The following is a 128,483-nucleotide window of genomic DNA, read 5'->3' on the forward strand; positions in this document are numbered from 1 at the left end:
TCCCTTACCCCTGGGCTGTGGCCCAGGCTCCAGGCAGCTGCTCTCTCATTTTGCTTATTCACCTGCCATTGGCACTAACACTAGAGATAAGATGTCAGCAGACATTTCACCAGACATCTCGAGGCAGGAAACAAGTACTGAACTCCTCAAGTCTTTGAATTAAGAAATATAGAGGCAGTTAAAACACACCAACCACCCAAAGACAAGATGTATGGGCTTGCAGGCTTGCCACAGCACTGTGACCATTTAAACAGCATTTATTTATTATCAGCATCTTGGAAAGAAAGACAAATGGGTAAGCCAGAGGATGATTAAAGGGTAAGCTGGGGAAGTTTAGACTCCTTCAGAATACATTTGAGTAATGAACAGCATTTATCATGCCTGTTTAAAGGCAAGTTAATAAGGACAAAGGGTAAATCTTCACCAACAATTAACTATGAGTTCTGGGTTGTATTTGTGTCTGTGTCACCCAGATCTCCAACATAAGCTCTCTACACTTGCTTGCCAGAACAAGTACTTCCCCAGCCCATGATTTCTGCTCAGACAGGAGGTAGATCCACACTCAGCTTTGTCCACAGCTGCAGACTGTCAATACACACTGTGCTGGCAAACACAGAGAGTTCTTCCCAAGAAAAACTTACTCCAGGCTGAATTCACTACTCTGATACCTTCTTATCTTCTGCCAGCATCAGTTCTCTCCCAAATTCCAGCCTCTGCCTCCCCTCTGCCCACCTGGGGTTTAGCTGTTTGTACATCCCTGTGGTGCATTCAGCCCTGCTTTACCTCCAAGTCCAGACTGGGTTTGCAGATCCAGACTGGTTCCTTCCTTTCAGCATCACTGGGAGGTTTCACTGTGCTGCCTGAGGAGCCAGGGCTGGGGCAGCACGTGAAGGAATGCAGCAAGTCTCTTGCTTCTGGTCCCAGCAGCCCCAGCCCCTCCTTGTTTGCAATGAGTGCTGGGCATGGTGTGTTTGGAGAGAGTCTCCAGTGTCACTCCTGAAAGGCAAGGGACACAAGCTGGAGGTGTGATGATGCACAAGACACATCCTTGCTGTGCAAGATCAGTACTCCACCTCAGTCCACTTCAATTTCCTCAGTAACTTCTTCCCTGAGAGGACACAGTTCACAGTGTCATTTTGCACAGAGAAACCTGTGTCACTGTGCTGTGGAGGTCTGTGGCAATGATACTCTCTGGCACATAATTATTTTTGTCATGAGATCTCAAAGATAACTGAGATTAGTTACTGGTGCTGGGTATGTTCAGCCATTATGAGTGATATCTTTACCTACATCTGAGTGGGTTTTGACAAGTGCTCTCACTCACCACAGAAGTTAGGAGTTGTCAAGGCCAAAAATAAATTATGTTGATGTGCAAACTCCTCTGCAGGGAAGTCACAGCTCCCCATGTAACATGCAATCAATAAAATGGTTTCAATAACCTGGCAGAGGTGAAGCCACGAAGCCACCTGTACAGAGTCCCAGCCACTGCCAGCTCTAGGGGAACACCACTCCTGTCTCTACATTGCTTCACAGCCTCCTTTATGCCTCAGTGTTGGTCAAGCTCTTGAACAAAATCCTTCAGTTCACATTTTAAAATCTGCGTGCAATCCCTGAGCTGTGTCAGCCATCACCAGACAGTGGAGCTGCTGCAGAGCAGCCTGGAGGAGGTGTTTGTCAGAGAGGGTCAGAGCCACAGAATCTGTAATTTGATTCCTCCAGAGTTCAAGTCAAGGGCCTCCTTGGTCCTCAGTATGGATGAGGCTTTGCAGATTCCATTAGTTCAGAGGAGTCTGAGCTCAGTTTCCATTTGAGGCTCTGTGAATGATGTCCCACACAATCTCCTCAGCAGGATTTGCTGCAAGTGCTCAGGCAGGAGCAAATATTTCCCTGCCTGAATTTCTGGATTTGTTTTCACCGTTCAAACTTTTGTCTACTTCTCTAACTCTGGCCATATGTTTTCCTTTCTCTCCCTCTTTTCCTTTGACTTGCACTATTACCTCCTGAATTTACAGCTTGTTTATGTTGGTCATCAGCCTCAGAACCTGTCCAGGGCTCCCATCCTCTAAGCACTTGGATGAATCACTCTTCTGTGCAAGATGATATCAGTTGTCAGTGCTCCAAAATAACAACCAAACTGTAAAGTTTTACTCACCCTGTTGAATTTAGTGGCCATTTTGCAGTGACTGCAGCCCAGACAAATTACAGTATTTACGTATTTATTTATTTATTTGTCTTCTTTCCTGACCTTGGGATGGATATTTTCTGCTGTGTCTTTCAGAAGTTTAAGTGGGAATCCAGTACAAAATTAGATTGTATGTCATTTTCCTGACCACACTGGTATTTTTCATTTAAGGACAACAACCACAAACCCTGTCTGAGCAGAAAGGGCCCCTGTTTGCCTCTGTAATTGCATGTACCTCACAGGACCCTGGGGAAGTGTGTTCTGACTCCTGACAGAAGAGCATGGAGTACATGACCTTGGTACCTTGCTTTTATGGTCAGCATTTTAATTCCAGGGCTGGGTCAGGCATCTGAGGATCAAAAACCTGAGGGTTTTGTCTTCAGAGCATCTGTGTGATACAGAAGTAAAGATGCTGCACTGGTGGAGGGAGAAGAAGGCCTGTTTGATCCACACTCTATTGTTGGTTTGTCACAAGTGGCTTCTAGAAGAATTCAGGAGTGTGTCACCAGCTCTGAGATCAGCAAAACTGCTGGACAGCAGAGAGTCTTAGAAATGCTCTGGTGTCAAGAGGATGCTGCAACAAACAACCTTTGCAAAGAAACATGGTCATAAAGATGCATTAACTTAATTTCTTCAGAAAAAAAAAAAAAACAACCAAAAAAAAACCAGAGGAAGAAGAAAAAAAATCCATAATCCCATTTTTGTGTAGCATGCAAGACAGGACAGGAGGTCTCACAGGGTTCTGTCTCCTGCAGGGACTGGTGGGGTCAGCTGGGACCACCTCACTTACACTTCTGTTCCCTGGATGTGGGTAGGAGAAACCATGTGTCTGGAGAAGAATGAACATCCAAATATCTGATAAACCTTTCTGCCTACTCCTGGCACCTACTCCTGTCAGCTCCTGCCAAAGCATGAAAGGACCTGCTCAGCTCTTCACTCCTTTATTTCCAGTTTCTGCTGAGGGTATCTCAGAACATTTCCTGCCAATCCCATTTTCATCCCAGCTATCATGAGTTCCACAGCTGATTGAATGGCAGTTATAGTTGATGTAAGACTATATTTACTGTATTTAATAGAGTATTTACTGTATTTACTGTATTCAATGTAATAAACAGCAGGGACATTTCTGCATGGGGTTCTACTTTCCAAGGTCCTGACTTAGAGAAGTAAATTAGTCTCAGGTCTGTGTGCAGCCACCTGGCTGGGTCAGGGAGAAGGCTCTTGTGCCTGGGTCTATCATCACTGGCAGAACTCACATTGTGAGAAGCTGCTGCTGAACCAAACCACCCTTGGAGGAAATCCCTGTCTGTGCTCACTCTCTGTTCTCCCTGAGCTCCATGAAGCTGAAATCCCACCTCTTTTGAGTTCCTGAAGGAATACCATCTTTTCCAGGGAAATTCAGACCCAATAATAAATGAAGATATAGGCAGGGCTAGGGTTAACACACACATGTGGCATACTGAGCTCTGTGATGTGTCCAACGTGTTTACAGGCACTTGTGCTGCTTTGCTCCTGGGGTGCAAAGGCTGGGAGCCCTGCTCTGGAGACAGCCTGTCAGGAAATAACCATTCTTGGAGTGCTCCCCTGGGCAGCAGTGAGGCAGCCCCTGTGCTCACATGCTTCTCTCACCATCAGCTCCTTCTCTTGTTTGTTTCCACAAAAATGTCTCTCTTGTTCCTCCGCTCCCCGTTCCTGCCTCGTGGCCTTGCGGTGACCGCGCGCTGCCTTGACAGAAATCTCTGGCTGGAATTATGTGCCTTGCCAAGGTTGTCTTTATTTAGACAAGGTTTCTGCTTTCTGAATTCTCTTGTGGGAATGGAGGGATCATAAAACAACTGCTGCACCCCACATGGGGTGTTCAGGGGAGAGGACCTTTGATATTCGTACCTTGTTTAGTGTTTTCTCTCAGCTTTTCACCAGGACAACAGGAACTTCTGATTAATTCAGCAATGTAGCAGACAAGAAGGATTTTTCTGCTTTGAATTTAAGCATGTCAACCACTGGGGACAATCCCTGCTACCAAGATAGGGCAGTGACTGTCATAGAAACCCTAAGTCACTCCTTCCCTGAGCAGTTGCAAAGAAACTGTGGGTAGGGTTTTTCCTCCCTTCACCCTGTCCCAGAGCACAGGAGGCTGCAGCACAGGCAGAGTGGCACTGAGCAGTGTGTTAGTGCTCGAGGAGAGCCTCAGCCAGGTCAGCCCCCCCAGGAACTGTACCTGCAGACAGCATTTATCCTGAAGAGCTGGCACCCAAGCACAGGAAAGGTCACGAACTGGAGATTAGAGAGCAGCAGAAAGCAGATTTTCCCAGGCCAGTGACAAAGCCCAGAAGAGAGCTCTGGCTTCTGTCAAACTAACAACATTTGCTAAATTTATATTAATGCGGCATAATATATTGACCTGGGTTTCATATAAGCAAATTCTGTACATATTGGTAATGTTTTCATGCTGGGTGTCAAGCCTAACACAAGGAGCTGAGATATGAACAGAATATAACAGAACATGTATTTATTTTAACTGGAAATAGAATTTAGAATTGTGATCCTGCCCCTCTGTGTGGGCTATGCAAGCTGATGAGCTAGGGCAGGAAAAGGGTCTGAGTACAGGAATCAAGTTCATTTCCCCATGCAGAGGGTTATGGATGAATATTTCATCAGTTCAGAAAGGTCTTGACACATATGGATGTTTAAAAATATCAGTTATTGTAAAAGAGGTCAACATCTACTTAGACTAAAGTGGATTTCATGGGATTTCAACCAGATAAAATCAGGCATTGCTCTTGTTTGGCTGCTGTGACAGTCCTCTGAGGATCACCAAATCTTTCCCTTTCAGGGAGGTGGGAAATGGCAGCTTCAGACAGAAGAGATGGATTTGGTCAGAAAAGGATTTAAATCAGCCAACTAATGTTGCTGACGATGCTGCCTATTTCAGATTTTTATGTGCTCAAGAGAGATATTTTGCAGTAGACAAGTAATTCCTAACTCTGGAGCAGGATCTGAATCATGGGGTAGAATTGCTGCATCACCACTTCCAGCCTCCCTGGTGAAATGTTTGCACCCTTGCACCTTGCCTGAGGTGGAATTTGTAAATATCCCTGGCAGAATCAGCCTTCCTGCCATGCTGGTGTGATTGATGAGACACAAATCCATCCCAGGCAATCCATAAACATGAGTGCACACATCAGTGAGGGACAAAGCTACAGTTGTACAATCACAACACCTCACAGAGCTGGGACTCCCCTGAAATAGACAATTTTCTCAGCTGCATGCAAAAGTCAAAGTACAAGAGCTGTTTTTGCCATTAGCTTTGCTGTGACTTAGTGGTTGGACTGATTATGCACATAATTTTTGCTTTTGAATGCTCCTAAATGGAGACATGTGACATGCTGGGTGGTTATTTACTGAGGGCTGACTACACTTTGGGATATGACTCAGTGTCTCCTTATCTTCTATTCTGCTTCAGAACTGACCCCACTCAGTGTGAACCTGTGGACCTGTTCAAAAACTTGAAATATTTGAATCTCTAAGCAGTTGGAACACTTCACATTTATATTTTATCCTATGGCATAGACTCAGCTGTAAGCTGTGCTGAAAGATGAAGTTTTCATTCGTATCCTGATCCATCCCTGTGGATGTGGCACCTGAGGACAGGATTTACTGGAGAACACGGTGGTGATGCTGCGTTGATGGCTGGGCTTTGTGATCTTAAAGATCTTTTCCAGCCTGGATGATTGCATGATTTTGTGATTCTGGGTGAGATTATCAATTCTGTGCTCTAACAACACTGACTTCAGGGTGTGTGGCCTGTTTCCAAACACACTGTGGTTGCTGGACCTCAAAATTGCTCTTCTAAATGTAGAATTATATTTGATGATAGCTGTGACAGAAATGGTTCCTAATGAATTTGTAAGAAGTTCAGTGGGGAAAATTCCATGCAGATGGATTGAGTACAACCAGCCTGTCCAGCTGTGAGCCTGTCAGTGAGCAGGGAGGGAGAGGAGGAGCCCCTGTGTCCTGGCAGGATGGTTGGAGGACATTTCCTGCTCATGACCAGTGCTCTGTCCAGGTGCCCTTGTATCTCTGCATTCCAGGTGCTTTCCTTACTCTGATCTTCAGGGCTGCCTGGATCACACTGGGCACATCCCTGTGACAGGTGAGGCTGCTGAGGACAGGGATGAGCTGTCTGGGCACCAGCAGTGTGTGAGCTGGCTGCAGTAACAAATCCCTCAGCTGCACTCTCCAATGCAGCCCCGACCTGGGCACTGCCAGCCCCAGCTGCTTCAGTGGCTGACAGGAGTGCAGAGGGGAGCAGGGGTTGTGGGAGCTCCCAGGGGCACCCTTTGGGTTTGGAGAGGGGCAGCTTTGTGAAAGGCCTTGGCAAGGGTGGTTTTTGGGGACAGGAAGGAGCTGAAGCACATTCAGCCTGAGATGGGGCTGGTCAGGGTGAGTCACCTGCCATGAACACTGCAGCCACCCCAGCACACACTGACAGAGCCTGGGGCTGGCCTAGGCACTGCAGGAGGGCTGGGACAAGGCCAAGCTGGTCTAATGAAAGCCCAGAACTGATCAGCATCAGTAGGAAATGCTTTGCTTGATGCTAGAAACACCTGTGAAAAACTTTCCATCTGGTGGTGTCAGGTAGAAAAGATCCCAATCACAGCATGGTAAGGGACAGGTTCAGTGGGCAGCCCTGGTAATGCTGATTTGCTGCACAGAAAAGTCTCTTAAGAATATCCAGGTCTCACAGAGAAACTTCCAGAGTGGATAAAACCTAAAACTACTGAAAATGGAAACAGATAATTGCTAACCACTCTGTTATTTGTTACCCTCCCTCCATACAAACACAATACTCACTGCTTCCTCTATTCACTTGTGTCCTTGAGCAGAATTTCAGTTTCATCTGCTAATTTTTTAAGCACCAAAAAAAAAAAAAGAGATAGTTTTAAACTTTTTTGTGTCAGAATGGACTGTTGTGTTTTACACACACACACACAGCAGTTTCTGCATTCACACCACAAAGGAGCCAGGAGGCAGACACGGAAACAAGCTGGAATAACAAGAGCTGATATCCTTGCTGTCTGCTGGATGCCAGCCATAAAAGCCAAAGCCACCCACCACAGGCTGTGAGGAATGAGAATTGCTGCTGCAGCAGCGCTGGGGAGGCTGAGCCCCCCCTGCTCTGCCTCTGTCTGTCCACCAGGGTCACCCACTCCAGCCCAGCCAAAATATGGGCAGGCAACAGATGCTTCATGCAGATCCTGCAGTCTAAGGAGGGGAAAGTTCCACCTCTCTCAGCTACCTTCTAACTAGGACAAATCCTCATTTGACCTGAAAGTTCCTTTGAAAATGTGTGAGTTTGGTTCTGGGCAAGATTAACTGACCCAGCCCAAGGAGCTGAGGCACTGCAGAACTGAAATTCAAACAGCATCTGTGTCAATGTCTGAGGTGCTGCCAGTGGTGCTGGTTCTGCTGATGACACCTCACCCCAGTGAGAGTGTGTGCTCTGGGCAGGACATGGATGGCACTTGCCTTATACTGGCCTTATGACTAATATACTTTAATTATTTCCCAACCTGGGGGCATCAAGCCTGGAAGAGAGGACCACAGCAGAGCTTAGGTACAAACCTTGCTGGTTGTACGTAAAAGGGAACAGCTCCCACTGTTCCTGCTGACTTCTTTTCCTAGAAATGGATGCAAGACTTGGAGAGAAAACAAACCCTGTTGATAGTCTCAAGGACAGGAGCACAGCTGAGTTCACAGGGCCCAGGATTCTGGCCCTGGGTCTGCTGCTGTTCAGGAATTCTCTTCAGTAACAATTGAATAAACCTCAGACTCCTCCTTGCTCTGTCTTCTGCTACTTTGCCTAATTCTCCTTTTTTTAAATGATCCAAATGACTCCCAAGTTTCATTACATGCCTTTTGGTATTTTACTTTGCCACAGTTATGATTTTTTATTGCCACAGATTCCCTGAGCTTGGGGGTCCCTGGGAGCTGCTCCCACAGCTCCCACAGGCTCAGTGATGCCTGTTTGTCCTTGGGAACATGCAGTCAGTGATTTGGCTGCTGAATTAAAACCCTCATGCACTGCTTTGCTTTTTTATTTTTTTACTGTTTTGGGTACAAAGTGGAAACTTTGGGTTTATTTTGGTATGTGCTTTTAAAACTTGACTGAAAAGCTGTAGCATTCTAAATTATCCATTAACTTAAAATTTATGTTTTTCTAGAGGAGAGGCAGAGGTATGATGGAAGAAAACAGAAGAGCACTCTCTAGGTTATTCCCTGTGTGAGAATGAGTCAACCAAATAATTTGATATTTAGACAAGGATTTTCAGTGCATCATCTGAATTGTTCACTACAAAAGAAAAAGTGAAGAGAAAAACTCTGTTGGGAGGATAAATTCTTTATGGTGCAGTGGACTCAAGCTCTGCCCTAAACACTGTTCTCACTGATGGGCAGTTGTACATTGGTGGCCTGAATTTGAGAGAATTCCGGAGCTAGAATTGCCTTGGTGATAAGACTACCTCTCTAAGCCCCTTAAAATACCAGATCTTTACAAATGCATCTCATTTCACACAATCACAAAATCACCAAGGCTGGAAAAGACCTCCAAGATCATCCAGTCCAACCTGTGCCCCCCATCCCCACCTTGTCACCAGCCCAGAGCACTGAGTGCCATGGCCAGGCACTCCCTGGACACTTCCAGGGATGGGAAGCAGCTCCCTGGGAAGCCCTTTCCAATACTTTACAGCCCTTTCTGTGAAAAAATTCTTGCTGAAATTCACCTGATTTCCTAACTTTTGCATAGCACTGTTGGGCTCTCGTCCTTCTCCTCCATAAATGTGACAAGTGTCATTGGTTGGGTGTTCAGGCAAAGCTTCACAAACACCCCAGGCCTTGGTGGAAATGCAGAGGGAGGAGAAGAGCAGAGCAGAGAGAGATAAATTAACAGCAGAAAAAATGAGAACAATTGAAGCTTGCAAGTTTACTGAAAAACCTAGAAAGGCCTGGAGAAGGATAGAAGCAGGGGTGTGGACACGTGCTGGCAGGGTTGGGCAGGGGAGCCTGGGAAGTTTCAGGGGTGAGGGGCTGCTCCCTCCCCTCAGGCCCAGCAGCACACCCAGGGCTCAGCTCACAGTCTGGAGGCTGTGGGCTCAGCTATCCACACTCACTCCAAGAGCCAGCACCTGGGTTTGCAGATAACAAATCTTTCCTGTAAGGAGAGTGTTGCTCAGATTATAGATCGTTCACAGGCTTCATTTTGTGCCTGCTTCATAAGGCAGAACGTGCTCCCCCTATATTCTCCAGGGTTCTGGTATTGATCTCCACCAAACCAGCCCCAGAAGAATGGAAGTGCAATCACAGCAGTGCTGGAGAGAGTTACAGCCCAGGACCTGTGGCACTTTAATAGACCTGCCATAAATGAACAGCAAGACAAAAACAATGTGCTGTGGGAACCATAAATATGTGATTATGAAATAACAAAGCAGGATTCCCAAAGTGCTAACAACCTCCTGGCATTCCATTTAATAACTATAAATCTGCCATGGCTTTGGTTAAGTGAATTCCCCATAGCATATTAAACTCTTTGTTTACAGGGAGATTAATTACTGTGACTTTTAGTGCAAAAAGGAGATGCCCAGTCCAGGGCATGTAAAATTGAACATGGATCTCACACTAAGCTGAAAGGCTCCCTCTGACATTTGGGGGAAACTCCCTGAACTGTTCTCAGGCAGGAGGACCTGTCTGTACCCATCCCTGCACATACCTGCAGCCTTTCCTGTGGTGGGGCAGGAAGGGGTTAAAGTCTCCTGCAGTGTCGATGTGGGCAGGGGTGGATTGCAATGTGCAATGTGCCAGTTGCAAACTGAATGGGGAGGTTTCCGTGGGAGCAGCAAGGTCAGATCCCAGCTACAGGAGCTGAGGATTTCTGAGTTTAACCTCGGTTCTGGCATTGGCTGCTTCATGAGTTTGGAGAAACCAGAGAACTTCAGCATGGAGAGGTGGAGGATCAGAAAGCTCACCCACCTCACAAGGAGGTTTGGCAGGTGAATTAGGGTGTATTTCCTCGTGCTCTGTATGTGAAATGTGCCAGGACACACAGCTGATAACATTTACAAATGGCCACTGATAAAGTGAGAATGCTTTAAAATGTTTGTTACAAATTCAGTGGGAGCAACAGGAATGGCTCAGATAGAAGAAAGGAATGGGAATGGAGCAGAAAAGCAGCTAAACAGCATCTCTCAGGCTGTCGAGGAGTGACAGCCTTGACTCACTTCCGCCACAGAAAGTGAGAGTTCCTGAGGGTGACAGGCAATTACCAAATGGACTCTCAAGGACACTGGGCAGCCACTGCCCAGTTCTGGAATCTGGATTGCAACTGAGCAGTAGGGAATGACCCGAATTGTGCCTCAGGAGGAGGGAAAGATGAAAATAAGACTGACGTCAATCCAGTGGTCCTCGGAAACAGTCAGTGAATGGATGTTTGGGTGAGGAGAAAACAAACTGGATAATGAAAGTGACTTTATACACAGTGGCACAGGGTAGATACTGGAGTCACAGAGTCACATACAGAATGAGGAACTCCTCAGCTCGTTTATGCTAACCCTTCCTGGAATTCTTCTGAAACAAGAGGCTGCTCAGATCCTATCAGGTTCCTAAGTTGTGATCCCTGATGGGGATCAGAGGGTGGAGGAAGCAGAAGAGTCCTGTCCTTCTCTCTCTCCCATGCACATCACACTCAGATTCCTTGGCTCCATCAATGCAAGGTGCTCGCAGAGGCCTGAAGGTGGTGCAGACCTACAGACCTGCCTGGGACCAAGAAGAGTCCTGACCCAGAACTGTGCTGGGTCCCTGCAGCAGCACAGGAGGGTCCAGCAGACTCTGCACCTCTCACAGGTGAGTTGGAATTATGGCAAAACCCTGGAAGGAATCAGAGACCAAACTGGTTTACCTTGGACTTTTTCCTTACCTGAGTGCCCTTAGAGCATCATTCTTGCTTTATACTCAGCTCCTAATTATGATTAACCTTAATATGCCCCTTTGCCATTCCCAATACTTCCTTCCTGTGAGATCAGTTCAAATGTGGCTTTTCAAACCCTCCCTTTCAGGAAATCCAACAGACCCAACAAAGGTGTTTGGGGGTGTTTTTATTGAACACAATCTGCAAAAATATATCTCACCTTGTTTCCTCACCATGGGTGCATGTGGGCTGTGAGCTGCTCCCACATGTGGGAAATGGGAAATGGATGAACAAGGAAAGCCATGGACACCGTCCAGTTCCAGCAGCAGCAGAAGCAGAAGTGATTGGATGAGTAAAGGAATAAACAAATATATAAAGCAGCACTGAACAAAGCTGAGGCATGGGGAAGGGCTGTGCACAGAGGGAGAAGGGCTGGCCCACTCAGAGGGACAGATGCACAGAGGGAATTCTCTTTTTCATGCCAGTAGCCTTACACAGAGGAAATGGAGTTTTCTTTCTCCTTGAAAAACAGCTTTTCCATATAGCAGCCCACTAACCCTCCTAAGGAAAGGGAGAGTTGACATGAAAAGTGATTCTTTCCTCAACATCTTTTTACTTTATTTACCATTATGTAGTAGCCTGTGCAGCTGCTGGTCCTCCATGTTCCCCTCAAAATTTACAATTCTTCCAAAAGCAGTAAGGTCCCACCCTTAAAGTGACTGGAAACATTCCATGAGATTGATTGCATGCAAAACCTTCTTTCACAGCTGAGAAGAAGATAGAGCTGGATAAGGAATTGTATTTCACTTTGCCAAATTAGCCAACACAATGAAGGCAGCAATCACTCAGTAAACACAAGGCAGGACCTGGCACCCTCTAGCAGATGGACAGGCAGATTAGGCAGCACAGGGGCAGCACATCCCAGCTACTCAACAGGCAGCTCTTATGGGTTTGCACTGAAATTACTGAGGACTGGAACAAGAGCAGATAATCTGCTGAAAAGACCCTTTTCTCTGCAGAGAAAAGGACAAATTGGAAATACAATCAATTGGCCCACTCCACACTTCTGAGACACTCTGGGGCTTTTCAATAGAACTTTAAATATTTGCTCTTGAACTGGTAAAAACAGATTCCTTTCATGTTACTGTTTTTCTGAGTCCTTAAATCTTTTTTCCAAGAAGATTATGAATAAGACTCCAACCTTCTCTGCAGCATTGTAACAGAGTCTGTTCTCTCCTTCTTTGAATCAGGTCTTGATTCTTCTGGAATTCCTCATGCCTTGTTGGATTCCACCAAAAACTGCAGATAGTTTGGATTCTACATTAACATCATGGCCCAAAAGATTGTGGATGCTCAAGGACATGTAGAAATCCCATTCTCAGATCCCCTCCCTGGCCTCTGTGGCCTCTCTGGTTACACTGGGATGTGAAACAGCCAATTCACATTTCCTTGCTCTTTATCTTGTGGCTTATTGACCAATGTTCAATGTGTTTGTGCTCCAGGTCTAACAGAATTATTTATACATAAACCAGACCCATTCTTGTTTGTTCAAATTGGTTTTCTCATTGCATTGTTGTTCTATGACAACTCAGTCCCAGGACTGGAGGATCTTCCAAGCCCCACTGGACACAGCACAGGATCATGCATGTCTGTGGCTGGGGACAAAGGCACCTGCCATGTGTGAGACAGAGACAGCAGCTGGGCTGCTGGCACCAGGAGAGCTCTGCAGGACTCACTGGGCTTAAAAAATCCACAAAGGTATTGAGGGGTTGCTGTCCTACTGCAGAGCTGTAGGAGGATCAAAAAGGAAAGGGAAGGATCAACTGCCACGAAAAGAAAGAGGCAGAGAATCCTCTCCTGCTGGTTTAATTCACTGTTCTTTAGCTGCCAAAAAAATGTATAGCCTTTGCCTTTCCCTTGCCCTGTGGTAAATTCATGAATATTAATGGAGAAATTATTTCTTGGCTGTACAGTGGTCTTTGGGACACACACATTTTGCAGTTCTTCTAAACTTGTTTTTATGGGGCTGAAAATGCTAAAAACCTGTTGGCTGGGTGGTGGTTGTTGTGGTGGTGGTGGTTTTTCAGGTGAAAAGCAGCTCAGTTCAGGTCCTGCTCAGCAGACAGAACAGATTTAAGGTGCTCAAAGATCTGTTGTGAGGCAGGACCCGAGCAGTGGCAGTGGATTTCAAACAGACTGCTCAAGCTTTGTTTCCCTTTGTTTTGGTAACACCAAACAAGACTTTGTCTAATAGCACAGAAATGATGAGCTGATATGAGTTGGTGTGAGCAGCACTAGTAAGGAGGAATGAAGCACTAAATAATTGGTTGAAACTCTTGGCTTGTCAGAAAATAGGATAAACAAGGTTGGCAGACACCTCGCAGAGACTGCGATGCAAGGGAATGCCACTTTCCTTTCAGGCTGTGTTCTCTCTAATTCAGATGTTTTTCCCAGGTTTTGCTGAAGATTTACTAACACAGTGCTCATCCCCCAGCAGACAGGAGAGAAAGCCTCCTCCCCTTTCTAAATCCAGGGAGACAGTTCACATTTTAACACAGCCAGAAGCCTCCTCTCTTTGCAGAAGTGATGGGCACTGCAGAGCGTGTCCTTAAGGGACCACAGAATGTGCCAGCCTGAAGGAAATGCTGGAAATGTGTGTGTGTTGATGTGCTGGACCAGCTCTGTAATCCACCTGGGCTGTGCTGCAGCAAGGAGCACCATCCAACAGTGGTTTATATTCTCAGTGGCCAATGCCTGTTTGGTGCCAGCAAGCCCAGAAAGTTGATGCTTTAGGCTGGCTCCAGGTTAGAACCCGATGCTGCACCAGACTGTTTTTGCAGGGTTACAACTGTGTCTAAATGGAATTAAAAAAAAAAAAAAAAAAGAAACGAAATTCATCAAAACAAGCTAAGTGAAGCTCTGCAGGAACTAGCTGAGGCACGGCTTAACTCCCTGCCTCTTCCTGCAGCTGTGGCTGATGTGGTCTCAGGCTCAGGAGGAGAGGAGACCGGGAATGAAATGTGGTGCTTGGCTTCCAGCTGCACAGGCACATGCAGCCATCCCTCAGGCCTCCCTCGGCAGGAAGGAGCCAGCAGCTCTCTGCATCTGCAGGGAGAGGGACAGCAAAGTGCCCGGGCATCACAGCAGGGGCAATTAGTGACCTGGTAATGAGCTGGGCTTTCTGGGCAGGGTGGACACCAGGCTAGCCTGGGGATCTGTCAGGATTGCAAAACCTGACAGCACAGAAATGGCATTTCTAGTGTCTGTTTCAAAATAGGGCTGGATATCAGAGGGATGGATTCCTTGGGGGCAAGGCTAAACAACAAAATACAAATATGCACAGGAACTGCAGACCTCTGTGATTAACAGGGAGCTACGTAACAACAAGAAAAATGTTCCCCCTTATTTTTCTGCTAGTAAAGCTGCCAGTTCCTTGATGAGACATCTGCTGATGATTTACAACCACGGAGACTTCCCCAGGAAACGTGCAACAACAGTTTATGGAAGTACCCAGAGAGCATCACACGAAAAACAATAATGACCTCCACAAAGAAGGCTTTGGGCAATATGGTTCCAGATACAAATTAAAATTTTTAAAGATAACAAATGTCAGTTATTGGTTGAGCAAGGCCCTGACCAACACTCAGTTTGGTAGCATGTCTGGTCTCTGGCCAGTGCCCTGAAGTGTCAGAGAAGGGCAGCAGCCACTGGTGTAACCTCTGTCCCCAGTATGGGACCAGACTGAGGTGTCTGTGTCTGTGTGTGCACACCCTTCTGTGTATGCTGCTGAGGCTGGAATTGGAGCAGCAAAGGTAAAGCCTAAGGAATGAACACCCCATGTCACTGCCCACAGCAGCAGCATTACAGAAACTGCACCTCTGCCCAAGGTGCAGAGGGCTGGGAGTCTCTATGGCCTCCTTAGGCCAAGATTTACTGCCCTGGAATGATGTCACTAACAGGTTTTTACACTATAAGTCAAAAATTTTCAATACTAATTGAAAGGAAGCAGGAGATAAATCACTGAGAACCTGTTCCACCAGCAGGTTTCTTTTGTGCTGCAGGAGAACATGTGGGGAACACAAACCCATTTGGCCTCTCTGGGTTCTCTGTAAATTATTCTCACCTCTGTGTTGTAGCTGTCCTGGTGACTTCAGACTCCTGTGCTTAAAGGTTTATTTGTTTTGATTCACTGGAGGCACTTTGGAGACACTACACTACCCACATTTATGACTTTTTTCCAGGTCATCTAAGAGAGGCATGCTGCGATGAATACTTTTCATCTCTACTGCCTCCCTTGGGGATGCACTATTCTAGTTTTTCCTTTAATTTACTACCAAGCACACTTCCTCCTTACACCAGAAGGGCAGGGAAGTGCTTCAGAAATTGCAAGAAGCAGAGAACACCAGGCAGGCCTGGATTTACCTCTGCAGGGGTGAGCCCAAGGACACCCCTGATCCACCTTGCCTGTTATCCTGGAGTGCTGTGCAGTCTGCAGTGGGAAATGCAGTGGCAGCATCTCAGGACCTGCTTCCCAGTGAGTGCCCCAGCATGTGTGCTGTGCAGGAAAGGAACCACAGAGGAGAACAGGAGAGATGGGAACTCTCCCCTTCAGAATCTTGGCTCTAAAGACAACAAAAAGTGCTTGTCACACCAGCCCATGCAGGAAGAGCTCCATGCTCAGTGAGGGAGGCAAGGAGTTCAGAGTCAGCAAACGGGGAGAATGCAGACAGAAGTCAAGGTACAAGAGGGATGACTTTAAAGGGCATGGGAGGTTTTCCTGATGAAAGAATGGACTCATCAGAATCCAAGTACCAGTAAAAATATGCCTATGAAGTAAATTATGCAGTCTTTCACCTCTAGGACATTGCATCAGAGTTTTTGTGAGGTGTGCTGTAGCAACATGAAAGAGGTGTGTTGTTTTATTGAAGTTTCCAATGGGCAATTTTCTTCCCACAGCAGCTCTTACATTTGATCAACACAACCTCATCCTCTCAGTCCCTCTCAGCTGAGCCCTGACCCACACTTTTCCTCTCTGATATTTTTTAGATGTCTTTAAACAGCAGTGTTGGAAATGGGAGTGTACAGTGACCTCTGAGGTGTGCTGGGGAAGAGCTGTGCCTGCTGAGCACAGCAGCATTAGGAACTGTAAAGGAAAACATTCTGACACTTCTTGATATCCTCAGGGTATTCAAACACAGCAATAACCAAGCACAGCCCCACACTGAAGCTTGGACGAGTCCTGACCTGCTGAAGGCAGCCCAAAGTGCCCACAGGCTTCAGTGGAGCCACTGAACCTTCATCAGCCTCTGGCATCTCACTTTAGGTGGGCATCCCTGCCAAGCAGTGGAAGTGGGCTTATCCCAGGCTTCTCCCAGCTGCAGGCTGGGAAAATGGATCTGCCAGTGTGATTGCCTTGGATGAGATTTCATACTGGAACTCATCACAAACTTGTGTATCACCTCCCTGGCTCCTGAGAAACTCCAAACTCGGCCCAAAAGGCAGTTGTGTAAGCCGTGGGAAAGGGTTCAAATGTGTGTTTCATTAGGAGTGAAGATTTGTTGCTCTCAGTACTGCAAGGATTGATCAGCTGGACCAAGCACTTCAGTCATCTCACTAAGGTGCATGAACAGGCTGTTCTGAAAATCAGCCTCCAAGCTGTCAGAGAAGGAAAACATGCTAGTGATTCTGTGGAGGTGACAGGGATGAATTTGGGCAAAGAGAAGAAAAACACTTCAGGTGATTGTAACTGTTCCAGAAGTATTACCTAAGACATTGCTTAGCCCTGTATTTAAAGCAGGATTTGTTCCAAGATGCAAACAAAGGCATTTGAGAGGCACTGTGCAGGTCTGCCTCCCTCTGATGCTGCTGGGCTGATTCCACCCCTGGGCAGGGTCCAGCCAGGGAGTCCTGCAGTGAGCCAGGTCTTTGTCAAACTCTTCCTCTCCTGGGTTTTGAGAGGTGACAATGCTCAATCAGTCCCCCCTTGCTGAAAGAAGGCTTGCAGGGTGACATGAGCACAGCACAGCAGGATGCTCTCACTGATCCATCCCAAATGCTTGATCAAAACTCACTGAGGGCAGCAGCGAGGGGCAGATGATTCCTGCTCCAGGGGCACCTGAGCTTTGGGCTTTCTTGGGTAAAAGCAGCATCTGTCATCTGTGTTGGCCACTAAGGAGAGGTGCAAGGAAGAGTTAAGAAGCCTGTGCCCTAAATCAGAAAGGTGCAAGCTATGAGAGATGTGAGACATTATTAATGTTCAGAATTAAAATAGATGAAAGTGAAAACATTGTCTGCACCTTCATGCAAGGGCAAATTTTAAAGACTCTTAACCCACCCATGTGAACTCACATACCTGTCTGATGAGACAAGGCAGTCAGCAGTCCAGCATTGACACAAATGGCTAAAATATTTAAAATCTTAAGAAAACTGTATTGTTGCATAGCTCTAAGCAGCTTGAGAATAATAGAGTGCACAGAATAATGAGAAAAATCTGTAGGAGGCAGCATTAATGAGCATGGTGTTCTACAGGCTCCTGCCTGGTTGCTGTCCACAGGTGTGGGTGGTGGAAACTGCTGCTCCTGCAGCTCTAATGGGCTCCCACCCTGGCCACAGCATCCAGGGGAGTACCAGCCAGTCTCCCTCACCTGTTTGTGCTGCTTTCCCCAAATCTCCATGTATTCCTTGCTGAGAGGCAATTAGGTGAGAGCAGAGGCACATCCCAACCTGCACAGGCACCACTGAGGCTCAGAGTGCCTCTGGCTCATCCAGCTGCCTCTGCCCTGGCAGGGAGTGGGATATAGCACTTGTGCCTGTGATCCTTTCTGAATCTCTGCCATCATTTTCAATGCTCTACAGAAACGATTCCTCTATTTCTCATGCAGATGGAAAAAACTCCATGAGTTCACCATTTAGGGGATGTTGGCAGAGAGGTTCAGAGACAGGTTCACAGCTGTTGACATCTCCTCACAGCTGGGATGGTACAAAAGGAGGAGTGTAATCAGAGTAATTCAGTAAGTGATGGCTAATGGGTTATGCCTGCAACTGGCTTCAAGGAATGGAAGCAAAACTGTCAGACTCTGTGTTACTGGCCTCATTTCACTAAAGATTAATGGTGAAAAATGATTGATTGTGTTCCTGGCAAGTTCTGTGGAACTGTCCTGATAACATTTGAGCTCTCTGTGGCTGCAGATTTGAGTTCTTAGAGATCACCTGGTTTTAAATGTTTTTTCAGGCAACAAAACAAAGGACCACCTGTTACTCTTGGGTCTAGAGGGAAATTTTTCATGGAATGGCCCCTATCTCTGAAAAATGTTGTTTGCTGCAGTTCTGAGCAGTCACACAGGACATTCTGAGCCAAAGGATTTTATCAGAAAAAGTTTTTTCTCGGTGTCCAATGTTTTTGACAGCGCTTTGTAAATAATCACCTTGGTACTGGTCCAGCAAAGCACTTAAGGGAATCCTTAACCTTAAGCACAGGAGTATTTCCTAGATTTCACTGGGACTATTTATACACTTCAAGACGAAGAAGAGTCAAAGTGTTTTGCTGGATTGGGTTTACTCAGCATCTCCCCCTGCCCAAACTGGAGCTCACTCTGCTTTCAATGAGGCCAGGCAAAGTGCCTGTTCTATCACACACAGTCGAGTCTGCCATCTTCAATCTTTTTAACTCCTCGTGCATTTAAATTGACTTTGAACTGAAAGACCAAACTGTTGGTGACATACACAGCTCAAACCTCAGCCTGTACAGAAAGTCTTATAAATACCCATATGGGATGTTAAATTCACACTTTAATAACCATTTACAGATATAAATTACCTGACTATATGTTGCTGGGAGATTGGGAAAGTATAACTGAAATCTGTATCAAATTCAAGCTGAGAAAAGGACATCTCTAGAACACTGTGTGATGACTTCAGCAACCAAGTATAAAGATTAAAATTTACAGAGCCTTTAAGCCTAGCATATGCAGTCATGCACACATACAGCCAGAAAATCCACTAACATTTAATCCATTTTAAATGAAACGTGAGGACCAAGTTAAAAAAAAAACCCTTGGAAGATGCCTGTTCAAGAAATAAATTAAAAACATCTTTACTACAGATCATCAGTCAGAACTGAAGTGTTGGCTCTGCAGGCTGAAGTACACAAACCATTTTGCAGTCTCACTTTCTGCACCTCTGCAGTGATCAACATTCCAAAAACCCCACAGAGACATTCAGATGGAAAGTCCAGGGCCCTGTGGATGCTGCAGAGAGGGGAAAGGGCAAGGCAACACGAACAGCACCAAAGCCAAAACTCCAGAGCCAGGAGCTGAGGCCCCAACAGGTCCCATCCCAGACACTATGGTTGTTTGAACATCAAAAGTCTGAACTGTGCTGAGGTCTTTGCAGGTTGTGGTGTTCCAGGGTGTACAAGCCAAGGATGTTTCCTCCTTGTGGGAGCAGTGGGGTCAAGCAAAGCTCTCTGGTCAGAACCCATGTCTCATCTGAGGCATAGAGGCCCCTGTTCCTGCAGTGATCACACACAGCAGCCCCAGCCCTCAGCCCTTCTCAATGCAGTATTTGAGGCTGACAGTGAGAATCCTCCCCTAGATGTTTTCCACAGTCTGTATATTTCACTCCAGGAGCCTGTCAACTTTTAGAGGCTGGAACAACAAACACACTGGAACCCACATCCACCGGGCAGCAGATATCTTACAGCATCTCCCTTGGTTTTTACCATCTCAGGGGTTAGCTGAGCTGCCTTCAGTGCTTTAGGGGCTGTGGGACTTGGCATCAGAGCCTAGCTTGGTGTTTCACCCACACGCCAGAGCTGATGAAGTTTCTCTGCAAATGCTCTTCCTCACTGGTGGCCAGGGGGAACTGGGCACAGTCCTGGGCTCACCACAGCCCGGGGGGTGGCAGTCCCTGCCCGCAGCCGTGCTGGGCTGTAGCAGGCACCGGCAGTGACCCCGTCCCCACGGCGCACATCCCTCCTCCCCCTCCCCCAGCTGCTCCGATCCCGCAGGCAGGATGGAGGACATTGCCAAATTTTGCTTGGCTGGACTTCGATTTTTATTTTTATCTTCCACAGCTTGTAAAAAGGCTTTTAAAAGATGGGATACGTCTCTCTGTTTTCCCCACGGGCTGCGCTTATTTATGACTTTTTTCCCTTTGTCTTCAAAGGGGCTCAAAGTAACGGGCTTGTTTTAAGATCCCTCGAATGAAAATGATTCCATTCCCAGGTTTCCAGGGGATGGTATCTCCCAGAAGTTGCTTTAGGATTGCTATTCCAGGACCAGCAAGGGGAGCTCAAGCCTTGTTTACGGTAGGTCCCGCACTAATTCTCTCTGCTGGCGAGGTGTTTTTCCATCCCAGTGCGTGACCCGGGCGGGGATGCCCACGGGATGGTTCGTGCTTTGGCAGGCGGGGGCTGTGGCACGACGCGGGTCACTGGGAGGTGGAAGCGGGCGACCGATCCTCAGGCAGGAAGCGAACCAAGAGGTGCGGGGGTCGCCTCGGGCTCAGCCGAGGTTGGGGAGCTGCTGAGCGCCGACACGCCAGCGCCAAAAGGAGCATTTTTCTGACCAAGTCCGCCCAGCTGCGCCAGCTGTCAGCCGGGGGGAGAGCGGGGGAGCAGCCGAGCCGGCCAGGGCGGGTGGCCCGCACGCACCCGCTCCATCAGCAGCCCAGCTGGGAACCCGGGCAGCCGCCGCCGCCGCGCCCCCATCTCCGCCCCGTCCCGCCCAGCCGGGGCGCGGGGGCCGGTCGGGCGCTCACCCGGGGGCCGCGGTGCCGGGCGATGTCCCCAGCGGGCCGGGCCGGGCAGGCTCATCCAGCTCCGACCCGCCCGCCGAGGCGCCCAGCCCGGACACTGCGGCGAGGCTGCGGCTCCGCGCCCGCGCTGCTCCGGAGTCGCTGCTGGGGCCGCGCCGAGCCCGGGGCCGGCCGGGCGCCGCTGCCGCTGCCGCCGCGGCCGTCTCATAGTTAATCGCGGCGGAGCCCCAGCGCGGGGCGGTCTCCCCGCCGCGCCTCCCTCCCCGCGGCCGCCCCCGCCCGCCCCTCGCTCCGCCGCCGCACCTGCCCGCGCCCCCGCCGACAACTTTCCCTGCCTGTTGCGCTCACCGAGCTCGAAGCCCGGCGGTCACTGCCATGGGCGCCGCCGAGCAGCGCCACGGGTAGGCGGCCCGCGGGGGTCGGGCCGGGAGCGCTGCCAAGGCTCTCCGCCCTCGCCTCGCTCCGCCGCCGCCGCAGCGATCGCTGCCCCTCGCTCGGCGAGCATGGAGGTGCAGCTGGGGGTCGGTCGCGTCTACCCGCGACCGGCGGGCAGGACCTTCCGCGGGGCTTTTCAGAGCTTCTTCCAGAGCGTCTGCGACGCCTTCCAGCCGCCGCGAGAGGAACCGGGCGCCGGGCAGCCGCCGCCAAGCGCGCCCTGCCCGCCGAGTCCCCGAGCGCCGCCGGACTCCCCCGCCTGCCTGCCGCCCCCCCCGGGCTGCCTGCCGCCCCCCGAGCCCCGCGCCGCCGGTAAGGCGCTGCCGGCCGCCGGCCCCGCCATGGGCTCGCCCTTCCCCTGCGCCGGAGAGCTGAGGGAGCTGCTGGGCGAGGCGGGTGCGATTCCGATGCTGCCGCCGCCCGAGACCGAGCCGGTGGACAAGGAAGATCCGCTGGGCGACAGTGCCCGGCAGCTGTGCCGCGCCGTGTCCGCTTCCATGGGGCTGGCGCTGGAGGCGCTGGAGACTCCGGCCGAGCAGCTGCCCCGCGAGGACTGCATGTTCGCCGTGCCCGCCGGGCCGCCCCGCGCCCCGCGCCCGCCCGCCCGCGACCCCTCGCCCGCCTTCGAGGCCGCCCTGGCCGCCGAGCCGCCCGCCGGGCCGGGGCTGCCCCGCGGCTTCGGCCGCGTCAAGCTGGAGAGCGCGGCGGGGCCGGCCGCGGGCAGCGGCTGGGGCGGCCCGTGTCGCTTCGGGGCCGAGCTGGTCCCGCCGGGCCCCGCGCCCCCCTGGCCCACCTTCTTCGCCGAGGAGGGGCAGCTCTACGGGCCGTGCCCCGAGCCGCCCGCCGGGTCCGCCGACTGCCCTGCTGATGCCTGGTACCCACCGGGCCGGGCGCCTTTCGCTGCCCCCGCCCCCGGCATCAAGAGCGAGCTGGAGCCCTGGGTCGAGGGCTACGCCGGCGCTTACGGCGACCTCCGGTGAGTACCAGCGTCCCGTAGCCCAGCGGCAAGCGCACCCTGCACCGTGCTTCCCGCCGGCATCCTGCATCCCGCCAGTACCGGCATCCCGTGCCCGCATCCCTCATGCCACCTTCTGCACCCCGCGCCGCCCCAGCCTCCCCGCCGCGCTCACCGCGGGTCCAACCCGCTATGTCCTGGCTGTTCCCGCTTTGGTGCACGTCTCCGCTGCCGAATCTTCCCTTTTGCCGCGATGCTGTCATTTGGGACTGACTAGGCAAGATCGTGCCGGGAGCGCCGCGGTGCGCGCCTGGTGTCCCCGTCATCCTGTGAGGTCGTTGTGTTTATCTCGTTTCCTCGCGCATCTGTTATCCCGCTGCTCCTGGCCGCTGGGAGCGGGCGAGATCGGGACGCTGAGCCCCGAAGCACGGACGGATGTTGACATCGAGTTAAAATCCTCCCAGCAACTTGTCCCGCCGAGAGCTTCCTGCCGGGAATGCACTGTGCAGAGCAGGAAACCCCGAATGTAGTGGCAGAGAAACATCACCTGTGCTTCGGGGCTGTTTTAAGTACAGGTAGAAAATGTGTTTTAAAGTAGAGATAGAACAGGTTTTGGGAATGAACCAAGGGAGGAGAGATTTTTTTTTTTTTTTTTTTTTTTGAGAAGTAGGATTCAATCAAGAATAGTTTTTCCTGGTGGATTAACTTCAAAAAAAGGAGATGAGCCATCTCTGTAAAATACCCGTACAGCATTTAAAGCAGTGTGCACCTGCATTCTCACCTGTCAGCACAACAGAATGTGGCCAAGCTGATGGAAATGGGAGGGAGAAAGGGCTGCCCAAGGGATTTTCTGCTGGCTCAGAGGCAGCCCCATCCAGGAGTATGTGAGGCCTCAGCTGGGGTTTGCATCGTGGGAGTCCTGCATCCACACACTCACCCCGTGATGCTTGGGATGCTGGGAGCAAAGGCTGAAATGAACAATTAGATTTTACCTCTAAATTAGCACCAGGCGAGTGCACGGCCTCTGGGCTTGTTTCTGTTTTAAATGCCCAGAGCTTCATTTGGGTACCGGGGCAATTTCCATCCGCACAGTGATTTACTGGGGGATTGTACAGAGATGTCAAGGGCTTGGCAAAAGAAAAAAGAATAAAAGTAATGACAGGTCAGAAAGAGTGCAGCTGTGAGCATCATCCAGCTGTGAGCTTTGTACGTGGCAGGAGCTATGCAAGCTCTGGGTGTGTCTCTGGAGTCTGGATAAATCTCTGCTGGAATCAGTGCAGAGGGAGCAGGGAGGAATCAAGTTGGAGAAGTTCAGCATTCGGGTGCTGGCGATGGCGGTGCAGGTTTGTTCCGTGCGGCCGCTCTGCCTGCGGAGCTGTGCAGTGGGGTCCTACTCAGACAGGGAATACCACACTGAGGAGAGCAGGTGTGGGCTCCCATGGAGGTCTGCAGGCAGTCTTGGAGACTGGACTAGGCAGCAGCAGGTACATTTTGCTCAGGTTTTGCCTTAGAGATAAGCAACATCTCCCTCATTCCTGTGGGAAGTGCTGTGTACTCCTCTTCCTTGCAGCTCTGTTGGCTGTGCTTGCCTTAGTAGACTTCTGTGGGATCAACAGGATTGGAGCTGGCACAGCAACCTTTACAACACCAGTGTCTTGTCCTTTGAACTCCAGGGCTTGTACAGCACTGCCCTGCTGCTGCAAAGGTGTAATGGAGGGACATTGTCTCTCTGTGCTCAGATGTAATTTCCAAACACCGTAAGGAAAGTGGAACACTCGGCGTGGTCTGGCTCAAGCCCTGTGTGTTAATCGCTGCCAGGTTTACATTTTATCCCAGCAAAGTATCCGTTAGCTTTACAGCATGCTGCTGGGCCATTCCTGCAGCTTTGCATTTTCTCCTGGATCTGTGGGTGCCAGCACAGGAACAGCCTCTGCTGCTGCCAGAGCAGCGGATCGTGTACCAGCATCCCAGGCAGCAGGGCTGTGGGAAGAAGGGTTCAAGGAAGCTGAGAGGCTCTGTAGTAAAATTCCCTGATGGAAGGATGACTGGCTTTTGGACCTGCATCCCTGTGCTGTCTGGTGCTAGGTCTGATCTCCTGCCCTGCTTGACCTTGCACATAAAGCTTTCCCCTTGTAGGCTCAGAGGATGCAGCCTCAGTGTTCTGTGGGGACAGTGAGGGCACTTCTGGGGCTCTACATGGGCAATGGGCACCTCAGAGCCCTGTCCCTCGTGGTGCTGCTGGGAGCAGAAGCACACACAGGCCCCCTTGCTCTGGAGAATAAAGAGCATTTCAAGGTGTGCTGCTCCTACTTTCTTTCCTCTCTGGATGGTCCTGCTGTCTGCCAGCAGGATCGTGGCTCTTCCCTCACAGATGGAGTTCTCCCAAGCCCCAGTTCTACCCTGCTGCAGTTGGGACCAGGTATGGGAAGGTATTTTTTGAATTAAACACCCTTCATACGACACTAAAGCATGAGGAGTTTTTAATAGTTGAGGGAGTGTCAGGGTTAGGAGGTGCTGGCACGTCTCAGAAACACTGTGGTTATTAACACAATTTGGTTTAATTTAAAGCTTTTGGTAGAGTGTCCCTGACTGCACCAGTCAGACTTGCATTTAATTAGCAAATTAATTGGATGTTTTATTACTCTGGACTTGGAGCTGTTTATCTTTTTGCTCTGGTTGTTGCATCATTACTACCAGCAGTATTTGAGGTGACAAAATAACCTGTTTCAGGAGCAAGATGGAGCATTGTCAGAATAAATCCAAGGCTCTGCCATCAGAAGACAAATTACAGTGGAGGATTGGAGGAGGTGGCCTCCAGTTTAGAATGAAATGGAATCAGAGAAGGAGCTGTTACTGAAGCAATGGAATCAAAGGGATTAAGGGGCTTTTGGCTCAGGAAAATCTGCTGTCCACGTAGCTTCTGATGTTTTTAAGTGGCATTTGCTGTGGCTGCTGTTACCTGGTGCTGATACTGGTTGGAATCCTGGTGTTTGCTGGTTACCTCTGCCTTTGGTTCCCTTCCCTGCCTAGTGTGGCTGTGGTCAGTTTGGGCCAGCGCCACGTGTTCATTCATCACCTGGCTCGATGGCTCTGTAATCGTTTCTGCTCTGTAATTGTGATAGGCTTACAGATAAAACCTGCAGTAATTCCTTCCTATGGAGGGAGGAGATAAGACTGGCAAAGAGATGAAGGAGTGAAGGGCAGCTGTTACACTGAGAGATGGAATGAGGCAGGAGGTCGTTCTCAGGGTTGCTCTCACTCCCAGTCTGTGCCCAGCAGCAGCTGCTCTGGCATCCCAGTCCCCAGAGGGCTCTGGGGACCCCCAGCACTGCACTGGCAGAACTCCAAAGCCCTTGGGAAGGGGCTGACCCTCCTGTCTGCTGTTGTCAGTGTGACCTTTCTGCTCTGGCAATTGGCCATAGGATGTAAATATTTCTTTGAAGACAAGAGGAGCATGGCAGAACATCATGTGGGCAGCCGGTCCCTTTGGCCCCTACAGACACATGGACAGGGAGCCTCTGGTGGCCAGGGGAGCTGGGGGTATGCTAAAGCTTGCTGTCAGTTCCTGGTAAATGGAGAAGAGAAAAGATAAACAACTTTCTTCCTCAGCACCTCTCACCCTTTCCTTGCTCAGACACAGGACAACTATGATATTTCAGCTGGAGCTGGAATAGAGAACTCAGGGCTTGGTTGAATGCGAGCTGGCATGATAGCAGGCTGTGGCAGGGTGCATGTCTGTCGTGGCTGGAGCTGAGGTTGGGAAATGAGTGCTCCCCTGGGGCTGGGTAACTGGAGCTGCAGGGATGCTGGAGCTGTGCTCAGCAAGGAGAACCTCTCAGGACTGAGGGAGCAGCCAAGCTGGTGCTGTGCTGGAGCATGGCACTGGTGTCTCTTTTTTCTCACTCCTGAGCATCTATCAAATCTCATAAAATGGTCTCCTCATTTTCCCCTCCCTCCTCTGTCTGTCCCTCCCTCTCTTCCCTGCTCTCCTGTGCTCCAGCTCTCCCTTACTGCTTGGAAGAGGAGATGGATCACTTGTCAGGGGCTGGGCTGTGGAGGGCAGACACGCAGGGTGTCCCTGTGGGACCTGCCCAGCTGCTCTGAGGGTACACAGCATCTCTTTGCCTCTTCACTGCTCAAAGGCAGACTTTGCCCCATCCTCCTCTAGGCTTTTCCACTGTATTTTCCAAATGTCTTGAGCTTTTGAGCTCTTACACCCTCTGGAAGCTGCTTGTGCTTGGTATCGGCAGTGAGTATTCCACCCCGGTTCCTCTCAAGTGCTGGTTGCAGTGGAAGGACAGGCTTTAGCTGGCACTTGGTATTGGAAGCAGCAGCTGCAAATCAGAAAATTTTGCCAAAGAAACAATCCACAAAAAGCTTTCAGAGTGTTGGTGGATCAGAGTCACAGGTATTTTGTGTGTTTTCCCGAAGCTTCAGGGCTGGAAGCTGCGCAGGATCTGCTCATGGCAGCTCTTCTCCTGCTCATGCAGCTTTTACATTATTCCTGCTGTTTACAGATTCCCTTTTGCTCAGGTGTTTATCCACTGAACAGATGAGCACCACTCCCTGCAGCCAGTCTGGCATTACCATTGGTTTTCCTCCTGGGAGAGCTTCATTCCAGACTGAGATCTGGTTAACAATGGGAAGTGCTTTGGTGCTGCTTTTTGAGCATGTCAAAATACTGATTTGGAACAGGAGAGTGTGTTTTGTAGCCCAGGGGACAGGAGTCAGGATTCCTTCTGCAGAGATGGGTTTTTGCCCCGGGACAAGATCCCTACCATGGGCACAGGTACTATCCCTAGGGAATGGGCATCAGTGGGTGCTGGAGTTGGAATCCTGTCCCCGAGACACAGAGCCCACAATTCCTGGAAGTCGCTGCTTCTGTCCCCTTTCTCAGAGCGAGGAAGGTGTGGGACAGTCCCGGGAAGAATGAAAGCAGAAACACTGTAGCGAGGCAGCGATGTGAGCAGCGTCCCAGGGGCGATGCCAGCTCCCCCCCTGCAGCAGGACCCTCCAAGGCCACGCTGGGCTCCAGCAGAGACAAGAGCCCGCTCTGTGTCCGTGCCAGGCGTCACCTCCGGGTCCCCACGGGCGCAGATTGCGGATGGGCAGTGGGAGGAACAGGCTCAGAGGAAACTGGAGCAGATCAGGAGTCAGTCTCTGCATGACGAGGGGGGGCAAGCTCCTGAGCTGGGAGGAAAGCTGGAATCACTGCCATATATTGCAGGAAGAAATCACAAAATTCCCCAAAATATTGGAAATCTCATAGTCGTGTTTTGGTGTGATGAAAACAGTTTCATTACACAGGGTTAAGAACAATTTGTAGTAGAGAGCAGTAGCTCAGTTCTTTGTGTTTTTCTGTTGTTCCCATGAATTCCACTCTTGGCACAGACCTTCATTCATATTTTATTAATTGCTGTTTGAAGGTGGCTGTCCCAGTTTGCCAGTTTTTCATTGCCAGTTGCTGTCTAGACTTGGAGCACTCACTGGAGCCTCCAGGGTTGGTGTTTGCAGTGGATACTTTCTGCTAGTGATTGTGGACTAAAATTACAAAAGAAAGAAATTGTATTTATTTTATCGTCCTGTGAACATTTAAAATTTATCAAATGAGTGTTTACTGAAAGAAAACTATTCAGTGGGAGACTTTCTATGACTTCTAGTAAAAACTGTTTGTTTCTGAGAGCTGCCCTGGTAGATTCCAGAGATCTGTGCAGCTGTGGATGGCTCTGGAACATTGAAAATATATAGGAAAAATGAAGAGTCTTCCTTGCACAGCTCCTCAGCCTCATTACTTTGTGCAAGTTAATTTTCTTTTTGGAAGATTTTCTGCAAAAGGCATGTCTGCACCTCAGACTGATGCAAAGCAAGTGCCACAAAGCCATCATGGACAGCCTGGGCCAGCTGGGGAGGGCAGCTTGGTGCCACCACATGCATGTAGTGATGTGGCACAGGGGGCACAGGCACCTCCTGCTGGGGTCATCATTGGGTCAAACATGGGCATTGACCAGAGTGATCTGCTCTCACCTTGGATGAGCCCAGCTCTGCACCATGTTCATAGGAAAACAGCAATGGCAACACTTCCTGTGGGGGTGCTGGATCCTTTCCAGCTCTTTCTTTTCCTCCAGAGATCCAGCCTGCAGCATGCACAGGAGGCAGATGTCCCATCTCCTTTTGCAGCAGAGCATTTATGCCTGGTAAACAATTAAGAGGCAGATTTGGTCACATCAGCCCTGAGTGGGTGGCCGTGCAGGCATGCCCAGTGGTGGCCCTGGCAGTGGCTGGTGGCCCTGGTATTGAGCGTTGCTGCACACTGTGGGGACCAGAGCCAGCCCTGTTTATTAACAGTGCTATGAGGGAGCTCATTGAAATGAAAAGGAACTGGCCCAGTTGTCATGGCAAAGACTTGTGACGGAGGTTCTCCATCCATATCCTCTCGCTGTTACCACTGCTGCCTGCCTTCCCTGATCTGCCTGTGCTGCTCACCCATGTCCAAGCACCCTTAATCCCCTGCCTGCTCCGGGTGAGGGGCAGAGGGAGGGATGAGCCTGCCTGGGGAGACCTCCTGGTGGGGGGAGTCCAGCTCACCCTGGCCGGGTACCTGCAGTGGGCAGTGCTCGTGGGCACTGCGGCGTGTGCCTGGGCTTTGTTCTGCTTTAAATCCAGCCATTGCAACCCTGATTCTCCTCGCCAGCGTTTTCAGGTGAGATTCAAAGTATCCTCTAACAGTAATAAAAACGCTCCCAGTAGTAGGACTTCACCGCTGAAGCGCTCAGGAGCAGCGGTTCATTCAGCCTCCGGGCAACTGTGGAAAAGGGAATTGTCCCTTTTCTGCAGGCCGAGGTCCGACAGCAGCCCCTCGGTGTGTGAGTGCCGCAGCCCTGGCTCAGTGTTGGGGTCCCGGGGGGCCGTGCTGGCTTTGTGCCGGCTGCTGGGGACCGTCCTGCAGCAGCCTGCTGGACCTTGCACCCCATCCATTCACCTCCGCTGACCCCGGTGTCCCTGGCCAGGCCCCGGGGCAGTGTTTGCAGGACAGGGGTTACGGGAGTGCAGCATCGCGCCTCGGCATCGCGCAGGAGCCGCCGCTCCCCGGGGACCTGTGCGGAACCGGACGGGTCGGGATGGGAGGGCAGGCTCGGTTTGCCTCGGGTCAGCTTGGCTCAGCTGCTCTCATGGTGCTGCTTGCTCCCCGCTCAGCGCAGGCTGAACAGAGGCCAGAAAAAGCAAGGTCACCCTCTGCGCCCGGGCTCGGAGCTCCCCAGCCCCCGCCCGGGGACGCCTCTGCAAATAGTGACAGCGAAGTCAGGTGCTGACACGTCCTCAGGAGTGGTGGGATTGGTCTGTAGGGACACAGACCTCAGATTAAGTGATTTGCAGTAATAGAAATAATCTTAAAAGTATATGCCAGTTCCCCAGGTATTTATAGCTTCTGCCCTTTCCCCAGGCCACCCGGCCCCAGGCAGCTCGGGTGTCTACAGGGCTGGATTACACCCGTGCTTTCCACAGGTGTCCTGGTGCCTTTCTCTGTGCCATCCAAAGGAGAAGAGAGCCCATCCTAATAAGTAAATGCTTCCTGGGCCGAGCCCCTGTTTCTGCTGAGGGGGCCAGTCTTTCTGGCTGGGGGCTGGGTGGACCAGGGTGAGCACCTCTCGACAGGCAAGGCAGCTGTCACTTCCCAAACAATTCTAGGGGCAAAAGAGATGGCTTAAGTGAGGATGGGAGAGTCAGTGCAGAACCACCAATACTGGGACACCCTTGGCATGTGAAGGGAGTGCTGTGAGAAGCCTTAACCAGGGCAAGCAGCCGGGCACGGGCACATTTACCATTTGGTGTGTCTGCCCTGAGATTTGGGTGCTCCTGGGCACTTTTGGGGTGTGCCTGGGCTGGCAGAGCCCTGCTCGGGCTGTGCAGAGCAGGAGAGCTGTTTGAGAGCTCCATGCAGAGCTCCAGCCACCCCTCATGCACTGGGCATGGCAGCAGTCATGAGGATTTACCTTTCATGTCTGCAGCCAGGTGTCTGTGACAGGCACTGCTGGGGGGATGTCCTGGGTGCTGTCTGTCTGATCCAGCTCCTGCTGGAGCCTAGGGAGTTTGGTCATAGACTCAGGGAATGGGTTTTTTGGACGGGGCAATAAAGCCCACTTCACTGTGCTCCCCTCTATGGGCAGTGACATCTCCCACAAGACCACGTTGCTCCAAGCCATGTCCTGCCTGGCTTTGTCACCTAAGGATGGGTGGTGCATTCTGTGGGTGACCTCTCCCTCTGCACCAATATGCTCCAGCAGGGACTAGACATGGGCTGGCTGTAGCCAGTGGCTTTGGGAAGAACCTCGGGGCAATGCCTTCTGTGTTACAGCAGCATCTTCACCTTCCAGACCCCCGCTGAGTGCTTCTGGAATTGTTGCCACCGGAGCAATCCCTACAAACACCAGAGGGGAGGCTGCACATCTCCAGAATACATTTTACAGAGGATGTGTTCAGTCTCTGGGATGAGGTGGGAAAACCCTGGGGTTTGCTTCTTCCCCCTTGTGCTCTCTCTGCCTGGGGGTGGATTGAGGGGGCTTCTTGTCTCTCCCAAAATGACACGACACTTCTGCCTTGGCTGTTTTCACCAGCCCTCAGCATTTTGGCTGCTGTTACGGATTTTAACTGTGTTTGCTTCTTTGCCGGTTAGAAATGGCAGAAAAAAACCGCTTTGACCTTGGCCTGTGTGCTGAGAACAGAGCCCAGGCACAAGTTTCTGTATCACAAATTTCCTGGTGAAGGCTCCTGCCTCCTCCCCCTCGCGCCGATCTGCAGAGCAGCGCCCGCACATCTCCCGACCTGCTCTTGGGAGGGCTGCACCGGGATATCTCAGCAGCTCCACTTTCCTCTTGAAAGAGAAATACGGGGAAGGAATTCTTGTGCTGATTGGGTTGATAGCTTTCATCTGGGAAGCAATGGGGTGCGTCAACTGGAAAATGAAATCCCCCTGCAAAGAGAGCTGGGATGATTTACTGTTTCTATTGAATCGTGTGTGTGCCTGTGCACATTGTGGATGTTCATCATCTTCTCATGGACACCACACACAGATTATGTGTGTGTTCTCTGTGGTATGAGGAACATCCCCACCCTTCACCCAGGGGCCTGCAGCGTTCCCTCTGCACACATGTCCCTGCAGGGCAGGCACTGTGCCATGTGCTGCCCGCAGGAAGGAGAGGTGGCTGGAGCTCTGGGCACCTCTGCAGGCAGCGCAGAGCTTGGTGTGGGATTGGCATTGCTGCTTCTCCCTGCTCAGACACTGAGAACCAGCCCCCAGCTCACCCCCACTCCCTCTCCTGCTGTCTGGCAGTGCTCTGTGAGCAGGGCAGGGCTGGGGGACACGTGTCTGGAGCCATGGGTCCAGTGTGGACTGTAATCCCCGTGGGCTGGCTCTGGGCATTGTCCCTGTGCATGCTCCTGTACTCCAGAACATGTGACATTGTCCCGATGAACTCAGCCTGTTCACATGGATTTCGTTTTTCTGGCTCTCCATAATTGGCTTTGTTTTCACGTGTTCCCTGTGGTCAAAAAGTCTTTTCCCTGATAATAGGATCTTCCCCTTACAAAGAAATCTATTACTTCCCAGTCTGCTCCCCAGTCCCCTGGAGCATCTTTAAATGGTTAGAAAAACAATAGCAGGACAGGGATTTTTCCCCTTTCTTGTTTACAGCACAGCCTGTGCCAAGTCCCGGGTCCTTGATTCTGGGCTGTGTTGGGGGTGGTTTGAAGAGGGAGCAGAGGACAGTGCTGGGAAGCCTGCAGGACAGAAATCCCACTGGGGCTGTGCTCAGGGCTGGGCAGAGCTGAGCTGAGATGGGAACTAAGGTTCCAGGGAACAGCTGTTCTCTTCTTGTTCAGTTCACCTTCCCTTTTGCCATGTGGGTGCTTAAAACCTTGGAATATGGCCTGAGGTGAAGCAGTTATCATGTCCAGCAGGAAGAAAGTGGCAGCCTGGAGTTAGCAGGGTGGCTGGTCGGTCCCTCTGCACTCGACTGCAGTTAGCGGAGGGGGCTCAGTGTGTCCTGCAGGATCCCCTGTGGGGATCTGTTAACTCCTGGCCATGCTGTGCCCTCCTGCTCTGCCCTTGCCCCCTGTGCAGAGCTGGGGTCAAGGCGGGTGCGCAGCCACTGTGGCTGTGGTGTGTCCTGAGATGACTATCTCACTGCTCACTCAGAAACTCGGGAGAACACTCTCAAGGCTGGGAGGCCTAAAATTAGATGTGGCATCTGTGTTTTGGTTTGCAGGCGGGCTTGAAAGAAAATGATTCTTGGCTGCTTTCATTCCTTGCCTTCTTGGAAGAGCATGGGCAAGGGGTAGCGGGCAGGGCTTTGGTCCCCGGTGTGTCATGGCTTTCTCTGAACATGGCTGCCCAGCAGGGCCAGTCGGAACTCCAGCATGGGCCTGTGATAGCAGCAGGACCACCCATTCCCACAGGTCCCTGGAGGCAGCCGGGTGCAGGGCTGCAGGGCTCTGCTCTCCGTGTTTTCCTGGGAATGCTCTCAGCCTCCAAAACACCAGGTGTGGTTGTCCCTGCCATATGTCACTAAAAGTGCAAACTGGCATCAAAGCACTGTTTCCCAGCTCATGCCTGTCTGGATACAATGGGTTGTAGGTATGTGCTGCTGGAGTTGGTACTGGTGTAGCTATTCATCCATCCATCCATCCATCCATCCATCCATCCATCCATCCATCCATCCATCCACCCATCCATCCATCCATCCCCACCATCCAAGCCCTGCTGAGGGGCCAGTCCTGCCCTGCTCCTGCCCCAATCCATGTGCAGCTGGCAGATGTGGACAGCTGTGAGCCACGGGCATGCCATGAAGGCCGGGGAGCCAGAGGGATTGGTGGTGTCAGCCAATGGCTGTGAGTTGCTGGGGAATTTGCTTCTCTGTTGCCTGTTCTGCTGAGACTGGGGCTAAGAGTTGCAGGGAGACCTGGCACTAAGTATGTGAAACCTTCATTATAATTAGTGTGTTTATGTTCGGGATGAGTCACAGCACGATCCGCTTGGAGGACGCGGCGGGAAGATGATAGTGTTGCACAAGTCGTGAAGTCTCCTCTAGAAACTCAGTGCTTTGCCAGCAGAGCTGAAGGGAAGTTCTGCAGATAGAGCTCATATCCACTCCCAGACATAATAAGGCAAAGGATTTTTATGCCCTTGCAGTTGTGTCTCTGCAAAGGTTTGGTCTTGATAGAAACGTGCCTAAAAATAACCCAGCACTGCTGGTAAGTGGTGGGACCAAGGCTGCGGTGCCACTGCAGTGATCCCACTGCAAGAGGGGCGCAGGGGGCTGCTCCCCGAGATGGGGGGCTCTGCTGATTGCTGCCATGCCCGTCCATGCCAGGGCTCCATGCTGTGCCCGGGGGAGGGTGCTGGCTCGGGCCATGAGCCTCCCCAGCTGGGTGCCAAATTTGTGGTATTTGCGGTCTCCTCATGTTTCCATGCCGGGTCCCACCCTTTTTGCTGACTGTTTTTGCCTTGTGCTTCCTACAGTGGAGAAATAAAAATGCCGAATTTGCAGCATTGGTTTCCTTAGCAATAATTCCACTGCCAAAGGAAGAGGGGAAAATATTTTGTGTTTTAAATATCTGAGTCTGGGAATGAATCCTGGCATCCCTCAGCAGCCCAGCTGGGAGCCGACCACTGACCTCTGGCCATTAGCAAAACTTGATCCTTGTTGCCAAATTAAATTCCAAATTCATTTGGAGTTCCGTGAGACACTGATTGGAATCCTTCTGCCTGGGGTTTCTCTTGGTAGCCCTGTACCAGGTACTGTGATTAGCTGGCGGTGCTGGGGGACCATGGTGGCCTTGAGGGCTACATGGCCAGTTCACCTGAGGTGCTGTGTCCCGTGGCTGGACACTGGTACCGTGTTCTGTTCCTCTGGAGATCTGCCTGGCACACCAGCTGTGAGAAGAGGCACTGAGAACTCACATCCCCTCTTCCAGAGCATTTTGTAAGCATCAGTGTGCTTGATTTTGGAAGAGGGAAAGGTAAAAGTTCTCCTGTAGGTGAAGATGTTGGTATGTGGCACCACAAGTCTGTACCCTGGATGCTTTCCTGGGAGCTGTAAGCCTGTACCTGCATCTGGCATGATAGCAGTGTCTCTTGAAGCATGAAATATATGTATCAAGTGTCTCATTATTTGTGATTTTCTTTACAGGCACATTTTCTTTTTGTGAGCAGAGGAGATGGATTTTGAAAATGGAAGATTATGGTGTGGCTTAAACTAACTGCATAAATATCAGTGAGGACATAGTGTTTCCTTGGAAAATAAGTAGGGTTCTCTGTGCAACAAGGATGCCAAGGTCCTGTCCTTGGTGACTCCAGGTGACTCTGCAGTCACCAGGAGGACACAGTGTAGGGCTCAGATGACCTCGGGAGTGCTCCTCAGGGCTGCAGCCTGCCTGCAGCCTTGCTGCTTCTTGTTTGCTTTTTTGTCCCCTTTTTGCTTCATAATCAGGTGAGTTCCCATCTGAAGGGACCTTGCAATGTCCTTGTGCCATCTCTTTTCATAGGTACCTGCTCTGTCTGGGGGATCAAGTGTTCCATCTTCTCTGAGCTGATTTATTTAAGCTGCTCCCTGAGCCTCTAGATGGACATCAGGCTCTGAGGCAGAAGTTTTGGTGTGAGCTGTACCAAGTGTGGGCAGCAGCCTCTGCTGTGGCCACCAGTGAGGTGCAAAGGCTGCAGGGTGGCTTCTCCCAGGCTTTGCATTCCAGGCGTAGCAAACCTGCCACCTCTCACCTTTGTAAGCTCATTTTCTGCTTCTTTCTTATGGAAGATTGGAAGGTGGGAGCCAGGATGGCCATTAAATGAGGGGACTCCCTGGCAGGCTGGGTTATGTGCACTGCCTCAGCTGGTCAGGTGGCAGGTTGGGGCTGTCCCCTGAATGCAGGGACAAACAGTGGCTGGGTCCTTTCAGCTCCAGGCCTGGAGCAGCCTTAATGCACCACAGAGGGGCACAGGACAGAAAAGAGCTGGGAGTGGTGGGGCTTCAGCTGCAGTGGGGATGCGCTGTGTGAAAAATAAACTGTCAGAATAAGGAAATGGAGTGTTTGAAAACAAAAACCCAGAGTTTAATTTGGGGATTTAAGAAGGGATTTGCGTAGCTCTGCCTGTGGAAGCTATTTGTGCCCCTTGGGCTGGGAGGCAGTGCCAGGGCTGGAGAGCCAAGCCTGCTCCTGTGAGTTGCTTGTGGGAGGACATCTGCTTTCTCTGAGGTGTGCTCCTCCTGGCAGCCTGCCTTGCTGGGATGCTTGGAAAACCCATTGTCATCTGGTAATATTTATTTAAATCCGGTGAGGATCCTGTTCCTCTGTGTGTTTAGCAGGCCTGGGGCTCATGCTGCACCCTGCTCTGCTCTCAGATGCTGTCGTGCCTCTGCTGCCATTGCACACAAAAACAAGGCATGAGCAGACTAGAAAATACTCAAGGCTATTTAGCAGAAAGGACATGAATTTGGTGTACAAAGCTGCATGTTTATAGATTAAATGACTGAAAGCATTTCAACAGATGAATGCTTTAAAGTTTCTGTGCAGGTCTTTTTATCTGGATCAGTGTGATGTGGTGGCTGTGAGTGCAGGCTTGGCTCAGCTCTGGCTGGAGCCAGCAGCAGCCAAATGACAGTGCGAGGGGACACGAGGACGTGCCCAAAGTGGGCAGTCATGCCCTTTGCTGAGCATAGGTCTGGCTTCTTGATGGGAGTCACAGAACTTCATCCAGGCAGGAGCACCACAGCTGCACTGAGGGGAAGCCAATTAAATTTAATATTGAATTAGAGAATGTCATGCACAGGCAGTGCTGTTTTAAAGGCAGAGATCCCCCCTGATAACATCAGAGTGTCTCAGAAATGACAATACTTGAAATGACTGGGTAGGGTTCTGTGTCACCTGAGTTTGTGTGTGAGTGCTGGCTCAACACCCTCCTGAGCATCACAGATGTGCAGGTCTTGGACACAGCATGGTGAAGGTGCAAACCTCCTTTCCTCAGGGAGTATGGGACCAGGGCACTCTGCTCTGGGGCTCCTGTGTGGCATGAGCTGGGGGTGTGTGGCAGCTGCCATCATTGTGTCCTGGTCTGGCTTAGGGGTGGGAAATCATGGGCAAGGGGGCAGTTGTGCCAAGGCTCCTTTTGAGCAGCCTGTGCCAGCTGTTGCTGAGATGGAAACTTCCTTTGTGGATCAGGAGAAATGGTTGGCTCCTCTTTTACCAGAGCTTGCTCTTGGCTTTCTGGGGGTGTTGTGAAATGTGGCTGTTTGGTGAAATTTAACTAATGACAAACAAATGCTTCATCACATGATAGTTCCTACTCCCCAGAAATATTTGCATGTAAGGGGAGTTCAGCAAATCTTCCACTTCCTTACAGAACCCTTCTGAAACGAGAGCAAAGCTCATCCTAGAGCTGCAGAAGAGATACCAAGGTTGTTTTTCCCTGCCCCCAAAAGCCACCAAGCTTCTTTGTGACAGCCACGACCTTGGCCTTGGGGGCAGCTCTGGCTCCGCCGCCGCCGTCGCCGCTCCCAGTTGTGTCTGTCCCGGCCGCTATCGCCCTGCTTTGGGCTCTGCACTGGGGCTGACACTTGCCACACTTTGTGCCAACTGCGAGCCCCCCGCAGTTGTTTTGGTCTGACCTGAGCACTCTTGTGGCTCCGAGGGCCAGCACAGCCCCATGGAGTAAAGACTTCCAGCCAGAGGAAAGCTTGGAGCTGCCGGCGGTGAGGTGGCCGCTCTGCCACCTCTCGTGTCCCTCCTGTGCCCTCAATGGTGGTGAGGGGCTGTGGCACTGCCTTGAGGCAGGTGGCACCTGGGGCTTTGCCCAGAGTGCTGCCAGCCCTGCAGCTTCTCCAGGCACCTCTTTGGCTCATTGGCCTGTGTTATGTATTACCTGCACGTTTTGAGAACACCCTGTAAATGTCCCTTGGAAACTGGAAAATGGATCGTTAAGGGAACCATTAGCATAGCTCATTCTGAGTTGCTAGAACATTTTCACATTATGTTTTTCTTGCAGTTCTCTCTCTAAAAATAAAAAAAGAAAAGGCAAACTAGCATTGTTTTGAAGTCAAGGGCATTCCTGGGCAGATGCTTTGGTTCTGGGCAGTGGCTGCTGGCAGGGAACCACATTGGTGCTGCAGGGCCTGTGCTAGAATCACTCCCCACCTGCCTAAACAACATCTCCTGCCCCTTGGGGTGCACACTCTGCCAAGCCTTACCCCAGGAGGAGCCTGTCCCATGGCTAGGAATCACCTTCGTGTCAGCCAGTGCCCTCCAGTCTCCATCCATTGGTGGCAGTGGGGACAAGGGTGGCTGAGCACGGAGGGGTGTGTGGGGAGCCCTGCCCAGCCCCGTCCCTGACACGGACACGTGTATGGGGTACTCTTGATGCACACCTACTGGAAGGTGTTTCTGTTCTTGCACAAATCTCTGCATACATGAGCAGCTCTTTAAAAGCTGTTTCAGAAGCCACTCAATTTCAAACCTGCTTTGCAGTTTCAGATAATTGATCCTCAAAAACACCCCAGGGTCCTCTGGGATTCCCGTGTCTGTTGTCACGACACCTGCTGCTCATGGCACACAGTGCTGAGCGTGGGGGAGACAGAGGGGAAGCCTGATGGAAAGAGGGAAATGAGCACTGTTGGATTTCTGACTGCACAGAGAGGAGGAAAGGGGTGTTGGGCCATTAGCAGGAATGCCTGTTATGTGTGAACCTAAAACACACTGGATAAATAAGACATTCTTAGCCAGGCTTTTCTATGTGCTGCTGGTATTCCTCAGCAGGGTCTGCTCTGCAGCAGCCCCTCTCACCCAGTCCAAGGGTTCTGGAGCATATGGGGGGATGTGGGAGCACCAGGAGGACAGGTGGGATGCCATGTAAGCCAAGAAAGGAACATGTTGGTTGCAACAGGATTTGACTATGGCAGGCACAATGCAGCCAACTGTGTCTCCTCCATTTAATCAGTAAAAGCCTTGGAAATAGAGATAGCTGGGGAACAGTGGTTGAGCTGCATCTACAGATCAGTCACTGATTGCTCCTGTTAAAGAGATGAGAAATCACTCAGAAGGTTTCTGCTATAAGAACTGAGGATGAAATTGCTTCTCCAGTTACTGAGGTGGGATCTGCACAGCTCCCAGGTGAGGACAAGCGAGGACAGTGGGGCTTTCCTGGGTATAAAGGTTTTTTCAAGAAGTCTCATGTTTATCATACTCACTGTTGATGTAACCTGATTTCTCAGAGCTCACCTGCAAGCAATAAACAATGCCAAAAATGAAAGGGGATCTAATTTTATCCAAAAGTTGCAGTGACTTGCAGGCTGTTAAAACCCAATTGCCACATTCAGTGGTTGCAGTTCTGGTAATTAACTCAACGTGCTGGTGCTTCCCAAACTGCCTGGACATGTTGGCTCCTGATTTGGATAAGCCCCTCTCCTCCTGCCAAACCCTCTGGAAAAGCAGTTTCTCCATGGATCTGATCAAACAGATCAGATCAGGTTGGGGAGGGGACTGTACCAGCTGAGAGAGGAGAATCTGGGTGTGTGGGATGGTGAGGTGTTGGAGAAGGAGAGTCAGGTGCTGGTGGTTGACGTGGCATCAAGTGGTTGGCAGTGCCGTGCTCTGCCTTGTTTTGTGCATGAGCTTCATTATTAAAGCCAAAATTCCATGAGCACTGCAACAGCCAGTCCCAGTCACCTTCTGTCCCTGGGTTGTGCTGTCACTGTGTGTCACTGTCACTGTACTTTGTCACACTTTGTCACACACTGCACGCAGTGGGCAGGGTCTCTGCGTGGTCAGGGCCAGGCTTGGCTCAGTTGTTGCTCACCCTCTTGCTGCTCAGTGCTTGGCTGATCCATCACTGCAGTTCTGCCATGACCCTGCTCCCCACGGCGTGCCCTGAGCACTTTTGCTGACCCTTCTCTTGTCCTCTCTGGTTTGTGCTGCAGGTTGGAGCCGGGCCGTGACCATGTCCTGCCCATTGACTATTACTTCCCACCCCAGAAGACCTGTCTGATCTGTGGAGATGAAGCCTCTGGATGCCACTACGGAGCCCTGACGTGTGGGAGCTGCAAAGTGTTCTTCAAACGGGCAGCTGAAGGTAATGGGGACAGGAGATGAAAGGTCACTGCCCCACTGTGGTGACATTCTCAGATTTCTTAAACCAGGAAGGGAGAAAAATCAAGGATAAATTGATTTGTCTCTCTGGGCTTTGCAATTTCATTTTACAGATTGTTCTCAAAAAGCAGCCAAACCAGTTTCCCAAAATATAATTCTTTCCGGTGGCACTGAGCAACCTGGTCTCTGAGAAGGTGTCCCTGCCATGGCAGGGGTGTGGACCAAGATGGTCTTTAAGGTCCTTTCCAAGCCAAATGTTTCTGTGATTCCATGATTATCTTAGTGACCTGGTGAGAGCCTGGAGCAGTCAGTTCCTGCTTCTCTTCCTGACTCTCCAGAGTGCTTTAAGCTCCCATCAGCCCACCTGCAATCTCAGATGCACAACTGGTGTTCAAGGAAGGCTTTTCCTCTCCTGCAGCCCTTCTGGAGGGGCCCTTCTGTGACTGCCCACAAAACAGCACAACCCTCTGTCCATCAGGAGCCATACTCGACCTTGGGGTCTGTGATCCTTCTCCCCAGTCTGTGCAAAAGCAGCTCCTCCTTCATGTCCAATTCTGTAGTATCAGGCTCTCCAGGGATAAGTGTGAGCTCAAAAGTTCCCTCTCAACAGCAAGTCTTTGTACCACTTTTCCTGGGCAATGAACAAGCAGAAGCAGCCAGCCCAGCTGTTTCCTCAGGCTGTGCCTCAGCAATGGCTGGTTTCTACCTGCAGCTCAGAGTTGTGGTTCTTGGGCAGCAGTGAGAGCTTCTGGTGTGGAAGATGAACTGTCCAGCAATGTAATGTGCCTGTAGTCACTCATCAGGCTTGCTGTCAGGAGAGATGAACCAACACAAGCCATCATTTTTCCTTCTTGCTAATACAGTTTATGTGGGCAGCTGGTGTCACTGGCCGTGGTGTCCTCGGGAGAGGGCTGGCAGCAAAAGGAGGATGGAGCTTCTGTCTCACCATGACCTTCCCCTGTGCCCAACCTCTTCTGTCTATGAGCAGAAGTCCCAGGCTAGGGGTGCTCACCTGCTGTTGTCAGAATGCTGCTTCTGTCAATTAGATCAATTATCATTATCCTGCCTCTTGTTGGAGTCGTGTTTCCCTCATTCCTCTGTGCCAGGAGCCAGCTTGTCCGTGCTGGTTCAGGGAAGAAAAGGGGCTGTGCCACAGGGGACATCAATGTTGCCAAAAAGGGCAGTCAAATAATAGTTAACAAATTTTGCATATTTCTCCCAAGTAAATCCTTTGCAGATCTGTCTCTGCTGCGCACCAGCTCTGTGTCAAGCCAAGTGGGTTGGCTTGTGCAGCCAGAGTAAATAACAGATGCTTGTTTAAGTCAGCAAGTTATTGTTGATTTATAGTAAGTGGAGCCTTGGCTCTCAGTCAGGTGAAGTGCCGCTGCAGTGCCTGTGTCTGCAGATGGGTGTGGGAGCTCTGCTCCCCTGGCACCAGGGTGGGCTCTGTCCTGTGGGTCACAGGGACCAGAGGTGCCCACGGGCAGAGGGGCAGCCTGGGCTGCTCTGAGGCACATGCCCTGGAGTTGTTCCCTCTCCTGATTGTGTTATATCATTAATATAAATGGTAATTATGTCTCTTCCTGGTTCTTCAGCCTTGCAGTGTGGCAGAGGGTTGGGAGCGTTTGGCTGTGTTGGGATTGGGCAGCAGCCCTTTGTCTTTCCTGAGAAGCCATATGTGTGTGCAGGGGGCTGCCAAATTGTGAGGTTTCATCTTATGCTACCCTGAGGTACATGGCTAAGTCTTTATTTTGGGGAAGTGATAATAAATTGTGCTCCTTTATAGGTACTGAATGCAGAGATGGCAGGTGGTGATTTCTGTTCTAACTTTTGGTGAGTTTCCAGATAGATCTCTTCCTTCTTAAACCTGAGCAGCATTACTGAAAGCTGATATTTCAGCGCGTTCTCATGTTTTAAAGTCCATAAAATGCCTCTCAGAAAACCTTAGGTCACCCTTGGAGACTTCACAGCAGTAGATCAAAATGCTTCCCTACGAGAAAAGAAACCTGTTACCTTCTTGGTGCTGGTGTCAAGCCACAGCCTTTAGTGGAGGGAGCAGCAGAGGGCTGTGACTGCAGCAGCACAAACAGCATCTTGGAGGGGAGGGAAAGAGCTGGGCACATCATTTCCTTTTTATTATATTCTTCTGAGATAATAGTGAACTTATCTGGCAGGGGTTCAGGGATATTTAAGGAGGTTTTATAGACATGCACTGGCTTCTAATGGGTGAGAAAGGGAAAAGATTTTAAAAAAAAAGGTTGTGACACTGATTCTTCTTCCCTTTGGACACACTGAGGGGTTTATGGGCAGGAGCAGGTCTCCTCTGCTTTGATGGAATATTTGACAGATTTGAGGGGTTTCACAAGTTCAAGTTCAACTGCTTTTTTCAGAAAGATGCTGAAGAGTTAGCAGAAAAGACAGGAATGTTGCCCTGTCGTGTTTTGCTGGCTCTTGTGATTCACAGACTCTCTCAAGATGTCCAGGCTGTGTCCAGGCCAGCCCTGAAGCACACCCCACAGATTGGTGGGGACTGCCTCACTTGCAGGGTCACCACCCTTGTTTGGTGACCAAGCCCAGCTCACCCTTGCAGTCACCAACCCCAGAGGGCTGGGTGGCTGCCCTGTCACCAGGGTGCTGCTCCCCTGCTGCCCACAAAGCAGGGCTCCCCTCCTCATCTGCTGAGCAAAAAGCTCATCCAGCTCAGCACAGATGATGTTTTTCCCTACAGGCAGGACTCCTCTGGGTGTTGTGAGCATGGCTGGGGTGGGTTGAAGACATGGGAGTTCAGTCCTTGTGATGCCACCCTTGTCCCTGAAACAGGAAAATGCTTCAAACAAGGCAGCTCCTGTGTCAGTGAGCAGCCCAGGGGTTCCTGCTCTCCCCTTCTGTCCGGGAGGGGGATCATCGTGTCTCTGCATATATCCCTGGAGAGAAGCAGACCTTCCTTGTCCCTCTGAGGTTTCTGAGATCTGATGGTGACCTTAGCCAGCCCAGAGCTGCCTCCACACAGCGTTCCTGGCAGTGTAGGACTGGGATGCTTTGGGCTGTGCTCCTGATGGTGCTGTCTTTAAATAGTAGAGAGCTAAATGAAAAAAATAACACAGTATTTGGCAATTTTCCTAGCAGGCACCCAGCCAGGCTGCTGTGCAGGCTGCTCTGAGTGCCTCCATCATTCTCCATATGGATTAGTGTTCTATGTTCTGACCTGCTGAGGATTAGCCTTACACCAGAGAGATGTCTCTGGGCCAACTCAACAGTTTCTTGCCAGATTTCAACATGACACAAAGTTAAAGTAAACGTTTGCAAAGATCCTTGCCATGTTATGAAAAACTTTCTTCTCCTTCCCAGGCTGATGTGACATGCAAAGAAAGTGAATCTGCAGAACATTCAGTGGTGCTGCAGCATCATGATGCTCCAGTGGGGGGTTTCTCATTACTGTTTGGGTGCTATTTGCCTTAAAATGTCATGGGGAGAGCAAAAGATGAGACAACCAGAGCACAGGGAAAGCTCTGGATGCCTTCCCTATGCTCACTTTACCATCTGGTAAATACAGAGGGCTATTCAGGAATCGACTTTGCAAAGGTAGTTCCTCAGAGTGGCTCAGCGCTGGCTCCTGGGAGCTTTGTGGCTGAGCCCTCCTGAGTTATTAATAGGAGCATCACATGGGAAGGGTACCAGCATCAACCCCCAGGCTGAGCTCTGGGCATGGCTCTGCTGGTGGCAGCCCCAAGGACCAGAGGCTTTCCAGGGGAGCTCTGGAGCCTCCATGGTTACAAGAGACCCAGGGGAGTTGCTTTCGCAGAAAGCTTGGCCTTATCCCCCAGCTGTTAAAATTCATTTTATGTCCTGAAATATGAGGATCTCTGTCTTCCAAAAGGCATTTACTGGTTTTTTCACATTTACAGTCGTATATCTTGCTCCAGATGTTTGCAGAGATTACTTTGTTGTCTGGAGGAGAAAGTTAGTCTGGGCACAACAGCTCGTGTGGCAACAGGCTGTTTGTTAGTTAGATGATTCCTCTGGATTGAGCAACTCACCTCCATAAATCATTGTTTTTAGTCAAGAAGACCTGGAGAGCAGTTCTTCCCCTTGGCTCCCAGTGTGTGCTGTGGTCCCAGGAGATGAGTGGGAGGGCTCAGAGGTGGTGGAAGAGTCCTTCTGCCCAGTGTGAGGGGGCCCAGGAGGGGCCCAAGGTGGGGGGGACATCCCAAGCAGAGGGGACACTGGCACTGCAGTGTGTTCATGGTGGGGGCTGCTACAAAGATGCTCTCTTGGGGTGCCTGTGCTGGTCTGGAAAGCAGAGGGTGCTGGGTGTGACTTCCCCCCTCACCTGTGCACATGCCAAACAGGACCTGGGGGGCAGGGGAGGAGGTGGGGCTTCTCTGGGTGACATCTGCAGTGTCCTCAGCTGGGCAGTGGTCTGTGGGGGAAGGGCAGGCTGGATGATGGGCCTTGCAAAAGCAGGACTGCTGGGGAACACCCCAGAGTGGGTGTGAGGTTTGGACCTGTATGTACAGGTTTGCAAAGCAAGAGCCTCTGCCTTGGAGTGGCATGAGAAAACACCTCTGCTGTTTGCAGGGGAGAAAAGGAAAACAAAGAGGTAGTTTCAGTGTTAAACTCAAGAGAAAGAAAAACCAGCACATTTATCTTTAAATAAAGAGCAGCTGATTGCAAATGTCTCACCTTGCTCTGGAATGAAGAGAGTGAATTACCCTGAAATTAGAAACAAATCTCTGTGTGTGAGAAGGGAAGGAACTTCCCTCCACTTCAGAGGGAAGGAACCCATGCACGTTCCAGCCACCCTTCCCTGTTCTCCTGCCTTTTAGAGCTGGTGGTTCCTCTCGTGGTGGTTAAGGAGAAATCTCTGCATCCCCAGGAATTAGGGTGAGGTGAGCTCAGCTCATTCTCACGCCCAGCAGCAGCAGCACCATGACCAGTTGTGGCTATTGGGTTCTCTTTTTGTTACTGGAGAACAGCACAAAGCAAACAGGGCTCACTTGTGCAGGCACAGACAACAGAGAGCAGGTTCTTACTCCAAAGAGCCTGTCCATGAACCATGAAGCTGGCCTGGCCATCTCAGCAGTGTCACTGTACCGTGACCGTGGGGAGAGCTGTGGCTGCAGCTCACAGCCTGTGCTGCTCTGGGGTGGCACTGCCATCCTGCAGCCCTGTTTGTCCTCTGGGGCCCCCTGCCTGCTCCTGGCTCATGGGAGAGGCTCCTTCGCTGTGTCCCTTCTCAGCAGTTCTGGAGCTGGGAGATGCTGCTGAGGAACAGATGGGAAACAGCGCAGTGGCCTCATGGAGCAAGGCTTGGACTCCACCACCAAACCTCATCCGTGCTCCCTCCTGTGGGGACAGAGCGGGGTTGGGATGAGCCCACGTGTTGGGGTCTGTCCAGATCCTGGGGGTGAGGAGGGGACTGGGGCTGTGGGGTGCTGCTCCTGACACAGCTGTGCCTGATCCTGGAACACCCTTGGGGGGCTCAGGCAGCCAAATCTCCTTCCAGCTCTCTGTTCCCCAGAAAGTAGGGCACCCGTTTGTGAGTACCTAAGAAGGTTGAGTGGAGCGAGTGTGGCCTCAGTGCTCAGTGCCCCTGGCACAAAAATAACTCCAAGTAACCCAGTTTCAGCTGAAGTTCTTTGTTACACATCCTCCTCCTCAATGAGCTGCTGAAAGGGAGGATGGTGTTTGTGCTCCCTTTAGGGTCCTTAGGGATTTAGGTGTCATCAAGGCTTGCCTGAGTATCCCTCTCATGGGAAATGAGCCAGGGAGAAGGTGAGAAGAGCTGTTCGGAGGATGGTGTTAAAATGATTTAACAGGTGTGAGATGTGGTGAGTAATGCAGGTGATAGCTGTGGCACAGGGGTGGGTGATGATCCACTTTGAAGAGGACAGTTCTGAAAAGGTCAAACATGGGGTGTTTGTGCAGCCCCTGAGCTCTGTGGGAGGAGTGGGCTGGGTGCTGAGTCCTGACAGGGGTGTCTCTGGGGGTGACAACGGCAGCTGGTCCTGCCAAAACTGTGGCCAGGCACGACTGGGGGGGACCCAGGAGGGGAGTGTGAAAGCCTCAGGCAGTGGCACTGAGGGCAGAAATGTGGGAGGTGTGGGGGTTGTAAAATCTGTGCACCAAAATTGGTGCATCTCATGTCAAAACTGGCATATTAAGGGGTTGGATTTAGCCTCATTCTGTTCATAGATCTCTGATGACTCCAAAGGGCTATTCCTATAGGAATGCAAAAAGTAACCCCTTGCAGGATGATAAATAAAGGCCATGGCCTGGCTCCCCATGTGGGCTGTCTGTGGGTCTATAAGCTGCACCTCTCTGTTGTGTGCTGAGTCCAGTTTGGTTTGGAGCAGACTGAAGAACATCAGATAAATCCTGATCCAGTAAATGTGTTCAAACTTGACAAGAAAAGTGATGATTCTTGGCTTGTCTGGCAAATGGGGCAGTGAAAAAAAGCTGTGGCCTGGAGCTGCACGAGCTGCTCTCTGAGCGAGTGCAGGCTGAGTCTGAGGGATGGGTGACTCTCACCATAAGTAACTTCTGAATTTCCTGCACCTCCCCAAAACCCATGGCTGCACAAGGTCCCCTGTACAGGGAGTTGCTGGGAACTGCTGCTCCCAGTTCCCTCCTGGCTGACTGCAGATATGTCCCAGGGGACAGGGTGGCATCAGACTCACTTGTGGAGCAGCTCCCCAACCCCAATATCTGTAACCTGGAGGCAACAGACCCAACTGGTATCAATGGGTTGCACAAAAAATAGTTCAGCCCCAAAAAGGTCTGTAGAGCGTCCTGGTTTTGAGGGGACTGATAGGTGAGTATTGTGGCAGAAGGATCAAACTGTGGGGTTTGGTCTGGGAGGAAACCCCCAAAAGCCATGCAATGGCTGATGGATGGATGACATGGATGGATGGATGATACGGATGGATGGATGACATTTAAAAAACGAGAACCAAACTCTCCAGGCTGCCCTTGGTGGTCCCAAAAGAGCCCAGCCTGTATCTCCGTTGGTACCCAGCACCCATGCTCTGTCTCTCTGGTGTTTTAGGTAAACAGAAGTACCTCTGTGCCAGCCGCAACGACTGCACCATCGACAAGTTCCGGAGGAAAAACTGCCCCTCCTGCCGCCTGCGCAAGTGCTACGAGGCCGGGATGACGCTCGGAGGTACAGCCGGGGTCCCTTCCTGGGGCCCCAAGTGTCACTTGGGGGATGAACAGTCAGTAAGTGGCTGGAAAATAAGGCTGATGGATACACGCTCAGGTTTTCAGGGTTCTAATAGCAAAACGGGGAATTTCGGTAGCTTTTGTTTGTGTTTCAGGAAACACAATCTAACACAATCTTGTCAATCTAAAAAAATATACACAGCAGGGTGAGTTGGTTCTGGCTCCTGGAGCCTCAGAGCAGAGCACTCCCCTCTTTTGATGGGATTATTCCAAGGCAGAAAGGGGCAATTTCTTGGTGAAATTACAATCTCAGTGTTTTCTTTTGCAGAATGGAAGCTGCTCCTGTGTCCATTGTCCTTGTTAAAATTTGTCTCTGTTCCCAAACCTGTAGCCCTCCAAAACTGACAGGGTGCTGATATCCAAAATCTGAGGTTTTCTGCTCATAGTCTATAAGCTAGCGTTGATCACTGGGTGTCTCATTGTTGAGTTCTTTTGATGAAATTCTTCCCTGTGTGGTGAGGCCTTGGCACAGGGTGCCAAGGGAAGCTGTGGCTGCCCCATCCCTGGAAATTTCCAAGGCCTTGGAAACTTGGACAGGGCTTGGAGCAACCTGGCATAGTGGAAGGTGTCCCTGCCCATGGCAGGGGGTGGAACTGGATGATCTTTAAGGTCCCTTCCAACCCAAATCACCCGGTGATTCTGTGAGGAGGAAAATATCCTGGAAAAGGGTGCTGACAGACCTGCCCCTGCTGGGAAGCCCTGGATTGAAGGAGCTTCTGGAGCTGCAGAGAGGAGCCCTGGCAGTGCCAGTCACAGCACAGGGGGACAGAGGCAGCCCAGACTGCTTGGGTGTGTCAGCATTTTGGGTAAAATCCTGACCCCATTGCTGGGATGGGCTGAGCCTCCAGAGCTGCTGGGCTGTCTTGAACAACACTGGTTTGAAGGGCTTGTTCCTGAAGTGGCTCTGATTTGTGACTCACCATGGAGCAGAGGGTTTTGTTTGATTTCTCCCCAAAGATTCCAAAAGGCAGCGCTGTTCTCCCTCCCTTTTCTTAGATTATTTTTAAGTGCTTTTTTCTGGTGAAGTTTCCATAAGTAGGAGAAGACATACATCAGTGTAACCCTCTTCTGCAGGACACACTGACAAAATGAATGCTAATACGGATACCCCGCTCCCTTCTTTTTTCTTCAGCTCTTTGGGTCACCCTGACCTGTTCTGCCTGGTCTATTTTACATTTGGTTTGGATGTCGGTGTAAAGGCAATTGTTACAAACAGGCAAGCTTGTGGTTGCCCACAGTAACCTCTCCCACAGCGGAGGCAGGGCGTTTGAAATCACTCCCAAGCTCCAACCAGTTGTTTTTAACTGGTGGTTAATTACAGTCACTGATGGGGTACATCCCCGGCAGCCCTGCGGCTCTCGTGGGGGAGGAGGAGGAGGAGAAGAAGGAGAAGAAGGAGGAGAAGGGGGAGGTGACACACTGAATGCCTTCTGCAGGATCTGCTCTGGAACAGGATGGCAATGTGTTGAAGCACTTCATTATTGATTGAGATCACAGTGACCTGCAAGCTGGTATCCACTAAGCAGGATCTTCTCTCTATAGAGAGGGAAAAGATGCTGTAGAGAGGGAAAAGGAAAAAAACAAAGAGCAAAAAAACACTGATAATGCTGTTTTTAGTGTGTTGAGTCCTACTGGTGTGCTGGCCTGTGCCCACTGTCCCACTGCACCTGTGCCTCCTGCTGGGGAAGATGCTGCAGGGATCCTGCCAGTCCTGAGCCCGGGAAATGTCCTGGTATGGGCACGACTGTGGAAATCCTGCCAGCCCTGAGCCTGGGAAATGTCCTGGTATGGGCACGACTGTGGAAATCCTGCCAGCCCTGAGCCCGGGAAATGTCCTGGTATGGGCAGAGCTGTGGAACTCCTGCAAGCCCTGAGCCCAGGGAGCATGAGAGGTGCCAGGGGCTATTCCTGTGGGGAACTTCAAGATCGTGTGCCCACAGCCAGAGCTGGCAGCCACCGGAGCTGCAACCCTGTGGGTCCTGGCTGGAGCAAAAACTCAAAACACATGTAATTCTTTTAATTTTATTTATAGTAGAGTAAAAATCTCCTGTAGTAACAGCCAAAAGATTGTGAAAGTCGAGGCTAATTCAGGCCTTAGTCCTAATTCAGGTTCAGCTGCTGGGGGCAGAGCAGAGCTCATGTCTCACCACACAGCGGGTATTGATTCCAGCCAGGGGGAATTTGACACAATTTTTGCAGAGCCATTGCAGTAGTTACAATCAGTGTTACAATCAGGCTGTACCTCATTTTTCATCTGGTCTGCCCTTGACTTACAGCAATTGGATCTTTATTACAACTTGGTTTGCTTGATTAAAATCTCTAATTTTATTGATTTTCTGTCCCCACAGTGGGTATTTGTCACCTTTGACTCAATAACCCTCTTGTCTCCTGCACAGCCACCCAAGTGACATTCCTTTCCTCCTTGCTCCAAGACGTCAAATCTTCAGTGTCCTCATGGCTTCTGCAGTTTGTCAACACCTATCAGCCCTTGTCTGCTGACCTCAGTCCATCTGTTCAGTGATCATCCTTAATGTTCATCCCTATTTTCCCATCCATACATTGCCATACGAGCTGGTTGACTAAAAATGGTTAAGTCTGGTTTTGGGTGAATGTAGAAATGAGCCACCTTTGTAAGAAAAAAACCTGTCTGATGTTGCCTTGAGATGTGTCACTAGGGGGTTTGCAATAATTCAGCAACACTATATACTATTACATCCTTCAAGTTCTTTTCAGTCATGTGGACCTGACTGACTCAGACCTCTTAAATGTGTCTGCCACAATCAGTAATGTTATTATTATCAACTGAAATTGTTGTGCCAGACAAGACTGATAGCTTGACAGGTTCAGGTTTTCACAAGCCTGGTGTGAAGTTCATAAGAACAGCAAAGGGCAGCAGGTTATAAATCAAGTCCTGTTCAGCTCCTCAGTGTCACGCTGGCAGCTGAGCTTGACATGTGCTGCAGGATCTCTCCGTTGGAGTCAGTGCAAGAGCAGCTTCTTCCACGTCTCCATAACTTCCCTAAGTCCTGGCATCCAGAAAATTGGTGCTGGAGCCCAAAGTGCTGCTTCCTCAAAACTTTAGAAGTGCCTGTAAGGGAGATGCTTAAAATGTGCATCACTTTGGCCATCACTCGTAGTGTGCTCCCTGGGGTTCTTGCACTGGTAAATATTTTATTGTAATATATAATTGGGTCCTTTAAGATTTTTTCCAAATACATCCAATAGTTCCCCAGAGACCCCAGGTCAGCTTGCAGGGCTTGGGGCAGTGCTGTGCTGCAGCTGTACCTTGAGGCTCCCTGGTCCCCTTGTCCCTGCTGACAGCCGAGCAGGAGCAACCCAGTATTGGTCACATATCCTAAGGTTTCTCCCACCTTGGTTTGAAGAAGTGCAATGTAGACTTCTACCCAGCTTAGCTCATCCTAGAATAAAAACATTGCAGATATCTTTAATTCCAATTTTTAAATTTTTGTTTATATTACCTACTGAGTAGGAGCCACCACTACAAAGGGGTTTGGCACAGGTGACAGAGTAGAAGCCAGTCTTTACCTCTGAAGGTTTTCTCCACCTGGAAATGTCAGTATTTCAGTGCTCCTGGAATGCACAAACCCAAGGCCCATCTCATAGCACAGTTATCACCCATTGTCACAGAGGAGTCTGGTTTGTGGCTGCAGTTTCAGAGCCAATGCAGTAAGTACTTGCTGTCTTCTCTCTTCAGTCAGGATCTTTTAATACTAGATAATTAAATATTAAGGGGAAAAACCCAAGCAATTAAACAAAACCATATGTGTGCTTTGTACATGTGGGTTTGGCTTCACTGACACACATGACCTGGGGCAGTGGGTATTTCTAAATCTAAACTCTGTCACAGGCTGCCCAAGTGGAGTCACCATCCCTGGGGGGATTTAACAGATGTGTGGCTGTGGCACTTGGGGATGTGGGTTAGTGGTGGCCTTGGCAGAGCTGTGACTTTGGAGGCGAGGGAGAGGAGGCTGTATCAAATGAGTGGCTGATGGCCAGAGGCCATCACACTGTGCTGCAGCACTGTTTTCCTCTTGCTCTCCTTTATTTTTATTAAATCTTTCTCCTCTCTTTTTACGGAAAACCTGTCTTTATTGCCCATACAGCAGATCATACAGACTACAAAAAAAAAAAAAAAATCAACATTTGGAGTTAATTTCCAGAGTTGCACTTTGACTTGACATTTTTATGTTTTACTGCTTATTTTTCTAATTACAGCTGAAAGGTAATTTGAGATAAGTATCATATAATGAAGGAGCCAAAACCCCAAGGACTCTGGTTTGATGTTGTATTACCTGCTGAAGCCATGGGCTTTTGTTCTCTAATTATTTGGGGTTTGGAGTCAGTGAGGGGTGGCAGTAGGTGGCCACCTGTGCTGAGCAATATCATGCTGGTATCAATGAGGGGAACACGGACTCCCCAAGACCTCTGGTATCACACCTCTGGAATGCTGCAGCTGTGGTTAAGAGCCAGGTGTGTGGGGAAAACACCTTTTCATGTTGGGCACAGGCACAGTCACCAGCTGCTTTGGCCCCCCTGCCAGCTGCGTGCTCTGCTGATGCACAGCAGAGTGAGGCCACCCGGCTCGGGTCCACTCCCCCTGGGTGGGGACTCCAGGGAAACAGCCCTGGAACCACCTGCTGGCTTCTGAAATGTGTTTTCTGTAATATGTGTGCAGTGTGTTTGGGAGAGCCTGGCTGTGGGGCAGCAGGCATTGCAGGGAGAAAGCTTTTATCTCAGATGCATCCTCCTTCGGCCCTGGTCTGGGATGGAACAATCCCACTTGGGCATGCAAGTGCAGTGTTTTTTCTCCCTGGAACATGACTGTATGCTGAGTTTATCATCTTGTGTTGCTCCTCTTTTTGAGTGCATACAAGCAGTAGTTTGAGTCGAGTCAAAACCTCTTCTCTCTCTTCCCTGGATCTTCCTCTCTGTTTTTAAATGGGAGTTAGAGACCAGTCGTTGCAGAGGATGTAAATGGTGTTGGTTCTTTTCCATGTCAGATTAACAACAAAATGGATTTTGTCACACAATGTGTTCTCCTCTTGTCCTTAGGTGAGAACTGCAATGCCAGGGCGCTCCCTGGGCAGTGCCCACTGAGGGAAGAGTGCTGCTGGTCATTACTTTTCCTTTCCTCATAACTACAATGATGGAGCCAAGAAGCCCTGACATGTTTTTAACATATTTTTAAGTATCACACTAAACTGTGTCTTTCCCACAGCCCGCAAGCTGAAGAAACTGGGTAACCTGAAGGCACAGGACGACATCGAGGGAGCCAGCTCATCCAGCCCAACAGAGGAGCAAGCTCCCAAGCTGGTGATGACACGCATTGATGGCTACGAGTGCCAGCCCATCTTCCTCAACGTCCTGGAGGCCATTGAGCCTGGGGTGGTGTGTGCTGGCCATGACAACAGCCAGCCTGACTCCTTCTCCAACCTGCTGACCAGCCTGAATGAGCTTGGGGAGAGGCAGCTAGTCTACGTGGTCAAATGGGCAAAGGCTCTGCCAGGTGAGAAGGAAAGCAAATAAATCCCCTCCCAGCTCCAAAGCCCATCTGCACTGCTGGGGGCAGATGCAAAGGGGGTGGTCTGCAGCCCCTGTCCCATCACACAGCTCCTGGGGGACCATCTCCATGGGCAGTGTGTGTGTCCCCTGCCTGGGAAGCAGCCTGTAGCAGAGTGGGACTTGTCTCTAGAGGGACTGTTGATGAAAGAAGGAACTGAGGGGTGATGGAATGTGTTGGAACTTATACTCTGGGTTCAGATAGCCCCTGGTCAGTGATACCATGTGGGCACAGCACACTTCCCCCAGTGGCAGGGCTGCAGCTGGTCTGGGCTCAGGGTCCTGCTCTTCTCCCTCTCTTACCATGGAGGTTTTGCTCCACTTCCAGCCATGTCTGTCAGCCCTGCGGAACTGCTCTCTAGACAAGGATCAGCCCTGTCCCAGAACCCAGCTGAAGGGATGAAAAGGGTAAATAGCAACATGGCAGAAGAGCAATGCAGAATCCCAAAGGGCTTTTCCTGGCACTCAGTCAGGTTGCCCATGTGATAGCCTGGTGTGATATATTTGTGATGCTTCAGGGAGGTAATAGGGGTTAGGAATTTTCCAGATGCTGGTCAGCAGGTGCAGTAAATGGAGCATCCTGGTGAATGATATATTCATTGAGCTGGATTGGCAAGGCGTCACTGCAAGATTGGTGACATGCTGTCTGTTCCACCTTGTAATCCTGGAACTGAGTGAGTGGGATTGCAGAGGGCTGAGCTCAGTCTGGGCACAGCAGGACCCAGCTCACCTCCCAGCATCCCGGAGACTGGGGCATGGGGCCAGGTCCTGCTGCCTTCTCCTTTCTGGCCCCACTCCTCAGGGAACACCAGAGAAAAGAGGAACCCCACTCCTTGTATGTGTGGGGTGATACAGCCAGAGGAGAAGACTGAGGCACAGTAAGTTTGCCACTCTGTGCCAAACCTTGGTGATGAACTGTGGTCAGGTGTCTGACATTCCCAGGAGTTTAGCAGCCCCCAAGACTGGTGCTCCCAATGGGATAATTGTCTGTGTAGTAGCAAGTAGCCCATTCTGTTTCTGCTATTCTTGAGTCACTTGGCTTGTAAAACCAGGGACAAATCTTGCTTCCTCTTTGGCTTGTCTACACCAGACATCAAGATCCACAGAGACACCACCAAAGCCACCTGGCATGCAGGGCTGAGGCTCTACCACTGCAGGAGTGCTGATGGAAAGGGAGAGTGCTGTGGGAAATGTTTTCTATCATAACCACCCTTTTATCAGAGGGTTTTACTCTCCTGAACTGCACCTGATGCCCAACCCCTCAGTGTGTAGCAGTGTCAGCTGCTGCCCTGCTGCCCCCAAGGGCCAGCACCGACTGTGCCAGGGTGGCATCTGGGCAAGGTTTATTCTCCAGCTTGTTTGCCTTGAAGAGCTCTCCAAAGCACAGAGATCCTTGCCTCAATGGGTTGTAATTATACACTGGAGCTGTTAAATTGCTTTAATATTTGATTGAAATAATGCATGATTGCCTTGAAACTCAATTATATTTGCCTATTTACAAGTATGTTGAAAAACCAGCGTTGGAGGTGGTGTAAGCATGCCTGGGGTTTAAGTCTGGGATGCCATCTGGGAATGGTAATTTGAATTTAGTTGCTATTTTTGTTTCTCTTGCAATGTAGCTGAGGTTTCCATGCTCATTCCCACAGTCAAGAGATCCATGCAGTATGTATGGGGCAAAAACCGGAGCACCTGTAACCATGGTGGGAGGCCTAGGGGCTGCCTGCTGGCTCTGAGCATCACATAAAAATCCAGTTACTTAAATTTGGTGAAGTCCTAATGGGACTTTCTCTCCTCTTTGTCTCTGAAGTTCCCTTTCTTCCCTTCGAGGGGCAGGTTTGTGCTTTTCTATCCTTGGTTCCCAGTCAAGCTCCATGTCATGACTCATGTCCTGAGACATGAGCTGGCTGAGCTTGGGCTGTGGACTGACTGCCTTGTCCTAAGAGAAGCGCTGCAGGAGAGCTGGAGTCTGCTTGGAAACAGCCCTGGAAACTGCAGGAACCCAACAGTAATTTCTAACATCCCTCCCTCTTTGTTTATTAGGATTTCGCAACCTGCATGTGGATGACCAGATGTCAATAATCCAATACTCTTGGATGGGCCTGATGGTGTTTGCTATGGGGTGGAGATCCTTCACCAATGTCAATTCCAGGATGCTTTACTTTGCTCCAGACCTGGTCTTCAATGAGTAAGTGTGAAACAGCAACAGCCTGATGCTGGGCTTTGGGTCAGCCCAGGTGACAAGCTACACTTAGAGTAGTTACACTGAGCTGCCCAGCCCGGCTCAGACCAGTCCAGTCCAGCCCACCTTGGCCATGCCCAGCCTGCTCCCTACTGCCACCACCCATGGTGACCTCCAGGAGCAGAGAGGGCACTGTGATGCCTCTCTGGGTCCTTCTGCCTGCTCCCTCAGCCTTGCCGTGGGCTGACGCCCACTGGGGCAGCAGCAGAAGCTGGTGTGGGGTGAGGGACTGCTCCATTTCTGCCTTTCTGCTATGGGGTTTGAATTCCAGCTCTGTTGGGTAGCTGGGGTGAGCAGAGACAGAGACAAAATGTACTGTAAGGTGCTGGTGAGCTCTCCTTGATGTACCATCAGCTTAGAGCTGGGGAGGGTTTGCTGGCACTCAGATAGAAGAGCCTGGACCCAATAACCAAGCACAGCAGCAGGAAAACCCCCACCTGCCTGGGAGCTCCAACTCAGCCTCATATCCCTCACAGACAGAAGTGTTTGGGAAATCATTACAGTCACTCTTCAGACAAACGCTGCAAGTCCCTTGTAGCCATCTGTGTCCAGTGAGGATCACACATAGGCGTTCTAGAAAATGCTCCACTCCTGCATGTGGCACCCCTGGGACAGAGCTCAGGCCCTTGGCAACAGGCTGTGCCAGGCAAGGGGGGTTTGCTGGGTCAGGGAGTGTCTTCCCTGTCACACATGTGCACTTTGGGCTCCATCTGTGCCCATCTCACCCATGCCAGGTACCGCATGCACAAATCCAGGATGTACAGCCAGTGCATCAGGATGCGGCACCTCTCCCAGGAATTTGGGTGGCTTCAGATCACACCCCAGGAGTTCCTCTGTATGAAAGCTCTCCTCTTCTTCAGTATTAGTAAGTATCCACACCCTTCCCTCCACAGAGCTCCAGCACCTGCTGCTGCATCATCCTTGAAGCATCTGGTGCTTTTCCTGTGCCTGGACTTCCACTTCCCAGGAGGAGGCTGGGGATGTCCCCTGCTTCAGCCTTCCTCCTGCTCTCCTGTTGTCACTCTCTGAGCTCTTCTCACTATTTCTTTCCCCTCCCACCCAGTTCCAGTGGATGGCCTGAAGAACCAGAAGCTCTTTGATGAGCTCCGCATGAATTACATCAAGGAACTTGACCGTATCATTGCCTGCAAGAGGAAGAACCCCACCTCCTGCTCCCGGAGGTTTTACCAGCTCACCAAGGTCCTGGACTCCGTGCATCCGGTAAGAGAGGACAGGGAAATGTACCATCTGTACACACAATGTCCATCTAAATGCATATGGAACAATATTAGAAAATAAACTTTTCACAGTGAGAATAATCATTCCCTGGAACAACCTCCCCATCATGCAAGGAGTTCAGATGCAATTGGAGAGAGCACTGGATAGTCTCATCCAGTTTCCCTTTCCCAGGGAAGGTGGGACCTTTGTCATGTATCTTCCCAGAGAAAGCTCTGCCCGGGGACTTGTTTAACCAGCTCTCTTCCTTTCCCAGATTGCCAAGGACCTGCATCAGTTTACATTTGATCTCCTAATCAAGGCACACATGGTGAGCGTGGACTACCCAGAAATGATGGCCGAGATCATCTCTGTGCAGGTTCCCAAGATCCTGTCTGGAAAAGTCAAGCCTATCTACTTCCACGCACAGTGATCTTTCAGAGGGACTCCCGTGCTGCCACCCCCATTTCAGCCATCTCCTGCCTGTTACTTCTGCACTACTGTCCTGCAGTGCCTTGGGGAATCCCTCTGCGGCGGTGGCCAAGGGGACAGGCAGTGACAGACCTGCTGGGATTCCTGAGATTACTATTTTCCTGGGGTACCTCTGAACTGAACACCTGGCACCGACCTCTGCCTGGCACCATCTGCTCACGGTGATGGACAGGGACTGGTGGGGGCAGTGGCACCATGTCTGAGTGTTCTCCTCTGTTTGTCACTGTGACTCCAGCAGCCCAGGGCCACGGGACAGCAGAAGAAGTGCCAGTGGTTGGTGGGTTTGGGGTGATTTTTATAAAAAGAATACAACACAAAGCAGGTTGCAGCTCCGCGTTTGGGTGTGGGTTATGTTGCCAGCCTCCTTCTGGATGTTTTTTTTGCACTATGGTGCTGGGAAGCAGACAAGTTCAAACACTGCAGAAGAGAAGCAGAGCAGAGCTAGGAGACAAGGCACATGTGTGGCTGAGGAGTTCACAGGCCCTGCAGCCACTGTGGGATCTGCTCTGGTCAGCTTGGCCCTAGGACTGGCTTGCACTGCTGAGACATGAGCAATGGAGTGGACAGGCTGCAGCACTAGGCCTGCCAAGGAAGATCACCTTGGAAATTCCTCAACGATGGCTGGCTCCTGTTTTCCACCTGGGATGTTTTTCCTATGGCCTGTCCAGCTGGGTCTTATCTGCCCCGCTGACCCCTGGGTGCTCAGCAGTCACATTCCTGTCCTTGCCAGCTGCTGCTCCCTGACAAAGCTGAACCCACCTCTGAAAGTGCCTGATGCCCTCGGACCTCACACCTGCCTGGCTCCCCTGGGCACCTGCAGCCCCTGCCCCCACACCTGCTCTGCTCCTGTCATGGCTCTGCAGACCTGGGATTCCAACTATGCTCTTTCCCTTCATTTGTCCCAAATATTTTGTCCCAACTATTTTTTTCCAATGCCAGCAGATGAGTGTTCTGGAGCCAAGACCAAGGCCAGGGTCTACGGGACCTGTGGGACCATGGGACTCCTCTGAATCCTGGAGAGGTGGCTGTGGGAACTGGCTGCTGCCAACATGGCTCTTTGAGGGGCTGCAAGGGAAGCACCAAGAGACCCCCTGCTCTTGGAAGCAGCACACACAGCTCCTGCTGATGCCAGTGGCTGACTGCAACCCAGGAGGACACCATCATGCACTCACTGTCCCATGTACATGGTCCTGTATGCACCCCACCACCCACACACCATCCCTTACACACCACCACACCCCATCCCACACACCCATGTGCACCACCCCACAAACCCAGCTTGTCCCCAGCACACACACAGCAGCCAAGCCTGTGTGCTCTGTGGTGTTTTAGTTCCCCTCTTCCTGCACATCCTGAGTACATCAAAACCACCTGCCCAGACCTAGACAGGCTGTCAGTGACTGCACACACACAGGCTGGTGCCAGGGTCACACATGCCATCATGGGCTGTGACATGGCCTGGCATTACCAATCCAGACGTCTATGAGGGATTCTTGTGCCAGCACAGACAAACAGCAAACTCTGCACCCTCCCAGGGCAGTGTGCACACCCAGAGCCCTGTGCCCACCCTGTGCCCAGCTCTCCAGGAAATGCCATCATGGTGCAGATGCTCCTTTACACTCTTGGAGTAAAACAAACAATTTCCCTGATACTTTTCAACCTTTTAATGGGATTTTCATTATAAGAAGGAGTGGGGAAAAAACCCCTATGGAAGGGGAGGATCTTTCTTTGCAGTGGTTTTCCTTCCTCTGACAGGTAGGGTTCTGATCCTGCTCCTCCTCCCGAAATCTTCTCATGTAGGCAGCAACAGAATCCATAGGTGAACTTTCTGGCTGGCAGCCAGCAGGTTGCTGCTCTCAGAGGCCCCCGCATACCAGGGGGCTGCTGGCATTTTCAGTGCTGGTGTGAGCTACAGACATTTGCAAATGAACCAGTAAAAAATTCCAGCTGGTGTATCCCTGTCTTCTGGAAATTTCTGGCTCTTCACAGCAGAGCTCAGTGAGCAGATGAATGATGATTCCCAGTTCCTGTTATCAGCTCAGGCTCCAAGCAGTCAGAACAGCAATTTGGGAGAGCTTCGTGCTTCACACAGGCTCGTGTCAGGGAAGGTTAGGTTGGTTAATGAGTGTGGCAGTGTCCTGCTGGGTGTTCATCTGCTGGGAGACTAAAAGAGGCCAAACCTAACAGGGATTTGCCCACCCTGCTTTGCTGGTGGGAGCACCATGTGAATGAGAAGTGGGGGAGCAGGGGAAGGATTCTGGCTGTGTATCCCCAGCCCAGGACAGAGGGGCAGTCAGGGACATGGAGGTCATGTTCTCTGTCTCTTCACTATCACAGTAAACTTCTGTAACTTGTTTATTCAAAAGCTGGGTTTTTGCAATATGATTACAGGAAATGTGGGAGTCAGGACTAGCAGCACCTGTGTGTGTATTTGCTGGGGGAATTAATGATGTTTCCATGTGGATTTTCCTGAGCTGCTGCAGGAACTGGGGAAGAAGAGGCTTTAAGAAATACCAAAGTCCAACACCTGCCATTTATCTTTATGCTTTTTGTTTTCTTTTGCATTTTCTTGTCTACTTTTGCTTTATTAAAGCAAGGAGAATTTCACTGTGTTCACAGTCCCAAAGAAGGTGTCCCTGAGGCTCTCCTTGGGCTGGCTGAGCCCTAGAGTTGGGCTAAGACCAGCCACCTCCATGTTCCCCTGTGGATTCCCTGACCCTGCTCTGGCTCATCTCAGAGGTGTGGGGGGTTGTGAGCTGGCTCAGTCTGGGTCATGGCTCAGCCCATCAGCTCCTGCCCAAGGCAGCAGATGGAGGACAAAGGATACAGATGATGGCATCTCCCTGGGAGCAGTGTTTGTGCATGGATGGGCACCATTCCATTACAGAGGGTGTGGGATAAAGGATGCTGCCTTTAGTGAGGGCAGGAGGGACACTTCTTCAGCCCTGTGTCATGCCAGAAGCAGTGAGACAGATCAAATGGTGCAATGGCATGCAGCATTCCCAGGGCAGGTGTCACCAACCTGTGCCCACCTGAGCCTGACAGGCCAGCACCCCTTGCCTCAGCAGGGAGCTCAGCTTAGCAAGAGCAAGAGCCAGGACAACAGCTCTCTGCTTGGAGAGGCTGTGGTTGAGTCTGGAGAACTGGCAGCATCCACATGCCACTGCCATAATGCCCAAGAGGCCCTTTGTGCTTGGCTCAGGGAACAGGGTGCTCGGTGAGGGAAGTGACGCTGGGGCAGGACCCTCCCTGCAGTACCACTCCTTGCTCTTGGCCATGGGGTTGTCCCTGTGGTCTGTAGGGAATGCTGAGGGTACTTGAGGTGTCATCTGCCTCCCAGCCAGCCCGAGAGCTGCTGCCCTTAGTCACCTCCCACCACTGGCCAGCACTGCAGTCCCTGTGGTGTCCCTCCCCTTGCTGAGCTCTTGCCCTGGATGTTTCAATAACATGATGTATGCTAAAATTATCTATCTCTGTATAAAATAAAGGCATGGCCCATTTTCTATTGCTAAAGATATCTATTTAGTGACATGCTCTAAGAGTCCTCTCTGGTTGCACACTGAGGTACTGGATGCTCTGCAGGAGATGAGTCAGAACGTGCCAATTTAATGGAGACTTTTAATTATTTTTCCGGCTGGGTGCTGCCCAGTTTGCAAAGGTCCCCCTTTTTGTGGCATGCACAGAGCACTCACTAGCATAGGCTGGGGTTGGTATCCCCTTCTCCAGCCTTCCTGTGTCTTGAGGTTAGACAGGGACAGTGTTTGCATTTGAGGAACAACGGAGTGTCCCTTGTTCCTTCCCTCTTTGACTTGCACAAAGTGTCCTCACAGATTTGGGCAGAATGCTGGGGTCACAGAGAGTGTCTGTGTTCCACCTGTGTGCAAGATCAGGGCTGGCTGTGGGCACTGGGAGGGCTGTGGGCAGGCAGGGTGTCCCAGCCCCTTCAAGTGGGTCAGAGCCTCCTCTGCCCACTGGTGCCTGCTCCTTCCCTTCAGCAGCAGAGGGATGCTGTGCTTGTGACTCACAGAGTCAATCTCTGCACCCACATAAACCCTTAGCAAGTGGATAAAAGCTGCTTTCTGTGCCGGATATTTGGTGTTCTGTGGCAATTTCATGCTGTTTCTCTTTGTTAACATGTCTCTGTAATAGTAAGAGTTCTTTATTTGATATATTTTACTTTCTTTGTAATAAGCCAAAAAGCTCATTGCTGGTGCCTTTTTGCCTGGGGGGGCCTCCCAGCCCACAGCTGTGTTCCTGGGAGTAACAAAGGCCAGTCTGCAATTGCTCCTTCCACCAGAGCTGAGAGAAAGACAGAAGCCAATGCCACAGCATTGCCAGAAGAAAAAGAGCCAGCAGCCTTGGAAAGCAAAGAGACTTTGGGGAATGATGCTGGTTCTTTCCTGGGGCCTGGCTCCAAGGTGAGGGCTGAGCATGGTACTGGGCACGCCTTGTCCCCATTTCCATGGGGCTGTGACCCTGGAGACCCCACAAACCACATGATGCAGGTGCAGACCACACAGCCTGGTCTGGCCCATTTTGGAATTGCAGTGCTTTGCCCAAATTATAGCGTGACCTGAGGGTAAATTATCCCAGAGAAGGAATTAGATGGATTGCTGACACAGCTGGTTTTCCTTTCTTTTTTTTTAATTTTTAAATAATTTTTTTATTATTGGAACTGAATGCATTGGATAAGGAAGAGAGAACCCCAGAGTGTTTTGGTACCATGGGGGCTGGACTGTGGTGATAGATGCTGCTGGGGCCAGTGGGGTGCAGTGCAGGATGCCCTGGGGACAGCTGAAACTCACAAATCCCCATGTGGGACTGAAGAACGTTTATTTGTGTAACCAAAGAGAGGGGCCTGCCTGGCACCCAGGTAAAGACATCATGCTGGGGGTAAACAAAAATTCTCCTTTCTCTTTCAGCCATGCCTGGGCCCATGTGAGCCCCCAGCCATGCCACAGGGTGGCCGCTCACGCTTGGTGTTCAGTTCTTTTTGCAACCTGAAAATCCGCTGTTGTTCTGAGTCCAATAAATGCAGAATCTGGTTTGCTGGAGCTCTACCCTCTGCCTGCATTTGGCTTTTGTGTTGATTTTGTGCATGAAATTGCTGTGGGCGTGATGGCTGCCAGCAAGCAAAGGTGCTGGGAATCAGTGGGTCATTTGCCAGTAGATGAGGCTGTACATTGGATCATTGTAGGCTTTCTTTCACACTCAGGTTTCACTATTAATCACGTCTGAACTCATAATTCAATTACATATAAATTGGCTAATCCTTTCATATATTCCTCTTTGGGTCTTTTAAATTGAATTTCAGTTGATTAATGTATTTCTCAAAGCAAGGAGCTAATAAAGGCCAGTGTCCTCCTGCTCTTGTCATTGTTTTGGTATCTTTATGAACAGTTGTAAATCCATTCTTCTGCAACATCTTTATAAAATTGACCTATGCTCTCCAAGTAATAAAGAAGACGCTTATCAGCCACTTGTTAATTCAAGGCACAGATGTGAATCCTGCCCAGGGCCAAGATTTGATTCACTGAGACAAAGCAAAGAGCTTTGGGGCAAAAAAAAGCTCGTTGGGCCACAAATAGCTGGCAATGCCTGGTGTGTAATTGCACAGCAGCAGTCCACACACCGTGCCCTGTGAGCTGAAGAACAGTGTGCTGAGAGAATAAAAACCCTTGGGTTTGTCATCCACAAGGAACCTGATCCCATCCCTTGCTCTGAGTCACAGTGAAAAATTATTGTGTTATTTTCAAAATTCACCCTTAATGGACACTGAGCAGGCCTCAGCTCCTTGGGGCTAGTGTGGCAGATGGGTACCTGCCAGCATGTCAGTCCCAGTGTCACCTGCCAAATGGCCACTTGGACACCAGGGACATTCAGGAGCCACCGGTCCAGCACCTCATGGGATGATGGACTTGGTCCCTCAGTGGCTACACATCCTGGGCTTACACTGGCCTCAGTCTCTTACGGCCTTGAACTCGTGTGGCTTGAACAGTGTCTGTGGGAGGACAGTGAGGCCACAACTTGGGGCTGCTGGGTCAGAACTGAACCTGAAGGACGAATTCACCTCACTCAACTCCTTCTGCCTTGCTATGCTCCAGCCACCTCTGCTGCACATCCTGCCTCCCACATCCTACACCCTGCATCCCCCCTGCCCAGCTCACCGGGACCTACAGGTTACAGGGGAGCTCTGCTGACCTCCCTGACTGTAGCTGTGGGGCCTGGCAGCAGGGTGACAGCCACCATGCCAGCACTGGGGGTGAGGAGCATGCCAGCAGGCTCCAGAGCTGCCCTTAGAGATGCCTTGGCTCCCCGGCAGAACAGCACGCAAAGCTCACAGGAAAAAGTCCAGTTACCATGAAGAAGAAGTCAACTGAAAACATGGAAACATCATGAAAACCCCAAAATGGCCTCATGCTTTAAGGTCATTTATTTGTTCTTGTCCTCATAGCAGAAAGTGGGATGTTTTTAAAACAGACAGAAGTTCTGTTTCCAAAAATAGGGACAAGTTGTCAAAAAGCCCTTTCAGCAGTTCCCCTCCCTGGGGGTCTGGGAGTGCCAGCACTGTGACCCTGCTGTGCTGGCAGACAGCCCTGTGTGCCAGCCATGGTGTCAGGGCTGTGCCTGTGCTCCCAGGATGGGCCAGTGGCAGCCACAGACCTCAGTGGGGTCACGCTGACTTGAGTGCCCTGACACAAGGGACAGCAGCCAACGCCGGGGTTTGCTCCTTACCTGAAACTGCTGCTGCCTCCCTCTGCCAGCAGTGGGCAGGTTCCAAGGGGAGGGCAAACAGGGCCTGCCTGGCATGCCACGTGTCCCATCCCATAGGAGCAGGGTGGGCAGAGTTGCACGGTGTGGCATCATGGTGTGGTGGCCACCAGGAGAACCTGTGGGGCCAAGGCACTGAAGGGAGCTGGGGTGTGCAGGACACAGAGTGAGGAAGGATGGAGCTGTGGGAGGATAGAGCTTGTGGGGACTTGTCTGTCTGAGCCCTCTTGGACATGGCCCATTTTATACAGGATTTCAAGAATCTTCAGAAGTTCTGCCTTGTGGGAGCTCTTAGAGACACTGGCAGAGGCTGTTAAAGCACTTCTCAAACTTCTGAAAACACAGAAAATGGAAAACATTATGGCCTTTAGTGGTTCAAAGCGTCTCCTGATTTTTTAAGCCAATCATAGGATTTTTTGGAGGCCCGACCTGATTTACAGCCATGTGTACAGGCCAAGAAACCTGCTAAGGGCGCCAGGAACCCACCCAGTGCAGGGAGCTGCTCCCAGCTCGGAGCTTCCAGATGGGTAATGGTGCAGTGGGATGGGTCAGGGAGAACTACAGAGTTGAAAACTACGGCTCTGATCCTCTAAGGAATCCCACATGGGTGGATTTCGGCGCCTTCATGGGTCTCTGTGTAGCACATAAATTTCAGATGTCAGTGTTCCACTAAGTATATTTCAATTCTAAATTTATCACACAGATGTGTCTGCTGCAGAGTCTTTGGCCTCTTCAGATCTTCCTCTGGGAAGAACTCACTGAGGCTCGGGCTCAAACTTTGGAACTGCTTGTTTTGTTATCTTCTCTCTATAAAAACCTGAAAGGTTTTACTTGTGCTGGAAAATAATTTTTTTGCTCATATTAAATCCAAATGTTTTCTGTAAAAAAGCAAGCCAGGCACCTGTGGGTTGGCAGACAAGGATTATTAGGGCAGTGCCTCAATGCTTGTTCCAGTTCAGGATCACTTCATACAAGGCCTAGTGAGGAAAGGAAAAAGTTTAGTTCCCCAAATGCTGCTGTTTTGAATGCATCCAGCCCTGGAAAAGTTACAGACCCACAAGGAAACTTTCGAGAGAAACAAGAAGCCAGAAAAAACAAGCAGAAAACCCTCCAGCTGCTGCTCTTGGTGCATTGTGTCCATGCCCACCCCGGGAGTGCTCTGGTTGCCTGGGCCTGGAGCCAGGGCACGGCACAGACCTCTCAGGGCTGGCAAACCTGGCCTGGCAAACCTGGCAAATGTGGCCTGGCAAACCTGGCCTGGCACAGACCTCTCGGGGCTGGCAAACCTGGCCTGGCAAACCTGGCCCGTGCTGCACCAAGAGCCTGCGGGTGAGGGCCAGGCCTGCACACAATAATTGCAGGAGGATCCCAAAAACACTGAGCAGCCCGGAGCAGGGTGTGGGTGGGAATGCTCCCCTTCTCCAGCTGGGGACTCTTGTGGTTGTAGAGGCAGCTTGGCTGTCCCTGGGCCCCCAGGAACACCCTCTGGAGTGGTCACCTCTGTCAGGCTTGTCCAGAAATCCGGGCTCCAAAGCTGGCTCTGAGATTCCCGTGTCAGAGAGAGGCTGCTCTCTCCTGGGAGAGGGCTCACTGCTAAAGAAAAGCAAGAGGCCTGAAAAGCAAACACTGGTGTGCAATGTCAGAGTCAAAACAGGGGGGAAAACAGATGTGAGGAGGGGAAAAGAGTGCTGGATAGATGGAAAGAAGCCATTGGTGGTTGCAGGAAAACTGGAGTCTGAGTGACCTGTGGCACAGGACGCTGTCCAGGTACTGCGGCAGCTCAGGAATATTCAGGGATAGGCAGGGCAGCTTCTCCAGTAAGAAAAATGCAGAAAACCAGCTTTGGGGATTGCAAACCTAGAGTGGGGCTATGGCAGAGCCCAGGGCATTCCCAATCCCATGGACACAGTCCTGTGTGGCCTCCCCGGGGCACAGAGCTGGGCCCTCACAGCAGGGCCTGCCTGCAGAGAGGGCGGCAGCAGGGGCAGCACCAGGGCCCGGGGTGAAGAGGAACAAAACACACAGAGATGGTTGTTTCACTTCATGGAAACTTTATAAACACTTGCAGTAACCTAAGCTTGTACACATCACAGTGGCTCCAGGGCTGATGCTGGGGGCTGCCATGCTGCACAGGGTGATCCCACATTCCCAGCTGTCACTCCTGGGCCACTGGCAGCAGGGACTGTGCTCACAGCAGCAGGGATTGGGCCCCACAGCAGCAGGAATTGGACCCCACAGCCCCCTGCCAGCACAACCAGCATCCCCACTGCTCCAACTGCTGGTCCCCAGTGTTCAGCTGCACCCACAGGTGCAGGAAAAATCAGCACAGACATACAAGTGACAAAGAACTTTAAAAAGACATGAAATAGTCTGCAAGAAGCTGCCTCTCCCCACTGCTTACATTTTCAGACTGAAACCCAGCCACCCTTGTATTCTCCCAACCATGGAGCCCAGCTCTGTCCTGGGGGCCTGTGCTGGGCAGTGGGTATGAGTGGGAGGAGGATGTGACAAGCCACTGCTCCCACAGAATGTCACCTCCAGAGCCACGTGCATTGGCATAACCCAAGGAGCTTCCCAAACTGACAGGATTGACGGGTTCCCAAACAGTGTCCCAAAGGAAGAAAGACAGTAGGGAAATGCTGGCCTTTTTTGTGGGAGCCACAGGCCCAAGACCCTAACAGGGCCAGGGGGTGATGTGCTGCAGGCAGGTGGCCCCACTGCCAGGCTGGTCAGAGCAGCTCGCTCCAGCTTCAGCTCCATTCCTGTTCAGAGATCCCTGATCGAACTCCTGTGCGTTGTCCTTGAGCCCCTAGTGAGGGGCTGCAGCAGGAGGGGCCCAGCACAGCCCCAGGGGCTGCCAGTGCATGTGGCACAGCTCAACTGCCACAGAACAGGGCTGCAGGGCTGGTTTGGTTTTAAAGCCACTTTCATGTGCCAGGCCTAAAGGAGGGAGAAGCTGGGGCACTGCTGAAGCCAAGGGAGTGAGAGCACCATGGACATAACACACGTGAGCTGTGTGCCATTCAGCAATAAGAGACACGAGGTCACACAGAGGCAAAGTGCCAGGAGGTGGGAAGGACCTGCACCAGGCAGGACACCATGCTCGAGGGAATGGAGCACCTGGGAAGCAGCTGTGGGAATGTTTGGCCACTGGTTTGCTCTCAGCACCTAAAGAAAGCCATTCAAAAGGAGGGAGTCATCTTTGGGCAGATGGAGGAAGCAGGGGAGTAGCTCTCTGCCATGCACAGCCCTGGAGCTGGGCCCTGGTGGCAGCTGGAGCAACAGACAAGCCTCTAGTGCTATAGAGGACCTGGCCAGGGACACCTCCCAGGCCAGTGGGCATCATCCACAGGGCCATGGCTGAGGGACAGGCTGGGCATCTTGTACTGGAAATTAATAAACAAGCAAACAAGAAACTGAGCAGTTCTTAAAAAAAACCAAACAACGGGTTTGACCCACAAACAGTGAATTTCAGATCCTCAGCACCTCTGTGCCGGCCACCACGATCATCCAGGACAGAGACTTCTTGGTGGGCCTGTGAGAAGTGGATCTGGGGGGAGTGTGGCTCATGGAAGAGGAGGCAGTGGAGGAAGAGGAGGAGCACCTGCTGCTCCTTTCCCCCAGCTGCACCCTTGGAGGCTGCTGACCCGAGGGTGCTGCCTGAGAGCTGATCCCAGGCAAGGCTGTGGCCATGGCTCAGGCCCCTGGCCAAGCCTCTCTGTCAGTGTAGTGTCCCAGGCAAGGGATGTCCACGAAGAAATGAGGAGATATCCCCCAGAGCTGAGCACAGTGATTCCTCCATCCCTGCCCAGCTTTTGTTACCATGGGCAGCGTTAGCAGGCACAGCTGTCCCACACGCTGACACTCACCAAGTGAGGGACTCAAGCACAAAGGAAGGAGCTTTTCAGGGCAAGCAGGGCAAGGGGGGACTGCAGCTGTTTTGCCCTTGCACCCAAACAGAGGGACTCAGCCCTTGTGCTGTCCAAACACCCTTTTCAAGGTGTGTTTCCTGAAAGTGAGCAGGTGAACAGGCGGTCCATGTCCCCCAGCCCTGCCCATGCTGCCGTCACCTGCATGGCACACATGGGAGAGGAGAGGGAGGAGAGGTGGGAGGGCAGGGAACAGTTCAACACAGATGTGTGGGCAGGACCTGCTCTCCATCGTGGTCTCCTTCTCCTAATTTCTTGAGCCACTTGTGGCTTGGAAATCATTGTCCAGTAAGATAGCTGCTCTCCAGGGCACTGGGGCTGACAAGGCTCAGCTCTGACTCCTGGGTCACAAGCACAGAAAGTCTCCTGGGTCCAGCTGGGCTGAGGTGTGCTTACAAAGCCTGGAAGAAGAAAACAAGCTTCATGTTCTGTGCAGAAGTGCAAACACACCAGTAATGGTAGAACCACTGGAATCCCACAACCCCATAAATGCTGATTTGTCTTACTTGTCTGCTTTCAGTTTGTTATTTGATTTGTTGTCATAAACACATACCTTTAGCCTCAGCTCTCATCACTTGGGATCCGACCTTGTGGTGATGAAGAACTGGTTAAAAGGAAGTAGAAGAATAGAGAAAAAATGAGTGCAAGGAGCAAGCTCCAACTCAGCTCCACAAGCTCCTCGAGGCTGGGTTAATGGGCAGGGAGGGTCTGTTTTGCAATAGCACAAATGTTTTCTCTTAGTACCAGCAGCAGCAGCAGTTCTCAGACTTATACACAAACCTGCTCTCTCTTGGGCAGAGATTGGCAGCTTTTCAAAGCAGGAAATGAGGCTTAGTTGGACAAATATTATCACAAATGGCACCTGCTGCCACTCAGAGCTGAGGGCTTTGCCCACACTGTCTCCATAACCCCCTAGCTCCCTGTCTGCACAACCCCTGTGCTGGACCAGCCATGCTGTCAGCAGCTGCTGGGACCTAACCAGCCCTCATCACTTCACCCATGACCTGATCTTCCCACAAAGCCTGAGTACAACGGGCACTACACCACACAGATCCACACACATGATAACAGGGATCCACAGGGATGTTTCTCGCTTGGTGGATTTAATTTATCAAGTCTGTATCTGGACTCACATTTTATGCTTTGTGCTCTTTGTTTAGCTTCAGCATTTTAGCTGAACCCCATCTGCTATTTGTGAGTACAAGACAAGGCAGGCCTGGGGCTGGGGCTGTCTGTGCTGGCTCTGCCTCAGAGGGAGCACCCTGTGCTGCAGGGCTGCTGCTCTCCACATGGAACCTTCCACGTGCCAGCCTTACCTGCCTGTTCTTCGGGATGCCGTCTCAAAGAACTTGGTCCTAGAGGCCACCCTGCAAAGAAAACAGGAGAAGTCTCTCCTGATTCGACCTGGCATTTTGTTAATGAGATCTGCTCTGTGCCAGGGGAATGAGCTGCAGCATTGGCAGAACTGCAGAGATCACCTTCACTTGACAGTTCTTGTGCCAAGGCATTGCTGGGCTCCTGTGCTCCCTCCACCTGCACACCACCTGCCAGTGCTTTGGCTGGGCTGCTTACAGAACTATGGAATCATGGAATCATTTAGGCTGGGAAACATCTCCAAGATCACAGAGTCCAACCTTTGACCAGACACCACCACACCAACTAAAACATAGCACCACATGCCACATCCAGTCATTATTTCTGTGCTCTTACCTATAATCCTATGTGCATCCATGTCCTCTATGGTCTTTCCTTCAGTGTTTATGTGCTCCCACCCATACTCAAGAAAGAGAAGTTAAATTATCCCAGAGAAGGAATTAAGGCAGTTCTGGCACAGAGCTCACCCTCATGGCACCTTTTGTTTTCTTTAGGTTAATTCCCACTAAAGCCAGCAGGGTTTCTGACTCTCTTAAAATCTGAAAGAAGTCTGAGGATGAGATGAAGCTGAACTCCATCCAGTTTTCTTAAGAAGATCCAAGCTGGATTGTGTCCTGCCCCAGAAAGTGTCCCATTTGAGAAGTTTGCTGGGGGCAGGCAGGGAGAGGCTCAGCTCCACTGACCCAGGAACAGCAGGGAAGGGGATGGGGCAAGGCTCAGCCCTGGGGCTGTGCTTGAGCAGCTCCAGAGCTTCGTGTTTGCCTTCACTGTGGCCCCACTCCCCTCCCTGGCCGTGCCCTCTGCTCAGCTTTCCAAGTGAGGCTCAAACCTGCGCTTGCACCAGTGCCAAGGGGACATCCACAGGCTCCAGCCACTGTGCCCCCAAGTGTCCCCACCAGCAACAAGCACCCTCCATGGGCTGCTGGCTTACACAGATGAGGGCATCTCCTCTGCTGTCCCTGCTATCAGATCTGGCCTCTGCTCCAGCTTTGGAGGGATGGGAGTCCGGCACGGTGGATCCGGAGGTCTCACAGGGGGACGTGTTATCACAGGCTTATCACCATGGGAACGTGGCTTAGGGACACCGTCACAGTCACCTGCAGGGATGGAGATAACAAACACTGAGCAGGAAGCTCTGGCAGAGGCCAGATATTTATGAAGGGGCACTGAACAGGTCCATGGGTTTAGTTCTGTCCCTGTGCCTCAACACTCTCTCATTGACAGTGGCCAATAGCCAGAATAGAGGGACAGAGTCCAGGGAAAGGAAGTTCCCACACTACCTGTCCCAGAAAAATCTTTCCTGGCACTGGAAACAGGGGCTGGAGCTGGACCTGCAAGGACAAACTCAATGCAGTTGCTGACTGTCAAGCTGATTTCCTGGGAATGAAAAGCATTCTTAACCAAACCCTGAGCGGTGCTGCTCTGAATGAGAGAGGAACAGCACAAACTGGTGATTCCTGCAGCTGAGCTTTCATCCTGGACAGTGACACTACCTGTCCTCTCCCTGGCTTCTTTTCTTCCCCAAGATACAGCCAACCTTACTATTTACTTAACTCTTAAAAGTCTTTCAGAGTCAAGTCAACAAGGAATGAGTGTCAGACTTTACTTGTGCCCACACCTTAGGCTGTTCTGGTCTCCCAGCCACTCCTGCTGAACTGCATCGAGAGGACTCAGGGGGAGAGATTACCACCTGGCCCAGGGAGGGCTGACTGGGCACCTCCGGCTTGCCCTGCCTGGCTCTGGCCAGGCCCCAGCGCACACTCACCCTCTCTGCCACAGATGCCCGGCCGGGGTGCTGGCCTCCTGGCCTGCAGCGTGGCGGTCCTCAGGGCAGGGCTGGTCACCACCCCGTTAGCCGCCCTGCCAGCTGGCTTGGCCCCTCCATCCTGCAGCCCTTTCCCCAGCTTGCCCAGCTCGGGCTCAGCGCGCGGCTGGGGCCGGCTCTCGGCGGGGGCACGCCCCGGCTCGTCCCCCCCCGGCCGGGGCGCAGGCAGGCGGCTGCGGAGCAGGGGCTTGGGGGCCTCCACGCTGCTGCCATTGGGGGTCTGGCTGAGCCTCTCTGCTGTGGAGACAAGAGGGCAAAGAGCCGTGGGGTTAGGTGTGCACTGCACTTGATGTGCCTCCAAAAGCCACTCATCCCACCCCTGGTGCTGTGCTGCAGACCCAGGAGCAAGCAGGGGCTCTGCTATGGACACACTGCTCCCGGCAGCCTCGGGGCCATCCAAGGTGAACAAATGCTTCTGCTCCCAGGTCGAGGAAGCATTGAAATGCAAGGCCAGCCCCAACTCCATTAGCAGTCTGGGAGTTTTAAAGAGCAATTGGAATCAGTCATGTTCTGCCAGTGTCACAAAGTGCACTTTATACCTAAACATCATCAGAGCTCTGAAAACTAATGGAGAAAGCAACTTTCCATCTCTTTGGTGACTATGGAATCAGGACACAGCCTGCAGTGACAACTAGAGCTAATCAGGTGCAGAAACATGATTTTAAGGTGATGTGCCCCTTGCTGTTAATCCAGCTGACTATAAGGAAATGCTGAAGCTGTTATCATAACGTCAGAGTAGAACTTGGTCTAGAAAATACCTTCACTGAGTCCTGAAAAAGTTCTTTGGAGTTCTTGCTCTGGATGTGGAACTGCCAGCAGCTGAGCCAGCTTGAGACCTCCTAGGGCCTCCAGCAGCACAGCCCTCCCTGGCTACCATCCCACCAACACTATGCAGTTTTTTTGCCTCTGATGCCACAAAACCTCTCCTGTGGGCCTCTCCTGTGCTAAGAACCAGCCTTAGTTTAGCTAATGGAGCATGCAGCAGGTAGCAGAAAAGCCCAAATCCCACAAAGTCTGACTTGTGACATGATGCATCCAATGTATGAGTGTTTTTGGCTTTCCTTTCTCTCTGAGCAGCCCTCACTGCCTGCCATGTCCAGGACCTGGAAAGTGCAGCCCTACTGCTGTTACCCCCATTGCTCCTGGAAAGGTTTTACAGGAAGCAGGAGGGGTGAGAAGCAGGTAAGGCATCAGGGAACAGCCAGACTGACCTCCACTCTCCTCCACAGAGGCATTGAAGAAGACAGGTCTTTCCCTCAGGGGGCGCTTGGAGATGGTGATGGGCTTGTGCCGCCGGGCAGCCACCCTGGGTGGGGGGACTGGGGGGGCTGTGGTGTCTTCTGGGGGGCCAGAGTAGATCTGCAAAGGGAGACAATATTCAGGTGACCTGAGACAAAGGGGCTGCTGCCTCACCTCTCCTGCAGATGCCCCTGCCCAGCACAGAGGGTGATGGTGGCCACCAATGACACCGTCCCCACCACTGACACCATTCTCACCACGGACACCATTCCCACCACTGACACTGTCCCTGCAGCTCAGCAGGAAGATCACAAACACAGACAATTTGTAGAAGCAAATTCCCCTGGAGCAGGTGAGGGAGGCTTTGGAGCTGACAGCTCCTGACCAACAGCAAGATTCCCATCGTCACAGAGATACAATCCCCAAATCACCCAAACCAACCCTGCATTGTTCCAGATCTAACACTAAAACCCTTCAGCTCTTGGTTTACAATGACACACTTGGCACCAGGAAATTACCTGGGATGAAATACTGGCATAAAAGCAATGCTACTGAGAAGTTTTATCTCTTTTTCTCACTGGTCATGTGGCCTATTAGTTGGGATTAATTGAGAGATTCTCATTTATGTCAGGGCTTTTTTTAAGAGCTGAAAAAGAAATACATCTGAAGAGCTGAAACACCCCATCAAGGCCCAAAGCAGCTACTCCTGTGTTCTTCCCAGGGATGTTAATTGAAGTTTTATCAGGCTTTAAAGCCTGAGTTACTATGGAGAGGTGGCCTGAGCTGCTGAACCCAGAGGCTGCACTGCCTGTCCTGGGAGATGTGGAGCTGGACCCTTCCTGGCTCCAGCCTAGAGGAGGAGAGCTGTGCCAGCCCCACTGGCACGCTGGGTCACCACACCCTTGGGCCACACTTCAATATGGAAAAACAGCCTAATTGCATCACCCAGAAAAATCTTACCATGAAGAAGTGTAACATTCTGCTTTGATTAAGTGCCTCATTTTGGTAATTCAAACCAAAAATATATTCTTTCTTCTCCGGGCCAAAGAGCAGGGCTAGGAGACCAAGATGGGGGATGGGAGAGGAAAACAAGTCCCTGGTTTAAAATTCTTGGTCCCAAGTATGTGCCTGGGGTGGGCAGGCAGTGGCAGACAGCTCCCCACACCCTACGGTCAGGTTGCTCTGGCCCAGCCTGGCTGGCTCTGGATAATTCCATGTGCCAGAGCCAGGCTTTGCTCCCAACAGCCTGGCCCAATCAGCATGAGGAGAGGAGAAACAACACAGAATCACAGAATGATTCAGGCTGGAAGGGCCCACAGTGGGTCATCTGGTCCATCCTCCCCGCTCAAGCAGGGTTTCCCTAAGGAGCAAGTGGCACAGGATTGTGTCCAGACAGTTCTGGAATATCTCCAGTGAGGGAAGATTACACACCCACTCTGGGAAAAAAGCCCCACACTCAGGGTTTGGTGACACAGGGCAGGTGCTGGCTCACTGCCTGCTGGGCTCTATCCTGGGCAGGGGCAAGACATGTTCCCTGCTCCAAACACAAGGTCTGGAGTACTGGAGTACTCTCTTGCTGTGACATAGCAGCATGAATTAAAAGCAACTTGTGTATTATTAAATCAGCAAAGGATTGCCTGTAGGAGGGATTTTTTTTTGGAAATACCAACCTCATTCCTCTATTCTGAGCAGAATCCAATCCTGCTTGCAAAAGAAACATTAAGCTCCCCATGGACACTTATACAGGTACCAAAGAATACTGCTTTCAACATCTGAAACCCAAGCTAAACCAACCACAAATGACTGTGTTTAAGAGGTGGGTGCAGGCTCTGATTTACTTCTAATTGAAAATCAAGTTAAATAACAAAAATGTACAAAGATATTGACAGACCCTCACCTTAAGGAGGTTTGCACAGGGAAGAAGGTGTTTCCAGAACAATCAACCTATTTAATTTAACCACAGCATTGAAACATGAGCTGTGGAAACAGCAATTATCCACAAACACTTCATGAATAGTTACTCTGTCCTCAGAGTCTTCAGATTGCACCATATAACCCACATCCCCTCTTCCTCCAAGTCTCATCTGAGCTATTTGCTCATGTGTGAGCTGAAGACTCTGTCAGCTCCAACACTGAACTTATAAACTCAATCCAATAAATGTGACTAACTTAACCTTATTGCTGGAGAAATTAAAAGCAAGCAAAAGGACATCTAGCTTAATTAAAGCTGTCATGCCAGCTCTCAGAGGCGGCAGGCTGTGTTGATTCAGACTCTGCTGCAGGCTCTAAGGAGAGGAGCACAGAGCCTCATCTGGAGCGAGCATGTGAGATCCCAGACAAAAACCAATCCCTATTTTTCTGTGGGAACCTATTACAAGTGTTCATAGAGGCCTACAAAGGAATCGGCTGGTGTTTCCATGAACTGCTCTGGGTACTCAGAAGCCTGTCTGAGCTCTTCCATCCCATTTCAATCCTTGGCATTACAGCCAACTCCCACCCCCTCATCTGGTCCCACACCCTGACGTGGTCCCCCCCTGGTTGCTCTGGCTCCACATCCCTGTTGCAAGAACCTTGCTGTTCCAGCTTTGACTGCCTCGTCCCTTTCCAAAGGGAGCTCTGCCCCTGCCCACGTGCTGCCCTGCACACTGGGAGCTACCCCAGCCCCTCACAGCAAACAGCATCCCTGAATGAACAGCTCCACAAGAGAGGTTTGGACACTGTGTACTCTGCTGTGAAAAGCTGGAGGACCCAACTCACTCCTTGGAACCCAGGGCTGTTACCAGGGCAGTAATCTGCTCCCTGCTCAGGACCTGCTGCTCTGGATGCAAAGGCTGCTCCAGCTTTCAATATTAACACCCAGCTCTTGTCATCTCCCAGCCACCTGACACCCCTGAGCCGGTGTCGGGTATCTGAGAACAAGTGTGAGCACAGACACAGTGGAACATTCTGCTCTCCAAAGGCAGAGCTCCACATGACAAAGCTGCTGTCTGCACGTGCATCTTCAGCACCACCCCAGCAACCAGACCCTGGGCTGGGCACACGGGCGATGCTCAGGCTGAAATATGAATACCCAGTGCAGATCCATGGAGGGCAGATGAGACTGGAGGCTCTCCAGGGCTCTCAGTCCTGTGAGAGCATGGCTCAGGAACATGGGCAGCAGCCTCAGCTCCTCTGAAGGCTCCACCCCAGGCAGAAGCTCCCTCAGACTCCCCCTCAGTCCAGGGAGCACCCCCCTCAGACTCCCCATTCCATCTCCACACCATCCCTGTGTCTGTATCTGAACGCAACCACAGCTGAATTACTTTCATCAACCATTCAACACTTTCTGCTCTAGGATTTTTCCACTAATTTAACAGTTGTGCAGTGTCTCATCTTGGAGTGTGCCCATTAAAACCAATTCTCCTCTGGCCTAGCTCCTGTCTAGCAAAGGAAAGAGTGAAGCCCTGTAATGTGCAGTCATACAATATGTTTTTTTCAATAAAGCTTCCCCTTGTTTAAAAAGAACAGGCAAAAATGCCCAGACTCGCTGTTTCCTCTGGGACCAGATAACAGCAACATTGAGGAACACACACCTGCTACTCTGTGCTTCCTCCTTAAGCCTTTCAGAGCAGAGTGTTACATAAAGCCAGTCCAAGGAGACTCCAGAAGGAGCCAGAGCTGCCGTGTTGCCACAGCAACAGTCGGCAGGAGCAGGCTGGAGCAGCCGGAGCTGCTCCGATGCTGCTCCGGGGCTGCCCCGTACCTTCCCAAAGTGCTCTATCAGGATTTCGACCACGATGTTTTGGAACTTGATGTTCATCATGGCTGCCACGGTGTCCTCCTGTGCTCGCATGAGGGTGGGCCCAAAGATCACCCCCATGTTGGACGGTGACATCAGATTCTCCCGGCTGTGCTCGCAGACGCTGCAGAGGGCAGGGGAAGGAGGAGGGCAGGGGAAGGAGGAACAGAGTTTGGTTTGGTTTGTTTTTTTTCCAAACAGATCTTATTCCAAGGAGAAAAAAACCCAAAACAACAAAAAAACAAAACCCAGGATACACTAAGAATCAGTAATTCAATTTTCTTCATTGTGTTTCAGAATTTGTTTCCCAGCAGTGACAAACGTGGCTCTAGGTCTGACACACACATTTGGCTCGGACAGATGCTGGAGAGAGCAATGTGCTGACAGCATCTTTATTTGATTTCTTCTCACTCCCAGCTCCTCTTTAACTCTGCAATCAAAAGTTATCTGCACAACATATGCACAAAAGGAATAATTTAAATCCTATATCCTTTTTATCCAGAAATGACTTCTGGCTTTAATTGTCCCTCCCTCTGAAGGAAGAGAACGGATTATAGGGAGCACATTATGGTGGTTTCCAATAAATTTCTGAGGGCCTGTTTACAGCCCCTGCTCTCTGAGAGTATTTTATTTTTTAAATCATTTCCTGCTCTGTGTGGAAGGAACCATCAGAAAGAGAAGCATCACTCCATGCAGAAGGTCAGCAAGGATAGTCACCCACTTTGTGCAATCCAAATGGAAATTCCCAAGGGGACTATGGTGGGTAAATTTTTGCAATGTTTGATCTTCCTAAAAGGCTCATTCTGCTGATTCCATTATTCCACTTTCTTTGGTTTTAGAGGAAAACATCTGCTTACTTGACAAGGTGCTGGATGAGGAGTTCTAACATCTCCCTGTTCTTGTCAGGCAGTTTATAGACCAGTGCATGAATGGCTCCCAGCCTGTAATCCAGGTTCTCAGACTCTGGAAAGCAGCAACACAAAGAAGAATTTGTACCCAACACTTTCAAACTAAATACACCAGAGAAATATAAAGCCAAAGGAAACCTGGGGAAGCTGTTCCCTGTGCAGCAAAAGGGAGCAGAGGGAAGTGAGATTTCAAAGAAACAGGATGAATACTGTGAGAAACAATATGAAGTGGAAAGAGGAAGAAACGGAGCTTGAAAAGGAGCACAAGGATGCACTCCAAAAGAGGCTGGGCATGGGCAGGTCCTCCCCTTCACACCCTTGTTCCACACACCTGGCAGCACACAGCTTCCCTCTGGGAGTCAATGAGCCCAGAGAGCTTTGACACTGAACAGCACCTAAAAATATCCTACAGGGAATAAACCTGAGTCCCTGACCCAAAGAGGTCACCCTTAGAAGAATAAATAATCAGGAAACAATAAAATACTCTGTGTGAAAAGAATAGTGTCTGGGTGGCTGGGAAGATCAATGGTGCAAGTTTCTGAGGGAGGGCAGGGAAGGGATAAATGTCCTGCCCACACCCAGCCATCATGGGCTTAACCTGCTCTGAAACTAATAAATCCTCACCTTGACCACCTTCAGCAAGAGGTGGAACATTTCCCTTTCCAAGAAAAATGGGTGTTATTCATTCTCCAGATGGACACATGAAGAAGTGGGCATCCCTCCCAGCCTCCCTGTGACTTCTGGAGGCACAGTGGGATGAGGGATGCTCTAATCCCACCCATTTCCAAATGCCAGGACTCCCATGCTGTGGGTGATGACCCTCATCATGTTCTCTGCATGCCTGTCTCCCTCACAGGGCACTGGCTCACAGCTGCCCCAGCTTATCTGCAGTGGCCACAACGAGGTGACAGCCACAGAGCAGCTTCTTGGCTGACCTCTGTTAGTCCCAACTGTGACTCAATCCCAACAGCTACAGCAGAGAAATGCCTTCCATGGACTGTTTTCAACATCCCAGGACAAATTTCACAACCTAAAGGGAATACCTACTTATCTGGGGGGCAACAGCACATCCCATTCCCTCACAGTTTTAAAATAAATATATCAATACTAGAGGGAAACAATTATTGTGGCAGACTTGTGCTGCTTTCAAGTGAGTGACGTCCTCTGGCTCTCCAGACCCCCTGAGACCACAGACGCTGTCTGAGGGAAGGAGCAAAGGAGGGAAGGAAACTCCAGCACCACATCCCCTGCACAGAAAAGCACTTGGAGAAGAGAGCACTGCTCTCTCTACAGCTGAAGCAGTGGGGCACCACAGAGCTGGGCTGGCAGAGCTCTGCCAAGTGATTTTGATGGACCCTGGCTGGGGAGAGCAGGGCCAGGGACCATCAGTGGGGAAGCTGTGGGACTTACTGGCAGCCAGGACCAGCTCTTTGTGGAGCTTGTAGGTCATGACAGGTTCAGACAGGTTCCTGCAACAACCAGAAAGAAAACTCAGCTCTGCAGGGCATTGTCACCCACTTGTGACCCATCTTGGACCAATGGGCAAACAGGCTCATCCCTCAGTGCCACTGAGTCCCAGTGACATTTCCCTCTGCAGTCAATATCTGTGAAAGAGCCCTCCCCATAGGACTGAGGGATTCTGCAACATCCATATTTATCATCCTTCTTCCCAAAGCCTTTGTCACTTTGCCCTTTTCAACAGCCAGATGTGAATATCTGGCAGCTCATTTCAGCTCTCATCTGGTCAGCCCCAGTCCCCTTTGCCTCCTTGGGGCAGGTATGACCTGCAGTGCTACCTGAGATAGAACTTCAGTGAGCTGGTAATGGTCTTGATGTCCCAATCTCCACTCTGGAGATCCACATCCCCAGGGCATTTTGGATCTGGAAGGAGAATGAAAATGTTTTAGAATAAAGTTCATTTAGAGGTTACTAACAAACAGTCTGCTTGGGCTGGGGGATTCCCCTTGAGACACGTGAAGCCACAGCAGCACACACAGAGAGCTCCTAATTTTCATGGTTGGGAAAAGCAGAAAAACAGCACCAGTGTCAGGGTTTTGGAGAGGCTGAGAGCGGTGCTAATGAGGACAAAGAGGGAAGCACAAGGTAAAATTTAAGCAGTGCTGAGAAGCCACTGAGAGCATATTCTCTACTGTTTATTTTTTTCCCAAGTTTGGCAGAAACAACGAATTTCAACAGGTCCAAGACAAGCTTTCTGACATCCAAAGTAATCTGAATGCCAGCTCAAATCTCTCATTTGCAGCTACTCCCCTGAAGGCTGTACTGGAAGCATTCCCTCTTGCTGCACAGAGAGGAGGGAGCTGAAGGAAGGCCCAGCAGCATGGAAAGACAATTTGCTCCTGCCTCCCCCCCAACAAACCACATCACGTCTGTGGCGCCGTGAAGTGAAGGATGTAGTGGTAGGATGGGGGGAAGCTGGACTACAGAAATAAACAGCAGGATTTATTTTTGAAAATAAATAGGACTAGAGACTTTAAAAAAAAATAATTATCTCCTTTGAGTGGTTAAAGATGAAATCCTGCTGTAGCAATTATTTCTGTGGTGTTGGACTTTCCATTATGCTTTCATACGCAGTGGCGTGGCAAGTGGTTACCCAGACCCATGCAGATAAACAAAACAAAAAGCCACTCACTGGTGGGATTCAGAGGAGAAAACCACAGAGCTGCTCACAGGGAGGGTGAGAATCAAGCAGCAATAGAACCTGAGGCTTAGCAATGAGTCATGGGCCAGCAGAGCTGGGCAGATGCCCGAAGTCATGGCTCTGTGAGAACTAGGCATAGCCAGACATCAGAACAAACCAAGGTTTTAATAAACAACATCCAGAGTAGAAGCAATAGGAAACAGCCAAAGCCTTGAATGCTGCATTAATATCAGATGTCTGAGCTGGCATGAGCCCGAGGCACGCAGGCAGAGAGGTGAACTCAATCCCTGCCCTGTGCTCCAGCCCCAGGCAGGGCTGGGGAGAAAGGTTTGGCCTTGGTAGGTGGGGATCAACCCCGGAGGTTCCCTGACAGGCTCACAGGTGAGGTGAGGGTACGATGGCCTCAGCCAGGGCCCAGCCCAGAAGGGCCTGTCTTGGCACAAAGCAGTGCTGCTGAGCCCCACAACCTGCCAAGACTGTAAACACTTCCCCAGTTGCCAAGTCTGTATGACAGACAGATCCAGCCACAGGAAGGCTCACGGCAGGAATGCATCCATTGACTTCTTAACATACATTGGCTTCTTATGGTACACACTGCACACAGGGAGGTGTCCTCATCCTTCCAAAGAAAAACCTTACACCAGGCTGGAGGGCTCCCTGCAAAGGCCACCTTCCCAGTTCAGCTCATCGTGTCATCCCAGGAGAGAAGGGGAAGATGAGCCTCAGAGGGGTCACAGGGACCAAAACCCATGCTGGACATTTCTCATTGTGGAACCCAATCCTTTCTGTCCCTCACAAACAATTCAAGAACAGGACAGTGTAGTTGAACAGAATAATCAATTCTTACCAAAAAAGGCATTCAGTAACTTCTGCACCTGGATATTGCTGCCAACAGTCCGGTACACGCCCTCCGTAGTGATTCCTAAGAGGACACAGCCAAGAGCGTTAGCCGAGGTTTCCCGCTGGTGATCCACAAGCCCCATCTAGTGGAAATGTTCTCCTGCTGCTGGGCTCTGTCCCACACTCTGGGTTCTGTCCCATATCCTGGGCTCTGTCCCACACCCCGGGTTCTGTCCCATATCCCTGGTCTTGTCCCACACCCCGGTTCTGTCCCATATCCCAAACCCTATCCCACTCCCCGGGCCCTGCAGGCAGGGGCTCTGCTCACCCCAGCAGCCAAGGCCACCAGCACCACCATGGTCACCATGTCACGGCCAGGTGAGCACAGCCAGGGTGTGGGACACACCAGTCCACGCACCCCATTTCTGTGGGGTGCTGCTTTATCACGGATTTACTCAATCCCCCAAAGAAGACAAAAACATTGAAGCAGAATCTGAAAACACTGGCCAGAGCAGGGACAGGCAGAATCACTCTCTCTCCTAGCTCTGCCAGCAGGGTCTTTGTGCCCCTGCTGCTCCCCACTCCAGGGGGCCTTGGCTGCCACAGCCCCAGCAGCCCCAACCCCACATTTGGAGATGAATCCAGGTCCCCATCCCACACTGGTGATGTTCACTGGTGCAGGCTGGATGATATGTGACAGCCCAGAGGATGAGCTGCCACCCTTCCACCTGTTTCTGCTGCTTCACAGACTGGGGCTGAAGCAGCCTGCAGCCACCCCTGCTGCCAGAGCTGCTCTCCTGCCCAACACTGGGTGTGCTCCAGGCCAAAACTGAGAAAACCATGAGTGAAAATAGCATAAAGGTGGAAGTTCAACCCCAATGGCCTTGGTTCAGCATTCTGGGATTTCTGCTCCCAAAGAACATGCATTTAACTGAAGAACACACATTCTTCAGCTGAAAGCTGCAGTCCTGTGCCAGTGATTAACCCTGTACTGCAGGAACCACAGTGTGACTTGAGGCCATGGGAAGCACGGCCAGGCTGGGTGAGCTCCTCACCTTTGGTCTCCACTGCATTGATGCACTTCCGAACAAACTTGAAGCCCACCTCGTTCAGCTCCACTGTTTTGGACAAGGAAGCTCTGTTAGCTGCCTGAGCACTCCTGGAGACCCCTGGGACCCCCCAGCTCCAGACCCACCCCCAGCCTTTCCTGGTACCCAGAGCTGCAGTGACCCAGCACAGAGTGCTCACACCTGCACCCACACCCCCTCAGGAAACACCAGTGTTCTGGACACCCTGACAAGGAGTTATTAGTTCCACATGTTCTCCCATTTTTCCTCAAATTTATTTTGAGTTGCAGCACTCTGTGTTTAATAATAAGGTATTTAATAATAATAATAATAGTGTCAATTATTTGGATTGTGTCTGATAAAGACTTAAATAATACTCTCCAGAGAAAAATCTGTAGTTAAAGTTACTCCTCATAATGGGAGTGTGTAATTTCTGCTTATCTACATCACTAGGATTAAAAACCAAAACCAATCCAGCTTGATGTGCTGAGGAAAACTGAGCACAGGGCTTCCTCCACTGAGCTGGGCAATCCTATGGGATCCCTGCATTTTCAGCAGGTTGTTTATACTGATTCTGTCTGCTCTGAGCAACAGCAACACCAAACTCAGACATCTCTTAGCCCTGCCCCAGGAATAAGCATAGGCCCACCTGGTGCTTGATACTGGGGGCTATGATACCACTGGAATTCATACCAGCTTTAATCTATGACAAATAGAGAATGCTTATTCAGTGGAACCCTAATTCACATTCCTCCCAGCGTGTGATGTGAACACAGCCACACAGCAGGTTTGTGCTCATGCTTCTGGGAATGCTCCCCCTGTGCTCAGTAGAGCCAGCTAGTTACAGTGCTGATGAAGTGAGCTCTGAGCCAGAATGCAGGGTTCAGACAGCTTAACAGAGCCTTAGAGGGGTTCCAGGGCTCTGCAGGGTGTCTCAGTGCTCCAGGGCTCTGCGGGATACACCTCACTGTTGAGAGGGGGGACACAGGACATGGTGGTGAGTGGGAGATCCAGGGAACTCAATGCCACCTCTATTGCCCCATTACAACCTTTGTTAAGGGACACATCCTCAGAATCTCTCACTGGGGTTTGGATGTGCAAACTGAACCTCACATCCCACTACTCCTGGCTAAATAAAAACTGCTCACTGCAGTTCTGTGCAACTCGTTCTCATCTGGGCTCAGTGCCAGGCACTGTGGTGGAAGAACAGAAGTGACACTGCTGTCACGGAGCGGGGACAGTGCTACTCAGCAGGATTTGAGGATAAGTGTATCTGCAAGGCAAATTCTGCCTGGCCTCGAGGCTGTGAGAGCCCAAAGAACAGCAACAGAAGTGACTCACTTTCTTCCTGCTTCGTGATGGGACTGTGATAAATCTGAAAAAAGGGCGGGAATGGGGGAGGGAGAAGCAAAAACATCATCAGCATGATTTGGCATTTATTTCTAATAGAAAATGCAGCATTCCATAAATCACCCCCAGATTACCCAGAGACAATCAGGGCCAAAAAGACAACGTCCCACAGAAATCTTATTTTATAATTAGACAAGAACCCAGTATCTCCACAATCAAGGAGTTTCTGCTGCCTCCCTGTATTTCAGTGGGACACCTATTGCTAGGGGAATTCTCTGTTCTGTAGGCAAACCACAGGGCACTGAGCTCTGCTCAGACTGAAGGAAGGGGACACCAGTAGGCACAGAAAGGTGGGAGAACAGGGGTGCAGGATGGGCAGTGACAACTTTGAAGGTGGCTAAGAACGGGGACAGACAAAACATCATCTCCAGCAGGTAGTGAGGAGCAGGAGTGAACCAGCCCCGGAAAGGCTGGGGTCTGGAACAGCAGGGAACACCCCGAGATTTCGGAGGGAAACCCAAAATCCCCAGTGGGAGCTGAGGGAACGGCAGGGAGCCCATGGTGATGGTGCAGCAGTGATCCCGAGCAGCAGCCGCCGGCAGAGGACACTGCTGGGCAGCACATTCCAGCTGGGAAGGGCTCCAGGAACACTCACCGGCTCCTTCCCGTCCATGGCCTCCATCCACAGCCTTCGGTTGGCTTCTGACAGCGCCTGCAGCGTGATGGTTCCGGACCTGTGTGGAATTCCCCCAGGAGCAGGCAGGGAAAGGAAGAAAAGTTGGTTTTAATAGACAGCAAAGAGGGATTTGCTACAGGCCTGTGGGGTTTGAGGCTACCAGACACGAAGCTTCTCACCTTTCATTAGTTTCAATGTCAAAACAAAACCTTTTGTCTATGGAGTCAGTCTTTCTCCTTACGCAGGATTTCAGGGTCAGGTCCAAGGTGCCCTAGGAGAGAACAGGAAAGCCAAGGTGAGAGGACAGAAATATGGGAGAGTTTGGGCTCCTCAGGCCCCTCAGCTGCAGCCCAGCACAGCACTGCCCATGGCTCCTGTCCTGACATTCCAATGGCATTGGCACCAGGACACAGGTGGTCCTCCCACCATCATCACAGGCAGATGAGGCTCTGAGTTCCAGGCTTGCTCTCAGCCAAAGAATGTTCTGGACTCAACAGCACTACCCCACACAGCGGCACTCTGCCCCTGCAGTACTGGAGCACTGCTTCAACCAACCCAGTGAGGCACTCCCTGTCTCTGAGGCCAGGACCACGCTCACCCATGCTCTGACACAGCTGGGTTCTAATTTTTACCAGGGCTGGTCATCAGTACCAGTTACCCACACAAACAATGAACCAAATGGCTTTACACAAACACTGTGTGGCAAAGGGAGGTACATTTCCTCACCCCAGACAAAGCAGACATACTCTGGAAAGGCTCAGCTCTGGCCCTGGGTGTTTGTGTCCCTGCACTCCACAGCAGAGTTAATTCATAATTTGATTGTGGGTTTGTGGCCAGCTGTGACCTGATGGTGCAGGTTACCAGTATTTGGGAAAGCACTAAGTTTTCCCAGCCCCTACCAGCAGTAATGGGCCTTACTAGACCTGCTTAAGGCATAAATGACAACAAATCTCTCCATACAATAGTTTGGATATTTCTTTGCCCAGCTCTCTGCCAAGGGGTTGCAAAATATCTATTTTATTTTCCTGCTGGAGTGTGCAGAGCCCTGCCAAAAGCAGAGCATGAGCTCACACACTGGAGCACACACGCCTGCCTGGGAAGGCCCCGGGGACCACTCTATGGCAGAGGAGGGCGGGGGACTCAGCTGGAGGCACTGGCTGAGCTCCATCCTCCCACCCCTCCCCTGTCACGAGGAGGGAGTGAGGGAACTCCCAGGCTTTGGTAAGCCAAAGCACTTTGTGAAAGAAGTAGTTACCCAAATTGCTGCCTTAGTGCAGTTTGGAGCTGCACTGTTGCCCTCTCCTCTCCCCACACTGTCCCAGTCCCACAGAACCAGCACTGAGAGCAGAAATCAAACCACAAACCAGTGCTGTGAGCACACAGTGCTGTGAGGAAATGCTGCATTTGGGAACAGGAACTCCTGTAGTAACTTGAATCATTCAGGCCCTTCAGTGGCTGCCACAGTTCTTGTGGCTTCCAGCCCCTGTGAACGGGGAAGGCTCAACATCAGCTGGTCCAGAGAAGCACAAGTTTCACTCCAGACTGAACTCATGGGCCAGCACTGTCTGGTATCTCTCATGTCACACGACCCACGTCTGCTGCCAAATCCTGCAGGGCCTGGGCTCCCAGGGACACACTGGAGTGAGACCTCTCCTCATGGGGGTGCCTCTTCCAGGTGACACAAAACTGCCCTGTGTGGGCAGGGAGGGGACAGAGCCCACCCCTCTGCTCTGTGGCACCTGTAGGGTTGGCTGTCACAGGAAGGGAGGCCATACATGGGTAGAAGGTGGGCCCAGTGGTTGGGCCAATGTTTGCAGACATCCAACTCACCTGCTTAGCTCCAGGCTTCTGGTCTATGGGTGTCATCCGTAAGGTTTTGGCCTCTTTTTCATACTGGCAGTAATACTTCACCCAAGAGATGCCCAGAGCCCCTGCAGAACATAGGAGAGGCTGGAATCAGGGACAGGGCTGTAGCTGGGTGCAGCCAGCAGGGCATGGTCAGTGCTGCCCACATAGCCTCCCTTCTCTGGGGATGGACACTGACAGCCCCTGGGGACATCAAGCTTGCAGGTGTCTCCATGGGCAAGAGTCAGGAGGAGAAGAGGAGGAGGAAGAGAGAAAGGGGAGGAGATGAAGAGAGAAGCAAGGAGAGGAGAAATAGGAGGAGGGGAGGGGGAGAGGAGCACAGGACAGCAGCTGCCTCCAGCACCCTCCCAACTCACAGCTGGTGAAAGGGCGTTTGTGGGACTCCGACCACAAGCCAGGCTGGTTTGGCCAAGCCCAGCCAAGACCTACACTGGCAGGATCCTACATGTCCTGAATGTCTGTTTCACAAACCCCACAACTTTTTCCTGTGGGTGAAAACTCAATAATGAAGACAACAGCAGCTTTGAAACACTCTGAAGTTCCTATTTCCAGATTCATAGTCACTTTCCTCTGTTCTGTTTTCTTACCTGAACCCCTTTATAGGAAATAATCCAACCGGTGTTTTTTCTATAATTTGTTTTTAAGTTGCAGTTGTCAGGAAGAGCAACTTTTCATACTTGATTTATAGGGAAGCATAAACAGAGGCAGAAAATAGCCACTGGCCTGCAGGAACATGCCACATTTAGGATCTAAAATTACTGAGTGTGCTTTTTTTTAAAACCAAGATAAACAGACATAAAAATATATGTATAAATAGATTTCTACGTAGGATTAAGAATGAATGCTTACAAAGTTGTCTGTAGCCCCAGAAGTCCCAGTTTTGCACAGACTTATGTCCTCTGAGCATTCCTGCTGCATGGCCATGGAGAGCTGCAGCTAGGTTTTGGAAAAGGCTGCATTTGGTCTGATTTTATTCTGCTCAGAATTACAAGTTTTTCTCTCAGCAGTTTAACTCAGCACCGGTTCCACCTTGGCTGTGCTCAGCTGCTCACAGAGGCTGCCAGAGGGAGGCTGGGCAGGACACCAGATTCATCCTGGTAAAACACAGCCAAGGCAGAGCCTGCCAGAGCTCCAGGCTCTGGAGTCATAAATCCCATCTCATCAGAGTGCAGGGCAATTAGCCTGTGCTGTCACAGATATGTCACTTGGACAGAGCTCTGTGCCACTGCTGACAAGGCTGCCAGCTGAGGCTGCCAGTGCTTCCCCAGGCACTGCAGGCAGTGACACCCCAGGCACCTCAGGCAGTGGCAGAAGGAGACACCCTGGGCATGCTGTGCCTGGCAGTGGTGAAACCCAGTGCAGCAGGGGGTTATGTCAGGGCAGCCCCATGACCTGCTGCACCCAGCTGCATCCCAGAGCCATTACATTTCTCCTGAGTGTACAGGTAGCCCTCGATGGTGGGCTGCCCAGGCAGCTTGCAGGTTAGGGGTGCTTCCTTCATCCTCTTCTTCAGATCTTCCAGCTCCTCCCGTGTGCTGGAAAAGTGATTCCTTGTCTGGGAACAGAAAACAAACAGAAGCATATTTGAACATGAGCAAAAAGTGAGCTGCAGGTTATTTATTCCTAGATAAATCTGAGGTGCTGTAGCAGAAATGAATCCATACCCAAGGTACAAAACACGGAAACCACTCCACAAATCCACATGGAAAGTGGCTATAAGAACCACTGAGTTCTAAGGGATGATTGAAGAGACACATCATGTGCAGAGATGGTGCTGAGTAACACAGCTGGGAGGCCACTTGTTCCCTTAATTAGGGAACTTCAGCACATTTCAAGGCTGACTGGAGGAGAGGAGCTCCCGTTCACACCATTGCTCAGGTAACAGGTGTATTCTCCTCCCAAAGGTGTTGATCATACTACAGTGCTTAGCATGAAAGAGTCACATCAACAAGGGGTACAAAATCCAGGCATTTTGACAGAATACTACTTGGACCAATTAACGAGCCAGCAGCAAAACCATCTTGGCTCAGATTTATGGCTGTTGTTCCATAGAAATGAAGGCCAGTCAGGAAAGACTGAAGATAAAGGAAACAGGACTCAGATATTCTACCCCATGAGCACACTTGGCCAGCAGAGGAGCTTACCAAAGCACGCAGCAAGCCTGCAAGAAGCCAGTACCACTAACAGCAAGGTTAGAGGCCTTCCTAGAGTACAATTTCAATCTCTTGATTGAAAGAAAATATCAGGCTTCTTTATGCACAGGTTAAATGATGCAACTGCAGTAGCCCCTTTCAGAGAAAACAATTTCATAGACCTGTGAACTGCCCCATGAAGACAGGGGAAAACCGATGTGAACTGAGAAGGAAATAACTGTATCTGCAACAATGCAAACATGGCCAGACTGCTTGGGTGGAAAGACCTTGCCATCAGAGGTGTGTAAATACAAATGAGAACAGAAGTCACACACAAAAGTCCTTCAGCTGGGCAGGGACTCACGTTCTGCAGGCTGAGCTGGAGCTGCTGCTTGTATGGGAGGAAATCCTGGGTCAGCTCCACTGTCAGGTTGTTGTAAGTGAAGAGGCTGTGGAGAAATGCCAGCACCTGCAATGGAGGGAAAGGACACACTGAACTTCTGTATTTATAATGGAAGGAAGATGGACAGAGTGTGGGGTTTCAGAAATTACATATGCAATCATTTTTTCTTCACAACTTTGGAAATGCCAGCCTTGGTATGGCTTATCCACCACAGTGTCCCTAAAGCCCAAGCTACCACCCACACATCTGTCTGAATAAAACACTCAGAATGAAAGACCCTGCAGGGAGACCCAGAGCAGATCTGCAGAGATCATCCCCAAGATCCCACACCCCCCTGCAGCTGGCACTGGGGCAGAGCCACCATCCAGGGCAGGGTCCCTGCACTCAGCCAGTCTGGGACCCTGCAGGCCAGGCTGGGACAGGTGAGCAGGGCAGGTAACACCTCTGTCCCTCTGCAGACAGACAGCTCTTACCAAACCCAGGGGGGCCAAGTTAAGTCATAACAAGACCTGTAGCTCTGTACAGTGTCCAACCTGTTCCTAAGGATCCACAGACAGCCAGAAGAAACAGGACTGGTGCTTCACAGTGCTCCTGCCCCACAGGACCTAATCCAACATGGCCACTCATCCCCTGCCAGCACATCTGAGCATCAACCAATGAGACTGAGAGAAAAGGAAGCTCCTACCGGCTCCACAATACTGAATTTCTTGCTTTCTTGTACTTCCTGGATCTGGTACACATACTCAAGGGAGGACTCAAAGAAATTGTGTCGCTCTTTGTCCACCTGAAGGTCGGCCTAGAAGAAGGAGGGAAAGGTGGAAAAAGAAAATATATCACATGTAGTTTGAAAATATTTGACTCACTTTTGTCTGTCAGTCCACACATAGTTCTGTCCTCACTGAACACTTGCCTGGTGTCCAGCCCAGCTGTGAGCTGGAACATTGGATATTCTTTTAAGTCTGCCCAGTTCTGGCTCCCTTTCATTCAAGAATTCAAAACCTCTTCTCACTCTGCAAGGAAAAGGCTTTCCCAAAGTTTTTTTACACCTCTTCTCCTGACAAGGACACCATCACCACCCTCTTGCCTGACTCCATCTGTGTCCCAGAACCAGCAGCTCTGGAGCTGCAGCAGTGGCAGGAGCATACAATGAGCTCACACACAGTCTGCCTTCCAGAGATGCTCGTAGGTTGATGTGACAACTGGTCTGACAGATCTGACCAGATCCAGCTGCTCTGGTGTGGGCTGGAGCTGCTGGCTTTCCTTCCTTGCTGCCACATGCCTGCAGCAGCACCAGCTGGAAGGAACCCCCTGCTCTGCCTGCCCCCACAGCCACCCAAAAGCACCAGCAGCAAGGCAGGACACCAGGCCAGCAAAAGGAATAATAACTGGTTACTTTTCAGCCAGAGCACTTCCCCAGGTGAAAGGGTGGCCAGTCCCCAGCTGTGCCAGTGCCACTGGTCACTGCCCTTCACCATCAAGGTGACAACAAGCAATGACAATGTCTGAAGCCACTACCAGCATCCAACAGACACAGGAGAACTATGAGCTTGATTTCCCCGGACTCACAGAGAACCAGGCTTTGGGTAGATTTAATTGATTATCAATTTCAACTGGTTACTTGAGGAGATGATTCCTCTCCCTTTTTTTAAGATCTAGAGCAGTTGGTGCTGTTGCTTCTGTACCTAAGTCGGAGAAAAATTCCATACACACCTCCTGTAACTGAGATTCCTTCTTTTTGGAAGACAAATGCAAGTGGCGATCCAGCATAGAGTAAAACTTCTCACCATCCTTCTCAAACTTTTTCTTTCTTTCCTGTAGATGCAAAGAGGTTGAAGCAGAACCAGTTATTGGCATTTTCCAGATAAGAACATGCATCAACACCGAGATTCTTTGTGCAATTCTGTATTCCCACGGACAAATTTTAGTCAACCCAGCCAGAGAACAGAAGGCCACTTCTCATTTGCTCTGATTTCACAGCCCCTTGCCTACCTTGGATGCAATTACACCTCAAGACCCAGTCCAGCAATACTCTGTGGCACAAGAAGTATTTTTTCATGCCAACATCATGGCAAAAGCCCCACTCTCAATCTCTTCAATATCCAGTAAACTGAAGATGTGCTCATACATCAAAAACCTGTTCACCATCTCCTGACATGCTGTTCACACAGCCCAGAAACAACTGGGCAAACACTGCAATGTCAGGGACACAGCAAGGTCAATAAAAGGTTCATTAGATTGTGGCAACTTTCTGTTCTAAAGAGTTTATCATTTGTCTCTGAGAGTAGCAGAAGGAAAGCAGAAGCCTGGCAGGCAGGAAATCCTCATCTGCCCTCAGCTGTGCTGGAAAGAGAGCACAAATGAACAAGAGCAGCAAACAGAGACACTCAAGAAGGAACCCCTGAGAGCAGGCAGGGATCAGCAGGACTGAGCACCAGGCTCTTGGCTCCTGCCTGCACTGACTGTGACATTGGCAATCACAAAACAACCAGAGCAGGGGCCAGGTTGACAAATACCCACTTCAGATGATATCTGACATATCAGGGATTCCTGGGAGGCAACTAAATTACTGAAATCAGGAAATTCCAGCCTGGTAGCAGCCTCAGTGCCAGGTCCAAGCAGTTGAGAGCTGGTGTACACACAGTGCAGGTATGTATGGGATGCCCAGATCTTCTGTCTGGCTTTTGAAAACTCAAGAAAGTGGAAAGCAGTTCCACCTTCCTGGGGACTTGCTGCTATATTTCAAAAATCTTATCTCCTGCAAGCCCTGAAATCCTGTTCTCTTGCCCCCACTCAGAAATGCAAGGATAAGCAAGTATACACCAGTACCACCACAATCCAGAGCAGATGGGCTCTGCCAGACTGCTGGGTATTAGGAACTTTCCTCATGAATTCAGTAGTGACCACAGCTTCCCCTGCCTGAAGTTTTGCTTCCCCGTTCCAGTTGCACAGACTATTCCATCTGTCCATCAGGATGCCCTACAGCAGGATGCCTGGGGGCTCCCAAAACCCCTGGGCTCAGCACAGGTGGCTCCCAGCAATAGTAACAAGCCTTTCTACCAGCTGCCTTCCAGGGAAGAGGATTCTCTCCCCACAAGAGTCCTGCCATGGCTGTAGTGAAAGCACAATTACCATGAGGAAGTGGCACCAACCCCTCTTTATGTGGAAGTGTCTGGAGCAGGGCAGGCTTAGCCCAGCAAAGCTTTTCACCTCATCAATTACATACCCTGCCATGCAGACCCTGGAATTCCAGGACACCTGAAGGGAAGTGCATCCTCTGGAATCACCCCCTGCAATATCAGGTACTGTGACTCCGTGTTAGCAGCCTCACACATCAGAACAGAGAGATCTACATCAAATCCAGAGGAAGAGAGAGGGTGAATCCTAATTTAAGCAGTGCAGCAACTGCGGGGCTGAGGCCAGGAAGGACGATGAAAACAAACCACCACCCTCGTGACTAAGGCCCTGATCAGCAAACCCAAACCCAGAGCAGCGAAAGCGTTTGTGGAGCAGCAGTTCCTGTGTCTGTAAGGTCAAACTCCCGGGCTGCCTGTGCCATTAATGCCCTGTCTAATGCAGCCAGGAATTTGCCTTGTTTCCATTTCCTCAATGAGAGCCTCCAAGCCCCAAGGCCACAGAAGGGAAGCAGAGCTGTGGGGCTGCAGGCACAGCGCTCCTGTGGCCACCTCCTCACGTCCTGAGATAGAAAAGCAGGTGCTGCCATGGAAAGGTAGCTGCAAACCCAACCAAGAGCTCCACTGTCCCCAGCAAGGTGGCGTGCAGAGGTGGTGGTGGCAGCACAGGGATGGTGGCATCCCTGTTCCTCAGCAGAGCTGCAGGTGAGCAGCAGCAATGGGGCTGGAGCCCACTCCAGGAGTTCTCTCCCACCTTTCACCACCAGCAAGCAGCACACATAGGGTGACTCAGCTGTCCCCACCCTGTGGAGAGGCCAGGGAAGACAGCCACACTGCAGGCCAGAGCTGGGACCAACCTCTCCTGCTCTCCATGTGGGAGGCTGCTCACCTGTGCCAGGATCTGTGGGAAGCACAGGGCAAGGGAACCACCAGAGCAGGTGCTACTGTGGCTGGGCACGGCAAAGCCCATGGGCAGGGGGATGTGCCTCTGGATGCAGCAGCCTGGGAGCATGTGGCTCCTGGCTTGTCCCCAGGGGAGGTGACATTGCTGTGGGAGGCTGTGGTGCCTGTGCACATGGCCACAGGAACCCACGGAGGAGGCCCTGAGCTGTGTGTGGCTGTTGTGCCCACAGGAGGCCACAGCCTGCAGCCACAGGGAGACCACAAACCACCAGGCAGCAGCTTTGTCACCAGCTTGTGGGCAGCTCCCTGTGGGAAGACGTGGTGGGTTATGAGGAAGAGGGGTCACCTCTGCTCAAGGAAAGACTGGTGAAGAGAAAGGAAGAGCCTGGGAGAGCAGTGGAGCTCCTCCTGCAGCAGGAGCTGGGAAACCAGACAGGAACTCCTCGGGGGAGTATCTCCTCCTCTGCCAGCACCCAAGGCAGGCAGGGGCACAATGGGGACATGGAGCACCGGGGATTGAAGGGACTGGGAATGATGTCCAGGATGGACCCTTGTGTGACAGGACCACAGTGCAGTGTGGAATTTTGGGCCACTAAGAGGGAGTTTGCCAATCATTCCCACTCTGGCTAATTAGCATATAACTGAGGAGCAGAAGGATGACCTACAAATCCTTCTGAGTTGGCTGCTGAGCAGAGCAAGCCAAGACAAAAAAAAACAACACAAAAAAATCACCCAGACTGAAGCACAATCTGGAAACACGAGCACAAATTAGTTCCTCATGAATATTCATCAAAGGGCAGCACCATGTTTCCATTACGGTTTGCCAAGTCCAAGAGGCACCACCAACCTTCCATTTATTGCTCACTGGGAGACAGGAGATCCCACCGAGGGCAGGCAGAAGGGGGCTCTGAACCACCTGTGCTGGGAGCTCTGACAGGCATTGCTGTGCCCAGGAATGGCAGCAGCCCGTGAGACAGCACTGGCTGCCTGCTGAGGCAGGTGATGCAGCAGCAGCTCTGGCTGCTCTGTGTGCACCAGGTCCTGCCCACACCCCGGCTGCCACCAGCACTGGGGTGACATTGGAGCCCCTCGGCAGCTTCAGGTCCAGCTCATCAGGGGGAAAAGGGCAAACAGACTTGCCAAAACTCACCCTTAACCATTAGTTGCTAATTAGGATCCTCTGAAATTCCCATTTTTGGGGAGGTGGAGTGAGTGGCAAGTGAGAAGCCCAGCTCACGGGCCACTTCTCCTCTCCATAAGGAATCAAACACACTTTTCCTGCTGGGTGCCCCCACCTCCATGGACACCTGAGGGGTCTGGGTGCAAAAGCAGTGGATGCAGGATCATCACAGTTCATTTTTATGAGGCATCAGCAGTTAATTCAAAACAGATTTCTAAAATGTCGAGGGGTGCAGAAAGATCAGTTCTATCAAAGCACACTCAGTTCATCCTGGAATTTTTCCCTCACCCACTGCTTTCTCTCAAATGCTCATTAGGCCATGCTCCCCCAGAGAAGAAAACAAGTGAAGTTAATAACCTCCCTTTCTTTTAAAATGATAATTCATGAAATTAATAACAAAATTAACTAAGACCTTTTAGGAATACATTATCTCCTATGGAAAAAAATTTGACAAACACTGCAGCTCTTCAGCATTCCTCTTGCCCTTACAGTACATCCCAACAAGCATCTCCCTCTGATTTTTCTGGTTGGCTTTGTGTTTTTTAAAAAAAGCTGTCTCCTTCCAAGTGAAACTGGAATTAAACTTTTCTATTCAAATCCTCCTTGGCTCAGTAAGTTTGGCCAGGTTCTTCCCCAAGGGTGAGCTGAGCCTCAGGGCTATGGAGAGGGAGGGATGGGACCTCCATATGAACCAGCTCCTTCCCAAACTCACCCCCTGCCATGAGTGCCAGAGCTGGGAAATGGCTCAGCTCAGGGGGTCCCAGACCCTCCCTTTTATCTGTGCTGTGGCAGGTCACTCACACTGACAGCAGTCACAGGAGAAGCAGTGACCCCACGGGCTGTGGCGGGAGGGAGTGGCTGGAGGGGTCCCAGTGACAGCCGGGGCTGCCCCGTGTGCGAGCACAGCCTCCCGAGGAGACTCCACTGCTCCCGGCAGAAGGGCTGAATGCAGACTCAGATGTGTTGGTCAGACTGGCTGTGCTCCAGCCAGAGGCATCACAAAGCCCTGATTCAAGGGCTCTTCCTATTTGGCTCCAGCAGCTCGCAAAGGGAACAGAAAACATCTCACAGAAGGCGACGCTGCCAAAATACGGAAACTAAGCAGAGGGCACAAATTCCCTGTGTCATGTCTCCAGGCTGTTCCACAGCCTGGCCTGGGCTTCTGCCCCTGGTGCAGATCAGAAAGGGTCCATGGGGTGATGCCAGACCCAGCAGCGATGGGAGGAACCCACAGTGAGAGAGCACTGCTATGAGGAGCCTCATTTGTACTTTCCCCCTCCTGCTGCCGGGTGGGGATGACCTGGAGATGCTCTGCAGGCTGGCAGGTGAAGGAAGGCTCTGTGCCAGAGGTGACACCTGAGGGTTCAGTGTGGCACAGGCTGCTGTCGGGGAAGCATCAGAGCTGAGGACATGGGGCTGGAGTGGCTGGGGCTCACTCCCAAACTCACGCCCTCTCAAGGCTTTGGGGTGGCACTGGGGACAGGAGTACCTCCCTGTGCATCCCTGTCAGCAGGGGCACACCTGGATCCTGGCACGGTGCATGTGTGCTGAGCCACAGCACAGCACTCTTCCCACCACAGTGCCCTGGCACCTCTGCAGCTCATGATCCTCACAAGAAACAAAACCCCAAACCAAACAACAATGGCTGAGCCACCTGCCCTCTGCTGCCTCTCCAGCTGCTCTGAGCAGTGTCCTGCCACTGTCACCACCCTGTGCTTCCACCTGGAGCATTCTGCCCATGCACAGGGACTGAGGAAGGGCTGCAGGCTACCAGGTGAATCTGTGTCAGTGCTGGGGCTGTGGCACCAGCCCTGCTGAGACCCATGCCTGCCATTAGGGAAGGGAGCAGGACATGGGCAGAGGCCTGTGGGTGCAGCCAGCTCAGCTCTTGGGCCACACCATGCTCTGGGCTGGGGCAGAGTGGCCCTTAACACCTTAAGGGCTCTCTGGGACAAAAACAGCCTGAAGGACACGAGAGCAGGGGCTGTGGGCAGCACCTGTGCCATGCTCGTGGCTGCAGCTCTTCAGAGGGCTCCATAGATCAGCCCTCAGGGCATGGCAGAGGGCAGGAGGGCCATCAAGTATCTCTTCTCAAACCCTGTATTTATTAAAAGTCAAAGCCTCCAGATGGGCTGGGCTGAATCCAAGCCTCAAGTGTTCTCCAAAACATCTCCATTTCAGAGTTGGGTCAGAGCCAGCCCCATTTTAAGCTGCCGCTGAGTAACATGGAACCTGGATTTCTTGATAGCAGACAAGGGAAAAATGATCTTTTGTGCTCCACATGTGCAGAATTTGCTTTTTATAGCTTGTTTCTTTAAAAGTTTGGTCCATCTGAAAGACTCATTAGATGCTTTATGTAAATATATCATAACAAAAACCCTATGACTGTAATCAGGTTCTGCCTGCTGGCCTCTCCTGCTTTCCCTCCTTCCCTTCCTCCCTCCCACTCCACCACACACTTCTCTGCAGAAAGTATTTTCTTCTCAATAGCACTGACTGAACAAAGGACAGAGGGGGTAAAGCAGCAAGGAGGATCTCCTGGCTGAAACAAGCACTCCTTGCCCAGGACAGAGGCAGTGCTGGAATCAGGTCAGGAGAGAACCCAAAGAATTCAGGAAAAGATTTTGGAGACTCTTAAGATTGAAAAATCAGACTAAAAGTCACAGCACGAACCCTCCTGCCAGCAGCTGAAAGCCAGCATTGAACAGGGAGTTTCTGAGTGCCTGAAGTCAGAATGCAGTACAGCAACTGCTTGTTAACAACAACAGGAGAAAAATCTGAATTCAAAGACAGTAACAGAAAACAAATCTGTTTACACTGAAAACAAACAAACAAGCCTTACCTTGGTGAACCCTATCTGCTCCTTCCGGAAGTTTTCCAAAGGTTTGATCAGCAAATCACTCGCATTCTGCACCTACAGTGCAAAGAAAAAGCATTTTAATTGCAGGATGCTGATCAATTTTCTCCTAAACAGAGGCTGAACAGGGCTAGAAGCCAAGAACTCTGAGATTTTAATGTTTTTGACTGGAAACTTCTTCTCTGTCTGGAGGTGAATTCACTTAAACCATCTGTACCTGCTTTTCCCTATGGGTGACACACAGCAAACCCCAGCCACATCCCAGGAGGCTTCGGGGACATCCTGTGGGTAACAAGGCTGCTCTCAAATAAAAGATGGGGTTCCCTTGTCTCGAGATTCAGCCAGGTTATCTGTCACAGAACAGCTAGGGAACAGGGAAAGCCTGCCTGTGTCTCTTCCACTCCTGTCTCATGTCTGAGAGATCTTTCCTGGATGGTGCTCTGCACACCTTTACCATGAATCCACATGAAAGTGAGCTCATCCCAGTTTGTATCACTGGCTCTAGCTCCAGCCTGGCACTGGGACCAGCCTGCTGTCTCCTCCCATCCCCACTTCCCTGACAGGCTCTGTCCCAAGATCCAGAGAAGGGAGAGGAGAAGAGAACAGGACACCACACAGCACAGCCCCTCAGGGAATTTAAAGCTGATGAACACAGTGAGTGTGAAACCTCCTGAGGGAGCTGCTGTAAAACAGAACTGATCCTACAAGCAGAGGGAAAAAAAAACCAACTTTGAAAATTGTACAGTGCCCATAACCCCTGAAACAACACCTTCCACTGCTACCCCCACTGCCAAAGGAGCCACTATACCTGGGATGTAATTCATAATAAAGAAGTATCTCAGTGCTTTCCTGGTTTCCTGCTGTTCCTTGCCTGCCCATGGACCCTCTGGCCCAGCCTGGCAGGAGCTCCTGCTGCTGCACGAGGCAGGGGAAGGCAGAGCCAAGCAGCACATTCCTGGCATGCTGCAAGCTCTCTATCGAGCCTAACCTTCATGTTTTTCCTGGAATTAGGAGTGAAATGGGAAGCCAGCACGGGCTCTAGAGGAGTCCTGGAGAGGCTGAGGGCACATGGCAGCAGGAAAATGATGGCAGTGCATTGTACTGCAGGAGCTGGACCAGCACAGATGGGTTTAGGGACACCTGCCTTCTTGCACCCAGCAAAAAATGAGCAAAACCACTCATTCTTTAACCCTTGATTTCCCCACAGAAGCAGCTGGTGAGCAGCCCCTCCAGCTGCAGGGCCTGGGGCTCTGTGCCTGCCTGTGCTGCCTGGGAGAGCCACAGCTCCCCACACCTATTGCTGTGCCCACCTATGCTCAGGGCCCATGGACCAGAGGAGTACAGAGCACATTCCCAGTGCTCCCAGCTTCCCTCTGATGAGAAACCTGACACAGAGGCACATGGTGCTGCGGCTGTGATTTGGCATTCAGGAATGACAGAGCCCAGCTCCCATCTCCTTACCATCATGGACCTCTCCAGCTCCACTTCATGCAGCAGCTCTGCAAACTCCTTAAAGGACTCGGCTGGAAGAAAAGAAGAGTGGTCAGTGGAGCTGGGATGTGGCACTGGATGTGGCACTGTCACACCCTGTGTGATGCATGTCAGGACACCCCAACGTGGCTGTATCCCTCAGCATGGCCATCTCAAGGATAGCAAAAAAACCAAGAGGTGGCTCCTTTTGGCAGAAACTGAGGCAATGCCAGGTGCAGGCTGGCCTTGAGGGGTATTTATGTACGCAAAGGACAGGAGGGTCTCCTACCCAGGCAATGAAGAAGTGAAGGCCCTAGGAAGGTGAGAGGATGTTAATTAGCTTTTATCAGGAATTGTGCTATAGAGATGGTAATACAGGTAGCAGAGAAGGGGCAAATGCAGGGAAAGGTCAGAGAGGGGGAAGGGGAGCTGCCATCCCCAGGGCCTGCAGCAGGACAGGCACTGCCACTGTGGGCAGGACAGGGGTGCCTGGCCTGCCTGGACAGCTGCCCGCAGCACCAGGATGGGCCTGGCACCTCTGTCCCAGGAAGAGCTGCAGGTGCTTGCCAGGACAAGTATGTCAAATGAAAATGGCCTGGAATGACAAAGATCACATGCTGCACCAGGAGGCACAAAGTCCATGTACAGGAGGAAAGGCAGCAGGTGTAGACATGGTCACAGACACTGACACCACTCCCCAAGATGTTAGCAGTGAAACAAAAAGATTTCATTGATAAGCAGTTGGAGTCCAACTACAATAAAAATAGAACAAAACCTTTCCTTTAACAAGCTGAAATAAGAATAATTCAGCCTGGGGAAATAAAAGACTAGGTGGGAGCAGTTCCCCCCACAGCAAGGGGGAACATGCAGCCCCTCTCCCTGCCCATCAAAGGACAACTTGGGAAGGGGCTGAATTTGTCCCAGGGAAGGAAACCCTTCAGCAGCAGAGCATTGACAGTGCCAAGCCAAACTCCCCTCTCTCTGGGCTGCAAGACAAGGCTGGGCACACACCTGCCCACGCAGGTACTGTGGCTATGTGCTGGCTGCCTGGGGGAACAACCTGATCACCCCAGTGTACCTGGGAACTACCTGGGAGTTAGCTGGGAAAGTTTCCCACAGTTCCAGCTTGCTCAGCACAGTGTAGGACGGGTCTGGTGGGTCCCAGGCTCCCTCTTGCCCTGGTGGGAACATCCCAGAGTGTCTCTGTGAGACCCCAGAGCTCTGCAGTTCAGACCCTCCCTCCCTGCTGGGCTGACCAGGGCAGGGCAGCACACAAGGGGGCACAGCAGGTGTACAGCAGTGCAGGCACAGGATTAGCTTGTCCCACAGGTCAGGGAGAGTGTGCTCCTGTGCTCCTTGTGCAAGCTGAGGGCCCTCTCCCCTCAACCACAGTAGCACCTTGGGAGAGGTACCTGTCCTAAAGTCCAGTGTGAGGATTCATTCTGCAGCTGCTGAGACACATAGAAGGGAACAACTGCAGCCTCATGACATAGGCCCTCAGCTGGCAGTGGCACAACACACCTTCCTGATTAGTCAGGAGCTTCTGAGCTCTCTTCCAGTGAGGGCTCCAGCACCCAGCAATGCAATGGCCCTACAGCTCATGGTGCTCACACCCAGGGCCGCACGTGGCTGTCACTGTGGCTCCCCAGGATGATGGAGTGCATGGACACCAGGGGCCTAAGCCAGGAAAAGAATTATCACAGGGAGAAAGAATCCAGCCCCAAACTTACAGGGAATATGTCAGTGCATAAAATGTTCCCTAGCTGTTTTTTCCCTTTGCTCTACAGGAAGAGCCCAGGAACATGTTTCCTGGCTCCAGTCACAGAACAGCCCAGTGAGTTTGACCCTGCACCACACACAAGTCTCAGATCCTGCTGCCAGCCCAGCAGTGCCTGTGGTGGATCTGTGCTACTGGTCTGGGTCAGAGTTTGCCAGCCTGTGCAGGGCAATGTGGAGCAGGGGGGCCACCAGCAGCCACACCCTGCCCAGCCACACCTGGCAAGTGACACCTGGAAACGCCAGAGCAACTCTGCTGGGCAGCCAGAAGCATTCCAGGAAGGTCCTTACAGCCAGATTCCAGGTTCCTGTGTCTGGAAGGGAAGAACATGCCACCCCATTTCACTGCCCCCTCCATCTCTGCAGGAGCTGCTGATTTGGGTCCCGTGAGGTGACAGTGGAGGAGCTGCAGGAGGGAGCACAGGAGAGGCTGCAGATGCAGGGTAGCATGGGTGCATCCATGACCTTTCACGTCCCCAGGGGAAAGTACTGCTCATGACAGACAGCATCAACCCAGTGTCCTGACTGCCACCTGCAGTGTCCCCACTGCCACCCGCTCGGGTGCCAGCCTGCTCTGTGCCCACACAAGGAGAGAGCAGTGTGGCTTACACTCTTTTTACAACCCAAACACGTTCTCTTGCAGCGCATAAGAAGTGTCTGTAAGTGTTCTGCTTCACTCCCATACCCTGCACATGAAATGAGCTCTGCCTCCCACGCAGACCCCTGGCACCCTGGCAGATGGAAGCTGCTACGGAGACATCAACACCCCACTGCTGTGTCAGGAATAAGGAAGCTTCAACCCCTGCAGGCACACCAGGGCCTGGGTGGGAGGAGAAACACAGCCCAGGCTTCTTCACAGGGAAGCTGGGGACCTCTTCTTGAAAAAGCAAAACAAATCCTCCCCAGCAAAACTGAAGGGAAACATGCTCCTTTCACCATGGAGAGTTTTACATCTGCTCTCTTGCTCTCCCCATCCCACACTCTCTTTATTCAACCTCTGTCATTCCCAGCAGCCTTGCTTGGTTGTTGGAGCTTTGTTCCTTCCAGCCAAGAGGAGGGACACTCCTTTCCTTGCACGGCTGTTTGCCTCAGACCCCTCAGCTCCCAGGAGGGGCATTTACATGGCAGAGTTCCCCCCTCCCTGACCCGTGTGTATTTGGAAGCTCAGCACCTCTGCTGCCATTACATTTGGAGGCTGACTCATTTCCAGCGGGTTTCACCCAGAGACTTTCCATAAAGGAAACAAGCCTTGGAGGGGCAGGCTGCAGTCTGCTTCACGTGGCTTTAAATACAACAGCCCAAGGAACAGGCTCTACTTCCTTCCCCTTCTGACAGTGGCCGAGAGATCTGACACCAGCAATGTCACACTGCTGCCACTCTGCAACCACTGCCTGACAAAAGCTGGTTTTCTTTTTTTCCCCTATGTGCAGCCCTCAGGAGCAGCCTGGAAAAGACCCTGTGCCTTGTGCCCCACCCCATGAATGGCCTGTGCTCCTGCCTGGAGAATGCCCTGTGAGCCTATGGGCAGCCCCAGCTCCTCAGCCCAGGCAGGTGGCCCAAGTGCTTTGTCTGATGGGGCAGGATGAGAACCTTGGGGGTTGAGGATGCTCTGCTGTCCCTCCTGCAGCCCCCTGTCACCCCCACAGAGTCCACTCACCTCACTAAGCTAAGAGCAGATTAATGTGAAACGTGCAGGGTTTGGGGCATTAAGGCCACCCGGGCTGTGGATGCTGAGTGACTCCCAAAGCTGAGCTGGGGGAGGGCAGGGATGTAACACAGCTCCAGGATCACTAATCCCCAAGCAGATGTGCAGGGAGCAGCCCTGCAAGGCTGCCCAGGGCACAGATGGCCATTGTTTTCCATTTGAGACACATCCAGCAGCCCTTTTTCCAGCAGTTTGCAGCCTGGTGCCTTTGCAGGGCAGCGTGGGGCAGTTTGTTCCAGTGCAGCAAAGGCAGCTCTGGGAGCAGCACCCAGAGCTGGGAAGAGGGGCTGGCTGGGAGGTCAGCACCACGCTGCCTCCTCCCCAGCACCTGGCAGCATGGAGCAGGCCTGGAGCCATGGAAAACCTCTGCAAATTATCCGCTGAATTGGGAATGTGAAACTCGACCCGTGACTGTTCAACTTCATAAAATAAGCTGTGGAAGAGCTGCCTGGAACCTGGCTCCTGAGGCTGCTTAAAAACCATCAGGCAGGCTAATTCCTAGAGAGGGAGACTGTTCCAATTACTGGAAGTCAGCTTCAAAAAGCAGAGAACTCACCAATATTGATCTCATCATCCGTTAGCGTGTCACCGATGAAGTCGAACTGGAAGGACTGTAGAGTCTGGGAGAACTTCTGCACTGCTGAGGAGTATCCTGAAAAAGGACAGAGCAATCAGCTGTGGGTTTCTGTAATTGCTCTACAGAGGCTGCATGTCCTAGGAATTTATCCTGAATGGAACAAGACCAGAGAAGGGTGGTTATGAAAATCCACAGGCATTGGGAATTTCAGTGCTGCAGAAAATGCTGCAGCATTAATAACCCTCAGAGGCTGCAGAGAGAATTGGATTTGGGTTTTTTCTCTCTCTGAAAAAGCTTCTGCAGCACTAATGGATGCACCACACTGTACAACAGCTGATCAATGGCCTTGTGTCCAGCCACAGACAGGAAGGGACACTGACACACTTCCCTGCAGGAAAACATTCAGGAGATACTCCAGGGCTCTGTGTGCACCAGCACAGCTCCTTGGAGCTCAGGGGCTGTTGGACAGGCTGGCCACTGTTCACAGAAATTGTTTCATAATATGAGAGAAAAATCTGTAGAGTCAGAAAATAAATGCGAGGAAAAAGGCAGGACTAAAAATAACTGTTCCTCTGTGGGGTCATGGAGACAGACAGGCCCTGAGGGAAGGACAGTGCCACAGAGCACACAGCTGAGCCAGGGGCCTCAGCTGGGCTTGCCTGGGCACTCACAGATGGCCCTGGGACCTGCTGCTCCTGCTGGTGAGGAACAGTCTGGGCTGGAAGCAAAGAAATTGCCTGATGTTTCCTGTGGCTCAGTCCAAATTATTTTTGGACCTTCCAGAGAAGTTTCTGGCCCAAAGGATGCTTTGTGTCCTTGCACCCTGTGTGGCTGCAGGACGTGTCTGGATGGTGTCTGCTGGCACTGGCAGAGGGGCCCTGGGACGTGACAGTGACACCAGTACAGAGCCTGACCCAGGGCCAGCAGGGACAGCACACTCACTGGATTGACCACATCATCCTGCACAAAGCTACAACAATTCCTGAGATACAAACAGAAGGAGGCTGCACTTGCCTGACCTCAGAGAGTAGCATGTAGGCGACAAAAAGAAAAGCAAAGGAATAACATTAGCCTCTGATTTACATTGCTGCTTCCCCTAATTTGGGACTCCAGCTATGGGCACAGTCCCAGGCTGAACTCCTTTGTGGCAGTGCACAGAGATGGTATTTTCAGAAATTCATGAAATTATGTGTGGGGAAGATGTGACAGCACAGACCTTATGGGCAACCAGCTCCCACCACTGCTTTGCCAAACCAGCACCATGATTGCTGTATGTAGGAACTTGGTGTACATGGATGGGTTTTTTTGATTTGGAAATGAAACTTACTACTGGGGTGGCAATCATGGGATGCTCTGAGAGAAAAATTGGACAACACTGAAATGAATGTTGGGGAAAAGAAATCAAATGGCCTGTGTGGGATGCTGGCAGGTCCCCAGACTGCCCTGCTTTTCCTGTCCCTAGGTCAGGAGCTCCTGACCCTCCCCAAGGTCCCTGGCAGGCAGGGGTGGGGGGACTGCTGGGTCCCCAGTGCAGGCTCAGAGTGCAATCCCTGCTTCTCCCTCAAAAGCCTCGTTCAGCAGCTCCCTCGATGGGTCAAACCTTGGCTCCTGAATGGGCAGATTCAGGCCTGAATGTCGCTATTTAGCCCCAGCTGCCAGGGGCTGGAGCACGTAAATGGGTGAACTCTCGCACAGAACGATGTCATTGACTTGATGGAAAACCTCAGCAAATAATTCCCCCTCAGTGCCCCAGTGCTCACTCAGGCTAGGCTGGAGGCTCATTCAGCCCTTGCTCAGGGGAATCTTTGTTCATCCCCTGCAGATCCCCGTCACCATCACCATCCCCGACACTGCTGTGGCCCCATCCAGCACCTCCCCTGCTGCTGGTCACAGGTGATTTTCAATCCCTCCCTCCAAACACCCCTCCCAGCCCAGTGTGTGTCCTTGAGTCCCCCTCTGAAAGCAGCAGCACCCCGAGCCAGCATCTGTCTCTCTGTCTGTCCCCTCCATGGGTGCTGGCTGGGGGCAGATGACAAGGCACCATGGCTCCAGTGTACCCCTGAGCATGGCAGCACACACAGGTCTCCTGGGTGGTACCTGGCAGGGGCAGAGGGTCTCCATGTGCTGTGTGTTCCTGTCAGCCCAGGAGAGAAGGAAGGAGAGAGGGAGGGGAGTGTGAGCCCATACCCTGTGTGCTTGGCGGGCTCTGGAGGAGCTCTTAATGGAAACCAGGCTTCTCCAGACCAACACAACTCAACTCCCACACGTAGTGAGCCTTGGCTGAACATTGACTCCTGACAGAGCTCCCGTGTGCATGCACAGGACAGCATCGCTGCTGGTGCTGCAGCACTGCCACAGCCCTGGGGTGTGAGTGGGACACAGCACGGGGCTCACTGACTGCTGGCACTGCCACAGCCCTGGGGTGTGAGTGGGACACAGCACGGGGCTCACTGACTGCTGGCACCGTGGGAACAGAGGATGTACCCCCTCGGGGGCTATATCCCTGCAGGGCCCAGCACCAGGCCCCGAGGCAGAGAATTGGTGTCAGTGCTCAGAGACACTCGGTGGGATGTTGCCCTTCCCTCGGTGGCACCTGAATGGCAGTGGTGACAGTGGTGACACCCCATCAGGCAGGGCAGGGGAGCTGGGGAGAAAGGGATAAGCCATGGCCACAGGAAAGAGACTTGACCACAGGAAGGAGCCAGCAGGAAAAGATTTGCTGTGGAAAAACAGGGCTCCATCCCACGCTCGAGAGATAAGTCTGTATTCTCCTTTTTTCAACAGTCAGAAATGTTTTCCCCCCCAGTAAAAACACTTGTTTGCCAAAGGCTGCTGCTCGGCACCCCCAGAGCCTGGCAGGAAGGACAGGCAGTGCAGGGCCTGTCCTGCTTCCCCAGCACCATGACCCAAGGATCAAGGAATGGTGCCATGCTCCAAGCTGGAATATCCCTGCGAACAGCACACCAAGGCTCAGCACTACCCCATGGACCCTGCTCAGCCTGTTTCCAAGGAAACACACCAAAATGAATTTGATCAGGAGTCCTCAAGGACTCCTCTCCCTTCCAGCATCAGGAAGCAATGCCAAATATCACCATTTGTGGTTACAATAATTTACTCTCCTAGTCAAAATGAAGTTCCATCCCTGAACAGAGTGGCCCCAGCCAGGCTGCAGGGCACCAGTGCCAGCCACGCCAGCCTCAGGAGGCACACAGAGAGCTTGAGGCTGTATTTATGTGTGGATAAACACACCTCCAGAGCCAGCACCTCTGGAAGGATGTGCCTCACATCTTGCTCAGTAAGGACCTATGATTCTCACTTCAACCTTTGACAGCAACCACAGGTAACCAAAAACCACAAACAAAAAAGTGCTGCTATCGCTGCAAAAGCCACAGGTCTCTGACAAAACACAAACAGAACCCTAAACCAGTCTGTGCTGCTGCTTTTTCCTCCAATGCTTAGAATTTAAACCAGAAGGAAACCATCACCACAGAAAAGAACCATGAGGGAACAGGGTGAGCAGACACAGCCAGAGAACGGGGCACAGAGGTGCTACTCGAGGGTCTGCAATGCTTGAGGTGTCACAGGTGCACATCCTTAATTAGCTTTACTAATTGCAACCCAGGTCACATCTGTGTGACTGCAATGGTCCTCTGTTCCCAAGAGAGGAAACCATGCCCCTGAGCACACAGAAATAGAAGTAGCTGTGACAACCAAGCGGTGACAGCTATGGAGACCGGCAGGATCCTGAGGCAGGACAGGAGGGCCCTGCCTGGGCTGCCTCGTTTAACACCACAGGGAGCAATGGGACATTGGGTGTGACACAGGGGCAAAACCCAGCCTGATTTTTAGAAATAAACACTTTGAAAACCAACAGAACGTCTCCAACTGTGCAGGAGAGTGGGTGTGGAGGGCACACATCACATTGGTCAGGGCCAGACTGCCAGCACCCTCACCCCTGTTATCCACACCCCAACAGCCCTTGTTTATATGACTGCTGGCTGTGCAGCAGCTGGTATACAGCACCACTCTGCTTCTTCCTAGGAAACAGCCAGGTGGGAATTGCTGCTCCTCCAGAAGCTCAGGGGCAGTGGGTTCCCAAGCAGTGGGTTCAGCAGCCCTTTGGCTAATCCCCATCACATGCTGCTCCCAGGGAGCAAATTAAGGAGGAAAAAACAAAATAAAAATACCCCTCAAGTTCATCATCTTTGCAATCATTGGCCAGTGACACCTTCAGTGCAAAGGCAGTCCTGAGTTTAATCTGATGCAGCTGAAGGCATGAACAGCTGAGCAGTAATGGGGCTGCAGCATCCCTGCCCTGTTCCTAGGAAGGGACAGGATGTCCCAGCCCACACTGGAAGGTGGGAAGTGACTTTCACTGGTCTCCCTGCCTGCACCTACGCATGGACAGCTCAGCGAAGAGCAGCCAGGAGAGATTTCCATGGGGGAAAAGGCAGTTCCTGAGGTTCTGCATGTGCCAACCCACAGATTGCAGTGCCAGAGCAACTCAGTCACAGCTTCAGCAAGTCAAGAATAAAACCCATAGGGAAAACACAGCCTGGGTTTGATTGTGGCAGTGCAAATATCCAGAGCAAAGCTAAGCAGGAGCTCCACCTTTGCATTTTGCTTTCTTCTCCAGCTTGAAAACAGAACTATCAAAGCTGGCCACACACTTTCCTTTCAGATAAGCAAACAAAAGACAATAAAAATTCACTCTGCCCTTAAACAAGGACATTTTAAGACATGGAAATTTTCGCGTTGGGATCTCAACCATGGAAATCCATTTTTGTCAGGGAAACGTTGCAAGACCTGCTGAGGACATACCTATATTTCCTACCAATGGTCCCTATGGATGATTTTCTCCTCCCTGGTGGAGAGCTGTGCACGGCATACATACAGCATGAGAAATTCCACTTTTCCCAGCATGCAGAGAGATGGCTGTGATTCCTAAGGGGAAAATAATGTGCCCATTGTTACCAACTCCCGCCAAAGAATTCCCCAGGGAGTTGCATCACTAAGGAGAGGGAGGTGATCACCATCAGCACCCTGAGGAGGAGGGTTTGGGCAAAGTACCCAACCCATAGCTTCCAGGGAATTCTCTGTCCTTGCAGCAGAGTTTTAGGAGCCAGCACACAAAGTGGCCAAGGAGCCAGACTCTGCTCCAAGGTGTTGGATTTACACTGTGTGTACCACCTGCATGAAGCCCCCAGTCTCTGTCCCACAAAAACACCTCAGCATGGAAAGCCATGAGCTCCCCCTGATGAGCCCAGATGTGCCATCAGGATCAGGAGGAATGAGCGCTGACACATGGAACACTCCCAAACACAGAAACATGTTAATTTTCTCAGATAAGGATACCAGTTAGCCTTCTAGGTAGTCCCAAACCCACGAATGCAGCCCTCTTGGTGCTGCACAAAGGAGAGATGCTCACCACTAGGGAATCACAGAGTGGCCCAGGACAGGCAGTGCCTGGCAGTGACCCAGGGCGAGCCGTCCACAAGTGCCCCTGAAGGCTCTGTGGGGACTCAGAAATCCTGACACATTGGACAAAGGCCATTTTTCCCACACTGACACGGGTTTTCCACTTGCCAGGAGTAAGTGGCTAGCATCAAGTGCTAAAAATAACTTGCTATATTTAGCTGTGCTTTACAAATCCCTTATGAAGGAACTGACTGGATGTCTCACACTCTGTCACATATTTACCTCTCCTAATCAGCCCTTCATTGACTGAGTTGTTTATAAGCTGCTGCTTCCCTTTCACAGCCAGTCCAGCCCAGACTCTAAGCAGTAAGAACAGGGCTGTGCTCCCAGTAAAAGGACATTTCTCAGTACCTCTCCCTAACCAGTGACCTTTTGCTCTGCAAGTTGGTTACCTGCCCTCTGGACCATCACCTCCACTCACACATCCCCCTCCCACTCTCCTCCCACCCTCCACAGTTTCTGTTTTCTGTCCTAAACTTCAATCTTTTATTCTCATGAATTCTTCTTCTTGCCCTGCCAGCCTTATGAGAAGAAGTGCCCAAACAAGCTTGACAGGTTTATTTTCTTATTTACTGTTAAATTAAATACCCAAGGACCCAGACAGCAAGGGTTCACACTCATCACATAATTCTCACGCCTGCTTTATCTCCCTCATTGCCAGAAGGAAACCAGCTCTGCCGAACCTGCCGTGCTCCAGATGAGCTGGCAAAGGTTATGAGGCTGCACCTCAAAGCTCAAGGCAGTTAAACACACAGAGAGGCTCTTTCCTGGATGCCTGGAGTGCAAGGAGATCATGGGTCTTCTCACCAATAGCTTGGAAGTTTGGCGACATATCAGCCCAAAACCCCAACCAAAACACAAGGCAAACAAGCAAGACTGGAAGGACAACAAAATTTTGGGGTATATCGGTCTGTTTTGGAGAAAACTGGAAGGGAGTGATGTGGAATACAGCTTCTGGGAGAAGGATACACTCTCACCCTCCCTTGGATTAAGTTATCCAGCATCTTCTTCCTAAGACCTCCACAGTGACAGATCCATTGATCAGGAAGAGAATAATGCAGCAGACGATGCCTTCAGAATTTCAAGGAAAGACATGGAGCACACCATTCTCCCAGTGACACTCACTGGCTTGTACTGGTTTCCTAGACAGCAGCACTTCAGGCTGTATGTTTAATATTTTTATAAGGGACAGTGTGTTGGATGAATTATTTTTAATGATTTTTGCTTCTGCAACACAAGGGCAGCACAGCCTCCTGCCTGGCCCAGCTCAGCCAGGGCAGCCCCTCTCTCCCCACAGCAGCAAATCTCCTGCTGGCATCAGCACTTCCCTTAGTGCTCCTCAGGATGAGCCATGGCTAAAACTGCACTTTAGAAGCCTGAACTTCTCAGAGATTAGTTTTTTTTCCCCTTTGCCATTTTGCTGGCCTTTCAAATCAACCTTGCAGCCCTGCAAAGCTGGAGAGTTGCTTCAACAAAACTGGGAAGAGACACAGGGCAGCCAGCCCAGAACACGTGGCCAACTGAAATGAAGTTAAGAAAAGATGAGCTGCCTTAGAAATCAGCAAAAGTGGTAAAATGCACAGTAAGAAATAACGCAACTGTTTTTTAAACAGACACTCCTGGGGTTGCAGAGGCAGAGAAGAGTCACGAAGGACAAAACGCTGTCACAGTTCTTTGGTTCACCACAGACCAAGCCCAACCACGGGGCTGGTGCTGCCACACCTGCAGAAATTTCAGACCAGCTGGTGTCCCAATCCTACTGTCAGTCAGCACAGGAGGGAATTGCTCAGCACTGCCCTGGGGCACAATGAACCCGGGTGTAGGAGGGACAGCCACAGCTGGGGGACAGTGCCCGGCTCCATGGGCACTGGTGCGGCTGCTGGAAGTGGAGGCAGCTTGGTCAGCGGCTCCCAAACCCCGCATGGGAGGCTCCAAGGGTGGCAGCACTCTCAGCTTTCCTGAGAACTCCCAACAGAGAGGCTGCTGGGTGCAGCAGGGATGGCCAGGTGAGCCCTGGGGATGGCAGCGCCGGGTGAGCTGTGGCTGTGGGTGACACTTTGGGACTGGAAGCCAAGCAGGCAGCCAGCTGGAAGCAGAGTGAGGCTGGCAGGTGGCTCTGGCTGCAGCACCTATTTATACACCTGATGTGGGACATCACTGTCCCACAGAAGGCAAGTCCCCGTCTTCAGAATACCAGCCTGGGGACAGTCCTCGGGCTGGGGAACAAAGGACAGACTCTTTTGAAAAATAAAAATACACAAAGCTGAGCCATGAAAAACAAATGGATTCTGCTCTCCCTTGGGAGGAGTGAGACGTCAGGGAGGGGCAGCAGCCGCTTTCCCGGGGGCATCAGAGGAGCAGCAGAGATCTGATCGGCCACCCAGAGCCCCCGGCTCCCAGAGCAGCCCAGCAGGCTCCTGGCACAGAGCTCTGGCGTGAGCGGCAGAGGGTGTGCTCCAAATCCGCGGCTCCCCGGTGCACGGGCAGGACGGACACGGGGAAAACAAACATGAAAACAACGGACTCTTATCCGGGGCAGAGCACGAGCAATCCCCAGGGAGCCGTCTCATGATCTGCAGAGCCCGCACACGCATCTCCCTGCAGCCCCCCTTCCCGGGCAGGGCAGGCTCCGACGGGCGCTCGCTCCAAGCCCCGATGATTTCAGAGTTTCCCTCGATAAGGGCGCAGCGGGGCTGGGCAGGGGCCAGCTGAGTCACACAGCACGCCAGGGAGGGACCGCCGGAGGTTTACCAGCGATCCGCAGCGCTTCGGTGCGGGGAGGAACGCGCATCCCTACGGATCCAGGCTGGGGGATGATGCCAGCGTGGACATGGCCTGTCCTGCACCAGCTGGCATCTCCCGGGAGGCTCCTCGGCACCATCAACCTGACCGACACTGAGGCAGCCTGACCAGCACACTTAGGGGGGCTTTGCCAAGAGCTGCACCCACTCTGGGCACCTCTGCAAGGACCTGGGGGTCTGGCTTTGTGCTTCCACATCAAAGGGTCCCCCGATGCTCTGCGAGTCACCAGTTCATCCTGTGATGGAACAGGAACAGACTGTGTGCCTTGTTCTCCATTCTCACAGCTACAAGGTTTAGTAACATTAATAAATCTATTCTTGTTTTAAACATCCCCAGGCTCTTCAAAATCAGGCTTGGCTGGGGGAACAGGCTAAAAAGGAGCGAGATCAGACTGAGAGCGCAACTGACTTCTGGGCTGTACTTATATTTATAGACTTTATCTCAGGCTATTCTGCTGCTCTTATCATCACTTGAACAACTCATGACCGCACGTTCACCTGCACGGAGAATTCGGTGACAGGAAAGGACAAGGGGCAGAGAGACCATGTTTGAATGTGCCCCAGGAGAAAACAGCCAGCACGCCCTGGGATCGCTGCTCCCAGTGCAGCAGCTGTGAGACACAACACAGGCCAGTGTGGACAATGCACCATCCCCAGAACAGAAACAACAAGGTTCCAGAAGCTTTCTCATTCACACGTGTCAGATCCTCAGACGGAAGCTTTATGTGTTTGGAAGACTCATTTATGCTGAGTAAGGAAAAATAACTGCTGCCTCCTGAACTTCTCCAGCAGTTCCAAAGCCGCTGCATTTTGGTGCTCAGTACCTGTAAATAGTGCTGACTGCTCACCAGAGCTTTTTTCTATGAACTCACAGTTCTGCAAACCTCTGTGCTCCTGCCAGGCAGTGCCTCACAGCCCCCACAGCAGCACCTGCCCCTCTGTCTCTGGAGAATGGCCCAAGCTGGCACTGCAGGCTCTCCCTGCAGCCCAAAACCATGGCTGGGCAGCCAGGGATGAGTGCCAGAGCCACGCTGTGTGGGGAGGAAGAGGCAGTGTGGCCAGGATGTGCCACAGGTGTCTGGCTGCCTGCTGTAGCAGAACAGAGCAGGCATAGCCCTGTCACCCCACAGAGCCAGGCTGGCACCCAGCAGGACAGAAAAGCCTGGGGCAAGAATGGGATGCCACATCTGTAGTTATCAGTGTGCCACCAAAAGTATTAGGAATAAAATATTCCAACAATACCTCAAGGATAAAGCCAGAAAAGCTGAGTCCTCATACAGTGACTCAAGAGGAAACTCTTAAGTCAGCAGCAGTGCTGCTGTGAGCCGTGGGTTGTGAGACACACAGAACATGGATAACACCCACATCCTCCCAGGGAAGGAGCCAGAAGAGGCAGTAGAAGATGGATGAAAAGCTCCCTGCATGCCTCATGTGCAGCACAAGAAAAAATATCCTTAAACACATGAAAATTATTTTGCCTCTTGTCCTGGCCCCTGTGCTGCTGTAGGCAGGCAAGTCCTTGGGAAGCATTTCTGGGCTGGAAAAAGCCATCACAAAATATTGCACATTGTTTTTTTTAAGCTGGGCCAAGGCTGGTCCAGAGCCCTCCCACCAGCCCCTGAGCTGGCAGGGACAGGGCTGCCTTGCTGCTGCTGACAGACATCCCTGCCCTGGGCTTCCTGAAACAAACCCAGGCCTGGGCACACCTGGGCATGCATGGAGCAGCTGGAACCAGCAGGAGCCAGGGGGGAGGCTGGAGAGCTCAGGACCTCAGCAGGGAGGGAGGAAGGGACAAGGAGCCAGGCCTGGGGACATCATGGCACAGCCAAACCATCCTCAGCCACTGGCAATGGAAACCCAACAGGGACAACCTGCCCAGCCAGAGAGCTGCTTCAGGGGGAGCAAAACCCAGCAAACACATCCCTGAGCCCCAGAACACGGGGTGGGATCTGCCTCACAGCTGGATCTGGTAGATCCTGTGCTGGCCCCTCATCTCTCCTGCCTGCGCTGAGGATGCAGCTCTGGCGCTGGGGGTGAGTTGGCTTCTGGGAGGGTTTTTGTTCTTTATTCTGCTATTGTGTTTCAGTGTCTGGTTAAAGCCTGTCTGGTTTAGATTTGTACCAAGTGGGGCCCTAGTCCTGTGCTCAGAGCTCGGAGCCCAGGAGCAGGAGCTGCTCCATCAGCAGCTGTTGGCTGCAGAGATCCCCTGTGCCCAGCTGAGCTGAGGATGCCTGCAGGGTGCAGAGGCTCCCAGGGAGAGCTGGGCTCTGGCTATGGGTGTGATTTAAGACAGAGCTGGGAAGTTAGAAGACAATTTTACAAGTTACCAGCTGTAACTGGTGCCCTTACTGGCTAAAATCCCCAGTGAGGATGGGGAAGACCAGCAAGGAGGCAAGAAGAGATCACATTATTGCTGGAGGAGAGTGATGTGTTTTCCAGCAGGTCATTTCTCTCCTGCTCCTCTCTGTCTCATGGCTAAGCTGTCTTTGTGGGACAGGACATTGTCACTGCAGCTGTGCCTCCCAGCAAAGCTGATGCTTGCCTGGAGAGCTGCAGCCTCTCCTGGTGTGGGATAGGCTCCTTCCTCTTCCCCATTTTCTAGAGGAGCTTTAGGGTTGTTTGGACACAGTCCCCAGGATCTGGCTGTGACATGCTGCAGGAACAGATTCCATTGCCCCACAGCCTTCCCATGAACCAGGACGTGGGGCTCTGGGGAACTGGGCAGACAGGCCACTCTGGGTGGCTTCAATCCCATTAAAATAACCTGTTCCAATGCTTCAATCCCATTAAAATAACCTGTTCCAATGCCACGCTGCTTCCCACACACCACAGCACTAAACCCCCAGGCACCACATCCAACAACAGCACAGAAACCTGTCCAGAACAGGTCTGCCATGCTGGGGGACACAAGAGTTCCCTGAGGGGACATGCCAGTTCCCACACACAATGCTGCAGGACCTGCAGGGATGATGATGATTGATGATGATGATGATGATGATGATGATGATGATGATGGGACCTTTCCTGGGTGTCCAAGGTACCCCATTCATGGGGAAAAGCTCACACAGTCCCTACACATTCCTTTGTCACTTTATCCTTCAGGATGAAGTGCTCACAGTACCTGGGGAGGCTGGGAACTGCCAGCACAGTCCCAGGCACTCTGCAGAGCTCCATGCTGGACAGAAATCAAGTGCAAAACCACATACACAACATCTGCATGAGAACTCACAGCTCTTCAAGCTTCAAAGGACAATTTTCACCATCACAGCACTCACAGGTACTAATGAGAAAAGCCTCCATCTGACATTTCTCCAACTCCATTTGATATTTAATTGGGAGAGAAGATCAAAGACCAGGGGAAATAGGTGGTTTTGCATTATCATACACACAGCTGAGCACAGTGAGCAGGAGAGATTAAAGAAACCCACACTGCAGCACAGAAAGAAACTGCAGTAAAGCAGCCATTCTTACAGCCACAGTGATGCCATGGAGTCACAACCTCTGACACCCCAGTGGCCTAGAGCATGTGCCCTGAGCGAGGCCCCTCTGTCCCACCAGTGCTGGCCATGGGGAGCTCTGGGCATGGACAAGCTGCTGTTGGAGCTGAATCCCCAGTGCCCACATCAGGTCCTGATCCTGGCCAGCCCACGAGGATGGGCATGAAGGGCCAGACACCTCCCAGTCCTTCTCCCTGCCTGACCAGGGACAGGCCACGGTGGTCTCAGCAGTGTGTGTGGGACCAGCATTGTCACTTTCACTGCCAGTGACTCTCCATACTGCTGGCACAAAGACCAAGGGATGCAGCCAACTTTACAGCAAAAATAATTTCAATTTCTGACTGAAAGTATTATTTCCTATTATTGGCTTTCACACCCAAGACTGTAACAAATGAACAGTATTATTCTCTGCTTTAGTCAGTTTAATTCCCCACCTGGCAATACCGAATTCTTTGTCCCCTTGTGGTGTCCCATGTATCTGGGACTACTCAGCTGCTGGGGGGATGTCAGTTGACAAGAGAAAGTACCACTCTCAAATGCAGCACTGGTGGGGCTGTGGCTGCAGGATGACCCTCCACAGGATATGGTAGGATGCAGGCCCCTGGAAGAGCTTCAGCCCTGGAATTTTTTTTGTTCCAGCTGGTGACACATCAGTTGGGTGGAGGGAATGGAACCAGTTTCCCTCAATCCATGAAAGGCCAAAGAAGTTTAAAGCCCCCTAAAGAGCCCCCCTCATTCAGGTAACCTGGCCTTGGACACTTCTAGGGATGGGGCAGCTTCTGTAGGTAACCTCTGCCAGAGTTCACAGGGAAGAATTTCACCTCATTATCCTATCTAACTCTGCTCTCTTTCAGTGTGAAGCCATTCCCCACTGTCCTGTCACTCCATCCCTTGTCCAAAGTCCCTCTCCACCTTTCTTGTAGGCCCCTTCAGGTACTTCACCCTCTCTCCTCATTGGATCTCACTCTCCTGATGGGACCACCACCACTTTTGCATCCCAGCAGCTGAGGGCACCTCGCCCCACCCTGTCAGGGGGCACAGAGGGACTGTCAGCCGTGGCTGTCCCAGTGGACATTGGGATCTGCCAGCTGGCTGTGAGGAGACCATGACCAGTGAGTACCCCAGATTCCCACCCACAGCTCCACATGGGTAGGATTCAGAGATATATCTATTTTTTTAAGTTACCTGTTAACTAAACACAGGGAGCTGATGGAAGCCCAGGCAGTACTGGCCCCAGCACCTCCCTGGCAGCCTGCTGGATCAGCTACAAAAACACCCCACAGCATTTCAGGCAATAAATCCTCATCCCTGGGGGTTCTCAGTGCTGTCTGGGTGTGCTCTGCTTTCTTCTGCTTCTGTCCTTCCTCCCTGGCCAGTCTCCCTGGGCCGGGTCTGCTGACCCAGCAAAATCCCTCACATCCCTGTGCACTACAAACACTGAAAAGGGAAATGGTTTTGAACGAAGTGATGAAGAAAAGCATTTCCATTAGCAAGCAGGTTTGTTTTAATCCCTCTGATTTCCATTTTGTTGGGGTTTTTCTTTGCCCTGGACTGTGCAGAGATTTGAGTTTTTGTACCCACGTTAGGTCTCACAGCCCTGTGACGTCGGCAGTTTCAGTCACAACAGCTTTTGTCTCTGCTGCTTCCAGATGGGCAAACACGGGCTATTCCAGCCACGGCCTCGATAACAAGGAAGCTCTGAATTATTCTGAACAAAAGGGCAGCAGCTAAACCTATTAACACCAACTGAAACCAACCAGCTGGCAGGAAAACTGTGTGTGACCAGCGTGGATTGTGTGTGTCCCTCCACTGCCCCCATGGATGCTCTGCTGGCCTGGATTCTACTGCATGAATAACAGCAGAGAATCATGGAATCATCTGGATTGGGAAAAACCTACAAGATCATGGAGTCCAGGAAGGCATGGGAGACGACACAAGGAAGGTGTGTATGAAGGTGGATCCACAGCTGTGGGGAGGGAAAACAAATCTAAGCCGTCAGAAGGACAGTGTCAAACACGTGGGAGTCGGTGGTTTCAGATGACACAACCTGGCCCAGGTGCTCTGGTGATCTGTCAGCACTTCTGAACAGGCGACTCCCGCAAAGTCAACATTGAAATCGACATTTCGTTGGGAAAAATGCTCACCGCGATTTGAAGGATGACAGAACACCGACAACAATGGGAGGGCTGCCATCAGGGCCCCTCTCACGCTCACGGGGGTCCCGCAGGGTGACGGGATGGCCGAGGATGGACCCGCCCCACTCCCCCCGCGCCCGGGAGATGCGGAATAACGGAGCACCTTCCCCGAGCGGGGATCGCCGTCCCCAAACGAGCACATCGATGTTGGCAAGGCTCGGCCGGTGCCAGCCCAACGGGACGGCGGATCCGGCCCAGTCCTGCCTGGGGACAGCGGCGGGTGGCCCCGCGGGTGGCAGTGCGGGGACAGGGAGACGCCGGGGGTGGCGGCCCGGGGAAGGGCAGCCCTGCCCGGAGCGATGCAGGGCACGGCCCCAAAGCGGCTCCAGCCGGGGCTGCGGGCGATGCCCACGGAACGGGACACAGCGCGGTGACCGGCCGAGCCCTGCCCGGACCCCCGCCCCTCCCGCTCACCGCGGATGGCGGCGATGAGCGCGTTGCCGTCCTTGATCACCTCCTTGATGAACTTGTTGGTCCGCTCCAGCTCCTGCTCGTAGCACTTGAGGCGCTCTCGGAAGTCGGGGCTGTCCAGGTAGCAGTCGCTGAACTCCAGCGGCGGGTGCCCCATGGCCGCGGTTCGGCCCGGCTCCGCCGCGCTGCGCCTACGGAGCGCTACCGCCGCCGCCGCCCCGGGCGCCCCGCGCCGCCGGCATCCCGCGGGCCCGCCCCGCCCGCCCGGCCCCGCCCGCCGCTCCCCGCCCGCTGCTCCCCGCCCGCTCCTGCTGCCGCGCCTCGGCCGAGCGACCCCCGCCCGCCCGCCCGCCGCGCTTCCGGCCGCGCCGCTGCCGCCGGGAGGTGTAGTCCGGGATGAGCTGCCCGGGGCCGCCGCCCGCCGGCCCGGCCCGGCCCCGTTCGGTTCGGTTCGGCCGCTCCGCGCGGTGCCGGCCGCGCGCTCCGTTCCGCTCGGGCCGATCCGGGCCGGGCGCTGCCGCCGCCCCCCGGCCGCTCCCAGCGCGCCCCCTGCCGGCGGGGCGGCGGCAGGGCGCGGCCCGCACGCGTTGCCATGGACGCCCCGGCGGCGGCGCGTGACGCGGCGGCGCGCGATGATGACGTCAAAGTGGCCTCCACGTCGCCGGGGCGGCCAAGATGGCGGCGGCGGAGGGGAGCGGGGCAGGGGGGACCTTGGTGAGTGCGGCCGGCGGGGCCCGGGGGCAGCCGGGGCCGTCGGGAGGGGAACCGGGGAGGCCGGACTGCGGGCGGGCCGGGGGCGTTCGGGCCTCCCTCTGTTCCTGAGCAGGGCCGGGCAGCCGGTCAGGTGCCGGGCAAAGGCGCAGCGGGGTCTGGAGGCCTGGGCGGGCGGCGGCTCGTCCGAAGGGCGGGGACGGGGGGCGAGGAAGGCGACAGGGAAAGAAGAGAGGAAAGGGGATAGGGTCGGGCGCGGGGCCGGGGGCTGCCGGCCTCCGCCGTGCCCTCCGTGCCCCGCCTGCCCAGCGGCTGCCGCAGAACCGGTCGGGCCGTGCCCTGTTTGCCTTCGCCTCCGGGCACCCCGGAGCTTGGCTCGCCCGCCGGCGGGGAGGGCTTCAGTCTGGTTAAACCTGGTCCCTGAGCAGCCTCGGTGTGTGCCCGGGCCGGGGTTGTCCGTGCACCTCCCCAAGGCTGTTAATGTTAAATGTTATTGTTAATTTTAAATGCGGATACTCGGGAGTGGTGCGGCTGTGCAGCCCTCAGGCATCACCTCCCTTAAAACACGGCTTTTTACTTCTTCCAGTTACTGCCGGAGCAGAGCACAGAGGGTGGGTTCTGGGGGTGGCAGGGGACAGGCTCACACACACCTGCTCAGCTCTTCAGGCCACCACTGCTCACATCGGGCCGAGACAGCCTGGCCCTGCTGCAGAGCCTTTTCTTCGCTGCTCAGAATCCCTGAATTCTGAGCAGCTCTGTCTATCCCCAACCCATCCAAAGTGCACACGAGCATGTTTGTGTTTGTTCCTAAAGGTTTGTGCCCATTCAGTTCCCAGGTCTGGCAGATGTGTCCATATCCCAGGACATTCCAGTGGAAGGGGAGATCACTGTCCCTGTGGGATCTCACTCTCCTGATGAGGATTACTCCACGCTGGATGAGCCAGTCAAGGACACAATTGTGAGTCTGAGCCTGTGGCTGGGGTAAAACTCAGGTTTTCTGGTGGTTTTGGCAGCTGTTGTGCAAAACCTGTGTTTTTGTACTTCAGCAGGAATTGTTTTAGAGCTCATCATGTAAAACAAATTCCTGTGGGTCAAAAAGTGTCTGAATTATGGCCCAGAGTTTCTCTGTGATCCTGAAATCAATGTGAGGGCAGAGGCCTCAGTGGGAGCTTGTGAGAAACTCTACTGACTGAAGGTGTTTTTAATTTATTCTCTTTTCTTAGGGGAGCAAACAAGTTGTTGGTTATATTCTGGTGTTATTAAAAGATACAATATTGTGGTTGTTAAAGAAAAGGATGTGATGCTGTGGTTGTTAAGGAGTGCAGGAAAAGCAGTCATTGTTGCAGAGGGTGCTACAGAACTTGTTGGGTTGGATCCTCTCCTGATTTGCCATCCATGTTCCTTTATTTCTGTCTCTTTGCTTTAGCTGGGAGCTGTAATTTTTGTGAGGGGATAAATGAAAGTGTTTTGTGTTTGTTTCAGATGAGGGACCTGAAGGCCGTTGGGAAGAAGTTTGTCCATGTCATGTATCCCAAGAAGAGCAGTGCCCTCCTCAGGGACTGTACGTGCTGGGGCCCTCCTGACCTGCAGGGCAGGGGGATTCAGGAGGGCTGAACACCCTGGGCAGCTGGGGTGTCACCAGGGCTCTGTGGCAGGGTGGCCTGGGCCAGGATGGGTGAAACTGGGAGCTGTAGCAGCTGCTGGGTCTTGAGTGAATTTTATTATAGATTGTGGGGTAAGATGCTGAATAAGAAAATTGTAAAGCAGTGAGGTGTGGCAAATGGCACCTTGGGAATTGGGCACTCCCAGGGAAAGCAGAACTGAGATGGTTCTGTGACTTTTGTGATGTGTTTTCTCTCTCCCTGCAGGGGATCTGTGGGGCCCATTGGTGCTGTGTGTCTCCCTGGCTCTGTGAGTATTCCGGGGGAGTTTGGGGATTTGTAGCCCAATGCATGAGGGAAATAAGATGTTCAAAATTACTAATTAATGTGTTAAGATCTATTTCATGTGATGCCTCTCTGTTTTGTGCAAGCACTGCTTGGTTGGGTTCTCTGATAAAATGTGTTTGTGGCACTTCAAGCCCATTAGTACCTCCTGTCCCTAAATTTAGGATTTAAAGATGAACTTTTCCTGGTCCCCTGGCCTTGGAAGATGTCTCAAGTTTTCCTGATTCAGCTGTGGTGCCTGCATCCCATAGTTATTCCAGGGTTTCTCTAAGGCTGGTTTGTTCAATCACACACTACTCTGCTGCCTTGAGAGGTACCAAAACTTTGGTACTTTAATTTCCATCTCAGCCTGTTGTCCATGGCTTGATTCCCTTCTGGGTGCTTTCACAGCCCTCAAAACAGGGAAACAAATGGACTGCAATCTCCTCAGTTGAGCCACAACCATTTTCCTTTCCTGTGCAAAACTGATGATGTAATGAAAATAAAAAATGGATGAAAAACTATGGGCCTGCAGCATTACTGGGAATCGGTGTTGGGGCTCCTGCTCTGGCACCTGCTCCAGTCTGGGAAAACTCCATCAGTGCTGATGCCTCCATCTGTCTGTTCCTCAGTGCATCTGTTTCTCCCTGCTCCCCACTCCAGGATGCTGCAGGGTGGCTCTGCAGACAGCAAGGATGACGGGGGGCCCCAGTTTGCCGAGGTCTTTGTCATCATCTGGTTCGGGGCTGTTGTCATCACGCTCAACTCGAAGCTCCTGGGAGGCACCATGTGAGTGCGGATTTGTTCTGTAGAGGCTCGCTGTGCACAGAGCTCTGCCCTGCCTGGCCTCACTGCTGTTTCCCTGCTGCTGTCTCCCTGTGCAGCTCCTTCTTCCAGAGCCTGTGTGTGCTGGGGTACTGCGTGATGCCGCTGACCGTGGCCATGCTGGTGTGCAGGCTGGTGCTGCTGGCGGGTGCGGGCACCGTCAGCTTCATCATCCGCCTCATCGTGGTGGGGGCCATGTTCGGCTGGTCCACCCTGGGTGAGTCCTCCCTGTGCCTGGGGAGCTTGATCCGTGTGCATTCCCTGAGGCAGAGCCAAGGGGTGCTCTAGTCTGAGGTGGCCCTGGGCTCCTGAAGGGCTGTAGAAATAGTTCTTCCAATCTGAAGCTGAAGGGCTGTAGAAATAGTTCTTACAATCCTTGAGCTGGCAGAGGTTCAGCCTCTGCTTCTGCTCGTGATGATTTCCATGGTCATATGCAAATTGCCTTGGGCAGCGGGATGATGATTTAGTATTGAACTCTGTGAGACTGTTTGGTGGTTTATTCTATGATTAAGTTATAAATACTATTAGAAAATGATGATTTTATAGAGATGCACGATTTCTCCTGTAAGTCTGGCTCTCATTGTACAGTGTTAATCAGCATTTATAGACAATCTGGTTGGGGCTTGGAGCAGCCTGGGATAGTGGAAGGTGTCCCTGCCTGTGGCAGGAGGTGGAACTGGATATCCCTTCCAAGCCAAACCATGCTGTGATTCCATGATTCTATGACTTATCATTCTGTACGATAAAGGAAGTTGCACTTGGTGATTACAGCCCATTGGTTTGAGCAGTGGTTTTGTTTTCAACACAACTGCAGTGCAGGTCATCGCTGTGAGGGGGCTGTGAGGGTTGTGCTGCTCCTGCTTCACAGGTTTTGTGTCTCTGCAGCATCCACGGCGTTCCTGGCAGACAGCCAGCCCCCCAACCGCAAGGCCCTGGTCGTGTACCCCATCTTCCTCTTCTACTTCGTCATCAGCTGGATGATCCTGACCTTCACCCCCCAATGAACACCATCCCAAGGGACTGCTACACTGGCTGGACTTTCTCATGGACGCTGCAGTGAATCCTTGGCTTTATCTCCTTCTAATTTATATGTAGGGATACTGTAAAAAGGCAGGTTGTGGGATAAAGCCAGAGAGCTGCAAAAAGTGCTCATTTGTGTGTCCCTCTTTGTGAAAGATCCTGAGGTCCAGCTGCTGAGGGGTTTATTTAGCCCTGTTCTGTACTGGTGTTAAATAAACAGTGCCCACTGGGACAGGGATTGTTCCATCTGAGGAGAGAGTGGGAAATCCTGGATTTTCAAGCTGCTGGGAGATGAAGTTTTTGCACGACTTGGCAGATATCCTGCCCATGCCTGGATTCTCACTGAAGATAAAAATGCCTTATCAAACCATAGAACTTCACTGCAATGATGTGTGGAGAGGAAAGAGATGTGTCTGACTCCTTTTCATTCCCTTCCAGAGTGATGGGATGTGCACCCAGGCATTGTGGGCTTGGGGCTTTCCCAGGAAAGGAGAGTTCAGTCAAAACTCAGCTGGATCCCTTTTCAGGGAATGGAGCTGGTGGCAGGGAGTTGCTTTTGCCCATATCCATGTGTTGTGTGTGTCCATCCCTTCATGTGGCAGGAAAGAAGGTTCCAGTTTGGTGCCTTTAGCACTGCTTCTGTGAGGGGACTGTGGGCTCACTGCAAGTTGCAGACCTGTGACCTGAAGGAACAAAGCTCAGAGTCCTGCAGAAATGCTGAGACTGCTTTGTAGCAAAGACTGGGCTCTTACTCTGCATTTGGGAAGTACCATGAATGTGTATGTATGATAAAAACAAGGGGTTCTGTGCAGAAAGTTGAGGTTTTGCTGCACAGGCTGTTTGGGTCTGAAAAACCATACCAGGGCTTGGCCCCCAGAGTGTTAAAACAGCTTGAAGGAAGAGAAGTAAATGGTACTGGAGGTGTTGGGTGCTCTGAAGCAGGATGTGAATTCTGCTCTCACCTGCCTCTGTGTGACTGCTCCTTTGGTTGTTCACGGGGACAGCAAAGAAATGTGTGCAAATGTGCATTTTGTTCCCTTGTACTTCCCATGAGATGTCAGACACTGTTCAGTGGGTTGTTTTGTGGGGTTTTAATTTTGCTTAATACTTTAATAAAAGGGAGGGGGCTCCACCAGTCACTGCAGGTTCATTGTGTACCTCTCCTGGATACAGGAGTGCAAGAGTCAGGTGCATTTTGGCACAGACATTGGGAGCTGGGACTTGCTTTTGGAAACTACAGAAATGATTCCTGTTGTCTGTTGTGCTCAGTCAGCAATCCATGAAATATCTGGGGTGAAAAAGCTGCTGTAAAATGTCCTTTTTCCTACATTTGTGCAGACAGACTGAAACTGAGGTCTGTGGGTTTTGCTGAGGTGTGAATGTGCCTAATTTCTACTTCTATGTGCAAGAGCAGTCTGTGCTGTAAACACTGGCAGTGGGTGGGAGTTGGGATGGAAATTGCTGAATTTCAGATTAAAAGTGCATTTTTGCATTAGTGGATAATGAGCTGCTGTGTGTGGCAGGGCCTGGCTGTGGCACCAAGGGGCTGGAGGGGAGCTGTGGTGGTTTGTAGACATGGGAACCATGGAAAGGGGAATTTTTTAAGCTTCCATTAAATTATTGCTGGTATGGAATGTGGTTTTTCTTTTAAGTGTGCAGTTTTTCGTTCAATTAAATGTTAGTTCAGCTTTGTGAAGCTGAAAAGAAATATTCAAGGGAAGTGAATGTTAATGTTGTTGATGGCTATGGTGGGATTCCTTGAGCCAAATCTTTCTGTCCTACAAGAATTTAATCACACTTTCAAAGAAATCCTTGGATTCTCTCTGGATCTTGTGACTTGAGCTGCTGTTCTATCTCGAGGATAATTGGAGTAGCATTTAATTGATCCAGTAATATTTTCAATTTTTTTACATGACTTCAGAAAGTCAAAAAGCCCAAACTGGGGTTTGTTCCTCAGCCACCCTGGAGGTCCTGCAGAGCCCCTGCTGTGACAGAACCACAAGGGCACATTAAACACAGCCAGACCGTTTTGGTTCAGGGAAACAAAATGCCTCAAGCTTGTTTGATATTTGCAGATGCTGGAATTAATGCAGCTGATTGATTAATGCAGCACTCTAAAGTGCTGGTGTCACCTGTGAGTGCTCCCTGAATGTCCTTCATCCTGTCCAGCCAGGTGGGCAGCACATCCCTCCCAAGGGCTCTGCAGAGGACTGATCCCTGTCACTACAAGAGAGGTTTAATTTGTGCTGGAAATGTCTGTGGTAAGAACTGTTGTGCTTTCCAACGGGAAAGGCTTTTCCTTCTTGTTTAAAGCTGCTGGGGATGGGTGACAAGGAGAAGCAGCTGTGTTGCCTATAAAGGAGTATTTGAACTGCTCTGCAGAGAAATGGCTGATTTCCAGTGCACAAACCAGGCTTTCTTTCCTACTAGGATTTTTTTAATACTGTTTATCAGCAGAAGTTGTTATATATGTTTAATTTTGATCTATTTAATACCAATAAAAAGGAAAATAATTTTTTTGTTTTAACTTGAAAAATTCAAACAGGCTGAAAGTCACGTGGGCAATGTCAGGTGTGGATGGATGGAAGCTCTGTGCTCTCTGTACCTGTGGCACCTGCAGTACCAGGAGCTCCCCTGGCCTGGCTGAGGCAGGAGGGGGAAGCTCCCCAGTCCCTACCCTCCTGTCCCCTGTCCCCACACAGAGAGCAGGACACGTGTGGCACTCGTGCCAGAGCCCCTGAGGCTGAGCCAGGACATGGCCCTGGCCAGGCTGGGATCCTGCTGGTGCTCACACCCCGCTCAGAGAAGGAGCAGTGGTGGTGCTGTACCCCAGAATTGGGGTTCCAGTGGCTTCAGGGCTGGGAGGTCTAGGAGCCACCCAGGGGATCTGTGTATGCCTCAGCAGGGCTGGCCAGGGACCACTGGGGGCTGAAGGAGCCTGGGGCAATGGGGGAGCAGAAACCTGGTAGGAGGAGGACCATGGGTCAGTGGGTATTAAGGCCCACCCCTGACTGGCTAATGAACCAATGGCAATTAAACCCATCCCTGAGCCACAGCAGGATTTGAGGCGGTGGCCAGGAGTTTGTCCACGCTCTCACTGACTATGAGAACATCCATGACACGGCCCTGGCCAGGGAGCCTTGGCCCGGAGCTGGTGGCAGCAGAGACACCCTGCCCCTGGGCAGAGCATGGGCTGCGGGGCTGGGGACAGCCACCGTGGGCCAGTGGTCACCAGAGGGCGGCAGGACCGCGCTGTCCCTGGCAGCCTTCTGCAGCCTGGTTGTCACCTCCGCGTGGTTCCCGTCGCCCCCGGGAGCTCAGGGAGCACAGCCCGGTGCTCGGTGCCGCAACCAGGACCGGGCTCGCAGACAGCCCCGGGAGGTGAGCTGTGAGCTGTGAGCTGCCAGCCTCAGCTGCCACCACCAGCCACCATAGTGGTGCCTCACTTGGCCCTGCTATGGGGTTTCTGCCTGCTCAGTGATGGGCAAGAAGGCACTTTCATTCAACAAGCAGGGTTTGTTTTTTTTAAGAAAGAAAATTTACCAGTCCTGGAAATTCTACTCAAAAGAGGTGTTCCCAAGTGCAGCTCTGGGCTTTGTAGTTACACTTTGTTTGCATAAAACTCAAATTTAGCATTTATCTCCCCTAAGTGAATCTTTTAAGGCAAATATTCTGCATGCTGAATTGTACCCTAGGGCAAACAAATGGGGCAGGTGACAGTGGAAGGACGTACTTTTCAGTAAAATCAGTAAAATCAGGAAGTATTACCCACAGAGTGCTGCCGTTGACTGCTGGGACTGTGAACCTGACCTTTGGCTTTCTTGGCAGGGTTAGCAGGTGACTTGGCTGCAGGAGCTGGAAGGCAGGCTGGAGGCTGCTGAATCTCCACGCTGCAGGTACTGAATGCAAGGGCAGTGGCAGGTGGGATGGGACAGGCTGTGTCAAGCACGGGGTGTTCTTTAGTGGACATGTCAGGGGAGTGTCACCGAGGGCAGGTGTGACAGCCCAGCACGGGGACAGCTGCTGGCACAGACACAAGGGTCACTGCATTGCTCTGCTGTCACCTTGTCATGGGGCAATGCCTGTGCTGGGGGGCTCAGGGTCTCTGGGAGACAAGAGTGAAGGTTTGCTCTTATTTATTCTGAGTCCTAGTTGGAATAAAACCCAATAATAAGTGGACTTCCTGATGCAGGAAGGACAGGTTTGGTGTTTCTGCCCCAGTTACCCTCTCTGAACCTTGTCCCCTCTGCCCACGTTTCAGGGAAGGGAACAGGGCAAGTTTTCTGGAGTGCCACAGCTTCCCAATACCTGGTACCTTGTCATATCTGTGCTCTGAGCCCTCTGTGTGTAAGCTGCTGCTGCTCATGCTGCTGAGGGATGCAAGGGAGCATCATCAGAGCCTTGGGGACAGTGGGCACATGGGCAGGCAGGGTCCCCCCATCTGGGAACTCTGTTCTGCCCAGCTATGCCCAGGTGGGAGGACATGGAGTGATTCTCTGCCTCAGCCAAATTTCCTCTGCCTGTGCAGAAGTCTTGGCCCAGCTCCTCCCAGGAGCCTGAAACACACCTCAGACAGCCTGAAATCCATCCCAATGAGCCCCCTCCAAATCCCCTCTCTTCCCTCAGTGCTGCATTGCCAGCAGCAGTGAAAAGGACACAATGGGAAGCACACCCTCCTCTGAAAGTATAGGGGGAATTTGGTATTTTAAGAGAGAAATGAAGAGTACAAACCCAGCTGGCTGAATTATAACTGTGGGTCTGCATGATCTGGTGAGGAGAGCACGGAGGTTCCTGGAGTGAGGGCCATAACACCCCTTTCTAATCAAATGGAATGGAAAGGAAAATGAAGAAAAGCAAAATAAATGTAGTCTTCTATGTGGTTCTGGCTAATGAGTTTTGGTTTTGCATTGCCAGCTCTGCCAGTGGTGGTGAGGGTTCCATCCATGGACGATGGAGCCGAGGAGCGCTGGGCACCAAGCAAAGCCACCAGTGTCCCCAGGCCAGCAGGATGAGCCCCCAACCCCATGCTCTTCCTTATCAGCTGAAGATGAGGAAAGTGTCTATGGCTTCCTCTGTCCAAGGAGCAGCAAGTGCAGTGCTGAGGATGAGCCTGGTTTTGAGCTGATCCATGACACATCCTTGCTGTTCCTCTGGGGATCTTTTCCCAGGAGAAGCAGGAGGCAGCGATCAAGATTTATCAGCCTCACGCAGGGACCTGCAGGGCACAGCAGGGATGCTGCAGGCCACAATAAATTTTTCAGCAGTGAAGTGCTGGCCTTTGGTGAACATTCCCAGACAAAGCCTGGGCACATGCTCAGGCACAACGAAACAGAGCAGCTGGGGCTGCTCAGGGCAGACCTGGGGAGAGCCCACAATGCCCTGGATTGCAAGGAAGCTGAGGTTAATGCCTTCCCTGTGTCTCCTGGGGAAGTGAAGGCATGTCCTGGACATCTGGTAAGTGTTCCACATGGTGCCTGTGGGTGCCTGTTCCCTGTGCCCCATTCCCTGCTCCCTAGAAGTGCTCAGCTGGTCCTGAGGTTGGGATGCTCTGGCCGACATGGATGCTTTGTCTTCTCTTTTTCTCTAAAGTCCTGCTTTAGACTGGTGATGTGCAGTTCAAATCCAGTGTGTTAAATTGCCTTTGTATACTTTAACAGTTGGTCTTACTACCCTGAGGGATTTCTGCCCAAATAGGAACTGGATTTCTGTTCATCCTGGGGTGGTGGCCAAGCAGAGCAGGGAGTGTGCCAGGGGTTCAGGGCAGAATGTGTTTCCCCAAGGCCCTGCAGGGAGGAGAAGCCCCTCTGGCCAGGGGAACTGGCACTGGCTGTTTTCCTCTATGTTTGATCTGGGCACTGTGGGCTTTTCTCTCGGCTCCTCCTGTGCCTGTGGACCCAGAGGCTCCTGGCTGGGATCCCTCACTGCAGTGTCTGTGCTCCTTGGGCAGCCTGTTTGTCTGTCAGGTCCCAGTGACATCTCTGTACCCTTCTGAGTCCCTGTGCTTATAAGAAACTCATTTGAGCATAGTGCCCCTCAAGACATCTGGTCCTGGTTGTTTGGGCTGCAGGGAGCTCCAGGCTCCAGAGCCCTGGAGCAGAGCAGCTGTGGGGGCCAGTGGAGCCATTGGAGCAGCCTTGTCCCCATGGCTGTTCTCCTTCCCCATCCCTATCTCTGTTCTTGTGCTTCCCACAGCGGCTGCTGCTGCAAGGCAGGAGCCTGATAAGCTCATTGATATCTACAGGAGAAAGGCAAAGGGTGAATTTCAGAGCTCAGCAAGAACTGCTGGAATTCACCAGGATTGTTTTCTGGTTCTTTTCAAGTCTTTTTCTGGTGTCACTGTCTCAGGATCATAAACAGAAAATGCAATTATTTATCCTGGGCACTGATTTAAATCCTTCCTCTCCCCATAACTCAGCCCTCCCTTAGCAAAACCCCCGGAGCTGAGGTCTGGGCTGGGGCTGCTGCCTCTTCTTTCTCAGGGCTTTGGAATTCTTCCCAGCAGCAGGAACAGAAGCCTGAGACAGCCCAGCACAGGGTGTGGGGACAGCCTGCTCTGCACCCTGCCTGCAGCCAGGATCTGTCCCCAAAAAGCCTCTTCTGCCTCTTGGTTCCCTTTGGGGTGGCTGCAGCTCAGCCCTGTGGCACAGGGCTGGGAGCAGGATCCCTCTCAGGACCAGCCTGGCAGCCCCCACGGGGGTGAAAGGAATTCGCTGTCACATAATGGGGCTTTGTGTGTGTGAGGGTTGGCATAAAGGCTTTTCTGAAGCTGCCTCAGAGCCTTTCCTAGCGTCCCCAAAGAAGGCTGGCAGTGGCACGTGGCCCCTGTCCAGCCTGGAAATATCCTGGGGTGTGGTGCCTGGGAGAACGGGATGGGCACTTGGTGTCCCTGAGCATGGAATGTCTCTCCTTGTCCATGCCTGAAGGAAAGCTCATCTTTGGGCAGTAGTTTTGACAGGACAGGTGTCAAGGGAAGATGTGCCCGATGCTATTTGCTGTAAATGTGCTCTGGTGCTCCTGAGAGGGAGGAGCACCATGTCCCTGCCAGCCCCCACTGCCTGCCCATGCCCTGAGCCCCCTCAGCTCTGCTCTCGGGGTGCCCACAAGACCATCCTGGCTCTGGTGGGGTTTGACAGCAACCCCAGGCTCTGAGGGCACCTGGGGAGCATCTCCTACCACTGATCTGCACTGTGGTGGAGCCAGGCAGTGGGTCATGGTGGCAATCCTCTGGACACCCCAGAGTGCTGCAGTGTGACAAACTGGGCGCAGGTGGGCCTGCAAAAACCCCTGGGTCCTGTCACCTCCATGCTCCCACCTGCTATGGGGCTGCATGCTTGGAGCTATCAGGGGATTTGATTTTGATTGTTGGCACCCAGGAGCTGTCAAGTCGCCCATCCTGTGTCCCAGTCCTGATGCCATGTCCCCAGCTCTGCCCAAGAAGCTGCACTGGACAGGGTTTACCTCTGGATGTGGGTGAGGGAAAGTTGGTACACGAATGGCCCAGCTCTCCACGAGTGAGGGGAGATGTGAATTCATGCTGGGATTCCACTTGCAGACACCTGCCCTTGAGGGAGCCAGCACTGCACCTGACAAGATTCCTCTGTCCTGGGAGTTAATCCCAACCCTTGGCCAGAATTAGGGCTGGGATCCTCCCCAGACAGCAGCTGTTACCAGAACTATGTGCAAAAATACCCAAGGAGCTCATATGAAGTTTATTAAATGGCATTTCATGGTGCCAGCCAGAGGAGGAGGTGTCCCTGTCACCTGTGGTTGTTCTTTAGCTGCTGAGTGTGCTGTCAATGGCAGGTACCAGGGCCGAGGGTGAGTGTGAGTGTGAGTGCACACATGTGCTGCCAGCCCTCCCCATGCCACCATGGGAGCCTCCCTGCTCCAGCTAATAATAAGAACTGCTGCAATTCCTTGGGCTGCTCTGGTGCCTGCCTTGGGGGCAGGGGATTAATGTCGCAGGATTAATGTCCCAGCCAGGCTCCAGCAGCTCAGTGCTATTCCCAGGGGTAGGAAAATCTGCCTGGTGAGCATTCTGCTTATGTCCCCTTTTGTACTTAAAAATGCAGCCTGATTTATATTTCTTGCTTTCACAAAGGCATCCTGAAAGGAACTAGAGAGCAGCAGCAGCAAGTTTTTACTGGAGTTCTGTCCTGCATGGGAGTTTCTGTAAACACCCCCAGACAGTAACTCTTGGGTGCTCGAATACACATGGAGTTAAAATTGAATGAAAATATGGCTCTCAAAAAATCTGTTACTTCTGTATCACTTGTGTCTCTTTGTAATTTGCATATCTTGTCTACAGTATCTCAAAAATGTCACCATTTCAGTTATGCTCTTTTAAGTGCATTTAAAAAGCCCCATGCTGAGCACAGCCCCAGGCCCCCGTTGAGTTCCCCAGTCTTTCTGGCTCTGGGAATTGGGGTGGGAGCACTCCCCAGCTGGTACAGCAGAAATTCCCCAGAACTATCATGGACTGGTTTTTTTTTCAGTGAAACTGGGAGGTTTTACCAGTCTGTGAGGATTAGTCAGCTGCAAAGTTTGTTTGGTTTTGTGTGTGTGCTAAATCAGTCGGTGTTTGTGAATTCTCTCACTGGTGTTTGCAAACTGGAGCATCCTGTGTGGGGAAATGCACAGAGCCGTCTGTGCCAGGACCCCTCTGGGGACAGGGAGTGCAGGAGGCTTCCTGCAGCCCTCGGCCCTTCTCTGGGAATCCAGCACACATCAGGGCTAAGCAAAAGTGTCACTGGCTTCGGAGGGTGGCACTTCAGCAGGACACAAGGGCCACCAGTGCTGGGAGAGGGGACATCCCACTGTGCTGCCCCAGCCCTCGGGAAGGGGCATTCTGAGGGGATGCCATGGGCCTGGCTGACTGCTCCATCCCTGTGGGATGGGGGGATCGATGCCTTTGGCCCCGGGAGGCTCTCCAGGGTACTGCCCTGCTCACCCAAGCGCTTCCTTCTGCCGCAGGAGCTACACGTGGGAATTAAGTAATTGCCTAATTGCCCATCCCAGAGAGAACCTTTCCCTCAGGGCT

At 51.7% G+C, this 128,483-nt stretch overlaps 3 protein-coding genes across 6 annotated transcripts; 2 read left to right on the forward strand and 1 right to left on the reverse strand.

Annotated features, from left to right (window-relative positions):
• The first annotated feature begins 21,194 nt into the window (after positions 1-21,194).
• AR (androgen receptor) lies at positions 21,195-61,532 on the forward strand. Its single transcript, XM_059859104.1, has 8 exons — positions 21,195-22,308; positions 39,246-39,397; positions 46,463-46,579; positions 51,878-52,165; positions 54,259-54,403; positions 55,192-55,322; positions 55,521-55,678; positions 55,950-61,532. Exons 1-8 carry the CDS (start codon positions 21,401-21,403, stop codon positions 56,103-56,105), a joined length of 2,055 nt encoding a protein of 684 aa, XP_059715087.1. The 5' UTR covers positions 21,195-21,400; the 3' UTR covers positions 56,106-61,532.
• A 3,434-nt stretch (positions 61,533-64,966) lies between these two features.
• Positions 64,967-115,199, reverse strand: OPHN1 (oligophrenin 1). Of its 3 annotated transcripts, none has more exons than XM_059859013.1 (24): positions 114,966-115,199; positions 100,560-100,655; positions 96,514-96,575; positions 95,038-95,109; positions 88,692-88,793; positions 87,667-87,777; positions 86,943-87,047; positions 85,872-86,001; positions 84,411-84,511; positions 82,760-82,851; positions 82,560-82,638; positions 81,896-81,929; positions 80,543-80,605; positions 79,495-79,569; positions 77,785-77,869; positions 77,399-77,457; positions 75,938-76,043; positions 75,045-75,204; positions 71,275-71,422; positions 70,004-70,297; positions 69,170-69,335; positions 68,181-68,231; positions 67,418-67,468; positions 64,967-67,265 (listed from the first exon to the last, which is right to left on the reverse strand). In XM_059859013.1, the coding sequence occupies exons 1-23, from the start codon at positions 115,117-115,119 to the stop codon at positions 67,426-67,428; spliced, it is 2,388 nt and encodes a 795-aa protein (XP_059714996.1). In that variant the 5' UTR covers positions 115,120-115,199; the 3' UTR covers positions 64,967-67,265; positions 67,418-67,425. The 3 variants fall into 3 exon arrangements, with proteins under 3 accessions (XP_059714996.1, XP_059714995.1, XP_059714997.1); XM_059859012.1 differs by having other exon boundaries at positions 70,004-70,300; XM_059859014.1 differs by lacking the exon at positions 70,004-70,297 and having other exon boundaries at positions 114,966-115,198.
• A 366-nt stretch (positions 115,200-115,565) lies between these two features.
• YIPF6 (Yip1 domain family member 6) lies at positions 115,566-121,077 on the forward strand. 2 transcript variants are annotated; one of them, XM_059858991.1, is made up of 7 exons: positions 115,568-115,676; positions 116,503-116,631; positions 117,156-117,234; positions 117,542-117,584; positions 118,262-118,387; positions 118,483-118,640; positions 119,309-121,077. In XM_059858991.1, exons 1-7 carry the CDS (start codon positions 115,638-115,640, stop codon positions 119,425-119,427), a joined length of 693 nt encoding a protein of 230 aa, XP_059714974.1. In that variant the 5' UTR covers positions 115,568-115,637; the 3' UTR covers positions 119,428-121,077. The 2 variants fall into 2 exon arrangements, with proteins under 2 accessions (XP_059714975.1, XP_059714974.1); XM_059858992.1 differs by lacking the exon at positions 118,483-118,640 and having other exon boundaries at positions 115,566-115,676.
• The last annotated feature ends 7,406 nt before the right edge of the window (positions 121,078-128,483 follow it).

Source organism: Haemorhous mexicanus, chromosome 14, assembly GCF_027477595.1.
Source record: "Haemorhous mexicanus isolate bHaeMex1 chromosome 14, bHaeMex1.pri, whole genome shotgun sequence".
Classification (NCBI taxonomy): Eukaryota; Metazoa; Chordata; class Aves; order Passeriformes; family Fringillidae; genus Haemorhous; species Haemorhous mexicanus.

Excerpts from the sequence above, each read along its gene's own strand:
- AR (XM_059859104.1), top strand. The coding sequence starts at position 21,401 with ATGGAGGTGCAGCTGGGGGTCGGTCGCGTCTACCCGCGACCGGCGGGC. Across the intron at positions 52,166-54,258 it reads ATGGGCAAAGGCTCTGCCAG|GATTTCGCAACCTGCATGTG; the intron begins GTGAGAAGGAAA and ends TTTGTTTATTAG. Across the intron at positions 54,404-55,191 it reads CCAGACCTGGTCTTCAATGA|GTACCGCATGCACAAATCCA; the intron begins GTAAGTGTGAAA and ends CACCCATGCCAG.
- OPHN1 (XM_059859012.1), bottom strand. The coding sequence starts at position 115,119 with ATGGGGCACCCGCCGCTGGAGTTCAGCGACTGCTACCTGGACAGCCCC. Across the intron at positions 100,656-114,965 it reads GCTCATCGCCGCCATCCGCG|GATACTCCTCAGCAGTGCAG; the intron begins GTGAGCGGGAGG and ends GTCCTTTTTCAG. Across the intron at positions 81,930-82,559 it reads CCATGGACGGGAAGGAGCCG|ATTTATCACAGTCCCATCAC; the intron begins GTGAGTGTTCCT and ends CCCTTTTTTCAG.
- YIPF6 (XM_059858991.1), top strand. The coding sequence starts at position 115,638 with ATGGCGGCGGCGGAGGGGAGCGGGGCAGGGGGGACCTTG. Across the intron at positions 115,677-116,502 it reads GCGGGGCAGGGGGGACCTTG|TTCCCAGGTCTGGCAGATGT; the intron begins GTGAGTGCGGCC and ends GTGCCCATTCAG. Across the intron at positions 117,235-117,541 it reads CAGTGCCCTCCTCAGGGACT|GGGATCTGTGGGGCCCATTG; the intron begins GTACGTGCTGGG and ends CTCTCCCTGCAG.